This window comes from Brachyhypopomus gauderio, chromosome 5 (genome assembly GCF_052324685.1).
Source record: "Brachyhypopomus gauderio isolate BG-103 chromosome 5, BGAUD_0.2, whole genome shotgun sequence".
Lineage (NCBI taxonomy): Eukaryota > Metazoa > Chordata > Actinopteri > Gymnotiformes > Hypopomidae > Brachyhypopomus > Brachyhypopomus gauderio.
Genome location: NC_135215.1, coordinates 22,778,277 through 22,922,455, shown reverse-complemented (window position 1 = coordinate 22,922,455; position 144,179 = coordinate 22,778,277). Strand labels below are relative to the sequence as shown.

Below are 144,179 nucleotides of genomic sequence, written 5' to 3'. Positions count from 1 at the left end.
AGTCTGGAAATCCGTCTGGTGGAATCACTTAGTTAGTGAATTGATGAATCTCATCGCTTCCTCAGGTGAAGTGAAATCTCGATGTTTACCGTCTTGTGTGATCCGAAGTCGAGCTGGGTAGAACAGGCCATATTTAACTCCCTCCATATCACGGAGAAGTCGGCGGACATTATTAAAAGCAGCTCGGGCTTTTGCAGTTTTAGATGTAAAATCCGGGAACACTGAGAAAGTCATTCCTGAAACTGTAATCCGCTGTTTACGCCTGGCTTTACTCAGAATATCCGCGGTGTCTTCATAATAATGCAGCCTCGCCACTATGGAGCGTGGAGAGTCACCTGGCTTCGGTGGGGGTGCTAAAGACCGGTGTGCTCGGTCCACCATCGGGCACTTCTCCAAAGTGAAAGCGTCTTTTAGCAGTTTGGCTACATTTTCGCTGCTCACAGTGAAAGAACCATCCTCCGGAATTCCCACGATTCGCACATTTTGGCGGCGCGACCTCGCTTCTAAATCGTCGCATTTTGCATCCAATTTGGCCATTTCTTTAGTTAGAAGCTCCACTTTATTCTGTAGCACCGCTGTATCATCAGTACACACAGATAGAGAGTGTTCCATCTCAGAGACCGTGCTTTTAACACACGCCAGCTCGGATCTCAGCGCTGCAAAGTCCCGGGATAATTCAGCTTTCATGTCCTGAAATTCCGTCCTAATCTTAGAATGATGATCATTCAAGATAGTTTGGAGTTCAGATACAACGGCGCTAACCAACTCCGACTTCAGTGAATCACTCGTAATGGCGGCCGATGCACCAGGTGGAGGAGAAACGGTCTGCAAAACAGGCCTGATAAGCGGCTGCAAAGAACTCGTTGTTTTACTCAGTTTTGCAGGCATTTTAACGTGTACAGCAAAACAAACAAACACAACTAAGTGAGAGTAACAATTATACTCAAACAAATCGAGCAAAACTGAATAACAGTAGATAAAATAACACTTTCCCTCAAGAGCCACCAAAGTAAGCGTCTAGTCCATAGATGCGTCGAACCGGAAGTCCGCTATACGCTTTAAATAAGTCCAGTTCTTTTATATCTTATTTCTTTTCCATCTATCTTTTTCTTCTCCATGTTTTACTTTAATGACATCCTGCATATGCTCATCTCCCTCGCCACCTGACCAATAGACTTCCCTTCTCCACCTCTTCACTACTCTGTCCATGTCCTCTAGAGGAGTGGAAGCCCTGCATGTCTTCCTCTTATAACTCCGTGGCATGATGGTCTATTTCTATTTTGGGTCTAAAATTAAGAATGTCACATAGTTTAAGTGATTAAATATAAGAATACAATGTACAACTACAAAAAAAAACAATATGTTTAAAATATTCATAAGTGGGTGTGAGTTGTGCCACTGGCACAACTTACCCCAGGCCCTATGGCACAAATCACCCCAACCCCACCATTTGGGAAAAAATGCATCATCCAGTAGTTTTGGGCTAACATCATGCTAGCTGCATAGACTCATAGTGTAGCTTACCAAAGTACTAAAACATGTGTAAAATGTTTTCATACTTCTCTATAACTGTTTGGACACAACAATCAAAAATCCTTGATCATAGGAATTTTACTTTGAAAGGCAAAAAACAGTTTTTTGAACTTAAAAGTGCTTTCCTCTTATGCAATGAGGCTCTCTTCTTTGCAGGATGAGTAAAATGAATGTTTTTTCAAAAATTAATGGTCACATAACCAATTTCTTCTCTGGTTCCCTAGAAACAGGGGGTGGCACAACTTCCCCCCTGGCACAAATCACCCCACTCTCCCCTACGGCATACTGATTTGGGGCTCGATCAGTATGCCAGTAGTAGGCTATTTCGAACACAGCCATTGTGTTTAGTTTAAGTAGCCTACGTGTTCTGTGTTTCCGGGTTCGGGTTGTCGTATAGTGTTCTTATGGTCTTCGTTTCCGTATTGCCTCTCGTCATGTTTTAGTTCTTTGTGTGTGCTCATCCTGATGTGCTTCTTATAAATACAGTTGTTTGAGTTTACTTTGGTAAGTGTCGCGTTCTTGTTTGCTTGGTCTGTAGTGGTTGTGTTGTTCTAGTGTTTATTCATGCCGTGCAAAAGTAGAGTGCTCCGAACAAACACTATGCAGTTAGCTAGCATGGCTACTGCTAGTAGCCTTGAGTCCCGCTCTCCAGCGCCAGTGCGTCTGCCCCTGATCACGTCACCACCCCACCATTACAAGACCCCGGAGGAAACCCACACAGACACAGGGAGAACATGGGAACTTCACTCAGATAGAGACTTGAACCCAAGACCCCAGTGCTGAGAAGCAAACATGCTAACCATCAAGCCACCATGTTGTCTGTGGCTTGATGCAAACGCTTACTGTTGAAATTTTGGATGGATGAGTGGATGCTTAGTAAAAAATGCTTGCTGCTTCTGCAGTTTCGCCAGGCTTCAGATGCCCATGCCTGCTCTGCATCAGTCTAGTTCTTATATCTGTTCACCACAAACTATAGCACATATCTTTACCTTTGACTTCATTAAATATATTTTACATATTTCAGGGCTAATTGCTGACTTCTTAAAAGTTGTCCAACACATCTACTAATGCATTTGAATGAAGGTGCATAAGCGCAATGACCGGACAGGTGCACATTTAAAAACAAAACAAACTGCCTTCTAAATAAAAGCAGTGTAGTTGTATTTCATGAACCGATCACACTGTATCAATTTATCAACTATCTCAGGCAGGCTGGTCAGAGATAGTCAGAGGGCTGGATGTGGCCCTCGGGGCATATAATGCCCAGGGCCCGTATTTATCAAACTTCTTAGAATTACTCATAAGTAAGCTGCTAAGAATTGACTTATGTCTTAAATAATTCTTAGTTAAAAGCTGAGACTAAAAGTTAGTTATCAAGCCTCTCAGTCTCACTTTAAGCGAAGTGTAGGAGCAATTCTTAAGTGTCAGTCTCAGAGCTGATTTACGACACCTGGCTGTACCGCAAAGCTGATCCTGGATGACGTCGTTTCAAAACCCCCTGCAAGAACCAATCACTGGATTGGATTTCATGTTCAATAACATTTACTGTGAAATGTCAAGATAAAATTCAGAAAATGTTGAAATACCTTCACATTTAACTTAATAATGTTGCAGTCATAATTTTTGTGAAATTAGACAACGTATTTACATAGTTAAATTTATTAACTATGTAAATACGTTGTGTAATTTCACAAAAATTCATTCATTCATCCATTAAAAAAATATTTCATATCTACATTTAAGTATGTGACATGCACTGGTATGTATAATTTTCCCTTCTTTCTTTTGTTATTCATATATTCATATAATATATTCATATTTTTTACATTCTAACCGAATCACATTCAGGTGGAGGACCACCAGGCAAGCCTCTGGGGGAGATCTGTGGAGTGGAGAGGGGTCAGGATCCTGCATTAATGAAATTCTAAAACATATCTCAAAGACAAGGTTTTTTACCATTTATTTAGATTTGCACACAAACACTGTGATGCTAATTGTCACTTCAAAATTATTGCATCTGTCAGTAATAAAGAAACTGCTCGTGCTCCCGACCCTGCTGGCTTGAGCGCAGATTCTCCATCTGCCCCTCCCTCTCTGACAGCGCTTCCAAACACCTCCAGTCATGAATGGCCGGAGGAAAAGTGAGCGTCTGAAGGAAGTCTGGCAGAGGTCTCACTCCCAAATGACATACAATAACTGACAAGGCAGAAGTCAAAGCTTAAAATTAAAGTATTAAAATTGCAGCATGAATATTACTCTCTTGCACGAAAAAAATGAAAGGAAGAAAAAAAAAATAAACCCATGCTTATCTTAATGCCTAATTATTGTGCATATTTGTGCATTGTGCATATTTATGTGCATATTTATATATCTATAAAATTTTAATGTGTACCTAAAATGAAGGTTTGCATGCGTCTCTGTCTTCTCAGTGCCATCTCAGCCCCCTGGTGGCAACTCTTAACGACTTATGAGTCCTCTGGAGCAGTCTTAACTTTTCGGGAGAGTAAGAGTGATTCTTATACTTGAGAGTTTTGATAACAGGCACTTACACTTAACTCTGTGAGTAGGAGCAAATCTAAGAATTTTTCAGCACTTAAGTCCAAAATTCCACTCTAAGAAGTTTGATAAATACGGGCCCAGGTCTGTGTTAGCCCAATGAAGAAACATACCTCTACAACCTTGATTCACAGGTGAGAGCATCAGCATTAGTGGTGAAATTACCTTTTCGATTACAGGTAAAACAAAGTGATTTTCTACTGGCACATCAAGTAAACACAATATGAGGAGGTGACGTGCTGTTATTAATAACTATTTTATTTCTAAAAACCTAATTAACTATGTTAATCTATGTTATCATGTGTATCAGTGTAATAGTGTTAATACACTATGTTATGTCCTCCTGAGCCATGGCGTTAAGGGAAAAAGTTGCTGGAGTAGGTCATTGTGTGAATGAGAAGGTCAGAACTATTATTGAGTATGTGTGGGCAGGCCCCCACTATTACAATGTGGAGGGGTGTCAAAAGATATTGTCACCAGACTACTTGTTCGCTTTTTTAAAATGCCAGTGTGGGAAAAGGTATACTGACATCTCCTGTAAGTGTATGATGCAGTATGTTAGTAGTATTAATGCTAAAACGTTCAGTTAATTGCTTACTTATTGTAAGATGTTGTTTTCTTTATGTAACTAATACTGTTATACAGTGGGGAAAATAAGTATTTAGTCAGTCACCAATTGTGCAAGTTCTCCCACTTAAAAAGATGAGAGAGGCCTGTAATTGACATCATAGGTAGACCTCAACTATGAGAGACAAAATGTGAAAAAAAATTGAGAAAATAATTTTGTCTGACTTTTAAAGAATTTATTTGCAAATAATGGTGGAAAATAAGTATTTGGTCACCTACAAACAAGAAACAAAGATTTCTGGCTGTCACAGACCAGGGCACGTATTTATCAAACTTCTTAGAGTGGAATTTTGGACTTAAGTGCTGAAAAATTCTTAGATTTGCTCCTACTCACAGAGTTAAGTGTAAGTGCCAGTTATCAAAACTCTCAAGTATAAGAATCACTCTTACTCTCCTGAAAAGTTAAGACTGCACCAGAGGACTCATAAATCATTAAGAGTTGCCACCAGGGGGCTGAGATGGCACTGAGAAGACAGAGACGCGTGTAAACCTTCATTTTAGGTACACATACATTCATTCATTATCTGAACCGCTTAATCCTGCTAGTCGGGGTCACGGGGGGCTGGAGCCAGCATCTCCGGGCAAAGGCAGGGTACACCATGCGCAGGTCACCAGTCCACCGCATGGCCAACACACATGCACGCACTCACACCTACAGGCAATTCAGAGTGATCAATCAACCTAACACACATGTCTTTGGACTGTGGGAGGAAACCAGAGTACCCGGAGGAAACCCACGCAGGCACAGGGAGAACATGCAAACTCCACACAGAGCAGCCCAGACCGAGAATCGAACCCAGACTGCCTTGCTGTGAGGTGACAGTGCTAACCACCACACCACCATGCCGCCTAGGTACACATTTCAATTTTATAGATATATAAATATGCACATAAATATGCACAATGCACAAATATGCACAATAATTAGGCATTAAGATAAGCATGGGTTTAATTTTTTTTCTTCCTTACCTTTTTTTCATGCAAGAGTGTAATATTCATGCTGCGATTTTAATACTTTAATTTTAAGCTTTGACGTCTGCCTTGTCAGTTATTGTATGTCATTTGGGAGTGAGTCCTTTGTCAGACTTCCTTCAGATGCTCACTTTTCCTCCATTCATGACTGGAGGTGTTTGGAAGCGCTGTCAGAGAGGGAGGGGCAGATGGAGAATCTGCGCTCAAGCCAGCAGGGTCGGGAGCACCAGCAACTTCTTTATTACTGACAGATGCAATAATTTTGAAGTGACAATTAGCATCACAGTGTTTGTGTGCAAATCTAAATAAATGATAAAATCCTTGTCTCTGAGATATGTTTTAGAATTTCATTAATGCAGGATCCTGACCCCCCTCCACTCCACAGATCACCACATTGTCTTCCCCCATGATACGCTGCACCACCACACAAACTGCGCTAAGAGGCTTGCACTGTGGGGGTTATATGAATGAAAATATATGAATAACAAAAGAAAGAAGGGAAAATTATACATACCAGTGCGTGTCACATAGTACTTAAAGATAGATATGAAATCTCTTTTTATTAGGATTATTTACTAACTACGTAAATACGCTGTGTTATTTCACAAAATTATGACAGCAACATTATTAAGTTAAATGTGAAGGTACTGCAACATTTTCTGAATTTTATCTTGACATTTCTCAGGAAATATTATTGAACATGAAATCCGATCCAGTGATTGGTTCTTGCAGGGGGTTTTGAAACGACGTCATCCAGGATCAGCTTAGCGGCACAGCCAGGTGTCATAAATCAGCTCTGAGACTGACACTTATTAATTGCTCCTACACTTTGCTTAAAGTGAGACTGAGAGGCTTGATAACTAACTTTTAGTCTCAGCTTTTAACTAAGAATTATTTTAGACATAAGTCAATTCTTAGAAGCATTCTTAGGAGTAATTCTAAGAAGTTTGATAAATACGGGCCCTGTAACTTCTTTTTTAAGAGGCTCCTCTTTCCCCCACTCATTACCTGTTTTAATGGCACTTGTTTGAAGTCGTTAACAGTATAAAAGACACGTGCCCACAACCTCAAACCTTCACACTTCAAACTCCACTATGGTGAAGACGAAAGAGCTGTCGGAAGACACCAGAAACCGAATTGTAGACCTGCACCAGGCTGGGCAGACTGAATCTGCAATAGGCAAGCAGCTTGGTGAAAGAAATCTACTGTGGGAGCAATAATCAGAAAATGGAAGACCTACAAGACCAATCAATCAATCAATCAAATTTTATTTATATAGCGCTTTTTACAACAGTTGTTGTCACAAAGCAGCTTTACAAGTGCCGAGTCCTAGCCCCCAGTGAGCAAGCCAAAGACGACAGTGGCAAGGAAAAACTCTCTAGTTTTTTGCATGAGGAAGAAACCTTGAGAGGAACCAAGACTCAGGGGGGGAGCCCATCCTCCTCTGGCCGACACCGGTCACCATGACAACAACAACAATATAGACAGAATGTAGACAGAATGTAAAAGATGCAATAATGTCCATTTAGACCGAAAAAGATGTAATAATGTCCATCATGGTGTAGGCATCCGGTTAGGCAGGAGGTGGCCGGCCAGGATGGATCGCTTGTCTCTCCTCATCTCATTATTCCTCAAGCAGGCGGGCAGCCATGTGGAGAAATGAAACAGGGAAAATTAGCTCTGTATGAGGACATATACAGGACAGGTAAAATTATAAACATTTCTGGAGTGTGGCAGCAACTCCGGCACTAAGTTAAATTATTACAGCCTAGCTAAAAAAAAAAAAAAAAAAAAAAAAAAGACCACTACTAATCTCCCTCGATCTGGGGCTCCACGCAAGATCTCAGCCCGTGGGGTCAAAATGATCACAAGAACGGTGAGGAAAAATCCCAGAACCACAAGGAGGCATCTAGTGAATGACCTGCAGAAAGCTGGGACCAACGTTACAAAGGCTACCATCAGCAACACATTACGACGCCAGGGACTCAGATCTTGCAGTGCCAGACGTGTCCCCCTGCTTAAGCTAGTCCATATCCAGGCATGTCTGAAGTTTGCTAGAGAGCATTTGGATGTTCCAGAAGAGTATTGGGAAAATGTCATATGGTCAGATGAAACCAAAGTAGAACGATTTGGTAAAAACACAACTCGTCGTGTTTGGAGGGCTGTGAAAGTTGCATCCAAAGAACACCATACCAACTGTGAAGCATGGGGGTGGCAACATCATGCTTTGGGGCTGTTTCTCTGCAAAGGGACCAGGACGACTGGTCTGTGTACATGAAAGAATTAATGGGGCCATGTGTTGTGAGATTTTGGGTGCAAACCTCCTTCCATCAACAAGGGCAATGAAGATGAAACGTGGCTGGGTCTTTCAGCATGACAATGATCCCAAGCACACTGCCAGGGCAACAAAGGAGTGGCTTCGTAAGAAACATTTCAAAGTCCTGGGGGGTATTCCAAGAAGCGGGTTTAACAAACTCTAAACTTAACCCTGAACTCGGAGTTGTCTTACCCCGATCTGACATACTCAGAGTTTTCGGTTCCAAAACGGCTGATCGGAGTTAAAGTAATCAGGGTCGCTCAACTCTGAGTAGGTTGACCCAGACAGAAGCGCGTTCACGCGTAACTATGAAAGGCATTCTTAATGGAACGCAGATAAATAGGATTTATCATGGACTTAAACGCGAAAATCAGCCGAACATCGTATTTCACACCACTGTAGCTTGAAGTATTAATGACTGCGTATGCAGAATATTTAGATATTATTAAACGTAAATGTAATACTGCGGTAGCTGCTAGAGAAAGGCAGTCAGCATGTCAAAAAATTGCCAACATAGTTAATGCGTGAGTGAAAATGATATTTTTATATTTAGCAGAAGGGTGCGATTATATTATTATTTTCTCCACCTTTATAATACTGTATTGAGTTTTTAAATATTTTTTTATTGAACACTTACTAATTCCAGGTCTAATCTGAGTGGTGTGAAACACACATGGCATCAGATAAAAATGAAGTATAAGAATATTGTACAAAGTGGTATGGCTGTACTATATCTTATTCTTAAAATACATTATAAAATATATTTATTTACAGGAAAAATGAAATAATGAAACATAACAGTGAATTTGACTGTAATGTATATTAAAAGGTTACAGGGTGGATGGTGTGGTGGGTGGGGGATGGTGCATGATTTAATGTGGAAAGCAGTGATTGCAGATGGAGTCTCTGACAACTCCACCATCTCTGTTGTCACCCACATGCATGTAAGGTTCCTCGTCTGTGGGCATGTCAGAGATGGTAGGCTGTCGCTCTTCCTGGATGGTTGCAATGTTGTGTAATACCACATATGCCATTATTATGTGGCACGGCCTATCAGGGGTTACTCTGAGCCCCTTCAGGCACTGGAACCTGGCCTCGAGAATTCCTAGGGTCATTTAAATTCTTGCCCTGGTTTTGCTGTGGGCCTGATTGTAGTGGGACTGTGGTCCAGGTGCAGGATCTGAATAGGTAGTCATAAGGTAGGCTTATAGGACAGGCAGGGATACCCATGAAGGAGGCCGTCATGTCCTATATCTCACTAGGGTTTGCAATGATTTAACTATTACACTGCATGTGAACAACTAGCAAAACTACCACAGGCCTACTCTGTTCAGATTTGTTGTACAGTGTGGAATCATACACGGATCCTGGCCATCTGGCTTCAACATTTGTGATGAGGTGGGAAGCATCACATATGATCTTGATGGGAAGAACGGTCAGTTACAATAGCTACGTTATTTTTGTTACCATTAAAGATAAGTACATTATTCATTAAGGATTATAAAGGTTAGTACCTGTACATTAATGCTATGGATGAATTTTCATGTTCTAATGGTGCTGGAATAGGTAGCATATGTAGGTTCCATCAATACAGCCAATCACTCTAGGAAATCCTTAAAAATGTAAATGGAATGAAGTTCGTTATATATTGCTTCTCCTTTGCTTAATTTCTTTATTGTCCGTGTGAATTAAAGACAAACCAATGATGCTGTGGAATTCCTCTTTGATGTCCATAACTGGCTTAAGCCCAGGAAACACCACAAAACCGGGCACTAGTCATTTTAATGCCGGACATAGTTTTTGGACAGACCGACATACAGTAGTTTTGCTGACAGATTCCGCATCTCCTACACTATAAAGAAAACTTCCACAAGCAAAAAACGAAGACCGATATATAACAATCTGGAGAGAATTTAGGGCTGATCCGCGATGTGTAATATTTGAAATGTTATTATAATAATAAAGTTATTGATGTAAGTAATGGATTGTGCTGAAAACGATAACGTTCATTAAAAAAATAATCCGAAAATGATAGTAGGCCTATGTCTATTCGGGGTTTTATAAGGCGTTCCCGACGAAGAACTCAGTGAATAAACTGAGCTTCAATATCCACATGATCTTCGAGGAAAGGACACGTCATGATGACGTGTTTGTAACTCTGGGTCAGGTCCAAGTTAACCTGCCAGCGAGCAGGTTAGCTTCAGAGCATAAGTTGCTATAGTAACTGACTCAGGTTCTCTCTAAGCTCGGTTTCTGGAACGGAAAACCTCGAGTTTCCGTGAACTCTGAGTTAACTTACCCGGTTTTCTCGCTTAACCCGCTTCTTGGAACACCCCCCTGGAGTGGCTTAGCCAGTCTCCCAATCTCAACCCCATCGAAAACCTTTGGAGGGAGTTAAAAGTCCGTGTTGCCCGCCGACAGCCCCAAAACATCACTGCTCTAGAGGAGATCTGCATGGAGGAATGGGCCAACATACCAGCAACAGTGTGTGCCAACCTTGTGAAGACTTACAGAAAACGTTTGACCTCTGTCATTGCCAACAGAGGATATATAACAAAGTATTGAGAACTTTTGTTATTGACCAAATACTTATTTTCCACCATTATTTGCAAATAAAGTCAGACAAAATGATTTTCTCAATTTTTTTTTCACATTTTGTCTCTCATAGTTGAGGTCTACCTATGATGTCAATTACCGGCCTCTCTCATCTTTTTAAGTGGGAGAACTTGCACAATTGGTGACTGACTAAATACTTATTTTCCCCACTGTATGTAATTAAATAATAATAAAAAAATGAATTCTGTTGTCTGCACTCATTTAAGGTAGAGCTGAGGGGAATGATAGCTATACAAATCACACAATGCAGAAGGAGACCTGTTACAAACTGGTGCCATGACACGGATCTAAGAGGTCAGCAGACAACTGACTGCCAAGGTTGCAGTGTGATTGCCACACTATGAGAATGACTCAAACTGCGAATTCAGCAAAACAGCTTCTTGCTTCTGCTATATGTACGTTTTGGCAGGCCCGTTGACAGTCTTGCTGGGGCCCGGGACATGAAAGATTCATGTGACCCCCCCAGCGCCAGCGGCACGAGGGTTCGCGCGAAAATGACGTAATCGCAGTGGCTCCGCCCATGCGCGAGGGCCTCGCGCGCTGTCGGTTCGCAAGGTCGTGCACCTCTCGAATTTTGTAACTTCGCGCGCGCCGCGCTTCAGCGCAATGAACAAAGTCATGTTTGTAGGGTTCATACACCTTTATAAGGTGGAATTAAAGCACGTGTACGTCACTTTAAAGGTCCATTTCAATATTTTCCAGCACGTTAAACTTAATTAAGTTAAATATTTATACATATACTCGAAATGATTCGAAATAATTCGCTTTTTATCACATTATTTAATGGTTGTTTATTTTCAAAACGCCCAATCTTAACGTCTTCACGAGAACTGTTCAGTCAGACAGCTATTTGTTGTGAAACGAAGTACTTACAATTTCAAGCATTTTCAAGTACTTTACCCTAAATTCCAGCACTTTTCAAACCTGGAACACAATGCAACTTTAAAATTCGTCAGGTAAATGTTTTTCCTTTCTTTTCTGCGCTCCAGATTTCTGTATTTACTTTAACTATCCACCACTGTATTTCCCGCTGTTGGGGCCGGCTACAGTCGGTGCTGGATCAAACCATTTTCCAGTGGGAGGCGGGGGTGTATGCACTTAATGGAAAATATGCAGATAGGTAAAAAACATATATATTTGAGCCATTGAGCTTATTATGAGTACATAATTTTATATTAATGAAAGATTTCAAGATTATTTAAAAATTATAGACTTTAAATAAAAAATAAATTGCTGGGCTCTTTGATGGGCCCCCCTGGCCCTAGGGCCCGGGACAACAGACCCGGTTGTCCCCCCCTGTCGACGGGGCTGCGTTTTGGTATGAGGAATGTGTTTTTACTTTAAGAGTTTTTTTCGTACTTGTGTATTTTTAAGAATGTTATTTATTTTTATATATTTTTAAATAATAACTATTATTATTATTATCTTTGTACCACTCCCAGGGGGGCATTCCAGAAAGCGGGTTTAACAAACTCTAAACTTAACCCTGAACTCTGAGTTGTCCTACCCCGATCTGACTTAAGCCCTATCCGGACAGGATTAGTTTTTCAGGGGGACGTCTGTGAAAAATATTTCACCCTTGTACTCAGTGATAAAACTCTTGCATCCGGACAGCAATTGAAAAAACAGGAGGACCCGTGAGTTTTTGGCTTTCTCGGTCACATGACATCGCCTTGTCACGTGATAGCATGTTTAATAATGTCACACTGCCAACTCTGATGATTCCTTTTTAACTTTTAACTTAACTACTGTTCAGTTCAGCATTTAAGATCTCCGTTTAAGTTAAGCTATTTTGTTAAACCAATACAGAACACACATTATAAAAAATCGCTAATGAATGTAAATAGCTAAATAAATCCGTTAAATAAAATAAAATAAATCCATTAAAAAATCCAGTAAATCCATTTTCGCTCGTCGCTGTCTTTACGTGGATCTCCGTGAAAACGCGCGCCCAACGTGTAACTACGGTGCGTGGCAGTGGACATATAGCTGTTTTATTAAACGCGAGGTGATGTCTGCATGTATAAACTCAGACATGTGGATCCGGACGGGAAAAAAATTACCAGACGACCACGGAGTACAGCGAAAAACAGTAGGTAATTCCGCCTGTAATTTTCTCTGAGGACGTCTGAGAAAAACACGGACATGCTCGTTCCGGACGGGATTAAAATCACAGAGGACCCCCCGTAAAAGAGAAAATTACCCCAGGACCCCCTTTTCGGTTCCAAAACGGCTGATCGGAGTTAAAGTAATCAGGGTGTAACGTGGCTTGCGCCACGGAGCGAGGAGACGGACACAATCGCTGAGAAGAGCGAGATTTATTAAAGGGAATACTATGGTGTGATTTTTGTTTCAATAGTTCCACAAAAGCAAAAGTAAATCCAAGAGCAGAAAGTATATGTTATGAATGCAAAACAGAAAAAAATATATCAAAAGTATATATTTTTTATATAATTGGTTATTTGAAACTTATTTTCGTTTGCATTTTGACAAGTTTTTGGTTCCATTGTTTTTGTTTTTTTGGATTTTCCCAGTAAGGTCTTTTGCTTCTGGAATCTCTCTTTGCTTCTGCTTCGTTTTTTGCTTCTGACTTTTGGAACACATTTCACGTGTGGGAGGGTCTTAGATGAAGGCGTTCCTCTGCAATCTCCATTGGTCACTGATTCCGGACTGACACAGAGCTCTGAGACCGCCTCTGGGACCAAGCCACGCCCACCCCACCAGCTTCCCAGCGTTTTCAAACATGGCGGAACGCGGTGGTTCTGTTTCACAGCAGCATGTAAACTGAGTTTTACCATTAAAGTTTATAATTAATTGCTAAATGGTCTGTAGATATTGCAAATGTACACTGTATAATAACTACATTAAGCATGCTCACCAGCACGAGCTTTTTAAAATTTTAGTGAACTGGATGGAGAGAACATTGATGTGTGGAAGAAATATGAGTATTTGCAATATCTGGTATGGCGACGGACGGGGGGTGGGGGGCAGCTGGTGTACGAGAGGTGATGCCAAATATAGTAAAATTCATAATAGTAAAAAATACCAAAATTAAAGCCAAATACCAAAATTAAAGCAATACTGAAAAGTGGCCACCCTATATACAACCAGCTTTGTTCACTCAGTTTTTCAGTGTTCTGCAGGTACCACACACAAACACACATCACATGCATCTTGTGCTGTCCATATTTTATTAAGAAGTGAACAATATTCATTGAACCATTGAACATAGAGATACTAAACATAATACATGTCAGACATGACATTCAGACACTGTCCGACTCAGAGATAAAAACAAAAAGATTTTAACTTGGAGGGTGGGAGTAAGAAGAGTAGTCCATTGAAACGCAGAGTGCGGATTAGTTTCCTTCTCACTTTAGACCCGCGGGGACGCTAGCGAACGTTACTGGAGGAGCGAGTAACTAGTCGCTACTATTGTGAATGTAGCAAAACGGTGACAGAAGCTACAGCAGCGATTAAATTAAAAATAATTTAAAGGCTAGCTTTAAACACGCTCTTCCCTGTTGACTTCTCTCACGGTAATGTCGCGCTGAAAAATATTGACCTGTCTTGTCAATATATGGAGCCAGATCCGTAAACGCGAGCCGCTTTCGCCATTCCAGATGGCTTAGTCAAAACCATTACATCTTAATGAACCAATAAATAACATCAGCGGCAAAAATGAGTGTAAAAAATACCAGGGTTCATCATTTAGAACTACAAAAAATCTTGTTTCTTATTTTACTATCTACCTATTTTTCACAAGAGTTTGTTTTACCGCAAAATATGAAAACTTCAAAACGGCGAATTTCGCCGCAAGGTGACAGATTTTCATGCCTGCATCCAGTTCACTACAATTTTAAAAAGCTCGCGCTGGTGAAGTGTGCTAAATATTAACTGCCATGCTTAATGTAGTTATTATACAGTGTACATTTGCAATATCTACAGACCATTTACCAATTAATTATAAACTTTTATGGTAAAACTTAGTTTACATGCTACTGTGAAACAGAACCACCGCGTTCCGCCATGTTTGAAAATGCTGGGAAGCTGGTGGGGTGGGCGTGGCTTGGTCCCAGAGCTCTGTGTCAGTCCGGAATCAGTGACCAATGGAGATTGCAGAGGAACGCCTTCATCTAAGACCCTCCCACACGTGAAATGTGTTCCAAAAGTCAGAAGCAAAAAACGAAGCAGAAGCAAAGAGAGATTCCAGAAGCAAAAGACCTTACTGGGAAAATCCAAAAAAACAAAAACAATGGAACCAAAAACTTGTCAAAATGCAAACGAAAATAAGTTTCAAATAACCAATTATATAAAAAATATATACTTTTGATATATTTTTTCTGTTTTGCATTCATAACATATACTTTCTGCTCTTGGATTTACTTTTGCTTTTGTGGAACTATTGAAACAAAAATCACTCCATAGAATACCATACTCGTCGTCAGAAAGCCAGGCAGGGTCCATAACGGGAGGGCAGTCCGAATAGCAGGCGAACACGGGCATAACGAAGACAGGGGAACACGAGAACAGACTAAGAATCACAAAACAAAAACACACGACGGCCAGGTATACAATCAAACGGTCCAACATCCAAAATATCAAAACACCAGACAAAGGACAAGGGAGACTCAGGGGTTTATATACATGGGACAGAAAACGAGGGACAGGTGTGAACGATAATACAGGGGCGTGGTAACAAACGAGGAATCACGAAGACAAACGAGCTGGGCGGGATGAACAGGCAGGGAACACGGACATAAGGGAACCCAGAGTGGCAGCTACGAGAGAGGGCGTTGCCCTACGTGACACAGGGTCGCTCAACTCTGAGTAGGTTGACCCAGACAGAAGCGTGTTCACGCGTAACTATAAAAGGCATTCTTAATGGAACGCAGATAAATAGGATTCACTATGGACGTAAGCGCAAAAATCAATAGAACATCGTATTTTACGCCACTGGAGCTTGAAATATTAATGACAGTGTATGCAGAATATGAACATATTATTAGACGCAAATGTAATACTGCCGAGGCTGCTAAAGAAAGGCAGTCAGCATGGCAAAAAATTGCCAAGAGTTAATGCGTGAGTGAAAATTATATTTTTATATTTAGTAGAAGGACATAGCAAAATAATGTTACAGTGATCAATATTTTTAAGTTATAATGTATTCATGTTTTTCTATCATTTTTAATTGATCATTTACTGCCAGGTCTAATCCAAGTGGTCTGAAACGCACATGGCAACAGGTCAAAATGAAGTCAAGAATATTGTGCAGTGGTAGGACTGTACAGAACTATATCTACTTCTTAATATTTCAGTTTTCCCTTCTCAGGGGTTGCCAGAGCAAGCCAGTCTTTTCCATCTCACTCTGTCCTCCATATCCTCTGCTCTCACACCAGCTACCTGCATATCTATATTGACCACATCTATATATCTCCTCTTTGGTCTTCCTCTGTGACTCCTGCCTGGCAGCTCCATATCCAACATCCTCCTACCAATATATCCATTGCCCCTCCTCTGCACATGACCAAACCATCACAGCCTGTCTTCTCGAACTTTGTCTCCCAATTTTCCAACCTGTGCTGTCTCTCTGATGTTCTCATTTCTAATCCTGTCTATCCATATAATGTACTTCAGTGTAATTTCACATGTCTAACAGTTGATTCTGGCTCTGTAGCTAATAGGAAGAAGGCAGAGGCACGTAAAACAGGAGGAGGCCCACCACCACCATCCTTCACACAAGCAGAAGAATTGGCACTGTCACAGAACAGTGGCCGGCCTATAACAGAAGGAATCCCTGGTGGAAGCTCATCAGAGCCACCAACTTCACAGGACACAACCGCTTATGTTCAAGGCAGGTTCATTACAGTTGGATTACAGTAACCTCTTTATAGTTTATAAAATAAAAAAATTATACTCCATTGACATAGTCTGACTAATTATATAATGCTATCTTTCCAGTGATTGGTGGTGTTCTGACATTAACTGAGCCTTCTGCAGTTGTAAGTACTGAATGGCCTTGGATCCTCCATGTTTGATTTGAATAACTTATTATACAGCAACTAATCAATGTTACAGGAAGATGAAGAAACAATATCTGCTGCTTCAGAAGAAGAATGTACTGAGAGACCTACAGAGGTAGAGTATATGATGGATAGAGAGCATGGCATTCCATTTGAACTGTCCAGATAATGGACATTAACAGAATGTGACTGGGAATATACTAGAAGAAGAGGGACCATCCACCTCCAGAGCTCAGATTAGAACTGTACGAACATGTTCATGTGTTTCTTTAAATAATTGCAATAATTTGAAACTGCAAATCTACTCATTCATCCATAACATGCTATGTGTTTTAACTTCTTTCATTTAAGCTGCCAGTAAAGGAGCTGTACAAGGTCCACCTTACAAAACAAATTGAGAAGTGTGACCTTCAAATGGAGCACATAAAGCTGCAACTCAGACATAAAGCTAGAAATTGAGTTGCTTGAATATAAGTTAAAGGTGGGTTGAGGTGCTGTGGGTCCTATGAATATTAATGACCTTACCAGTGAATAATGACAAGGAATTTCCATTCATTGCCAATTATGTGTTTATTTACAGGAAATAAAGAAATCATGAAACAGAACAGTGAAATTGTCTTTAATTCATATTGAAATGTTACAAGGTGGGTGGGTGATGGAGGACGAATTAATCATTTAGTCAGAAAAACTGTGAGTGCAGATAGTGTCTCTCACAACTCTACCATCTCTGTTGTCAGCCACATGGATGTGTGTCAGCACATCGTCAGTGTGCATGTCTGATATAATAATAATAATAATAATAATAATCTTTATTTGTATAGCACCTTTCATACATACATGTAACTCAAAGTGCTTTACAGTATAAATAAAAGAAACATTAAAAGGAGATAAGACAAAGACAAAAAGAAAATGTTAAAAGAAATTAAAGATAAAAATATTAAAATAACAAAAGTAAAAAGTGAAGTAAGATAATAAAAAGTAAAGTAAATAAGATAAAACTATTAAGATAGAGTTTCTTAACTAAAAGCGGATCTAAACAGGAATGTTTTGAGACTGCTCTTAAAACTATGCAGGGATGAAATGCCTCTGAGCTCTTCAGGAAGAGAATTCCAGAGCTTTGGGCCATAGTGGCTAAAAGCACCCTCGCCAATCTTTAATCGGCTTGGAATCACCAGTAGATTACTGTTTGAAGACCTGAGAGACCTGACTGGAACATATCTAACAATCATTTCACTTAGGTAAAGAGGGGCAAGACCATGAAGACATTTAAAAACCATGACTAGAACCTTAAAATCTATTCTAAAGCTGACAGGTAACCAGTGCAGTGAGTGGAGTGCAGGTGTAATATGATCTCTCTTTCTCCTGCAGGTCAGAACCCTTGCAGCCGTGTTCTGAACTCGCTGTAGGTGCGAAATAGAGCTCTTTGGAAGAGCAGATAGAACAGCGTTACAATAATCTAGCCTTGATGTGATAAATGCATGGACAAGTTTTTCACTGTCAGCAGGAGAGAGCATATCTCGGACCTTAGCGATGTTTCGAAGATGAAAGTAAGCTGTCTTGCATGTAGTCATGATGTGTGATTTGAAGCTGAGCTCATTATCAAAGGTGACACACAGGTTCTTAACACATTGTCTGGCTTTCAGATTCATTTGATTTAAATAAGTCTGGACATCATTCCTTTGTGAATCACTGCCAAGAACAAGAACCTCTGTCTTCTGTTTATTTAATTGCAGAAAATTGTCAGACATCCATGTCTGTATATCATCTATGCAGTCAAACAGTGAGCAAATTGATTTTAGGGCTTTAGGTTCTAGCGAAATATAAAGTTGAGTGTCATCTGCATATTGATGATAACTAATACCATGTTTATTAATGATGTGTGGTAACGGAAGCATATATAGGTTGAATAGTAACGGCCCAAGAATTGATCCTTGGGGGACGCCACAAGTTATTTTTTGACGTGTGGAGGAAGAGGTACCTAATGCTACATAGTAATCACGCCCAGTTAGGTACGATCTAAACCAGTCTAAGACTAAGCCACTAAGGCCTACCCAGCTCTGTAGTCGATCAAGAAGTATTTCATGATCAACGGTGTCAAAAGCGGCGCTTAAATCTAGCAGAAAAAGGACTGAGAGTTTGCCTGCATCCTTATTCAATCTCAAGTCATTTACTACCTTAACTAGGGCTGTTTCAGTGCTGTGGAGAGCTCTGAAACCAGATTGAAAAGTGTCATTTATTTGATTTACTTTGACATAGTCATTCAACTGGATTGACACTACTTTTTCAATGACTTTGCTAAGAAAGGAAAGGTTAGATATAGGTCGATAATTATTAAGAATTGTGGGATCAAGATTTCTGTTCTTTAATAGTGGTTTAACCATTGCAGTTTTAAAAATTTTAGGGAATTCACCCAATTGCAGAGACTGATTAACAATCGTTAGAACTTCATTTGCTAATGAGCTCAGAACCTGCTTGAAAAAGCTTGTTGGTAAAGGGTCCAGTTCACAAGTAGAGGATTTTAGTGATGAAATCACATCAAGTAGTGTTACCATGTCAACTTCTTGGAAATAAGACATATTAAAGTTAGGCTGAGTAACTGATATAAGGGTTGATGGTCTATTAGTGCTTGTTGCTATGTTCTGCCTTATACTAGTAATCTTGTCCCTAAAAAATATAGCAAACTCCTCACATTTTTCAACTGAAACAGTCTCAGGGAAGCCACAGGAGGTGGGGTTTACTAGCTGATCTATGCTTCTGAACAAGACAGCTGAGTTATTATTGGATGAATTGATTAAGGTAGAGAAATAGTTTTTCCTTGCTGATTTCACTTCACTGTTGTAATTCTGCAATGTTGTTTTATAAATATCAAAATGTACTTGCAATTTTGACTTTCGCCAACGTCTCTCAGCCTGCCTACAATCTTGCCTAAATTTTACAATAGATGGAGTGTTTCTCCAAGGCATCTTAATTTTACCAGAGATTATTTTAGTTACCTTTGGTGCCACAGCATCAATACAGTTCCTAACTCTGTGTGTGAATGTTTCAACTAGCTCATTCCCATTTTCTGAGAGGGGAGGGAGGGACTGTATCATGTCTGTGAAGGCCACGGCACTGCCAGCACTGAGATAACGCTTGGTTATTGTGCGCTTTTCACTGGGTGTTCTAGTAGATAATGACATGTTGAAAAATACACCAAAATGGTCAGAGATTGCAACATCAGTAATTTCAGTATTATTAACCTCTATACGTTTAGAAATGACCAAATCTAAAATGTGGCCATGCTTATGAGTTGGGCCTGATACATGCTGTATGAGATCAAAAGAGTTAAGCATCCTCATGAATTCTGAAGTGATTGGATTTGTGGATATATCCATGTGAATATTAAAATCCCCAGCAATTAAAACATAATCAAAATCAATTAAAATCCTTGAAAGCATTTCTTCAATGGCAGGCTGTCGCTCTCCTCTGATGGTGGCAATGTTGTGCAGTACCGCACATGCCATTACAATGTCGCATGCCCTCTCTGGGGTTACCCTGAGCCCTGGAACCTGGCCTTGAGGATCCCTAGAGTCATTTCAACCCTTGCTCTGGTTTTGCAGTGTGCACGGTTGTAGCGGGACTGTGGTCCAGGATCAGGGTCCGAGTATGTAGTCATTAGATAGGGCATGCAGGGATATCCTCTGTCTCCAAGGGGAGGCCGTCATATTGTCCTGTAATCACAAGGGATTACAATGATTTAAATTGATTAAATATTATACACTGCATGTGAACAACACCTAGCAAAACTGCCACAGACCTACCCTGTTCAAATTTGGTGTATAGTGTGGACTCCCGGAAAATCCTGGAATCATGCACAGAGCCTGGCCATCTGGCTTCAATATTTGTGATGATGTTGGAAGCATCACATATGATCTTGATAGGGAAGGAGAACGGTCAGTTACAATACAGAATTATTTTTTTGTAACAATCATAGATCCTCGAGTAAAGGTCACGCCATGGTGTTTGTTACTCAGGTTTGGTTCAAGTCAACCTGCCAGAAAGCAGGTTAGTTTCAGAGCGTAAGTTGCTATAGCAACTGACATTGAGTTTGTTTTAACCCGCTTTCTGGAACAGGAAACTCCGGGTTTTAGTGAACTCAGAGTTAACAAACCCTGAGTTAGTCACTTAACCCGCTTTCTGGAATACCCTCCAGGTCCATTCATTTTGTTTTGTTCTTTAGAATAGAGTGTTTATTGTCTGTTTATCTTTTTATTTCAGGTAAGAAGGATAGTAGGGTGAGTAGTAGCAACTTCAGTTATTTGAGTGTTGGAAGAGGAAGAGGTGGTTAATTTTCAACCATGGATAGAAGTGTTTACGAGTCACGAGATTATGACTGATTATGACTTGACCTGGCTACTTGACCTGGCTACTTAGGTGTCACGGTGAGGCGGCCCCCTACCGGCCGCCTCTGTCCACAGCGGCTGTGTTGTTGTTGTTTTGTGACGTCGTGTACGCCCCTCAGGTGGGCGGAGCCCGTGATCCGTTCCCACCTGATGGTCGTTTGTCTGTCTATATATGCCTTGTCTTTGTACCAGTTGACCGCTGGTCATTATATCCTTAATTCGGATCTATTGCACGGGTTTTAGGTTTGCACACTTTATATTAAACCACCCTTTTTCCCTGAGACTTGGCGTGATCGCTTCCTTTTTGTTGCTCACACCTGCCCGTCACAGAATGACCAGCCACCCTTCGGAAGCCGTCGAGTCTCTTTTTCTTTCTCCTTCGTTCGTGGTCATGTCTCGTGGTAAGTGTTTGTCTGCGTGGTGTCTGATTGAAGAGATCCGCCGTGCTTTTGTGTTGTTTGTGGCACGGCGAGGGACAGGGCTCTCGCTCTGGAAATACTCTTCGTGTTTGTTGTTTGTTTGTTTGTGTGAAGAGATCCGCTGTGCCCATGTGTTGTGGTAGTGGCACGGCGAGGGACAGGACTGTCGTCCTGGAAATACTCTTCTTCTTGTGTGGTGTTAGTGTGTCCAGGTAACGGACGGGAGGATCCGTGTGCGTGCGCGTGTGTTATATGTTGAGTGTTTTGTGTGTGTGACGCGCTCGCCGCTCGTCACTGTCGCCTCGCTCCCCGTGTGTCGTGTGTTTTTTATGTGGGGAGCGACTGTGACTCTGAGCGGCGCGTCACCATCGTTTGTGTAGTGCACGCAAGTATCGGTCCCGTTCGTTCAATGTCTGCGCACTAAGTTCTGTTTGTCGAGTCTTTGTGTGTATGTTTTGTCCTAGCGTGTTGTCTACTGTTAAGTGTAATTCCACGCTTGCTCCTCCCCTTAAATGTGTATTTGGGAGGGGGGCGGTTGTGGTCCCGTGCCACTGGGTATGGCACGGAGGGCGTCTGAGGCGCGTTTGTGTTCTATGTTGGTGTTGGGGTGTGTGTGTGTGTGTGTGTGTGCTGTTTCTGTGCAGGTGCTTCCCCCTGGCGGTGTCGTGGTGTTCCTGGACCTTGTGGGGGTCTCCACCTGGCAGGAGCCCCCTTGTGTTGTGGGGTGACCGGAGCCCGGTCATGAAGAGCCCCTCCCTAGAGGGCTGGGGCCCCCGGATGTTTGGGGACCATGGGGCTCCGGTCTGAAAAGCTCCTGCTGAGGGAGGAGATCCTCCCTCCTGCCCGGGGTGACCAGGAAGCCCTTGGGGCTGCTCCCTAGCCCGCGTCGGGGGTGCTCTGGGCCTCGGTCTCTGGCGCTCCTGGGTTGGGTGGAGGAGTCCACCTTGTGAGGAGGGACCCCGGAAGGGGTTGGCTCCCCCAGGAGGCTGGGGTGACCCCTAGCAGAAGGCAGGGGTCAGCTCTGGGAGGAGGTAGGTCCAGGAGGTGAAGAAGCCACGCCTCGGGGAGGTAACCTGCACACACACATATGCTAAGGACGACACAGGAGCCATAGCTCCTCGTCCTCACACCTGTGGGGCTCACCGGCCAAGGGCCGGTTAGGGCGCGAGGGCCCTGCGACCGACCGGGGCGTGGTTATGTGTTGTTAACGGCCCGGTCGGTCCAGGGTCCCGCCCAGGGAGGTGAGCTGACTAATGTTATGTGTTTTGTGTTTCAGCTCGTGGACTGCAGGAGGTGTGTCCCTGCCTGTCCTTGCCTTCCTGCCCCTTCGTGTTGTTGTGCAGCCGCTGTGTGCCACACACCCAGTGGAGGGGAGTGCGGCTTGGTGGGGGGGTCTGTCACGGTGAGGCGGCCCCCTACCGGCCGCCTCTGTCCACAGTGGCTGTGTTGTTGTTGTTTTGTGACGTCGTGTACGCCCCTCAGGTGGGCGGAGCCCGTGATCCGTTCCCACCTGATGGTCGTTTGTCTGTCTATATATGCCTTGTCTTTGTACCAGTTGACCGCTGGTCATTATATCCTTAATTCGGATCTATTGCACGGGTTTTAGGTTTGCACACTTTATATTAAACCACCCTTTTTCCCTGAGACTTGGCGTGATCGCTTCCTTTTTGTTGCTCACACCTGCCCGTCACATTAGGACTATTCTTAAATTCACCACCAGCCCAGAAAATACATGTGAAAGTTGTCCTCTGCCTGATCACAGCATGGCATCCATACACTGATTTCAACACCATATGCCAAGGTGTGTACAATTATTAGGCAACTTTTTTCTTTAGGCAAAATAGGCCAAAAAAGAGATTTAACTGACTCTGAAAAGTAAAAAATTACCAAAAGTCTCTCAGAGGGATGCAGCACTCTTGAAATTGCTAAGATATTGGGGTGTGATCACAGACCCATCAAACATTTTGTTGCAAATATTCAACAGGGTCACAAGAAACGTGTTGAGAAAAAGACTTTAATTAACTGCCAAGGATTTGAGAAGAATCAAGCGTGAAGTTACCAGGAATCCTGCAATCTTCCTGGAGTACCAAGAAGTACAAGATGTTCAGTGCTCAGAGACATGGCCGAGGTAAGAAAGGCTGACACCTAACCACCACTGAACAAGACACATAAGGTCAAGCGTCAAGACTAGTCCAAGAAATATCTGAAGATTTTTACTGAGAACACTGTAGTTGGTGATTAATTAAAATAATCCTCAAAAATAAGACTTATAAATGTGCACACAGTGTAGATGCCTCTAAGCTAAACTTCTGCTGAAATCAGATGGCAAATCATCACCATATTTTAGTGGTGATAGCCCAGGCAAGTGCAATATCTATGAGTGGGAGGAATTAATGAAGATCTATCTTAGCACAGTTGATCATTCCAAATTCCAGATTAGCAGAACTACTATTTCAACTAATGGCTGCGCTGAATAAAACTTGGAAGGGTAAGGGTGTAAAAAGGCCTTTTCAGCCTTGCAGACTCATTCCAGTAGACTGGACTAGTGAATGCAAGCAGCCATTACATGATTTAACCAACATGGGCACAAGAGGGAAAAGGGGATTCAGGAGAAACGCAGAGATAGATACAGGCACAGGCACAACGGAGAGAAATGGGAACACGTTCTCCGGGTGCCCCGCTTGCACCCCTGTGGCCAGCGGGGGGAGCACTTCTGGAGCTGCAGTGGATGCTGGGGGGACTGTCCTCTACATACTCTTCTATGTTCTCTACATACTCTGAGGGAGGCAGACTCCCCTCTTCCCCCGACTCCTCACTCTCAAACACATACTCGGGGAAGCTAGGAGTCATTGCCCCGGTTTGGAGTTCCACCGGGTCCTCTGTGCCTGTAACATGTTCTGCCAGGGGGGGAGGAGTCCCTCTGGGCTGGTGAGATGTATTTTCCCAGGCTCGCTCTGCAAGCTCCCAGTAAAAGCCTGCCAGTCCCTCCTCCTTGGCCTCGCGAGCGCTCCGAATCAGGTGGTCGCAGATAACATCCCCTGTCGCCACATCTGCATCGGTGCAAAGGAAGGCACCACTGACCTCTCTCTTGCTTTTTGACATAAACACACGCCCAAAGGAGGGGTCCAGGGCTATACCGTGACAAACAGGCACGGTTGAGAGGGGAAGGCCTCATAAATTTTGTAACGTTTTGTGTCTTCTTGGTGTGCATGTATGTTCAATATTTGCATGTAAATGTGTCACATTGTAAGGAGAAGGGTGTGATATACATGTGTGATTTGGTTATACACTTCAACTTGTGCTGTTTTATTTTCATTAATAATCTGTTGTTTTCCTTTGCACCCTTTGTAAAAATGACAAAGAGTGGGAAAAGGCATGACAGAGAGGGGAGGCCTAATAAAGCTGGTACCCTGTTTTATGTTCTCTTGGTTTGCAGTGTGGGAGAAGAGTGAGAGAGGATGTGCAGTGTCAAATGAAATAAATACTCCCTTTCTACAAATGTAATGTGTTTCACAAGTTCCACAAGAGTGTAAGAATACACAAATCATTCAACACAGGGTATTGGTAGCTTAATATAATCTTAATGAAATCATATGTCTACATAACAAAAGCTAAAAACAACAAACCAGCCCAATCAACCAACCACGGAAACTGAGGCAATGAGTGCAGGTAAAAATACAGCAGCTTTTGACAGCCAGTCCAGTTTAAAAGCAGCTTGCACTAATAGTGCTAGCCTACCAACTAGAGGACACCATGGCACTGCAGAATATTTGTCATTTGACTTGCTCTCCTCTCCTGGCTAACTCATATCCCACAGGATCCACTTCACTGCACATTCCTTAAGGGTGAAATGGTTTCAGAACCCACATACAGCTGTTACTCTTGTTAGTTTTATATGAATAATCAACAAGACCTGTGACAGCTGAGTGGCTAAAACATATACACACACACATCCACCCACCCACCCACCTACAGAGATATTACTATCTTTCTAATTATATTACTATATTTCCATTAGTTTGCCTATAAATACATCTAAATACTGCTATACCAAAGGAAGCCAGAAATTAATTACAGGAATCAAGGTTGCTTGAATTTTTAGGTTACTTTTGATTTTAAGATAGGGAAAATTCTTACAGGGACAAACCAAATGTCCCCATTTTATAAATGTTTTCATGTTTTATCCTTATCAAGATGATTGTGCTCAATCAAAGAGTTGGACACACAGGGTCACACACAAACCTGCTGTGGATATCACCACAGGGCACAACGTCTCCACCCTACAATAAGCTATTAACAGATGTACCATCTTGCAGTGGACACTGAGCCCACATTATTAGGCATGTTTATGCATGTTGTGAACTGATTAATGAATGACAAAGAACTGTACATACTTTTCTGAGAACAGCATGCAAGCACATGCCACAATGTCATTACATCATGATTTTTGCAGTTTCAAAACATACATTAATATGACTTTAAAAAAAAGCCTTAAATTTTTTTTTTTGGAAATGACTTATAAGGGGGAAAAGGAGGAGTGAAAAAGAGAAGAAAGATGTGACAGAAGATGGGAGGAGGAAAAAGACAACAGAGAAGAAAAGATAAAGACACAAGAAAAACAAGGAGAGGCAAACAAGGCAGAGTAGAAATGACCGAACAAGATAAAGCAGAGGAGAACCACTCCTGCTTATGTGAGTAAAATAAAGAGTTTGCCTTTGCTTGCATTACCATGACTTTTACTTCTGTTGGGCTAAATATAAATGCTGATGTGATGGGCGAGGGAGTGCAAAAAAATCATGCCACTCTCAGGGAAAATGGAGAATTTAATGAATAAAGTGCACCAATTCAAAACCTGTGTTACAATCCAAATGAAGGATAACCAGCAACTGGTTCAAAGACAAGACATATATAGACAGACAAACGACCCTCAGGTGTCAGGTTCCCTAATGGCCATGCCCACCTGAGGGATGAACACAATGTCACAACAACAGAACAACACAAAATACTGTTGCGCTGAGGAGTCGGCTGGCAGGGGGCCTCCGTATCGTTACAGTTGAAGTTAAAGTGAGTGGACTTGAAATAAACCAAGCAGAGCTATACTAACATCAGTAGCTTTGAAATGCAACATGTGACCAACTTTAAATTTGGGAAGGTGGAGATGTGGTGGTTCCACATTTATGAGATCTATATCTGGGCTCTTAATCTGATTAAAATGATAGAACAGCATCTGTACTTCTGAAATGTCTGAGGAACATTCACCTATCTATTCAGATCCTGGTGAACTTCTATCACTGTACAATTTAAAGCATATTAACAAACTGCAAATGTGTGGCAAAGCAGTTGCAGTTTCCGATTATAAATTCCTTCAGTGGGTAGTGACACTGACCAAAATGCCACCGATGCCATTGAGCATACACTCCATTTAGCATTTTCATGGCAAGCACTGTCTATAGAGAGTGAGAGGTATCAACATTATCTTATATTCCAACCATGGACTGGTCAATCCCATTCAGGAAATGCTACATCAACTTCTGATTTTATATTAGTAGACTTAGGAGCAGTTTCTTCTGTCTATTTCAAGTCTAGAGTCAGCTACTAGCTGTTTATTGTTATCTCAGCTATACATAGGAATAAAGGAAACAATCCTCCAGGACCATAAACAATAAATAAACAATAAATATCTAATACAGATAACATATAGAGATAAGACAGAGAATTTATAGGGCAAACACTGACCAGTGCACAACACAGAATGGATGGAAGAAGAATGTAAAATATTGTGATATATTAACAGATAAACCTATAACAACTTATAGCAACAGTCACTACAGGTACCAGTCAGTACATTCATTTAAAAACACAGCATTGTTAAATAGAATACAGTATTTGTTAAACATTTGTTGTCAATCCATGGAATTTGAGGAGTCTGATGGCATGAGAGAAGATACTGTTGCACAGTCTGGCTGAAAGGGCCCAAATGCTTCAGTATCTCTTACTGACAGCAGCATAAGAGTTGTGGGAGGAATGTGTGGGATAGTGGTCGACCGATATGGGTTTTTTAATGGCTGATGTTGATGCCGATTTTTAGAGAGTAGGCCAATACACAATGTATCGTTTGATACAAAAATATATCAACAAAATGAATGTCCACAGGTAATTAAAAACAGCAGGGTTCATGAGAGTTAAAGTGTAGGGCTTTAACAAACCTATTCACCAGCTTCCCAAAACTGTCTCAAAGTACATTTCTGTGAGTCTGTTTAGGTTTGTTGACAGACTTTGTTATAGGCTGAAATTCCAATCTAAGTGATTGGCACACACATTGGCACACACTATTTCACACTATTACATGACTGATGCCTGCCTGTAGAATGGTGAAATGAACATAAGAGGGAGCTCTAACTAGCCGATTAATCAGCTGACCACTGCTGTGGGATCATCCACATTGCTGGTAGTTTTGCATAAGCAGTGTGTATTGTAAACATCCATGATGGAGAAGGGAAAGACACGAATGATCTTTTCGGGTCTCCTCACTATTCTCTCCAAGGTCTTGTGGTCTGAGACTTCTCAAACCAGGCAGTGATACAACTGCCCAGGATACTCTGTTGGATGAACGCCAATGAACTTGGTGCTTATAACAATTTCCACAGAGAAGCCTTTGATCTTTGAGTTTTGGCCTCGTGCCCTAGTGCATTTTACCTTGCCACTGTTGCCTTTTGCTTGCTCAATGGGGGCTTGAACTCCCAGGCTTGTAAATGCACTATATAACTACATTTGCATAGCAGATTGATGGAGAGATCATCACAATGCATTTTCTACATTCAGAGACAACTTGTTGACTTTGCACCAGACACTGCACCTCCTCTCTGTAAGCTGAATCTTTATCCCTACTGAAGAGACTTACCATGGTCCTGTCATCAATGAGCTTGATAATGTGGATTGAGTTGTGTATTGCTGCAAGTTGTATGACATCAGAGTGAATACAATTGGACTAAGTACACATCTCAGGGGGCCCCAGTGCCCAGTGTGGTGGTACTGGAGATGTGCTCCTGATCCAGAAAGACTGGGGTCTCCCAGTCAAAAGTCCAGGATCCAGTTGTAGAGGGAGGTGTTCAAACATCTCAGCTTTTCAGTCTATGATGGTGTTGAATACTGAAGTAAAGTCTATGAACAGAATTTACTGTATGAGTCCATTTCTCTAGATGGGAAAAAGCCAGATGAAGGGTGGTGGTGATTGCATAATCTGGGATGATAGGCAAACTGTAAGGGGTCCAAGGAAAGGGCCTTCTGAATCTTGAAGTGCCTCATGAAAAGTATCACAAAGCACTTTATGATGGTCGTGTGAGTGCACCAGGATGGTAGTGGTTGAAACATGAGAGAAGACTACTTTGGAACTGGGATAATTGTAGTGGCTTTGAAGCATGATGGTGGTGGTGCTGTCCTTTTTCCTTTCTCACTGTGATGTTATGTGCCTCAAAAAGTCATTCAATGCATCTCGGAGGAGGCATTACTGTCACTCTCACTGTCAGGAGATGTTGCGTGCACTTCACATTCATAATAGCCAAGAACAGTTTTGCCCTTGCTGTTCTTATTGTTACTTTGTCACCTTCTCTGAAGACTGGGTCTTCAGCAGCATGTGCACCTCAGCAGTCCCCAGACTTTGGGGCAGTCATGGTCTGGTGGTTAGGGAACTGGTCTTGTGACCGGAGGGTTGTGGGTTCGATTCCCAAACCTGAGGCCATGACTGAGGTGCCCTGAGGTGTGCACCACAGCCCCCTAGTATTCACTAGTGTGTGTGTGTGTGTGTTCTAACTGCACAGATGGGTTAAAAGCGGAGGACAAATTTCGATTGCGGTGAAAAAAATCACAATTGACAAATATGGCACATTAAATTTAAATTAATTAAATTCTGGTTTGGGTGTGAGGCAGTGGTTTCTGATACAGTACATCATGAATGCTCTTGTTGTAGCCAGACACTGCTACTGAATACTTGTCCAATTTGATGGAGTCATCGTTGGTTGCAGCTTCCCTAAATGTGCCCCAGGCAATGTGCTCAAAACAATCCCGAAGAGCATCAATAGCTCCTATTGGCCAGGATTTCAGCTGTTTCAGAATTGACTTGGACAAGTGGCAAGTGGTGAGTGCAGGGCTCAGAATGCATTGGATTGTTTGTGTAAACAAGATCCAACATGTTCACCCCTTTTATTGCATAGTCTGCATGCTTATGGAATTTAGGGTACATAGACTTGAGATTTGCATCTTTGAAATTCCTGGTGACAATAAACAGTTTATATGGGTATGTGTTCTGCAGTTTTCTATGAGCCCCAAACAGTTCATAGTGCATTTGCTGAACTCCCTGCAATGGTGCTAACCTCCCCCTTCAACCACCTCTGGACCACTCTATACATCAATTAAAGATAGCATGCACAGCCCTTTTGATGTCATTAGCTCCATTCATTTATGTCACTATTATGTCACTATGATCTATTTATATTGCTGGTGTTGCCTTGATTTGTTGTGTGACTACACTTTATTATCACTCTTATTGTACCTTGTTGTCAATACTCTACACTCCTATTTGCACTTCTGGTTAGATGCTGACTGTATTTCATTGTCTTTGTGCTGAATCTAATCTAATTATATTTTTTGTAGAAATTAGTTAAAGAAACAGCACATTCGAGAAACAATGGTAGTTCAATAATAATAATAATAAAATTTTATTTATAAGCGCCTTTCAAGACACACAAGGACACTTTACAAGGGAATAGGCAACAAGAATTTAAATAAACTAAAAAGGATTAGAATAAATCACAACAATTTAAAATAAATCATTAAATAACTAAAAACATTAGAAAGAAGCAGCAGATGAGAAAAGGGACACACATACACACATATACATAAACACGTACACATGTGAACCTACATATTTAAGAAGGCAATACTAAAAAGGTAAGTTTTTAAGAGCTTCTTAAAAGTACTTAGGGATGTACATGTGCGGAGATAGAGGGGGACAGAGTTCCATAACTTAGGACCAACAACACTAAATGCTCTTCTACCATACGTGTTGAGTTTTGCAGTGCGTACGGATAGGAGGTGAGCATCTTCAGACCGAAGTGAGCGTGATGGTGTATATGTAGAGAGGAGTAAGCCAGAAAGGTAACAAGGAGCCAAACCATGCAGGGATTTAAAAACCAAAAGTAGTATTTTATACTGGATACGGTAATGAACCGGTAGCCAGTGCAGGTCTTTTAATATGGGGGTAATGTGTTCCCGTGTCCTGGTGCGTGTGAGTAGTCTAGCTGCCGAATTCTGGACATACTGCAACTTCTTGAGGCTACTCATACGGAGCCCAATTAAAACAGAATTACAGTAGTCAAGTCTAGAAGTAATAAAAGCATGTATAAGTGTCTCCGCCACTGAGTCAGTAAGAGAGGGGCGCAGTCTGGCGATGTTTTTAAGATGGAAAAAGGCTATTTTGGTGACGTTCTTTACGTGCGCATCCAGAGAGAGTGTGGAGTCTAAAATAACACCCAAATTGCGAACCTGTGCCACCGAGGATGTGACGAAACTGGGAAGAGATATAGTTGGTTGGCCAATCTTCATGAGTGTGGAGGGTGATGCCACAAGAATGGTTTTGGATTTATTACTGTTCAGTTTCAGAAAGTTGTTATTCATCCATCTTTTAACGTCAACTAAACAGCTAACCAATGCATCAGGAGGCAATGGGTCAGAAGGCTTCGTGCTGATGTATATTTGTGTGTCATCTGCATAGCAATGGAACTGAAGACCATGTTGTTAGATAATATCACCAAGTGGAAGCATGTAGATGATAAAAAGAAGGGGGCCGAGAACTGAACCCTGAGGGACACCATAGGAGTGAGACAAAGTGTCTGATCTAAAACCATCCAGTGAAATGAACTGCTGCCTGTCCGTGAGGTATGACCGGAACCAGGCCATTGCCATGTCGGTGTGGAGCAATGTGTCATGACAGACAGTATCGAATGCTGCAGTAAGATCAAGGAGGACAAGGATGTTCATTAGTCCAGAATCAGCTGCCAGCAGTAGGTCATTCATGACTCTTACCAGGGCAGTTTCAGTACTATGATTCGTTCTAAAATCAGATTGAAATTGTTCAAAGAGGTTGTTAGAGATGAGGTGTTCTTTAAGTTGAACAGAAACTACACGCTCGAGCACCTTACTCAGGAAAGGCAGGTTAGATATGGGGCGGTAGTTATTAAAATCATCAGGGGTAAGTCCTGGCTTCTTTAGTACAGGAGTAATAGCGGCCAGCTTTAAACTGAGAGGAACTGAACCGGTACTGAGAGAAGCATTAATGATCTTGGTGATCGGTGAACAGAGTGTTGTCAAACATGCTTTAACCAGATGAGTTGGCAGGGGGTCAAGGACACAAGTGGATGCTCTTGATCCCTTAATAAGTCTGGTAACAAAACTCTCTTCAACAGGGTGAAAAGCGGAAAGAACATTATATACTTTAGGTTGTGGTTTAGAGGAGTCCAAGTGGCAGGTTATATGTTGAAATTCTGAGTGAATATTACTGACTTTCCTGGTAAAGAATGACAAAAACTCACTACAGAGAGATGATGAGGGGGTTAATGGAAACTTACTAGCGGGCTGCAGCAATTTATTTATTGTGGAAAACAGGGCTCGGGGATTTCCCTGGCAGTTAGCGATGTTGGAGGAATGAAAATCTGTCTTAGCCATTTTCAACGCAGTTTTATATTCAAGAATATGATCATTATAAGCAACTGCATGGACGGTCAATTTCGTTTTTTTGCTGAGACACTCCAGTTGCCTGCCTCTAGCTTTCATTAACCTGAGCTCAGGAGTAAACCAAGGGGCAGAGTGACGGAAAGTCACAACCCGTGTCTGAAGAGGAACATGGAGATCAAGTGTGGCTGAGACCATGTTATTATAGTGATCGACCAGGACTTCAGGAGACGACAGGATCGGAGGAATTGTGACCTGGCCTAGCGTATTCATAAGAGCAAGAGGGCTGGCAGTTCTAAAATTCCTAAAAGTAATGCTGCGAGGTGTATGCATTCTTTTGGAAGGGAGTGATAGCGGTAGATAAAATACAACAGCTCCATGATCAGAAACATTAAATTCTGTAACCTGCAAATTAGATGGAGAAATACAGGGGGTAGTACAGACAAGGTCCAGAATATGACCATGAGAGTGAGTAGCTGAGGCTACGTGTTGAGTGAGATCAAAATAAAGCAGTAGGTTAAGAAGATCAGCAGAGTGAGCACATTGACTGGAGTCCATATGAATGTTAAAATCACCCAATACTAACACAGAAGGAAACAGAGGAGAGTGCAAGGCTAGCAGTTCAGACAGCTCTGACAGAAAGAGAGGTACAGAATTGGATTTAGGTGGACGGTAAACCAACAAGATCAACAATGGCTTTGATCCAGCTATCTTCAGACCAAGACACTCAAATGTAGATGTCGGGGGAATAGACACTTTTTGGACCTTGTAGGTGGAATGATAAAGGACCGCCAGTCCACCTCCACGACCAGTTGTACGAGGCTTATCAATGTACTGAAAACCAGGGGGTGAAGCTTCATTCAGTGCCAGATAATCATCTGGTTGTTGCCATGTTTCAGTCAGGAATAAAAAGTCAATGTTATTGTCCGTAATAATTTCAGATATAAAAGAGGCTTTGTTATTGAGAGACCGCACATTAAGCAAGGTAAACTTTGTATTCCTACATGAGGCAGGGTCATGTGTTGTTGACCAGTCAGAGGTTTTAGGGAGTTTCAGCAGTACGGTAGGATCCACATAGCGCCGAGTTTTAGAATGGCGGTGACTAGAACTCCAGATGCAGGGAATAGATCCAGGTTTAGCAGGATGACAGCTCAGAGATGCAGTGGATCGAGTGCCATGATGTGTATACCGGGGGCAACGAGCTATTCCCAGTTGGGAACAGTTGTAAAACACATCAGGGGAGAGTCTGTAACTCCTGTCCCTAATCTGCAGAAGTTCGCTGGCAGTGTACGAAATTGCCATACAAAGATGCAGGGGAGCTCCGACGCCACAGATAATCCAGTGAGCTACTTTGATAAGAACCAGGACACCCAGGGTGACTACAGCTGCTAAACGCCGGCTAGCCAAACTCATCTTAGCACACAACCGAAAACACAGCCAGATAATACACCACATTAGCCAACTAATCACATCCACTAATATACGCCATGACAGAGCAGTTATACTTACTCCTCAGGGCATAAAGAGGAACATAACACCACAACAAGCGAGAGAGTGGAAACTTACTCGAATGTAGCAGGTTAGTGTCGGCAGGGAGTGAAGAGGGAAAGCTCGTGTTAGGCCGGTATCAGCATACATGCATGAGAAGAAGCGCAGCATATAGCACACAACCAGGGTGGAAAAGTCATAGCAGCATAGCGAAACTGTCCAAGCAACCTGCAGTGGGGAGTCCAACTGTAGTAATTGAAGAAAGTTCCAGTGGAAGGAGTTTCAGCAGGAGAGGAAATCCAAGCACACTGTATCCAGGTACATGCACAAACAGTGAGCTAATAAAAAACAAACACGAGTAGCACGAGCAAACAGCGAGTAAAAGTCCTGGAAATGATAATAAAACAGGAGCCAAATTTAACTAACTAATTAACTAAACAACACAAAAAACCCTGGAGCAAAGCCGCAACCAAACGCGCACAGCGTACTTGCAACAGGAACAGGAAGTGAAGGTGGTGACAAAAATACAAGCAGACAAGGCTAACTCAGGCCATAATCAAAAGTCATAATGTGTAGGTGATGACCAAACACCAGTGTAGGTACCATGCCAAACCAGCAAGTGGCAGTATCACTGGCAACACATTGAACAAGCTTGCCTCAATGGAAGAAAGGGTATGTCTGACGTACATGGAATCCAGGTGTTCAAATACCCGGATCAGCCATCTATCTATCTCTCTCTGGTTTGATCTTCACCGAGGTCAATGGCCATGGCTATGAACACCGCGGTGAACCGACTCTCAGACTGGAGGGCTGGTCCATTGCTGTCCCATAATACTGTACCCCAGGCACCAGCTATTCTAGTGAGGAACGAAAGGAAAAAGTGGACCTTCTGTGGCTCAGCCTGGAATCGGGCTGGATGATACGTGAAGTATATTGAACACTGCATGAGGAAATTATGACAGTCGTGGCCTGGTGGTTAGGGAACCCAGAGGGTCATGGGTTCAATTCCCAGACCTGAGGCCATGACTGAGCTGCCCCTGAGCAAGACCCTTAACCCTCAATTGCTCACTTGTATAAAAATGAGATTAAAATGTAAGTCGCTCTGGATAAGGGTGTCTGCCAAATTCCATAAAATGTAAAAATGACAGCGATCCGGAGATCCATTGTAACGTTCAGGTTCTGCCACTGGGACGTTCACGGGGGTAGAAGCTGTAGTTGCGACAATGCAGACAGCTTCCTGGAGGGCAGCGATGTTGACTCCTTGACTCCGTATGATCTCTGTGAGTTGGCGGACCATTTCGGTGAGAGTCGTGATGGTAACTTCTGCTGGATCCATAGATAGGCGAAGTATTTCTGTAACATATTATCGAGGGGTGTGACGAGATCCCATGTCACGAGATCTCGCAAAATTTAACTCAGCGATATTTCTTGTCGCATTAAAAATCTGTCTCATAAGATTTGAGATCCAGCAAGCAGCCAGAATGATGTTGGAAAATACAGGTAATACTATTGAAGCCACTTTAAAATCGCTTGTTTGGCAGCATTTTGGGTACCTGGCGGAAAAGATAAATGGCAAGAGAGTGACTGATAAGACACGGACCATATGCAAACATTGTATGAAAATAATGCCATACACCGCGGTTAATATAAGCATGATGCAGAGACATTTACAGCACCACCACAGCTCAGTACTCAAATCAACATATCTCACTTGGAAAAGAAAGGCACGCTTTGGCAAGTTGAGACAGCAAAGGATATCAATGGAAATGGAAATGGAAAAGGAAATGCACGCCCTCGGGGGAGAGTCCGCCACGAACAGCTTAGAACACCCTCCCTGGGAAGACAGGGGAAAACACGTTAAACAAACACACTGGAACATTCACGAACACACAGATAGGAACATTAACACACAGAGGCACGAAAGGGAAAAGGGGATTTGGGAGAAACACAGGGATGGACACAAACACAGGCACAGACACACACGTAAACGGAGCCAGGCATCGCACCTGTAGGAGAGCAGTCAGGAGGGGAAACTCTCCCGGAGCTGCATGCGCTTCCATAGGCGGTCCTCCTCCCGCCCTTGCCGCAAACCCTCCGTTGAGTGTGGCGCGACTGGCGGATGCACTGGATGCAGCGCGGCTGGTGGATGCCCATGCAGCCCTCTCCCTGAGCACACAACCATTCTCTCGGGATCTTCACCTCCCCCTGGTGAACGCTCCCCTGATCTGGCCTCTCGCACGATGCTCTCTATCTCCATCTCCTCTTCACCGTCCGAACGCCAGATCATTGGCTCCACCGGGGTTTCACCACGGGACCAGTCCATCTTACTCCCCCCCGAGGTATCGGGCGAAAGCTCCTCCTTCCGCCCTCTCTTGCCCCTTACGGTTTCCCCGGAGTACTCCGAGGGGGGCGGACTCAAGTCCTCCTCCTCCGTGCAAGGCTCACTGTCCTCCTCTTCCGTACATGGCTCACCGTTCTCCTCCTCTGTGTACGGCTCCCCATCCGCGTACTCGGACGGAGGAGGGCATTCTTTTTCCTCCTCCTCAGCCTCGCCGTAGTACTCAGTGGGGGCCAAGTATACGGACGGAGGAGGGCCTTCCTCTTCCTCCTCACCATAGTACTTGGTGGGGGCCGAGTATACGGACGGAGGGGAGCTCTCCTCCTCTTCGGAGTCTTCCTCCGACTCCTCCCCATCAAACTCGCTCTCGGGGGTCTTTTCAGTGGAGCAGAGCTCTAGGGAGCCTACCCTCAGTGGCTAGAGGTCTCTGGTGGGAGAGCGGTGTTGCTCCTTCCACATCTTCACCGCGGCTTTGCGGAAGTATTCCGCCATCGAGGCCACCTTGGTTTCCCGTGCCTGACACAGCAGGTGCGCACACAACGGGTCCTGCTGTATCTCCTCGAGTGTCACTGGGGCTTTGCGGTGCTGTGCAGGGGAAGAGGCATGGTGGTGCCTCCTGGGCCTCTTCCCCTTCTTGGCATGGGTGGTATAGCTTGGCATATTGGTCGGCTCGTCTTTCTGTAATGCTCGCGGCAGGGCGAAGGATGAGGCACGAGTCCCACGGTCTCACGAATGTTACTTTATTTATAACAAAAATAGCGCAGACAGCGCACATAGAACATGTACACATAAGGACGTGTTAGACTCAAACAAAGATGAGCACGAGACACTGCGCGAACGCACATTAAATAGACAAACCACATAAGCCCCGAGTGATGACGAGACGAGCCACAGGTGAGACGAATGAACACATTCAGACGTAAGCGCACCCACGGAGATCCACAGATGCAGACGACTAGACATAGACAACGTAAACACACGCCCAAAACGGAGGGGTCAGGGGCCATAACGTGACACTACGTCTACAGACAAATGTTTGGATGCTTCCCATGTGCTAACTAACAGCAATGGTGATTCAGGGCTGGCTGAGGATCAGGTTGATTCTATTGCAGAGCAGTTTGCTCAGAGTGGGCCAAGTCCCTCTACACCTCTTACTGATGTACAACAGCTGAGTGAAATCATTAGTCAGGTGGGTGCTCAAATTGGTGATGCTACTGTAGAGAAACTAGCCACACAGGGTTCAGTCAATTTTAATGCACAGAGAGTACAGGGAGACAGACTTTGTTCATCTGGTGGTAATGACACTTTATGTATTAATGTTGGTGTCAGTCCTAATAGAGAGCCTGTAATTTTCTGGGGTAACTACTCAAGTCACACAGTGAATTATAATAATAATAATAATAATAATAATAATAATAATAATCTTTATTTGTATAGCACCTTTCATACATACATGTAACTCAAAGTGCTTTACAGTATAAATAAAAGAAACATTAAAAGGAGATAAGACAAAGACAAAAAGACAGAAGAAAATGTTAAAAGAAATTAAAGATAAAAATATTAAAATAACATAAAAAGTAAAAAGTGAAGTAAGTAAGATAATAAAAAGTAAAGTAAATAAGATAAAACTATTAAGATAGAGTTTCTTAACTAAAAGCGGATCTAAACAGGAATGTTTTGAGACTGCTCTTAAAACTATGCAGGGATGAAATGCCTCTGAGCTCTTCAGGAAGAGAATTCCAGAGCTTTGGGCCATAGTGGCTAAAAGCACCCTCGCCAATCTATAATCGACTTTTAGGAATCACCAGTAGATTACTGTTTGAAGACCTGAGAGACCTGACTGGAACATATCTAACCATCATTTCACTTAGGTAAAGAGGGGCAAGACCATGAAGACATTTAAAAACCATGACTAGAACCTTAAAATCTATTCTAAAGCTGACAGGTAACCAGTGCAGTGAGTGGAGTGCAGGTGTAATATGATCTCTCTTTCTCCTGTGGGTCAGAACCCTTGCAGCCGCATTCTGAACTCGCTGTAGGTGCGAAATAGAGCTCTTTGGAAGAGCAGATAGAACAGCGTTACAATAATCTAGCCTTGATGTGATAAATGCATGGACAAGTTTTTCACTGTCAGCAGGAGAGAGCATATCTCGGACCTTAGCGATGTTTCGAAGATGAAAGTAAGCTGTCTTGCATGTAGTCATGATGTGTGATTTGAAGCTGAGCTCATAATCAAAGGTGACGCCCAGGTTCTTAACACATTGTCTGGCTTTCAGATTCATTTGATTAAATAAGTCTGGACATCATTCCTTTGTGAATCACTGCCAAGAACAAGAACCTCTGTCTTCTGTTTATTTAACTGCAGAAAATTGTCAGACATCCATGTCTGTATATCATCTATGCAGGCAAACAGTGAGCAAATTGATTTTAGGGCTTTAGGTTCTAGCGAAATATAAAGTTGAGTGTCATCTGCATATTGATGATAACTAATACCATGTTTATTAATGATGTGTGGTAATGGAAGCATATATAGGTTGAATAGTAACGGCCCAAGAATTGATCCTTGGGGGACGCCACAAGTTATTTTTTGACGTGTGGAGGAAGAGGTACCTAATGCTACATAGTAATCACGCCCAGTTAGGTACGATCTAAACCAGTCTAAGACTAAGCCACTAAGGCCTACCCAGCTCTGTAGTCGATCAAGAAGTATTTCATGATCAACGGTGTCAAAAGCGGCGCTTAAATCTAGCAGAAAAAGGACTGAGAGTTTGCCTGCATCCTTATTCAATCTCAAGTCATTTACTACCTTAACTAGGGCTGTTTCAGTGCTGTGGAGAGCTCTGAAACCAGATTGAAAAGTGTCATTTATTTGATTTACTTTGACATAGTCATTCAACTGGATTGACACTACTTTTTCAATGACTTTGCTAAGAAAGGAAAGGTTAGATATAGGTCGATAATTATTAAGAATTGTGGGATCAAGATTTCTGTTCTTTAATAGTGGTTTAACCATTGCAGTTTTAAAAATTTTAGGGAATTCACCCAATTGCAGAGACTGATTAACAATCGTTAGAACTTCATTTGCTAATGAGCTCAGAACCTGCTTGAAAAAGCTTGTTGGTAAAGGGTCCAGTTCACAAGTAGAGGATTTTAGTGATGAAATCACATCAAGTAGTGTTACCATGTCAACTTCTTGGAAATAAGACATATTAAAGTTAGGCTGAGTAACTGATATAAGGGTTGATGGTCTATTAGTGCTTGTTGCTATGTTCTGCCTTATACTAGTAATCTTGTCACTAAAAAATATAGCAAACTCCTCACAATTTTCAACTGAAACAGTCTCAGGGAAGCCACAGGAGGTGGGGTTTACTAGCTGATCTATGCTTCTGAACAAGACAGCTGAGTTATTATTGGATGAATTGATTAAGGTAGAGAAATAGTTTTTCCTTGCTGATTTCACTTCACTGTTGTAATTCTGCAATGTTGTTTTATGAATATCAAAATGTACTTGCAATTTTGACTTTCGCCAACGTCTCTCAGCCTGCCTACAATCTTGCCTAAATTTTACAATAGATGGAGTGTTTCTCCAGGGCATCTTAATTTTACCAGAGATTATTTTAGTTACCTTTGGTGCCACAGCATCAATACAGTTCCTAACTCTGTGTGTGAATGCTTCAACTAGCTCATTCCCATTTTCTGAGAGGGGAGGGAGGGACTGTATCATGTCTGTGAAGGCCACGGCACTGCCAGCACTGAGATAACGCTTGGTTATTGTGCGCTTTTCACTGAGTGTTCTAGTAGATAATGACATGTTGAAAAATACACCAAAATGGTCAGAGATTGCAGCATCAGTAATTTCAGTATTATTAACCTCTATACGTTTAGAAATGACCAAATCTAAAATGTGGCCATGCTTATGAGTTGGGCCTGATACATGCTGTATGAGATCAAAAGAGTTAAGCATCCTCATGAATTCTGAAGTGATTGGATTTGTGGATATATCCATGTGAATATTAAAATCCCCAGCAATTAAAACATAATCAAAATCAATTAAAATCCTTGAAAGCATTTCTTCAAAATCTTCAAGAAAATCTGCATGTAGTCTGGGAGGATGATAGATAACAATCAAAAGAACTGAATAAGTACTGTTGAGTTGTACTGCCAGATATTCAAACGTAGGATGTTCCCCTAATGAGATTTGCTTACATCGGAATGCTTTATGGTAAAAACATGCAACACCACCACCTCTCTTATTTACCCTGGAGACATTAAAATAGTTAGTCGGGAGGTGAAGCTTCATTTAGCACTATTGCTCCATTGCTATCAAGCCAAGTCTCTGTTAGAAAAAGAAAGTCCAGACAGTAATCTTCAATTAATTTAGCTATTATAAAAGACTTGTTTGTGAGTGAGCGGACGTTTAGTAAGGAGACTTTGAAGACTTGATGTGTTTGATCAGCATCGCTTACATCACTTGTGCATTTCACTGGGATCAAATTTTGTTTGTTACAATGTTTTGTACCCTTATGTTTTCTTCTGATTACATTTTTATTTCGATTCTGAGAGCCATGCCACCGGCTATTTAAAATAACTGGAATGTAGCACTGACTAGGAGCATGGGTTCCAGTGTGTCAGACCTGAGAATTCACTGAGTGTGCAGGAGAAGTGGGTGAGTTCCTGCAAGACAGCAGACTGTAGTGTTGCAGAACCTCTTCAATCTCCTGGAGTTTACCTCTGAGACTGTGGACAGATTCTGACAGGAGATGGTGGGCTCCTTTGACTGACATTACTGACGTTACTGCTGGCGGTTGGGTGCAGATTCCGCATGTGAGTGATTCCATACATTAGATTATCCACAAGCATTTGAGTCCCAGCCCTGTTAGGGTGAAGCTGATCAGGTTTAAAAAGCTCAGGACGCCTCCAAAAAATGTTGAAATTGTCAATGAAGTTTACCTTCCGATGTGCACAGGCTGTAGTGAGCCAGCTGTTTAGAGCCAGCAGTCTGGTAAAGTGACCACTGCCTCGACGTGCAGTTGGTATCGGTCCAGATATGAACACTTCACACCGGGAAAACTCCAGAATGTCGAGCAGATGGTTAAAATCCTGTTTCAGTATCTCAGACTGTTGTTTGTAAACATCGCTAGAGCCGACATGTACAATCAGTCTTTCCGTAGCTGGATGGTCATGCAATATGTGTGGAATCATGGGTATCACTTCACAGACAGGAAATCAAAAGGCCTTAATACTGTTGCTCCATACATCTCTGATGACTGAGTCCCCAATTAGCAGCGTTTTGGGCTGTGGCGGTGTTCCTCGTCTTCTTTCACCGTTAATGCCTCGGCGGCTAACATGGTTAGCATCCCGATGGCCAACATGGTTACCACCCCGATGGCCAACATGGTTACCACCCCGATGGCCAGCATGGTTACCACCCCGATGGCCAGCATGGTTACCACCCCGATGGCCAACATGGTTAGCATCCCGATGGCTAACCCTCTTAGCATGCTTGTTAGCATGCTGCTGGCTAACACAGTTGGCAGCCTGGTGGTTGGTCCACGAATGGCCAGAGTTATTTGCAAGCTTAGCAGCCAGACTGGAGTCGGATCTCTGATGCTGATTGGGGTGCGTTTGATGTCCTTGATGTCCTGGAGAGGGAGGCAGTATGTTGTGATGAGACTGCTCAGTTTCTGCTACTTCAGTTGAGGCAAGAGCTTCATATCTGTTATCGAGAAGAATGTTCTGTTCTGAAGATTGCTGCTTGCCGCCGCTGCTGTGCTGGTTTCTGCTACGTTCCTTCCCCCGAACAAGAGTCCAGCCCTTATCATTGTTGTTGTTAACAGGATTAGGAGTTGAGGCCAAGATGAGCTTAGGCTTTGCCCCCAGTACATCCCAGCGACAATGGAGAGAAACGTCTCTTTCTTTGCCAGTCACAGGGACGGTTTTGTCAGCGGTTTGTGTGGCAAGAATCGAGTCCAGATATTCTTCCTCCTCCCTTATAGAATGTAAGGTATGGATTCTTTCCTGAAGTTCTGCAACCCTCTGAGACAGTTTGATACACTCAGAGCAAATAGATGATGTGGAAGCATGAGCCATAATCGCAAAAGCACCGGGCACAAGGCTCAAATATCCAAGTTAAAAATCCAAAGTGCAAAAATAACACCCAATAAGTTCTGGCAGGTATTTCACAGCTGAAAACAATATCAGCTGCTGATAAAACAGTGCACAAAAACCACTCACAAGGATGAGGCGCAAAAAACAGTTCACTCGCAGTGTCGGACTGTCGGAATGTAAAAAATGCTAAATAATCCTTTATAGATGAATGTAAAAAAGCTTACCAAGTGAAGTAACGAGTAATGGATCCTTTTAACTTGTAAAAATAACTTGTAGATATAACTCAAATAAATGAAAGGACAAGCAGAGCTGACAGAAAAGCGTCTGTACAGGAGGAAAGCAGGAAGCAGGAATTAACATGATAAAGTCCTATGTCAAAAGACAGAATTACGCAGTGACTGAACAGACAGATGAAATATTGTGTAGGTTGATAGGTTGGGCTAGAGATGTAGTCTGAATAGCATTGAGAATTGACCTCACACTTAATGCCAAAGAAAATCAGATGCAATATATAACATACTGCTGCAGCATTTTAGTAGGACTTCATTGTGCCTGCCACTTGCAGACTTTTACTCGACTTTGCCAAGACACAAAGACAATCCTGTTGATTACTGGATATGTGTCAACAAAGCAGCAGACCTCGCTGACAAGGGCTTTCGTTGCCAAGGCAGATGCATGGAAAACATACCAGAGGAGGTAACCAGAATGTTTATTAAGCACTGCCCAGACCCTGAGTTGTCTTATGTGTTCAAATATAAGCCAATTCACGAGTGGAGTGCAAAGCAGATTCAAGAAAGGATTGATGAGTACCAGAGTGAAAAGCAATCTGTGGCTGGTGCTCCAGGTGCTACACATTTACAACACTGCTGTCGCTTGTGTGGAAATGATCTGACTCCTAATGAAAAAACAGCATCCAAGTGCAGCAATAATGTCCCTAACACTGGTGAGCCTACTGTTGCAATGTACCAACGACATGCTAGTAAGAGTAAAGATATGCTAAGTCACATGATGAAGATATTCGAACAGGTTTTGGAAAAAGTCCAGAAAAAGAGTGCAGAGCCATCTAAGCAGCATGAGGACAGGAAAATGTGCTGGTGTAACATCACAGCATGCAGTGTGTGTGGTGAGAATGACCATAATACTAAGCCCCACTTCATATGGGAACTTTATATACCTAGCTGACATGCAGATGATCCCATCCAAAACAGCTGGCATGGCACTGCTAAAAGATGACTGGGACATCCCCGAATGGTCTGCCAGTTCTCTTTGAAACGAGCCAGTCGCCAGGAAGCAGAGTGTTGTCGGACCTGTAAAGGAACTGTGGCCTACACTACGCCACCCCACTTTTATAAAGGGTAGGGGATCCCTGCAAGGCTTCTCAAATAAATGAGTTATAAGGCAGTTTAGCGAATCAGGTTTAAAATCAGGTTTAAAAAGCTCAGGACGCCTCCAAAAAATGTTGAAATTGTCAATGAAGTTTACCTTCCGATGTGCACAGGCTGTAGTGAGCCAGCTGTTTAGAGCCAGCAGTCTGGTAAAGTGACCACTGCCTCGACGTGCAGTTGGTATCGGTCCAGATATGAACACTTCACACCGGGAAAACTCCAGAATGTCGAGCAGATGGTTAAAATCCTGTTTCAGTATCTCAGACTGTTGTTTGTAAACATCGCTAGAGCCGACATGTACAATCAGTCAGTTGTCGGACCTGTAAAGGAACTGTGGCCTACACTACGCCACCCCACTTTTATAAAGGGTAGGGGATCCCTGCAAGGCTTCTCAAATAAATGAGTTATAAGGCAGTTTAGCGAAAATATGTATAGTTTATTTAATCCAAGCAATAGATAAAAACATCTTCACCGCCCATCTCAGCGAATGCGGTACTCAGAAGGATAACACCGGTTAACAGTCAACCCTAGTCAGCACATGGAGATGGTAAATACAAATCCCACACAAGTAATAACCCCTTGTGGTCATACCCACAGGACAGAAGCAAAACAGCACACCAAACTTCGTAAAACAACCACCAATGTACCAAACGCAAAAAAAACAATATTACTCTACAAAGGAAATAACCAAAAAAATTACACAACCAATATAAATAACCAAATTGATAACCCCAAGAAAAAGAACCAAAGCCGCATACCAAACTCCAACCCCGGAGAACTCAAAATAATCTCACAATTGGGAGGCCTCGTAATGGGACAATTAAATGTGCTGAACTAACACCCCCGGAGTAGTGCACTTCTGGTACCGCCACCGGAAGGGGGCTCAGTCTTATGGTCCAATATGCAACAGAATCTAAAATCAACTCTACGTAAGTGGCTCAGCAGACGTCACTATCGGGAATCTAATATAAAAGGCACTGATATGAAAAGAAAACACAAAAACGCACTTCGGAAGGAAAACAGTGGCCTACAGGCAATTACGCCTCCGATACATGTATACCTCAGCCTTAACGGCGAAGTTAGTTGCGCAGTGGCCGCAAACAACCATATGCCTTGTAGCTCCCTGAATGGGCCACCGAGCAAGCAAGGCGTGAACCGTGCTTACACTTGACGCAACTCGTTTCCACTTCAATTATAAAACACCAAACGCAGCTTCCACGACACTGCCGCACGCCAAACCAGCCAGCTCCCCCCTTGTTGGTTGAGAGTAGAGAAGTCAAAAGCTGCCAATGACTCCAGAGTTTTTTGTAACCTTAATGAGCCCGCCCCACCCATAATTTATCCCAGCTGTACATCACGTCTTATTCTCACACCCATTATTAGCCATGCCACAGAACTGGCAATGCGCAACTCCTCGCCGTCTCTCTCTCTCCAAAACTGGACCCAAATCAGCAGAGGTCCAAGAGGACAGCTCTTGGAAATCTGAAACGGCTTATAAGCCAGTCATCATCATGGGCCAAAAAATCATAATGGTCACGGAAAACACGATCTCTGCGAATTCGGCCATTAGTAATATCTTCCAGTAATGCCAACGCTGCCATCTCCCAAGAACTCCAGCGCAAGATTTCATGCATGTTTATATAATCTAGGCTAAGTGTAAACACGTTGAATGATTATTTCAGTAAGGCAATGAAATTGTCTGATTAATTTACTTTATTTTACACAAAAAGGGCTGACTACAATGTGTTCGTAAAGGATATCTTAATAGTTGTAATTTCAATGCATCACCTCTAAGTGTTGCTAAATTATGAAAACACATTTGAAACATGCGTATGACTGAAGTGAAAGTGTCGGGGGGGGACGCACTTTCTCACATTCAAATCACATTTAGTAGATCTGACCGTTTGTGTGAAACATAGCGTACGCAATGTTTTTGTACGTACGCACCGTTCGTACATGAGGCCTCAGATCTTCCTGAGTCTTTTGTTACCTTGACGATATTTAAATTTTTGCTCCTATAGAAGCACTAGCTTTAGAAAGTTTGGATCTGAAGCTGGTTTTCAGTTGCCTGCGTCTGCAAAATCTAAAACTGGCACCCAAAAAGTGCTGGTTCCTCAGGCGATCAGTAAAGTTTCTTGGACACATTGTGGATGAAACAGGAGTGTCTACAGACTTGATCAAAGTAGATGCAATCAGCCAAATTTGCACAAAAGACCTAATAGAGCAAGATGGTATCGCTCCTTCTCCATCCCTCACCAAAATGTAAAGGTAGACCATGTGCAAATGTATGCTACCAGTGCCGTAGATTGACTCCAAGTGATTGGACATCATCAGCATCAGCTCATCAGCAGGTATTCGATGCACTAAAGCTTTCCTTACTGAACTGTGTATTATCACTTACTAGACCCTTCAATTTATCCACAGATGCATCACAAGATGGCTTGGGCACTGTTCTCTCACAACTTCAGAAAGGAAAAAGTAGGGCCAGACCCATTGCTTTTGCAAGCAAATCACTTACAAAATCTCAAAAAAATTACCCTGCACATAGACTCAAATTTCTTGCGTTGAAGTGGGCATTGTGCGACACCTTTAGCCACTGGTTGAAAGGTCATGCATTCAGTGTGGACAGACAACAATCTACATACCAAATCATGACTAAACCAAAACTTGACTTGATGGGTAGCAAAGTTGGCATCATATGAGTTTATTAAGTATATTCCTGGTTGTTGCTAATGCCCTCAGTTGCAAGCCATTTGTAAAAATCCCCAGTTCTGCAGTTCTGTGTCAGCCACACAGAGAACAGACTGTTTCTTCATAAAACACAGATCAGTTCAGCAATGTTGCCGGATCTGAATCGGCCAAGTATGGTAACCTTGAACATGCACACTCTGGTGAACCTCAGACAATAACCTCAGTCAGTTCAAGTTCAGAACATGAAGTCAGGTCGCGTGTGGGTCAATTAGCTAAGCCAGTTAATCGCTTGATTTGTAATATGTCACAGAGAGTAGCTAAAAAAAGTTATAAATTGTTGTGGTTTTCATCCTAATCCCTTCATAGTTTGTTTACATTACAGTATTGAATCAACAGCTTATCATAATTTATATAATTTGACAAGTCATAAAATATTAATCAGATCTCTAATATTAATCACTATATGTTTTGCTTACATTATATTAAGGATCAAGTCCGTGAAACAATCAAAGCCGTGTTTCCTAAGCAGACCGGGCTACGGCGTGCGAGACAGGCAAACGGAGCGGTAAAGCACAATTTTAATATCTCTACCGGTTTTTTTGCCAAGAGCTGGTGGAAATCGTCTGGTGTTTTTACTGGGTGGTTTTGCTTCAGCTTTTGGTCTTCTATGTGCCGGGGCACTGTGCGCTGTGCTGTTTGTCGGCTGTCGATTACAATCTCGGAGCGAGGTGTATGCGCCGCTGGATCGACTTGGTCAGCAGGATTTTGGGACCGCTTTGCCAGGACAATTCGCTCTACCTCTGGAGCTTCTCTCCGGTTCTGGTTGCGGTCTGCGTGCATGCTCGGGATGGCCACATGGCTTATGGAGACTTGGAACAAAAGCATGGCCCAGTCGGCCACAACAATTACAACCGGAATACTCTGTGATATGGACTGATTTGGAACAATGTGCACGAGCTCGTATGTTGTACTGCCGTTGGATCTTTAGAGTTCCTTCAATGAATTTCTTCAGTCAACCATCAGCTCTTAAAATACCTACTACTCCATCTCAGCTTGGTAGAATGAAAGGTTTTAAACTTTGTCATCTGAATACACGGAGTCTTGCTTCTAAAATAGATGAAATAAAGTTAATGATTATGCAGACAAAAGCACAAGTATTGGCAATTTCTGAATCATGGCTAACATCTGTAATTCCCGATTCTTTCCTCTCAATAGAAAATTATAAGTTGTATCGGAAAGACCGACGTGATAAAACAGGAGGTGGTGTTGCTTTTTATGTAAGTCAGAATTATGCACATTCAATTATACAAACTGAAACTCTGACTGAGACATTGCAATTGGTTATACATCTCTCAACACAACATGCAATTACAGTTATTGTTACTTATAAACCCCCTAATGTTAGTACAAGTATCTATTTATCACAGCTTACGGATGTTATAAAATCAGTGAAATCAAAGGAACTTGTTATAATGGGAGATTTAAATATGAATTGGAATGATAACTCGTCAAAATCATTAAAAAACACTGCTTTAAAACTGGGACTCCATCAGTTAATTAAAGAGCCAACTAGAATTGGTAATACTAGTAAAACAGTTCTTGATCTTATTTTTACAAATCAGCTTTCCAAGTTTTCTTCTTCTGGAGTAATTCACACTTCTATATCTGATCACTCACTTGTTTATGCTGTACGTAAAAAAGTGAAAACTTCCCTTAGTCACATTTGTCGTTCTATTATGAAGGTCCCAAAATCTAAACAGTTACAGTTTAATGAGGAAATTGAAAATATTGATTGGAGCAATGAACTACTTTTAGAAAACCCAGAACAAATTTTATCTCAGTTTCACAACAGAATGGAGGACATACGTAAAAAGTACACTATTACTCAGAAAGTTCTGTTTCGGCAAAACAGGTTACCTTGGATAAACAATGAAATCTTACAGTTACTGAAACAGAAGGCTAATTCTCTCAAAACGTGTAGGCAGTTAAAAACATCTGAGAGTAAAGCACATTTTAGGGTTATTCGAAATAAGTGTACTGCTGAATTACGGAATGCTAAATCTAATTATTTCAAAGAACAAATTTTGCAAAGTGCTTCTAAACCTAAAACATTATGGAACACACTTAAAGTTATTACAGGTGAAAATAGCAAGAAATATAGGAACAATATCTATATCTCATTGGAGGGTGTTTTAATTACTGATTCTGAAAAGATAGCAAATTCGTTTAACCAATATTTTGTTAGATCTGTTAAAGAGCTAGCATCTGAATTTGAAGCTATATCTACTCCTACTACCACTAGTATTTCTTTATCACCTTTTGTTTCTTCTCACTTTAACTTTTCAGAGATTACGCAGAACGAGTTGTGCAATATTTTAAACTCTCTAAAAAGATCACATTCATGCGACATTTATGGCCTATCTACAGATTTTTTGAAGGTTCATGCTAATTGTTTTATTCCTCTTTACCATCATCTGATCAATCTCTGTATCAGGCTTTCAATTTTTCCATCAGTCTGGAAAACTGCTTTAATTACTCCTATTTTTAAATCTGAGGATCCAACGCTTATGTCAAACTATAGACCGATATCCATTCTTCCAGTAATGTCTAAATTATTGGAAAAAGCTCTTTATAATCAGTTAAGTTGTTATCTTGAAAAAAATAACCTTCTTAGTGATTCACAATATGGATTTCGTTCTGGTAGATCAACTATGGATGCATTATTATTTTTTACAGAACAAGTACGAACTTCTCTTAAAGGACAAATTACTGGTGCGATTTTTATAGACTTTTGTAAAGCCTTTGATACAGTGAATCATCAGATTTTGTTAAATAAACTGTGGTCTTTTAGATTGTCCTCTTCTGTGATATCGATGATTTCCTCTTACTTATATAACAGGTATCAGTCAGTCAAAATTGATCATGTAAAGTCCTCTCCCATGGCTTGTAATCTGGGTGTCCCACAGGGTAGCATTTTGGGTCCGTTACTTTTTCTTTTGTATATTAATGATCTCCCAAAAATTTGTAGAAATTCTAATTGTCTTCTGTATGCTGATGACACAGTCATCTTTCTTTCTGGTTCAAATGTAGATGTCATAAATTCAAAATTGTCTAATGACCTTCAGTGTCTCTATGAATGGTTGAAAGATAATCAACTAACTATAAATGTTAAGAAAACGGAATGTATGTTTTTTCACTCCTCTAGAAAATGCATAACTGTGTCAGAGCCCATTTGTCTCATACAGCAGCCTTTAACAATTTCAAAGTCTTATAAATATTTGGGAGTTTATTTGGATTCACATCTTACATATCGAGATCATATGCAGAATCTAACAAAAAAACTCAATAAGAAATTGTATGTTTATGGAAAAATTAGATCATATCTTACATGCAATGTTTCTTATACATATCTTCATACAATAATTTTGTCCACAATTTCCTACTGCTTACCTGTTTGGTCTCTTACCACCAAAGAAATCATCGAACCAATTGTAAAACAATATAACAGAGCATATAAAATCCATGCTAATTTGCCCTTATGGACTCATCATTGTGCTGCTCTTGAACATTCAAATGCATTGACTTTTCATAATTATGTAAATACTCTAGCTATGAGATTTTATTTTCAGTTACAACACAGCAACGTTCACTCATCATTAGCTGATCTTCTTCCAAGGTTTAATCAGAGGCAAGGATACATTACTAGATCTGTCTCAAATATTCTTATACCAGTCCCAGCTTATAAAAACAACTATGGCTATAGGTCTTTCCTTCATATGTACACCAAAGTCTGGAACGAGATACCCTATCATATTAGAATGTGCACATCTAGTGTACGTTTTAAACAAGCATATAAACAACATCTTATGGACAGCTTTAATTGTAATCACTGACTAAGTTTGAAAGGTAGACATGCCCCCCTCTTATTCTACTTTACTTTGTCTCAGTTGTATGTTTAAATGTTTTTGTATATCCTGTATTGTATTTCTTTTTGTGCTGCAGAACAGGAACCTGCTGTAAACCAGTTTTTAACTGAGTCAGGCCAGTTTGTGTGGCATATTCTTATGTTGCTTAAAATTTTCCTGTATAAATAAAGAAAGAAAGAAAGAAAGAAAGTTGCTAGAATGACGGTGTATGCGCTTGTGTGCCACTTCCAATACTCCATGCGTTTGCAGTAGGCTAAAAATGGGATGTGTAAGAGAAGGCTCACTGTGGCCTTATGTGGTGAGGCCAGGTAGTAAGACCTCGCTTCCAGAATAGAGACAGCTGTAGGTTGAACTATGGAATGTGCAGCTCCTATGTTTAGAGGAAAGCATATATAATGGTGAAGAGAGCTGACGGCTTCAGAGCTGCACATGGGGTGACATGATTAGGTAATGTGAGCTCTCCAGAGATCTCTGTTTATATAAATAAAAGGTTAAAAGACAAGACTGGTAATGTTTTCTTTTGCAATCAACGAACACGCTGCGCTAAGGTAAGAAAAGGTTAAAGCGCAACAAAAGCCATTGATAAGTTTACCAAGTCAGTTTTGCCAAGTATTCAAATTAACTAGTCCTAGATGTAAGTTTACAGTTCATAATAAAAGGGTAACTTTTTCTTTTCTCTGATAATTCCAAATTGATTAGTTGACACAATACACCATATCTTTTTGTTTTCTCCCGATCTCAACCCCATCGAAAACCTTTGGAGGGAGTTAAAAGTCCGTGTTGCCCGCCGACAGCCCCAAAACATCACTGCTCTAGAGGAGATCTGCATGGAGGAATGGGCCAACATACCAGCAACAGTGTGTGCCAACCTTGTGAAGACTTACAGAAAACGTTTGACCTCTGTCATTGCCAACAGAGGATATACAACAAAGTATTGAGATGAACTTTTGTTTTTGACCAAATACTTATTTTCCACCATTATTTGCAAATAAATTCTTTAAAAGTCAGACAAAATGATTCTCAATTCTTTTTTCAAATTTTGTCTCTCATAGTTGAGGTCTACCTATGATGTCAATTACCGGCCTCTCTCATCTTTTTAAGTGGGAGAACTTGCACAATTGGTGACTGACTAAATACTTATTTTGCCCACTGTACATCTCTAGTAGAGTGTAACTCTTTGTGATCCACCCGTAGCTCCAGAAGGGCTAGAGTGTACATCGAGATTTCTCTCTGTACAGCTTTAGACAAGGTTGTGCCATTGCGATATAAGAGAGTAAGTCAGAGAAGAATGGCGCATAAATGACAAAATTCTAAATTCAAAGTATATAGATTATCATGGAATAACAGCCTTATAGAAAATAAAAATGCCCTCCATACAGCAAAATCCTCATACTTATCGGCTTTAATAGAAAAACATAAAAACAATCCAAGACTCCTATTTAAAACTGTATCTAGCCGTTAGGGCTAGAATATTTGATCATATTAGTCCTACTCGCTCTGCATTACACTGGCTTCCACTTAAATATCGAATTGATTAAAAAAATTCTTCTGTTGACTTATAAGGCGTTAAATAGTCTTGCTCCACAATATCTCAGTGAACTCATTGCATGCTATAACCCATTTCGCCTTCTTCGCTCCTAAAAATGCAGGAATTCCAAAAATGAGCAAGACTTCAGCCAGAGGCAGAGCTTTTTTTTTTTTTTGGCCCACCTCCACCCCCCTATCTTTGGAGGACAACTTTGTTTTTATGTATAGATTTAAATGGCAATTATAACAATTCTGTATAATATATAGTATAGTGATAACAATATATAGTGATAACAATATGCAAAGTAATAATTATTGGGGTTAGGTGGACCAAGAAAAGAGGGGGAGAGAAATAATAAAAAGGGAAAAGACAAAGAGGCAGGAAAAGAAAGAAGAAGAAAAAGAAAAGAAGAAGAAAAAAAAAATAATAATAATAAAATAAAACACGCAACCAGCTCAAATGACCACTGCAAAGAAGAACAGAAAGTAAACCAAATACATATAGTACAAATGAGTGCGATGTATGGGTGTGTGTGAGTGTGTGTTTATGTGCAACCTAAAAGTGCAACATAGGATAGATGTATGGAATGTACTTACCAGCAAGGGTGGGTAGCTGCGACAACATTCCCCCAGAGGCCAGAGGCGGGCAGAGAGAGACCCGGGAATCCCACCCGCCCACGGCCCCCCAAGGAGTGGTGGAGTACCAGAGCCGCACTTCCCAGAAACCCTCACATGCCCGCCCCCGCAGGCAGGAGAGAGAGACTCCGGACAGCGCCCCACCAGTCAAGGAGCGCAGGTCCAGGGGAACCAGAGGGAACAGGCCTTCCCACCCCTCCACCCCCAGTGCTGTGTTGTGTGTAGGTGTTGGTGTATATGCATGTTTGGTAGTGTGTGATACTATGGTGCAGTTAAAATTGAGGGGACAGGTGCTAGGACAAACGTGGGTGTATGTCCACACCGTCCCCTCAAAGGCCCTCAATGTCTAAAGTGCAGTAAAAGCTGAGGGACAGATAGTGGTGAGGAGACGGGTGAACCATGGCAGCAGGCCCACCTCGTCAACCTCTGGATACATGCCTGCCCCCAGAATCCTAAATGGACAAGGATGTGTGTGTGTGTGTGTGTGTGTGTGTGTGCGTGTGTGTGGGTGGGTGGGAATGCTTAGGTCCAGAGGAAAGGGTCCTCTGGAAGAGGAGAGCCAGCTTGCTAGCTCATTGAGCACCGAACCTCACTGCCCCCCCCAGCTCAAGGCAGGGAGCGGTCGACCCGGCGAGACCAGGGTGGCAACCCTCCCCACCACCACATCCAAGCCCGGATCCACACCACCCCCACCACAGAGAGCAGCCGGTCCGGACATCCACATACACCTAGACACATATTTCCTTCATACACATATGCACTCACACACATTTAACCCATAAATATATACATATATACACATATACATACATACATATATCCATATATATAAATATATACATACATACACATACATACATACATACATATATATCTACACATACATATACACCCACACACGCTTGTCCCATATACACCACACCCCTGTGTATGCACCCACAACCATACCAATCGCACAGTGATCAAACGATGACAGACATCAACAGTATTGAGGACATGCTGGTCGGAATCCGGAATCCTACTTCCCAGCCCACCCCAGACATCCCCATCATTCACCACCCCACTACCACCACCCAGGCACCTCGGAGCCCCAAGGCCCAGACCCAGGCCGACCGACCCACCCCACCCAGCGGTGCAACTGCAGCGGCGCAGGTCCCCCCGCACGGGCAGGGCCCCAGCTCGGGGTCGGGGGGCCCCAGGCACCGGGCCCCGGGTCCCGCCACCTGGCCCCACAGGGGAGGCCAGCCACCCCGCCGAGGGCCAGCATCTGCTCCCCCCGCACCCCGGCCCCACACCCCAGAGCCCAGAGGGAGCGCCACCCAAGCCCCCCCCACCCCCGCCCGCCAGTGCAAACACGTCATCCCAGGTCGGCAGCCCCGGCCCCCCCGCCCAGAAAGTGGCCGGCACAAGCAGTCTCCCCGGGGTCGACCCCCAGCCACCAACCGGCCCTCCGGGAGCTGAAGCCCCCGCCAACCACCCCGACTAGCTAATGGAACTGATCAGTGGGAACCAAAGAGAATTAAATTCCTCCAACTGGTCTTTAGAGGAAGCAGACATTCTCTCCAGACAGATGTGATCAAGTAATAAATTTTTGTAATGAGTAATATGCAGGTCCTTTTTCGTTTTCCAGTTGATAAGAATGGTTTTCTTGGCGATACATAGGGCAGTGAGAACTATGTGTGATATGTTTGCCTCTGTATCTAATTCACTGACGTCTCCTAAGATGCACAGTCTGGGGGAAGTTGGGATGCAGCTTTTAAGCCCCGTGGACAATTCTACACATACCTTCTGCCAGAATTCCTTAACAGGCCTACAATCCCATATAGCATGCATATAGTTATCAATTATATTGCCTGTACAGTGGGTGCATATGTTTGATTGTGCTAGGCCCATTTGGAACATCCTTTGTCCTGTATAGTGTGTTCTATGAAGGACTTTGTATTGTATAAGTTGTAAGTTGGGGCTTTTACTTATTTTGAAGATATTTGTACATATGTCGGTCCAAAAATGTTGATCTGGATTAATAAATAGATCTCGTTCCCATTTGGCTATCGGAAGGGAGATTGAGTCATCAAATTTTAACAATAATTTATACAGTTTTGATAATAATTTAGGAGTATATAGATTTAAAAATTCAGTTATCCATGCTGATATTTCTAAATTCAGTTGATTGCGGTTGAATCTCTGTTGAATGATGGATTTTAATTGTTGATATTCCAGAAATCTACTGTTGTTTATTCCATATTCTGATACAAGTTCCTGGAATGTGACAAAGTTTCCATCTTTAATAACATGTTCTAAATTTTTTATTCCCTTGTCATGCCATGATGAAAAATGTAGTACTTTCTTGTTCTGACAGATGTCTGGATTGTTCCAAATGGGTGTTAGTTTGCATGGGATGAGTGGGGACCGAGTTAATTTAAGGAATTCCCACCAGGCTGTCAGTGAAGTATTTATACTAAGGCTTTTAAAACAGTCCTGACGCTTAATATTAGAGCTAATGTAAGGTAGGTCTGAGAGTTTTATTTTCCCGCAAAATGCTTGTTCTAGGTCCAACCATGGCCTGTCTATTAAGTCGTATTTGACCCATTTTAAAATGTACTGTAATCTATTGGCTAAGAAATATTGATAAAAATTTGGTAATTCTAAGCCACCATTGCGTTTTGGCTTTTGCAAGGTTTTCATACTTATTCTTGATGGCTTGTTTTTCCATAGAAATTTTGAGATGTTTGAATCTAAGGATTTAAACCAAGCAGCAGAGGGTTTATTTGGGATTAGTGAGAATAAATAGTTAACTTTGGGTAGAACCATCATTTTAATGGTAGCCACTCTCCCCATGAGTGATATAGGTAAAGCGTTCCAACGTGTGAGATCATCTTCTATTGTTTTTAATAGAGGGATATGATTTAACTGCACAAAGTCTAACAGTTTAGCAGAGACATGTATGCCTAAATATCTAATATTACCTGATTGTAGTGGAGTGGTGGTCGTGTTCTGGAAACTACAGTTTATAGGCAAAACTGTTGATTTGCCCCAGTTGATGGAATATTCTGTTATAGAAGAGAAGCTGTCTATAAGTTTGATTGTATTCGGAAGGGAAGCTTGTGTGTTCTGTAGGAAAAGTAATACATCATCTGCGTAGAGACTTATCCTATGGTTTGTGGTTCCTGTGTTAATTCCTGTAATATTTGCATTTTGTCTAATTGCTGCTGCTAATGGCTCAATGAAGAGAACGAAAAGTGAGGGTGATAGTGGACAGCCCTGCCTGGTGCCCCTTTGCAGAGTGAAGCTTTGTGAGGTGATGTCGTTTGTCCTAACCCGTGCATTAGGAGAACTATGTAAGGCTTTGATCCAGTTTATGAAGGATGGGCCAAATCCAAATTTGTGTAGAACTGCTAATAAATATTTCCAGTTTACCCGGTCAAATGCTTTTTCTGCATCTAAAGATACAATGGTAGTCTCTAATTTGTTAATTGTGCAGTAATCTATTATGTTTATTAGTCTGCGTGTATTGTTAGCAGATTGTCTACCCTTGATAAAACCTGTCTGGTCTGGATGTATTATAAGTGGGGTGATTTCCTCTAATCTTCTGGCAAGTGCTTTGCAAATAATTTTAAGATCTACGTTTATGAGTGAAATGGGGCGATAGCTGGAAGGAAGTGTAGGGTCTTTGCCTGGCTTTAGAAGTACACTGATGTTAGCAGAATTCATGTCCACTTGTTGCTGGCTGAACTCCACCGACTCTCGCAACGCTTGAAACTCTTGGTGGAGAATTTCCACCAGTGCCAGGCGCGCGTCAAACCTGGACAGTTTGGTGTTGATGGACTCCAGGATGTCCACCGTGTTGCAGGTGTGTGGGGAAGCCGCTCCCGGGGAAGCTTCGGCACGGCTCCTCTTGGTCGATGGCGTCTTGTCTGGTTTGCTCATGATAATTCTATCGAAGCAATTGTCAATATAAGTAAATATATTGTCCAAATCTTTGCGGTGCTCCAGAGTGGTTGCGTTCGTTAATACCTATGTAAAAGAAAAACAAACACAGAGATTATTATGATATATATATATATATTTTTTAGGTTGTCTTAAATTATGTTAGCGGGTAATAAAAATATTGTTAATTTTGTTTAGCAGCAGCCTGCCGCCATGTTCCAAAGCTTCCGCCTTCTGCCGGTTTGCTGCCTGACGTGTCACTCCGTCATTTCCGCTCTGTAGAGGCAGAGCTTTCTACATTAAAGCTCCTCAGTAATGGAATAGCCTTCCAGCTCCAATCAAAGTTTCAATCTTTAAATCTAGACTTAAGACTCGTCTATTTGATCAAGCCTTCAGTTAATTTTCTACATGTGAAGGTGTGGAGCTCGGGGGCCCCCAGTCATTGAGTCATATGCTAATTACTGGCACATGACCTATGAATGTTTAAATCAATGTTCGCATACTCAACCTGTATTTTATATTTTGGTTGCAAACTTCTACCAAAGACAATTCCATACAAGCACCTAGATGATGGTCTGGCTTGCCTGTGGATGTGCCGAAGTTGTGGTTGGATGTGCCATTGCCGCAAGATGCACTGATACTAACTTCTTCCATGAGGCTCACCATCTGCATTGAAGGGACTGTGACTACTCCGCCTGGAATTAGAACTATAACTATAGAACTATATTTGAACTATAAATATGGACTTCTGCTAGTGTGCCGCCCAATGGAGGATTGGTTCCCTTTTGAGACTTGGTCCTCCCAAAGTTTCTTCCTAATCTCTGCCATATTAGAGAGTTTCCCTTTGCCACGGTCACCTCTGGCTTGCTCATTAGGGATCTAGACCTATAGGATTGTGAAGCTGCTTTGTGACAACATGTGTTGTAAAAAGTGCTATATAAATAAATTTGCCTTTGACTTTGTGATGAACTACAGAGAACAGGAATCCATGCAATTTATGCATTCCAGGAAGTTTGCGATTCAATACAAATTTGTGCAACACAGGAGGACATAACAGCAAATATAATAGCTAGTATTGCTAGCAACAAGAAGGGAAAGCAGTATGTGCAAAATGAATGAACAGAAGCATTGAGCTACAGGTGTGAATGTGGTACTCTCAGCCTGTATCATTGATACTATGGGATGATGTTTCTCACATACAAGCACACTTGCAAAATTCCACAATTTCAAGTGAAACTTCTTTTGGTCCCGTATTGATTGAAACTAGGTTAACACTGACTTATAAACATTCTATGTTTTTCTAATTCTAGTTCTCTGTGAAGTCTAAAATTAAGTCTGACCTTGAATAGTAATGTGTCCAGTGTCAGGCCTGATAAAGCGCTAATAAATTGGACATTAGAGGAAAAAGCTCTATGAATAATAAAGCAGGCAGACTGAGTGGAAGACCATGAAACATGCTATCTATCAGACTGGAATTCATTAACAGTTTAGTAAAAGTACAAAAAGAAGACAATGTTAATAAATTTTTTTTGCACCTTCATTGACTTTAACACACACACAATATATATATGTACAGTTAAGGTCAAAATTATTAGCCTCCTTATGAAATCATATAAAACCCTTATCCTTCCAATTACATGGGCCATAACCTTGAGTCTTTATAGTTTCTGTGTGTCCACAAGAACAAAGACAACATCTGCATAAAGTCAAATAAACATTTTTATTGGTTTGCTTCACTGAAACAAGAAAAAAGCAAAAAATGCAGTGGTCAAAATTATTAGCCCTCTGACAACTAATAGTCAATAGTGTAGCCTTTGTGATTCAAAACTGACAACAATCTTTTCTGGTAATTTCTAACCAAGTTGGCACATGTCTCCTGAGGGATTTTAGCCCATTCTTCCTTGGCAATTTGTTCAAGATCATGCAAATTGCTTGGTCTCAGAGCATGGACCCGAACCTTGAGCTCCCTCCACAGATTCTCAATAGGATTGAGATCAGGGCTCTGAGAGAGCCACTCCAGAACGTTGATTTTGTTGTCTTTCAAAAAGGTTTTGACCAACTTCGATGTGTGCTTTGGGTCATTGTCTTGTTGGAAGACCTAGCGACGACCTAACCCTAGACTGGCAGCAGATGACCTGATGTTGTTCTTCAAAATTTCCACATAATCCTTTTTTCATTGTCCCATGCACCCGAACAAGGTTTCCTGTCCCTGAAGCACCAAAACAGCCCCACAGCATTGTTTCCACCAGCATGTTTCACTGTGGGGACAGTATTTTTAGGGTTGAAGGCCTCGCCCTTCCTACGCCAAACAAAAGCAGCATCCATATGCCCAAACAGCTCAAGTTTGGTTTCATCAGACCAAAGGACAGACTTCCAAAACTCACCCTTATGTTTCAGATTGTCTCTGGCAAAGTTCAGTCTGGCTTTGATGTGCCGCTGTGAGAGCAATGGGGTTTTTCTTGGATGATGACCACGAAGTCCACCACGATGAAGAGCCCTCACAACAGTCTTGCGTGAAACATCAAGTCCAGAAGAAGCAAGTTCAGCAACAATCATCTTTGCAGAGGTCCAGGGATTCTTGTTGACATCTCTGATTATTTTTTGCTGCAAAGTATTAGAAATCTTACGTTTTTGACCACAGCCATGTTTATTTTTAACAGGCTTTGTTTCTTTGTGCTTTGCGATGATGCAACGCACAGCTGTTCTAGAAACCAAGAAACGCTTGGAAATGGCAGTATATCCTTCCCCCTGAAAATGAAGGTTCACTATCTTCTGTCTGAGGTCCAGACTGATTTCTCTTCTTTTTGGCATGATGATATTGCTTCCTACAACAATTATAGAGCAACCCTAGAGTATCCCTTTCATTCAAGCAGTCAAGTAATACTAACTCTGCTTCTTGGAGTCACTTAAATAAGGTTCAGTGCTAATTGATTGCTCAGGTGTGTTTTCAAACCTAATTGATTGGTCAGGTGTGGTTTGAAACCCAGTTAATTGGCTTTGAAAACACAAAATCACATTGGGGCTAATAATTTTGACCATCTCAGTTTTCACCAATTTGTTTCATAAAGAAATATTTAATATTTATTTTACATTCCAAAGTGGACCAAAATAGGCCTATATCATGGATTAATAATTTACTAAATGAAATTTTATGTATATTGCAAAGAATTGCCAGTATTTTAGGGGAATAGTTAAAAGTTCCTAGGGGGCTAATAATTTTGACCTTAACTGTATGTATGTGTGTGTGTGTGTCAATATTTGCATAAATATTTGCATATTTGCACACATACACACACAACATTTCTTCCACTTTTAAAATAGCACACAGAGTGTCTCCACTGGATACAAACCACTTCCCTTTCCAAATGCTGCTAATTTCCACACTGGGGTATGTGGAATGTAGATTTGCTATGAGATGAGAACAATGTGCTTTTATGTACATGACAATTGAACCACCAGATTTCCCTGTATTCTACCCATGATACAGCATCCAAATGCTAGCACTGAGTCAGAAAAATCAATGAGCCAATCTCACCTTGTTCTCATCTCATACTCTCTCTCTCACCAGAGGTGTCAATTCCAGGTTCAGAAAGTAAAAGTCCTCACCAGGATTTTGCTCAGGCTTCCTGGATTGTGTTGATTCCACAATTTTTACTTGGATTGCACTAATTAGAAAATCTAGTAAGCTTGAGCAAAATCCTGGTGCGGACTTTTACTTTCTGAACCTGGAATTGACACCTCTGTCTCTCACCCTGTTGCTTAGGTAACGTGATGTCACTGCAACCCCTGGTGACACCTTGGAGACATGCCAGTATAAACATGATGCTCTTTTCATTGACTGCCACTGCGCATTAGATACGCACACAAAACCCACATATACAAAAACACATGCATAGTAAGCAAAAAAGATTTTACACTTTTTTACACTGAAATTTGGTTTAATCATCATCATAAATCTCCTGTAAGCAGATTTTCGACCAATAATTCCACAGTTGCTCTTGCTGTTATTTGTGTAAAAAAAAGTAATCCACATTACAGTCACTTGTAAAAGTTGTGAAATCGTATGAATGTGCTCCTTAAAACTATTACTGATGTGTGAACTGAAAAGAAGGTAAAGGTGAAAGCACAGACATATGCTCTTGAAATGTTCAAAATACCAAGAATAATGAGACAATCTTAATAAGTGTACTTTTAAGATTGTGTTTAATTACCACCATTGCTGAAAGCACATGCCTAATCCAGGACATTTACTCACATAAAACCATGAATCATAATTCCTAGACTGAAAACATTTCTAAGAAACCATCTGCCTCAGTACAGAATGTTTTTATTAAAAATTGTTTACTTTTTGTTAGTGACCGAAAGAATGAGTTTGTGAATACAAGCGGCTGCGCAGGGTGTCCAGGCTCTCTGTGTAACACTTTGGGTGTTGCGCAATCAAGGGGCGGACACACACATGAAGAAGAGCGTATAATCTCAGTAGGTTTTATTTCATGAACTACATTACCAAGCATACCCTCACGGATCCTACACAGGCCAAACAGACATAGTCTACAGACAGGACCACCGGTGTGAGGACGAGGAGCTACGGCTCCTTTCTCGTCCCTTGTGTATGTGTGTGGGTGCAGGCTACCTGTCCAAGGCGTGGCTACTTCACCTCCTGGACCTACCTCTTCCCAGAGCTGACCCCTGCCTTCTGCTAGGGGTCACCCCAGCCTCCTGGGGAGCCAACCCCTCCCGGGGCCCCTCATCGCAAGGTGGACTCCTCCACCCAACCCAGGAGCGCCAGAGACCGAGGCCCAGAGCACCCCCGACGCGGGCTTGGGAGCAGCCCCAGGAGCCTCCTGGTCACCCTGGGCAGGAGGGAGGATCTCCATCTCCAGCAGGAGCTTCTCAGAGCGGAGCCCCATGGTCCCCAAACATCCGGGGGCCCCAGCCCTCTAGGGAGGGGCTCTTTATGACCGGGCTCCGGTCACCCCACAACATAAGGGGGCTTCTGCCAGGTGGAGACCCCCACAAGGTCCAGGAACACCGCCAAGGAGAAGCACCTGCACAGAGAACAGCACACAAACACACGCACACACACACACACACACACACACACACACACACACACACACACAAAACACAAACATGCCCTACCCCAGTGGTTCCCAAAGTGGGGGGCGCGCCCCCTAGGTGGGGCGCGGAGCTATTGCAGGGGGGGCGCGGAGCTTGAAAGTAAAACGTGCACATGTGTCAATATTAGGGATGCACCGATTCCGATATTAATATCTGAAAAAATTCTAGATCGGGTATCGGGGACAATGTGACCGATCCATAAAAACAGATCTATTCACTCTAATTATATGCTTGTATTGCTTGCTTTTCGGAGTTAGTTCAACCCTAATACTCGCGCTGGTGGTATTCCACTTAGTCCGTTTATTTGCTGGTTGACCAAAATAAACCTGGGCTCCAGCAATACTTCACTGTTCATACATGAACTGGTGAGTTGTCCAAAGCTCATTTAATGCATTACTTACAGAAATAAATTAAAGAGCAGTGGTCTGACTCGGTCTACGGCGGAAAGCTAAAAAAACAATATTCCATACGCACGCTCAACTCGCTCCCTTAAAGAGACAGTACACATATTTCTGGCCGTTACATGCTTTGTGCTCTGCGTGATGTCTGCGCTTGCAAACTAGCCGCATATGTATTGCTGTTTCTCTTATTTCATCTCCTTATTTATTTTAAATTACATTTAGAATTCTTGAACCATTTAAAATGTTTCTTGCAGTTAATTTTTTTCATGTTTGACCAAAGTTGTGAACCTATTGTTTTTGTAAGTTTTCAACACATCCCTAGTCAATATGGGGTGTAGGGGGGGCGCAAAAATATTCTCATCTACTAAAGGGGGGCACGGCAGAAAAAGTTTGGGAACCACTGCCCTACCCTATTCAGGGCCTCCGTCCGGGAGCGACGCCCTCCGTGCCACAGCCCTGGCCACAACCTGTCCCCGCCCAAACACACATTTAAGGGGAGGAGCAAGCGTGGGATTACATACAACAACGACATTTCACAAGCACGCTAGGACAAAACGAACACGCCAATACTAGACAATCAAACAAAAACGTTGTACAGACGGGACCTACACATGCGCGCTCTACATATACAAACACATAGTGACGCGCCGCTCAGAGTCGCAGTCGCTCCCCACTGGCGGCTTCCGAAGGGTGGCTGGTCATTCTGTGACGGGCGGGTGTGCGAACTAAAAAGGAAGCGATCACGCCAAGTCTCAGGGAAAAAGGATGGTTTAATAGAAAGTGTGCAAACCAAAACCCGTGCAATAGATCCAAATTAAGGATATAATGACCAGCGGTCAACTGGTACAAAGACAAGACATATATAGGCAAACAAACGACCCTCAGGTGAGACGGATCACGGGCTCCGCCCACCTGAGGGACGCACACGACATCACAAAACAGCAACAACAGCTGCTGTGGACGGAGGCGGCCGGTAGGGGGCCGCCTCACCATGACAATGCGATTTAAAAAATTAATCGAATTAATTAGAAGCTTTGTAATTAATGAATTAATTACATGATGTTCTGACCAAAAATGAGTTTTGCTCAGGATATTGGAAGAATAGGAAGAACTGAAGTAAATCAGAAGATGTTTTTAATACCATTTTAGATGGTAGACTTTCTTTAATTTCCCAGACCTCTGCCACAGGCATCTTCATAGTGCCTAGAAGTGGTCTTCTGCATGCTCAAAGCAAATGATTGGATCTTCCATTCATCATTTACTTCTTGTAAAGCCTGGATTATACTTTCGTGAGTGACCGTAGCGCGCGACTTCGCCCACCTTGCACGAACCTCCGTGTTTAAACTTGCCGCATCTTACTTAAGCCTTCGACCACAGAGAGCGGTCTACAGTCCACATCAATCCATCTCGCAAGTGAATTGGTCAATTTGTCTGACGTGGACTTTGACATTTTGTTTCTTAATTTAAACCCCGACATGTGGTTGAGTGTTGACTGGCGACACTGCTCGTACTAGGAATACATTTAGCAGCAAAGTTATCATTACTGACCTGCGCGTTAGCTGCAACATGTTTTGCGTTGAGGTGGTAACGAAGGGTGGAAGTGCTCCTGTGATAAGCGAGCTCATTCCTACATAAAGTAAATAACACTATTTTTGTTATGCGGGGTGTGCGAACACGCACAAACCGCTTGGGGTTTTGTTATAGGAGCCCAAATGCCAAACCACAAACAACAAAAACAATGAACTGAAACCTCCGCCACAAGGAATGCGGGAAAAGCGAGAAAAAGAAAAACACCCTGAATGAAAATACTCAAAGGGCAAAAAACCCGAGGAGAACTGAGGACGACGCGGAGAGGACTCGACGTGCGGTAAGTATAAGATAAGAAAAATAATTCACTAGAGAAAAACAAAACGCGGAATGGAGCCGACGCGATGGGGATAGCAGCAAGAAACAAAAAATAAACAAACAACCCACAACTAAGGAATGCGGAATGAGATCAACGCGAATGAGGTAACTGAAATAAAAAGACAACCAAAAGACGCGGAATGAAGTCAACGCGACAAACGGGAAAGAAGGAAAGGAAACGAAAACCATCAGGGAATGACTGACAATCAAGCCAAAAGCGGCGAAAAACAAAACCCTTCCTAAATCAAACCAAACACTAGATAGGAAGAATACAGCGGGAGGAAAACTTGAGAATGGCCTGAGTGAGCAGGAGTGAACACTCGAAAAGACGGGGATAGTGACGAGAAAACACAGTAGCGAAAGCACTGGGAGAAATACAATGAAGATCACGATACCGGCTGACCGCTTGACAGACCAAACAACTCAGCAAAGATGAGTCGCAGTCGGCTTCCTTAAGAAGGATGAAATCCGGCTGCGGATCATCTTCGCTGATTGCGAGATGTGGAATGTGAACGCCCTCTGGTAGTCATAGCGTGAGTAGTGGAGGGACCTGCCCTGACCGAAGACCGCGAGCGCCCTCTGGTGGTCATGGGCGGGGCAGCGCTGGGGCCTGCCCTGACAGAGGGCCCCCCCCTAGGCCCGCGACCCCGCGGGCCAAGAGCGATGGCCCTGTCGCGACGGAAATCCCGGATCAAGTCAGGGCACAGGACGCACGAAGCCGGAACCCAGCAGCGTTCCTCCGGCCCGTAGCCCTCCCAGTCCACCAAGAATTGCTCCCGACCCCGAACCCTACGCACATCAAGGAGACGCCTGACAGTGTAGACCGGACCGCCGCCGACGATGCGCGGAGCCGGAGGCGCCGGAGCCTGAGGCAGAGCGCACAGAACTGGCCGTAGCTTAGACACATGGAAGACCGGATGGACCCGGAGAGAAGGAGGAAGCGCCAGGCGATAAGCCATGGGGTTGATCCGCCGAACCACCTTGAACGGGCCCAAGTACCGTGGGGCCAGTTTCCGAGTACCCCCACGAACTGGCAGGTCCTTGGCGGACAACCAGACCCGCTGACCAGGGCGGAACGAGGGGGCAGGGAGCCTGTGCTTGTCGGCATGGCGACGTTGGGTGTCAGCAGCAGACAACAAAGCCCGACGGGCACCCTTCCAGGCCATCCGGCACCGCCTAACAAGGGCCCGAGCCCCAGGAACCGCGACCTCGTCCTCCTGGTCGGTGAACATAGGAGGAGAAAAACCGTTAAGACACTCGAACGGGGACATCCCCAGGGACGTGTTGTGGGCGTACTCCGCCCATACGAGGCGGTCGGCCCAGGTTGAAGGGTTGGCGGAAGCCAGACAACGTAGTGTCTGCTCCAGGTCTTGGTTAACCCTCTCAGTCTGGCCGTTGGACTGGGGATGAAACCCAGAGGAGAGGCTAGCCTTGGCTCCCAGCAGTCCGAGAAAGGCTGTCCAGAAACGGCTGGTAAATTGGGGTCCTCGGTCAAAGACCACGTCGACCGGGAACCCATGTGCCTGAACTATGTGCTCCAAGAACAAGCGTGCTGTCTCTTGAGCGGAAGGGAGCTTGGGCAATGCTACAAACTTGACCGCCTTGGAAAACCGGTCTACCATAACCAGGATAGCAGTGTTGCCTCGTGAGGCCGGTAGACCGGTTACGAAGTCCATGGAGACATGAGACCAAGGACACGAGGGAACCGGAAGAGGGTGCAAGAGACCCAAAGGCTTGGACCTGGAGGCCTTGCTACTGGTACACACGGCGCATGTGGCTACAAAGCCCTCGATATCCTTGCCCATGCTAGGCCACCAGAACCTCCTCCGGATGAGTTCGGTGGTCCGCCGAGACCCAGGGTGAGCGGCAAACAAGGAGGCATGGCCCCATTGCATGGCCCCCTTCCTTTGGCCCGAGGGAACGTACAGCCTCCCAGGTGGTCCACCCCCGGGGTCGGGCTCCGCCACGAGGGCCCGCTTGACGGCAGCCTCAATGTCCCACTGAATGGGAGCCAAGATCTTAGCGGCTGGCAATACCGAACCAGGGGTAACAGAACCGGCCTGTGGCTCCCACTGGCGGGACAGAGCATCAGGCTTGATGTTCTTAGACCCGGGGCGGTAGGACAGGACGAAATCGAACCTGCTAAAAAACAGGGCCCACCTAGCCTGTCTGGGGTTTAAACGTTTGGCCTGTTGGAGGTAGGCCAGGTTTTTATGGTCCGTCCATACCAGGAATGGATGTTTGGCCCCCTCCAACCAATGCCGCCATTCCTCCAGGGCGGTTTTAACTGCCAGCAACTCCTTGTCCCCAACGTTATAGTTACGCTCGGCGGGTGTCAGACGGTGAGAATAAAATGCACAGGGACGGAGCTTAGGTGGCGTCCCTGACCTCTGAGACAATACCGCCCCGACCCCTTTATCCGAGGCGTCGACCTCTACAGTGAAAGGGAGCTCAGGGTCTGGTGTGGCGAGAACCGGAGCAGCCACGAAACGCGCTTTGAGTGAATCGAAGGCCACCTGGGCCTCAGGGGTCCAGGCAAACGGCCCTGTAGATTTTTTGGTCAGGGTGGTGAGAGGAGCGGCTACTTTGCTATAGTCTTTGACAAACTGACGGTAGAAGTTGGCAAACCCTAGAAACCGCTGTACCTGGCGAAGCGTTGTGGGTACAGGCCACTGAGCTACGGCCTTGGTTTTAGCAGGGTCCATAGCTAGCTTGTTTTGTGAAATGATAAATCCCAAAAAGGCCACCTCAGTGGCGTGGAAAACCGACTTCTCTAATTTAACATAGAGGTGGTTCTCCAGCAACAACTGGAGAACCCGACGGACATGCTTGAAGTGTTCTTGCTGCGAGCGACTATATATTAATATATCGTTGAGGTAGACATAAACATAACGGTCCGGTGCTTCTCGCAGAACTTCATTAATGAACCTTTGGAAGACTGCGGGGGCGTTCATGAGCCCGAACGGCATGACTAGGTACTCATAGTGACCGGACGGGGTGATAAAAGCCCTCTTCCACTAATACCTCACCCGAACCAGATTGTACGCGCTTCGGAGGTCGAGTTTAGTGAAGACCATGGCCTGCTGTAGGGACTCGAAAGCGGTGGCCATAAGAGGCAGTGGGTGACGATCTTTTACCGTGATTTTATTGAGCCCCCGGTAGTCGATGCATGGTCGTAATCCCCCATCCTTTTTACCAACAAAGAAGAACCCTGCCCCAGCCGGGGACGTAGATGGCCGAATGAGACCGGCCGCCAAGGACTCCCGGATGTACTGTTCCATGGCTTTACATTCAGGCATCGTGAGAGAGAACAGCCGTCCCCGGGGAGGACTGGTACCGGGTAGCAGGTCAATGGCTATATCATAGGACCTGTGTGGTGGAAGGATGCTAGCCTGTTTTATGCTGAATACCCGTTTGAGGTCGTGGTATTCAGAGGGAACCCGACTTAAGTCAATGGGCTCAGACGGCTCATCGGGAGCACCGGCCTTATGAGTAAGGAGGCAGGATTGTTTACACATAGGCCCCCATCGGCTGACTGTCAGGTGAAGCCAGTCTATCTCGGGGTTATGGCGCTGGAGCCACGGAAGGCCAAGGATGAGTGGAGTCTTAGGGGCACTGATGACGTACAGGGTGAGGTGCTCGACGTGTTCTCCTATGGACAGCTCTACAGGGATAGTTTGGTCGGCGACCTCCCCTGAGGATAGCGACCTGCCGTCTACAGCTGCAACAGAAAGCGGCGTTTGTAGTGAGATCAAAGGCACCCCAAGGTCCCTGACTAATGTGGCGTCAATAAAGTTTCCCACTGCCCCTGAGTCAATGAAGGCAAGCTGTCTGTGTGTGGTAGTGCCTTGCCATGACAGGGTTGTGTGAAGGGTTAAACCAGTGTAGTGAGGAGAACCCGAGAGGCCCGCCGGAGGTCTCCCGTCTATCGGCGGGCCTTTGCTTTTCCCTGCAGGTCTGGACATGTGGAAAGTTTGTGACCCAGGTCACCACAGTAAATACACCGACCCTCCGACAGACGCGTCTGCCTCTCCTGTGGGGTTAGTCGGGTCTGCCCTATCTGCATGGGCTGTTCCCTGTTATCCTCCCTAGCTTCACCGCGTGAGATTGGTGGGTTGACCCTAGGAGCGTGTGGTGCTGTTGCTATGGGACCGGTGCCGCTGCATGCGTTCCCGCAGCCTGTTCTCCAACCGTACCGCAAGGTTTATGTAGGCGTCCAGATCGTCGGGGGGCTCGCGGACAACCAACTCGTCTTTTAAGCAGTCGTTTAGCCCCTCCTGAAAAACTGCCAGCAGGGCTGTGGACTCCCACTTGCTCTCTGCCGCTAGTGTTCTAAATTCCAGGGAGTACTCAGAGACGGACCGCTTTCCCTTGCGTAGACGCAGCAACCGACTGCCCACTATTCCACCTGAAGTGGGATGGTGGAACGCCTGCCGCATGGCCTCAGAAAAGCGGTCGTATGATGCACACAGCTCAGGCTGGTTTTCCCAAACCGGGGTTGCCCATGCCAACGCCTTGCCAGAGAGCAGTGTCACCACGTAGGCTACTTTGGCCTTCTCAGTGGGGAACCGTGACGGCTGCTGCTCAAACACCAAAGAGCACTGGAGCAAAAATCCTCTGCAGTCCTCCGGGTCCCCTGAGTAATGCCTAGGCGCGGGTAGGGCGGGATCTATACGTGCCGTGACAGCGGGAGACTCGGGTGCATGGGGAACACTAGTGCTGGAAGGCTGTGGTGTAGCCTGAGTAGCAGCCTGCAGTGCTACAGTCAGGTTCTGGAGCTGGCCCAATATCTGCTGCAGTGTCTGCTCATGACTGCCCAGCAACTGACCTTGTTGGGCTACAGCAGTCCTCAGCTCTGCTACAGCCTGTGGTGTAGCTAGGTCCATGTTCAGGCTGAGTTGTTCTGTTATGCGGGGTGTGCGAACACGCACAAACCGCTTGGGGTTTTGTTATAGGAGCCCAAATGTCAAACCACAAACAACAAAAACAATGAACTGAAACCTCCGCCACAAGGAATGCGGGAAAAGCGAGAAAAAGAAAAACACCCTGAATGAAAATACTCAAAGGGGAAAAAACCCGAGGAGAACTGAGGACGACGCGGAGAGGACTCGACGCGCGGTAAGTATAAGATAAGAAAAATAATTCACTAGAGAAAAACAAAACGCGGAATGGAGCCGACGCGATGGGGATAGCAGCAAGAAACAAAAAATAAACAAACAACCCACAACTAAGGAATGCGGAACGAGATCAACGCGAATGAGGTAACTGAAATAAAGAGACAACCAAAAGACGCGGAACAAAGTCAACGCGACAAACGGGAAAGAAGGAAAGGAAACGAAAACCATCAGGGAATGACTGACAATCAAGCCAAAAGCGGCGAAAAACAAAACCCTTCCTAAATCAAACCAAACACTGGATAGGAAGAATACACTGGATATACACCTATCAAAACACTGGATAGGAAGAAAAGATGAGTCGCAGTCGGCTTCCTTAAGAAGGATGAAATCCGGCTGCGGATCATCTTCGCTGATTGCGAGATGTGGAATGTGAACGCCCTCTGGTAGTCATAGCGTGAGTAGTGGAGGGACCTGCCCTGACCGAAGACCGCGAGCGCCCTCTGGTGGTCATGGGCGGGGCAGCGCTGGGGCCTGCCCTGACAATTTTTGTTTGTACTTCCATCTGGAAGTTTCTTATTTAAATTTCCCATACACCAGCGTAGCCTCGTCAGTAATCTCCATCATGCTCATCTTATTGTGCGTCCATATAATCTGTATGCCTGGAACTCGTGCACTGAGAAACATTCCATGGTGCAAAAGTGTCTTGTGCATTAAATGCGTTAAAATGCGTAAATTTTTTTAGTTCATTAATTTTCCTGTAATTAATTAATCGAACTTAACGTGTTAAAGTCCCACCACTAATATATATATATAGTATATATTCTCTTCCGGCAGTCACACATATCTCTTGCTCCTGCACTACCTTCCCTGGTTTTGCTCAGCTCAGCTTCTCTGTCTCGTCTTAGTACCCTGACCCTGCTCTTCGAATTTAAATAAAGAAAATGGATTTGATTAGGTGGTCTCTCAACGCAATTGACACAATTTTTTCCCCGAGGAGTCATGGTATAGGAGAACCCACATGTCCGGACGGAACGTTCTCAGCTGGATATGTGTTTGACTCATAGGGGACGTGGCGTAGTTTGTGTTTTGCAGGTTGGCCACTCCTGGATTAAGCGTTGCCCTGGTGTATCGGGAAATTAAAAGAGTAGGGTCAGTTATGAAAATTGAAGTTGGATCCGTTGGGAGACTCGTGACTCAAGAGGAGTTCCATGTGCTCAAGTGCTCAAGGACGCGTTCCTTGCTAAATTCTTCATTCTTGCTTATCTGCATTGGCGCCCAAACAAAATTCTCCCTGAAGGTCATCGTCTTGGTTACCTGCTCCTTCCCCCACACAGAGACTGTCAGAGATTGCTCTCGCCTTCCACCGTGATCTTTGACACAAAAACTGTGTGCCAGGAAGTCTTCCAAGGATGTTTCTCGTACTGGAAAACATTTTTTTATTCGCATACTGCATACTGATTTGGGGCCAAAGCAGTACGCCAGTAGTATGTAGTAGGTATTTTGAACACAGCTATGGTTAACGAAATCCATTCATAACAATTCTAACGAAAACACCTCCCTACGTCGGTGAGCACGCATGCAGCAGCCAATTACATTAATAGTTCCTATGTTTGCTGACCTGCAAGTGGAATTAACCACTGACCCGTTACACGTATTGTCTGTGTTCATTGTCAGTTGCAGATTGCATGGCATTGCGTTTAGTGTTTTTTGTCTAGCACTAATGCACTATTGCTAAATGTTAATAAACAGCCTTTTGCTAGCTGCTCTTGTCTTGGCATCTTGTTAAGCGCACAGCAATGTCACAATCATCATCACCACAGGAGAATCTATTAATCTATTTCAGCATATTGTCAGCACCATCACATCATGAAGGAATACTATGTGATGCAGGTAAATTGAAGAATTTGGAACAGTATACACACACCACACACAGAGAGAGACAGAGAAAGAGAGCCCTCCACCTTGGAAAAGTCTATGTGGAATAATGGATCAGAGTAACGCATCACTAAGGAAAAGCAGCATGAAATAACAAGCTTGAATTATAGCGTTAGAAACACCTGACTGAATGTATGATTGTAATAGTAATGTTTTGTGCTTTAATTGTGCTTAGGTTTGTTTAAAAGACAAATATATTTTGGGAAAGGTATTTGCTTATGTATGAATTCATTTTCAAAATTCATTTTCAAAACACAATTTTTGATGCACCCTCAGCAAATATTTTCCTCTGCATATGTGAGAATATCTTCATGACTGATGGAGATGCACCTTAGGCGGCTGCCTCATGAAGCTGCTTAACCTCAAGCTGAGAGTGAAGTCTTCAAAGTGTAGAATAGTTACTTCAAAGGATCCAAAATATAAGATTGAATATTTCAATATTCACTTTAGTCAATATTTGTTTATCACAACATAATCACGTGTTATATCATTGTATATGTGTGTGACTGTGTGTGCATGCAGATGTACTGATTATCCACTGCAGGCAAACACACACATATATGCATATGTGTGCATCTGTGTCAGAGTGTGTGATTGAATTGCCATCTGGCTCTCTCCACACTTGCAAGGCTGGGTGGCAAAGCTAACACTAGCAGCAGTCTAACAGTAAATCACAACAAAATGAATGTCGCAGCAAATAGCCAATACCTGTTCCAGATACTGTACATTGTACTGTACTGTGAATCTGTCAGTCTCTCCATGACATCTTGTTCTCACCAATAGGCTAGCGATTAATATATTGGCTGATTAATCAGACCTTTAAAAAAAGGAAAAGAAAAAAGAACTGTTAACATAAGAAATTATTTTGTATAAATAATCAGCATTGACAGTTGTCTGCAATCATGAGGCCTATAATCGTAAAATGCATACAGGAACAATGCATACAGTGCTGAAAGTGTGGCTACTCTGAAGTGATATTAGAGCTCCCCCTTGTGTCATTCTACAACCAGACGTCAGCTGGGTCTGTGAAATACTTGCCGACACATGAGCAAAATGATAAGACTTGAATTCTCATATATTTATTTGTCCACTCATAATACAGGTAGATGTTTACTGCCTGTATAATTAGACTGATTCCAAAGAAAATGAGAAAATGCAATAACATTGTTTGGGAGATGTAATGTTAGCAAGCTTTAACCAGTTAAACTAGGTAGGTAGCTTATCCTAATGCAAAAATCTCCAACCATAAGCAATTGATTTGATAGTTATTTGATAACCAACGTTAGCTAGGGTTGTGTGTGTCCTTGTGTGTGTGTGCATGTGTGCATGCATACGCTTTGCTCTCCCATATGTGAACACCAGCTTAGAATACAAGTAAGCTAAGTTTATCTTAAGTATTCTACAAGAGGGGAAAAAAGAAAAATATATGGAATACATATACCGTGGATTTTTGTTATTTCTTATTACTGATTTCATTGTATTTTATCAGTTGTAAAAAAAAACACTTACATCTGCATTATAAATCAGTCATCAGTCACCCTCCTCTCTAAATATTGGAATCGGCCAAAACCCCCATATGAGTTGCCCACTGCTTATCTGGTGATACCAGGCATCTTTCAACATTTCCCAGAGTTCTTTCTTAGATTCTTTTCTTAGATTTAATAATGCATAGTAATTTCCTGTATACTTTGGTTGTATTCTAATAGAGACTTATAAATAATTATGCAAGGTCATTGACATTGCTAAAACACTGATTTGCCATCACATGACAGTCACTATAACTATACATATGTATATATAACTTTATACATTTGTCAATTATAATTTGAAGTCAGAAATATGTATTAAGTTTTACATGCATTAATCTTTCACCCACACCTACTACCATGATTGGTTATAAGTTAGCAGGGTAGGGGTAAGTAAATACAGTAATGAAACCCCTACACATATATCTCAGTCAGACCTCTCCCACCTACACACACTCGCCTCCTCTCTCTTTTCTGTTCTCTTCAAACACACACACACACTTGTTCTTTATTTCACCCAGGAAACAGATTTTCTTTCTCACTTTAAAACAGACCCCTCCTGGATCACACATGCGTGCACACGCATACACACACAAATACACACATAAGCAAAAATGCACTGTATCTCTCTCTCTTTGGCACAGATGCACACTTCTGAAACAACCCACTACTGTCCCCTGAGAGCCACAGAAGAGAAAGATTGCAAGAGATTGATGACGAGTATGAGACGTAGGAAGAGACAGAGAATGAGAGACAAAGAGAGACAAAGATGGGAACAGAGAAAGCTGCAGATAAGCCATCCAATTCACTCACAGCATTTGAACAACTAGGATCTTCAACACAGCTGATCACCCCCTCCGTTCCTTTCTCTCTCTCTCTGTCTGCTTTTCTCTCTCTCTTTCTCTCACACACTCCATCTCTCTCAGACACAGCATGGTCTAATGTTACTATCTTTGATGAGACTGGCACATATAGTCCTGCAACACGCCTCACTGCACACAGACGGAGGGGGCACGCGCACATACACGCAGGCATGTGTGCAGGGTGAAGGCTACCCTGAGGACAGCACGCGCTTTGAGAGATACACAGGGGTGCCCGAACACCCACGCACATACACATGCATATGCGCGCTCACACACACTCATATAAAGGCACATGTTGTGGAGTCAGTGGCATACCAACACAGACTGGGCTGAACGATTAGCTGTGGACCACAGAGACTGAGACAGGGAATAAACCCACTCACTGTATGCGGGTATGACAGCAAGGTCTTTGCAGGATTCAACTCTCCCTTCTTGATTCTTCTCTTCTTATTCATTCTAATTTGCATTTTTCCTCCTTTGACAACATATCCCTTTTATCTTTTTGTTTTTGGATTGCTATTGCTACTGTCAACAGAAGAATATTTTAATTTCCCTATTGAAGGATTACAGCAGCAGCTCAAGTGCTTCTTCGTTTTGGTCCCCCTCCCCCCCAAAACACCCTGCCAGTATTCGGGGAGGTTAGAGCTGAGAAGGGCGGCGGACAAAGAGGGGTGAGTGTGCCTGAATTGCCTCCTCCTATACTCTCCACACACATAAGTATGCATAAGTAGACATACATCAATCATTATGCCACCATCTGAGAATGTTTGAGGTTAGATTTAGCTCCTGTTGCAGTCTTCATTTCAGTCCTCACAGGTTTAAGGGACTGTATAGCTTGTGTTTCGTATGTGATGGCTGTGGTATTAGCATATTTGCAATACAGGGGAGAGAGATGCTTGTGAATGCTCGCCACGGTCCATGAGATCAGCGTAGCTCAGGAAATCGGATGTGATCTGTTAGAGCCAGACACAAACATTAACACATCCACACAGAACATGTGTGTGTGCATGTGTGCGTTTGTGTGTCAGCCTCTGTGTGTGTGTGTTTGTGTGTGTCTGTGTGTGTGCATGTGTGTGCGTGTGAAAGAGAGGGAGAAAGAGTGGGAGAAAGAGTGAGAGCATGTGAGAGAGACAGGGAGTGTGTGTGTGTGTGTGTGTGTGAGAGAGAGAGCATGGTCGATCCAGTGGGAATGCTGTTAACTGTGGCTGAGCATGTGAGAGTAATGGCGTATGTCTTGGTGCTCAGGCTGGAAGCTCCCCCCATCCCCACGCACACCCACACCCATGCACATGCAACCCCCCCAACATAAAAAAATATATCCTCTCAGACTGATTTGAGGTACTGTTTTTTATTTTTACTACATTACTATGCATTGAAAACTTTAATAATGTTATATAGTTACTTTTCAATATACATTTGTATTTGAGTATGTCTGTGGCATTCCTGTGTGTCTGCTGTGTCAGTTTGAGTGTGTATGTGTGTCTTCTCTTGGAGGCTTCTCTCAATAATTGATGCCAGAGGCCATAGTGCTTTTGTTACTAGAATCTCTTTGTTCTGTTCCAGCCTCTATTAACTATCTGTCTGGCCTGTATGTTTGTTTGTGTGGTTGGATGTGTGTGTGTGTGTGTGTGTGTGTGTGTGTGTGTGTGTGTGTGTGTGTGTGTGTGTGTTAGTAAATAAAAACAAATATACAACAATAGGTAGGAACTGATGGTGCTTTGAGGTGTTAGTGTCACACCAGATAACATATGCACTTCTATGTGCCTTCCAGAATTATTGCCACCTTTGGTAAACACCAAAATAGGCTACAAAAAATGTATTTGTTCTTTATCAGCTTGATTTTAAACTGAAAATATGAGGGAAATCTAAGCTTTTAGTGAGTTTAAGTTATTTAGAGAAAAAAACATTTTTTTTGCACTTTTTATACCTCAAAAACATGGATTTAGTATTGTGTGCAGGCTATCTTTGCCTAGATAATAGCACTCAGTCTCTGGGTAATAATACGGGGTAAAGTGGGAAAACTCATAAAAGGATCTGAGACAGCTCTCCCTAAAATGCTCTTCAGATCTTTCAAAAACAATGTTCCTTTCTTTGAAGTCTCTTCTTCAGCTCATCCCACAGGTGTTCAGTGGGCAAAGATAGAACTGGGACCTTTTCTGTGGAAGCTGATTCTTTAATAAATTAAGGAAAGAATGTGGATTGAACCCAGGTGGTAGAGGTCAGATTCTAATATAAAATCTAGCATATGATAGAAAAAAATAGGTCCTCATCAACACATTTTGCACCACCATATTTCACAATTATCTTTTATTATACATAATACAGCATAGAAGACCACTTAATAGTTCAAATAAAAAGGTAAAATATGAATTAGAATATAAGCCAATTAGATCTGGCTCATTATAATTTTTGGGTATCGATAATTGTGACATGGTTTTTAAAGTTTTAAATCTACGCATTTTATATTATAAAAAAAATTACTTCACTGGAACTTACATTGACATATTATATAACATATTTTTATAAGCATCTATGAAATGCACTCTTTTTAAATGCAAATCCTGACCTTGCTATCAAAGCCACAACACCTCTTAAGACATACACCCATCCCCATCACACATCCACACTCATCACGTGCTTGTCAGTGCCTTACAGACATTTGAGCCACTTGGATCACCGTTCAGCCTTTTAGACCATTGACATATGAGCTCCCAACTAGGAGATCCTAAAAACCAGAATGTGTGCATGGATGTGGGTGCACATGCATGCTTTAGAGAAAAGAAATATGTGGGTCTGTGAAACAGGCACCTGAATCACATAACTCATCTACTCACCCACATATATTTTATTCCAAACTTTCATCTCTGCCAAACACTATTCCAATGCCAAACACTATTCCGTTACATCTAAAGTGAAAACATTTACAGCGTTTGGTAGATGATCTAGGCCAGCTTACATATATCAGTGTGACAGTACATGCACTTCTTAGAAATAGAATGCATAAACTTAGTGGTAGTAGCATGATGCTCTGTCTGTTCCCCCAGTTGAGCTACAGGAGTTAAGGCCCACAGTGAGGGGAATACTTAACTCATGTTCTCAACAAAACTACCAGCCAACTAACGATGTTGAACCACCACTTCCTAACTGTTCCTAAACCTCCAGTTCCCTGTTAAGCAAATGAATATTTATTAATTTTTTTCTTTTTTGTTTGGGGGGGTACTAAGTTATAAAAATGTAATAACAGCAGCTGTCATAATATGTGTGGCTTTGAATACCTTGGCATTGATGCCTTTCATGCTATTCATAATTGGCAACATCATCACTTATGTTTTATTTTACAACAAAACAAGTGACTGTCAACATTTTGTTTTTCTAAAAATGAACACTACATTTTTTGTGATTTCTCTGTTCTAAAACACCCCATCCAACTCATCAGGTAATCATCAACACTTTCGGTAGCCTCACTGAGCAGACAACACAGCACAAATGTGCAATAAGATCACCAAGATGGACATTGAGAGTCTGTGAACTAGTATCAGGCCAAAATATACAACAATGCCCTTTGCCAACAATGCCACTTGGATTTTTCTGTCAATTTCTCTTCTTCAGACTCTCACTGCTTAGTGACTGTGTGCACTGTGCCAGTGAGGGTTGGCACACACTGGCGCACACTGATGCCCAGCCAGGTCTGAGCCAGGCACACACAGGCGCAGACCAGACACAGCCGTAGAGAGGTGGACGTGCAGCCATGGGACTCTCCACTAGGCCTGTGGTGAGGCCCACCACGAGGACCATGCAGAGCAGCCCAGGTAAACTGATGACACTTCCATTAACCTGTAATGTTTCTCCAGAGTGACACACAATGCATTAGATGAGGTTCTCATAGCAAAGGATGAGCATATAATGTATGCTTCCTTGTATTAATGTTATGTTATATTAATATCCCATTCGTTTGATATTACGTATCTATTATTTTGGTCCACATATTTCCATATGACTTAAAACCTCTGTGTTGGTCGTCCATATTGGTACCGACGTATTATATATCAGTGGGTCTCAGATCCAGTACTGGAGACCCACTGCTGTGCACACAGTTTAAAATTTTCCATGTCCTCCCACACCTGATCCAACTCATGGAGGACTTGATAATTAGTTGATGAGCTGGATCAGGTGTGTAGGGGCAGGCAAAACTTGAAACTGTATAAGGCATATGATCTTTAGGACTGGAATTGAGAACCCCTGGTGTATATATCATATTGATATCATTATTTATTTGTTGCCTTTTGTGTGTTTAGGACATTCATCATGAATCTAATAATAGAGTATGGAAATTATGGGATTTTCACTTCACAAAAAAATTAGCTTTCACATACAATCATTCTGCTGTTTACACTCACACACATACACTCACACAGAGCTGAAATGTGTGCTTATGGTTTACAAAATAGTGTTTGTCAATGGATGTTTGTAAACTGAATCCACAATTAGGGTCTCAGGGGTCTGTATGTGTATTTGCATTTGTGTCTGTGTGTTAAAAGCAGAAATGGCAACAATATCTACTGCAACAGCTACTGTTTAAGACACTGAAGTATACAGTAGTAAGGGCAAAACAGAGAAACAAGCCCAAAAGCATCTTCAGCCTTAATAATTCAAGATGTTGTCTTTATCTTTATCAAGACACACACACACACGCACACACACACACACACACACACACACACACACACACACACACACACACACACTCTCTCTCTCACACACACACACACACACACACACACACACACACACACACACACACACACACACACACACACACACACACTCATAGGGGAACAAAAATTACCAGCTGACATAGAGACAGATATAGAGACTGATGGAGCAGGGCAGCCTGTGTTAATATGTGTCTGATTAAAAAGCTGAAGAGGACCAGGCAAAGAGTATATTCTGTGGTATAGCTTCATTGCTCAACAACACAAATTCAGAGTACCAAGACTACACTTAAAGAAATAGTACAAAATTCTCAAATAATGAGTAACAATGAACGCTAGTTAGCCTTATGATGTAATTAGCAAAATACCTACTAGATAAAAGTTTATATTTGTTTTTATTAGTATGTTGTAGTTTGAGTTATTTTTGGTATGTAAATATACTAATAAACATTAGAATTCAGCTTAACAGCCAGCTATTGTGACGAACGGGGTGGAGCGAAGGACGAGACACCGGATCCTTGCTACAGACATCACTTTTATTCGTCCACACAGAGATTGCGCAATAGCGAACGTTTAACACAGAAACATGTAGACTCTAGACAACGACGAGCACAGGACACTGCGTGAGCGCACATTAAATAGACAAACCACATTAGCCCCACGTGATTACGAGACGATTCACTGGTGATACACATTATTCACACGACATAGCCATCACCACGGAGTTCCACTGATGCAGACAAAGCACGTGGACTACGTATACACACGCCCAAAGGGGAGGGGCCGGGGTCCTCAACGTGACAGCTATCTGCCGGGTATATTGGTTGAGACCTTGTATTGATGTGGCAGTAATGGTAGATGTAGATGTATTAGGGAAAACTACAAATCAAAGAATGAGAATTTAGAAAAACAGAATTCATTTTGCTCTAAAGGTGTTGACTGGCCTAAAGTGAAAGTTTGTTAATTAAAAAAATGACAAAGTTCGACAACAAACAAAAAAATTACGTGCTGAATAGAGGATAAATTCTGTTGCATGTATGTATGAAAGGTGCTTTAAAAATAAAAATTATTGAACATTATTATTATAAATGTGTATGCTGTTCGCTATTTAGATATGAACATCTACACTTGTGATCATCATAAAGACTGTACAGTGCACTAGCCTTATGAAGAGCACGTATTGTTTGCAGTGCTATAGTATAGTTAATTCCCTCTGTATTGGCACAGTGAAGAGAAAAGGAACATATATTCTTCCATTTTTCATCAGTAAAGCCGTTTTTGATGGGTATTCTTATCCCTCTTTAAAATGCTTTCAATTAACTCTATATCTCACTCACACATATACACATTCTCATCTTTTAATACCTCATGTGGCTCTGAAAATAATATTAGGGCCATTGGAGTAGAACAGACTTGCTTAATGTCATCCTGATGTGTACTGATGATGTTTTTATCAACACTTAGACCACATTAGACTGGTCAAAGCCATTTGGCTTCACAAAGAAGATTGAGTTTCATCTGGCTTGTACATGTGTCTTAATGTGATTTGTTGGTGCAACAACAAAACAGATTTTATATTATTACAGAGAGTGACAAAGTGAGAAAATGAGGAACAGAAGGAATACATACAGGGAAATGCAGGATGGGAATATAGAGAAAGAAAAACGGCAGCTACAGTAAAATTTATAACTACATAATTACAAATATAAATTAGAGCTGGGACAGTACCCTTTTGTCTGCTTTTTAGGGACCATGCACATACCCGCATGCACACACACATGTGGACACACAGACACCATTTCAAGTAGGGTAAACATTGAGCCCAGAGGCATGGAGCAGCCTCAGTCATTCATAATTGTTATTCATGAAAGATGTTACCAGGCAATGCGAACACAATGTGTTCTCTATAAGAAGTGGGTCAGCAGAGACTAGGCACTCTTGTGAACTTGCAGGGAAGAGTGTGTCCCCCTCGAAAGCTGACATCATAGAGAAGGTGTGTCCCTAGACAAAACTAGTAGGCGGCTTTAAGTATATGAGGAAAGTGGAGGGTATTACAGCAAGCTGAAGGTATTACAACACAAAACTGGTGGGAGAATCAGTTTTGCATGATCACTTGGAATGATCTATTCATATACACTACTTGTGAATAGCTTCTGCTGGAGTTTTTGATGCATGTGTCCAGGATTATTCATGTTACATCTCTAGCTAGAAGCATACAGTTATGGTCAAAATTAACTTTCAGACACACAACTGATAGCAGAAGGCTGGTGCACATCACTTGAAGTTATCTTCAGGTGGTATGTGTTCAAAATAGCCTACTACAGTGTGTCCCCGCTTAACGACAGATCTGGTTAACGACAGACTGGAGTTACGACTGACTTTTAAAAAAATTTTGTGTGGTGCACGGAGGAGCAGTGGCAGCACAGTGGAGTGTTGTGTACGATAAGCTGAGGCAGTGCAGCCTCCACTGCAGCCCATCTCGGCAACGCAATCGCTCTTTCTCACACTGTATGCACACATGAGAACATTGTTAGTTTTTTTCTATACTGTATTTACGATCAAAGCGTATCTAAATCTAGGGTCATGCTTAGACGAAAACTGCTTTACAACGGACTTTTCAGTCTCTAACCCCATCGTTAAGCAGGGACTCTCTGTACTCGTGTATTGGGCCACAAATCAGAATGCAGTATGCGACCAGAATGAATTTTTCCAGTACACAAAAGATTCCCGGATTACACAGTAGTTCCTTCAAATATTCCAGCATACGAATAGAGCTATCTTCCTGGTGTACATGCAATGCTGGGCCTTTCAATACCCAATCCTTAAAAAAAGGGCAGAGAAAGATTGTGAATATAAATTTATACTTTCATATAAATCTGCTATGAAGTAAATACATTTTGTACTGCTCATTGTTTTAAAATGGCGTTCTGAACCAGAAATTCTAATAATAATAATAATAATAAATCTGTTTTATATAGCGCTTTTCTTAGTACTCAAATTCGCCTTACAGTAATTTCACACAAAAATTCACGTACAAACATACACACAAAAAAAAGAAAAGAAAACAAAACAGAAAGATAGGGTAATGACTTAAGTGTTATATGCAGACTGGAAAAGGTGGGTCTTGAGGTTATGTTTGAAGGAGTGCAGAGAATCAGAGTTACGGATGGTCAGGGGTAGAGAGTTCCAGAGGGCGGGGGCAACAATGGCAAAAGCCCTGTCCCCAATGGACCTGTGTTTGGTGGAGGTAGTAGGAGTGAGGAGGTTGGCATCTGCAGAGCGGAGTTTGCGGGTGGGGGCGTGACGGTGCAGGAGATCTGATAGGTATGAAGGGGCAAGGTTGTTGAGGGCCTTGTAGGTAAAGAGGAGGATCTTGAAGTGTATGCGTTGTTTTATGGGAAGCCAGTGAAGTTGACGAAGGACAGGGGTGATGTGTTGTCTGGAGGGGGAGCTGGTGAGGAGTCGGGCAGCAGAGTTTTGAACATATTGTAGTTTTTGAAGAACAGAGGAGGGGAGACCATACAGAATGCTGTTACAGTAGTCGAGTCTGGAGGTGATAAAAGCATGAACTAATGTCTCTGCAGCAGTGGTGGGAAGAGTGGATCGCAGACGCGCTATGTTGCGTAGGTGGAAGAAGGATGTTTTGACTACATGGTTGACGTGAGATTTGAAAGAAAGTGTGGGGTCCATATAAATCCCAAGGTTTCTGACTAGGGGGGAAGGAGTGACAGAGTGGCCATCAATATCGAGAGTGAGATTCTGGCAGGGTGGGAGGCTGGATTTTGGACCGAAAATAATGATCTCTGTTTTATTACTGTTTAGTTTGAGAAAGTTATAGGTCATCTAGTTTTTGATGTCTGTGAGGCAGCAGGTGAGGGTGGAGAGAATGGCAGGAGAGATGGTTTTTGTGGTGATGTAGAGTTGAGTATCATCAGCATAGCAGTGAAATTTGAGGCCATGGCGACGTATGATGAGTCAGAGAGGAAGTATGTACAGAATGAAGAGGATGGGACCCAGAACTGAACCTTGAGGGACACCGTGTATGACAGGGATGGTGTGGGATTTGTGTTGGTTGATGGTGATGTATTGGAATCTGTCAGACAGGTAGGATTTGAACCAGGCGAGGGCGGTGTTGGTGATGCCAATCGATTCGAGTCGATTCAGAAGGATAGAGTGTTTTACTGTGTCAAAAGCAGCACTGAGGTCAAGGAGGAGGAGGATGGTGAGAGAGCCAGAGTCAGAGGAAAGCAGGAGGTAATTTATAACTTTCAGTAGGGCCGTTTCGGTGCTATGGTGAGTGCGGAAACTGGACTGGAATGTTTCGTACAGGTTATTTGAGAGAAGGTGGATCTTGAGTTGGTTTGCAACGGCTCTTTCCAGTAGTTTTGACAGAAAGGTGAGGTTTGAGATGGGTCTTTAATTATTGAGGTCCTCCGGGTCAATGCCGGGTATTTTAAGAAGAGGAGTGATGGCTGCAAGTTTGAGAGGTGAAGGTACTGTGCCAGAGGTGAGGGAGGAGTTTATGATATCTGTGATGAATGGAGCAAGGGGAGTGAAGCAGTCTTTGACGAGTTGAGATGGCATAGGGTCCAGGGGAGAAGTAGAAGATTTCATAGTGGAGAGTATTTTGGATAGGTCAGCAGAGGTTATGGGTGAAAAAGTAGATAGCTGAGTGTCAGGTGGAGAAAAAGAAAATGTGGGTTCCGGTTGTAGGGTAGTGGAGGATGCAAGCAGGTGGTGGATGGTTTCTGTTTTCGAATTGAAAAATGCCAAGAGCAAGTCACATTTCTCAGGGGTGAATGATGATGGAGTGTTGTCGTGGGGTTTTAGGAGTTTATTTATGGTAGAAAACAGGGAACGTGGATTTGAGGAATCTGAGTGAATAATGGCAGAATAATAATTTGAGCGGGCTTTATTTAGGGCTAATTTGTAATGTTGCATGTGATCTTTGTAAGCGAGGGTGTGGACTGTGAGACCAGTTTTCTTGCATAATCGTTCTAGCTGTCGGAGATGTTTCTTGAGTTTATGGAGTGCCAGGTTGAACCAGGGTGCTGAATGGGAAAAGGTGACTGTTTTTGTTTTCAAAGGGGCCAGTGTGTTGAGGGATGTAGACAGAATATTGTTGTAAGTGTTTACGAGGTCAGTGGGGGTTGGGTTTTCAGGGAGAGTGGAGCAGGAAAGACTGTTAGATATGCAAGTGGAAAGAGTCACTGGGCAGATGGATTTAAGGTTGCGAAAAGTGATTTTGCGGTTTTGTTTTGGGTCAGGGGTGGGGATGTCAATGTCAAATATAATGGCTAAGTGGTCAGATATGGTGAGGTCAACGCTGGACATGTTATGGATGTGAAGGCCAGTGGAGCAGACCAGATCCAAGATGTGTCCACGATTGTGGGTTGGGAAATTTGTGTGTTGGGTGAAGCTGGAGCAGGTTAGGAAATCCAGAAAGTCCATTGCATGTTTACAGTCTGGGGAGTCAATGTGCAGGTTGAAGTCACCAAGAAGCAAGATAGATGATGAAATAGAGAAAAGTGCAGTGGTGAAATCCGAAAGGTCAGATAAAAAGGATGGGTTGGGTTTGGGGGGTCGGTAAATAATAGCAGTGATAAGAGGTTTAGGTCCAGGGAGTTTAAAAACCAGATGTTCAAATGATGGGGCTGAGGGGAGGGACAGTGCACGGGGTTTTAGGTTTTGATTAAAAATGGCAGCAATGCCACCCCCCCCTGCCCTCGATACGTGGGTTGTCTAAATAGGAGTATCCTGCTCGGGTGGTTTGATTTAGTGAAAAATAGTCCAGTGGTTTTTGCCATGTTTCGTTTAGGCAGAGCAGGTCGAGTTTGTTGTCAGTAATAAATTCATTTAGGATGAGGCTTTTATTGTTGAGGGATCGTGTGTTGAAAAGGGCGATTTTCAGGTGCTTTTGTTTAAAAGCGGTTGAGGGAGTGGTTTGGATAGTCAGGAGGTTGAAAAAGTTCACAGAGGACGTGTTCTGATGACGCGTGTTGTTGTGATGACGCAGGGAGGAAGCACTTGAGCCGGCGTGTGAGCCGCGGTCGGTCCACAGTGCTGGAATGGAGTTTACGCCACTTGTCGTGTAGATGAACCCCCGCCGAGATCCACGATGCACATAGGGGGGTCGGCGTAAAAGTGCAAAGTGCCGCAGACTGTCCAGCAGCTCGGCGGGTGGAGGCAGCGTGGGAATGAGCCGGTGAAGTTCGGTTGGTGTGTAACGGAAAACCATCCAGGCGAGTAATCCAGGTAGGTGGTAGATTTATTTGCGAAGGCAGATAGCAGTTCGTCAGGTAAAAAAGGAACAGGTTGGAGCAGCGAGAAACGGCAGCCAGCAGCGCCAGCGTCCTCACGCTACTCATAGGTTTTGCATGTTTGGAGGGTTTGGTGTGTTTGGTACCTGGTTTGGCGTGGCTCTTTGGGGCGGCGGTTGAAGTGAGGGGCCATCTGGATGTTTTCCGGCGAGTAATCCAGGTAGATGGTAGATTTATTTGCGAAGGTAAATAGCAGTTCATCAGGTAACAAAAAGGAACAGGTTGGAGCAGCGAGAAGCGGCAGCCAGTAGCGCCAGCGTCCTCACGCCACTCCCACAAACAAGTGGTAATTACACTTGTTTGTCTGTGTCTCTCTAGAACACAGACTCTCTCTAGAAATTCTACCAAACATTGAAATAAAAGATGATGCTCCCAAGGAACTTTTGCCAAAGAAAGGAGCCGTGTCTGTTGTCAGGAAGTACATAGGGTTTCAGAGGTTGGACGTGGACAAAACAGGCACTTACTGCAAATGCTGTTGAGCTAAAGATGTCGCGGCTAGTGGTAACACGAGCAATCTGCTGCACCACACATAAAGCTAGCTTATACTTGACACATAGCGACTGGCGCGAGTGTCCATGTGCTCTTTGGTTGTATACTAGATACTATACTGCATACTACAAGGACGAGTATGCAGTATCCAGGATATACAGTATGTAGTAGGCTATTTTGAACACTATTCTAATATAGTGGTTTTCAACCTGTGGGCTGTGGATCCCCAGTGGGCCACAGTGGAACTTGCAGTGTACCCATTAATCAAAGGTTTTTCTTTTTTAACCAAAGGCTACTAATTTCACTCACGCTGGTTTTAAGCATGGCATTACAACATTTGTGTTTATGTGTATAATTAGCCTAGTATTTTCTTTTGAAGTAATTACATCGCATATACCACATTGTCAACAAAAATCAAATGTACTACTTTGAATTATTTAGCATTAGCTGATATGTTCCCTGATTATTTAGCTGATATACTGATATTTAATTAAATCTCTCCATTCCTCATTGTGCAGTTAATAGCATGTCAGACTTTCACAATTAATGTATTCTTTGCAAAGAAATGGCTACAAGATGGCCTATTAAGCTTGTTTTAACTTAACCAATAAAATTGCTTGATGAATCGGTAGCACATATAAGTAACTTGGATTAAGTTTAGCAATTGTGCTTGTGTGATGAACATGGCAGCTCTTCAAAGAGTACTGGCTTTAAATAGAAGACATAATAAAGACGACAACGTAATCCACAAAGCCATATAGTTCACCTGAATGAAGAATTTTACCCTTTGCACCAAGGATGCAGTTACTGAAAGCCCTCCAATTTTATGCCGCAGGTGGGTTTCTGCAGACTTTTGGTGATGCCCACGGACTAAGCAAACCTGACGTATCTAAATGTGTGCATGCTGTTACTAAAGCATTGCTTCGACATTCAGCAATATATATAAATTTTCCAAGAACTAGGGATGCATTTCATGAAACAAAAATTGGGTTTCCTTCAATTGTAAACATTCCTGGAGTTGTTGGTGCAGTGGAAGGCACTCTGATCCCCATACACACTCCCAGCCTCTTGAGCCCAATCTATGTCTACATACTACCACTACCACTGACAGTGGGTATCCACTCTGAGGCTATATACTCCTGTATCAAATTCCCTGGTATCCCTTTAGTAGCTGTGGGGCCCAGTATCCCCACAACAGTAAGGGCACTTGTGGACATTTGACCTCCACAAATCTTAGCCCTCTCCTTTCTGAGTTCTGCCCCCTTATTTTGGCGACATGCCATGCTTGATCTCTTAATTCCACTACATGCACTGATATTCTTGGCAATATTGTCCCATTTATGTTTTGTTTTTTTTTCTGAATTTGAGGAACTTCCTCAAGCTTTTGAAAACAGTATACTTTTGCTTTTGGCTCAGTTCACTCAACAGAAAGTTTTATTTTCTCTGCTTGTTTGCCATGGTTTTGAATAACAGGTTAATTGTGTGCCTTATTTTTAGCCTTGTTAAAAGCCTATGATCGGTCAGAATTGCCTACTTGGCGTCGTAATAATGAAAAAATGTATGTAAATCGGTGGTTCGGTTTTTCGACTAGAGGAGTTTTTCCAGTGCAGATGCAGAACTCGAACTCGTTCGTAAATTGGGAGACTAGGAAGGCTTTAGGGAAACACTCGTAAATTTGGCATTCTTAAAGTTACGTCGTTCTTAAAGTTGTTCGTTAATTTCTAAGATCGTTATCCGGAAACGCACACCTGTTGTCTTGTATGAGTTTTACCCATCATGAATAAGTAATTAAAAACAGGATCTTTCATGAAGAAAGACCATCTACGAGTGAAGTGTTCACCATATCTCTAACCAAGAAACCTGAGAAAATCAAGCATAAACTAAAACTGAAGGAATACAGCAGCAAAGAATTTCCTGAGCATTGAGCGTTTGTCATAATGTGCTCATTTTGAGCAAAAAAAAACTGTGAAAAAGGTGTTTTTTTTTCATTCTCAGGTTTTTTCATACTTGATTTGACAGTTGTCTCTCACGACAAGTGCATTTCCTTCAGTTCCTTTTGTGAATTTTGACATGTGGGTGGCTTTGACAACATGGGGGCAAGCTCAATGAAGGGCTTTTTTCAAAATAAGCTACTATCTACTACTCGCATTTTGATTGGGCCCCAAATCAGTATGTAGTATGCAGAATGTGACCAAAATGAATTTTTCTAGTAAAACATCCCCGGGTGACGTACTATTTCTGCGAAATATTTGAGTACCTATTTCGCTGCATCCCATCATGCAACTTGGACACATTTGACATCCAATACATAAAAAAAATTAAATATGGCGGATGCCAATGCAGCGAGATACTTTCATATACATATGCTAGAACTCAACTACTCACTTGTATTGTTCACTGTTTAAATTGAGAAAATCCACTAACCGACAGCTAGCTAATCTGTGAACCATTATTTAGCTAGAGTTATCTTCACAGCCTCTAACTATATAGCCCGTTATCTAAATTTCCTACCTGAGGCTATTGATAGGATAATTATCAGTATTAGCATATTTAATTGTAAACAAACTCATTGTGTCAAACTCATTTTGGTCTGGGGGCCGCATACAACTTAATTGGATCTCAAGAGGGCCAGACCAGTAAACCCATTCCAAAATTACATGGAACCAGGGCTGAACTGGTAATCTGGCGTACCAGGGGTTTGCCCGGTGGGCCGACAGTCCTCCTCCCTTTTTTCCTTAGAGACTGGCCCACAATTTAGAGGGGGCAGCCCATTGGCCCATCTTCAATATAGACAGTGGACTGAACCAATCAGGATATAGGACGAAAGCAGCCCCACCCTTTCTCTGCGTGGTCCGCTGTAACTCCCACTATGTTCAGTGTTGAGTGCGTTGTTAAAGGAAAGGCAGCATGGAGCAACAGAAGGGGGTGAGAAGTTACGTGTGAAGAAATTGAAGAGTCTCAATGTAGATGCTACAAAATGTGTAAAAATCACAGACATGTTTGCTGCTGCAGCCTCTGCATCTTCTGTAGGTGAAGACAGCAGCAGCAGACAGGGAGAGCAGCAGCCAGAGATGCAGGCTTGTGAAAAAGAAACCGAGGGACAGACTGAGCGGGAAAGTGTAATACATAAGCAGGTAGTAACGTTAGGATAACACAGGGACTTTATTACATGAGAATGATGAGCAATGGCAATTGATTAGTATCAGTATTAATTAAGTAATTAATTTGCATACTTCCCAAAATCTGGCAGCCACGTGCCCTTATTCTGATAAAATAGCAAATGGTCAAGACTGAGAAGTGTTGGATGAGCTGCAAGTGTCCATTTCAGGTTATCATAGCATTTTTAGATATTTAGGTTAAAGGTGTGTTTAAAGGCTGCATAGTAGTTTGAATTTGTAGCCTCTATGCTCTATGCTAAGATTTTAAAATTTATAAATGATAAATAAAAGCTTTGCAATTTAAGCATGACTTTTAAGCATGTAAAAAAGATATGCCCACACTGAATAATATTCAGTAATATTCAGTGAATAATATTTCCACAGTATAAATGCATAGGTCTGGTAGTAATAATAAGGGGCAGTCATGGCCTGGTGGTAGGGAACTGGTCTTGTGACAGGAGGGCCATGGGTTCGATTCCTAGACCTAAGGCCATGACTGAGGTGCCCTTGAGCAAGGCACCTAACCCCAACTGCTCCCCGGGCGCCGGTCTAGGGCTGCCCACCGCTCTGGGCACGTGTGATACACACCCCCCTAGTAATCACTGTGTGTGTGTGCAAATTTCGATTGCGGTGTAAAAATCACAAGTGACAAAATACGGCTCATTTACATTTATAATAATAATAATAACAATAATAAGAAGAATGTATTATACAAACACTGTATTAAGCACTATAAAAGCATACCTCAGTGTAACGAATAGGCTAGCAAACGTATTCCAGAGGAAACAACCAAAGGAGGCTGTACTGTGTTTTCTTTCTATGACACATTTCCATTTGTAATAGTCATAACATAATAGTGGTTTTAATATTCAAAGGCTCTACAGCAGGGGTCGGCAACCTATGGCACGCGGGCCACCGTTGGCACACCGAGGCATAATCAGTGGCACGCGACACGCTGGACCAACATCAGCAAAAAATTAATAATACAAAATAGAGCACGATCCTCCAATCGAAATCGCTCCTCAACGCTCTGCTCGGCGGAGGCGCTTATACATGGCAATCGATCGCGATATAATACTTAATTTGTGTCCATTTACACCTCCCCTCCGCTAACAATTTACACTCGCCACATATATATATGATCTACAAATGATGCAATACGTGCAATAAAGGAAAAAAAAAACATTAAAGTGCCGTTCCAGAAAAATAAGTATTATATATATTATATATAAGTATTTTAAACTTTGATTTAAAAATGTCTAAAGTCATGGCTCTTCTAATGTTTTTATTCAGCTACTTTTGTGTAAGAGCGGCATATACTTCTGTTTAAAGAGCTTCTCCGTGCAGTTTCCGCCTTCCTTTGGCAGATCTGTTAAGATGATTGGCTGCAGTAAAAAATGATTGACAGCTAACTCTGGCTGATAATTGGCTTAATAAAAATTGATTGACAACAAAAGTGTAGTATCTGATTGGCTGCAGTCGAAAATGATTGACACATGCTCCGCCCTTTACCCACGTCCACCGGGGCTCCGGCCTGCAGCATTACCCTTCTCAATCCAGCCGGCATTAACTTACTAAATCCTGGTTTATAGTAAACGCTGCGCGAGGGTCCGCTCGGCGAAAACGACGTAATCGCAGTGGCTCCGCCCATGCGCGAGGGCCTCGCACGCTGTCAATACGAGAGGTCGTGCACCTCTCGAATTTTGTAACTTTGCGCGCCGCGTTTCAGTGCAATGAACAGTCATGTTTCATACACCTATACAAGGTGTAATTAAAGCACTTGTAGGTCACTTTCAAGGTCCATTTCAATATTTCCCAGCACGTTAAACTTAATAAAGTTAAATATTTTTACATATACTCAAAATGATTCGAAATAATTTGCTTTTTTATCACATTATTTAAATGGTGGTTTATTTTCAAAATGCCCAATCTTAACGTCATCACGTTCTTTCATGTTAACGTAATACAAGAGAACTGTTCAGTCAGACAGATATTTGTTGTGAAAAGAACTATTTACAATTTCAAGCATTTTCAAGTACTTTAGCCTAAATTCCAGCACTTTTCAAACCTGAAACACAAAGCAACATTAAAATTCGCTTTGTGCTTAACTCTATCTCAACTTTCATAGTGAAGGATTTGCGTCTATATTCAGTCATTGAGAACCAGGGCTTTCGTGCCCTGCTGCACAAATTGGAGCAAAGATACAGGGTCCCATCTAGGAGATTTTATTTTTCAATGTTTAGTCTGAAGTCTTGGAATCTTCATTTTTATATAAGGAATGCGTTTAAGTTATTAGCTATTCAAAATATGCTGAAGTGTACAAGCATTATTTTTTATTAGAGCTGGTTGCACAGAATTCTGAATGTGTGTATGAAAAGTTGTTTGTGATTTTGGTACATTTCTGAGTTTGTCTGAGGAGTTCTATTCCCAGGATATTGTTTTAAGTCAGCTGCTAGCACATACTTCTACTCTTGAGTGGACGCTGTGGTTTTGGTACCGCATATTTGTTTGTTGTTTGCACATAATGTTGGTTAAGAGTTGGCATTTGCCGAAATCTGTTAATTTACTGCAAAAATGCTGCTACAGGTGTATCTTTTCAGTTTGTATTTCTTTGTTCAGTTCTCTGGAATGTGTGGCCTTGTACTTGCCATATTGCTTTCATTTGATTAAATATAAAATAAAATGAGAGTTTTTAAATGGAAATAAAACTGAAGTTAATTCATCATGGATTGCTACTACCAAGATGCATCGATAATCGTTTTATAGTCTAATCGCAGACCTCTGAATCGTAATCGAATCGAATCACAGAGTACTTGGAGATTCCCACCCCTAGTAGATATATGCGGCTTATAGCCCGGTTTCAACTGAAGGTGAGGAACATGACACAGGGAATGTCCTTTCATTGGTCTATTAAGAAAGTAGGACATACCGCTTCTTCAGATATTTTCCTGAGCGTAAATCTGTAGTAAATGTATGTGAGTTTAAATCTTAAAATCATTAATATGTTGGCAGTTACAATTTTCTTGCAACTCAAGGCTTTATTTCACATTTATTTCACATATTTGTGGTCTCCAATATCAATGATGGTTAATTAGTTATAAATAATAATAATTGTTGTAAATAGCCTAATAATATTTGTCTATATGATACATTGCAGACTTCATGTCACAGTCTTATAATCACATCATGTTCCATCCCGTGTGATTAAGACAGGTTTCTTTCTTGGAGATAGGACAGCCTACCTGCTATCTCTTATTACTCCACATCTTGACCCTGCTTCAGTCTTGCCCATTGCAAGACTACAGAATGAAAAAAAAGAAAAGAAACATAGGCTGGGTTCCAGTGTGTGGATGAACTCTAAGTGGTCATCCCAGAGAAAGCATGATACTTTATTGTGATATTTAAATAAAATATTTAAGCTCCCAAGCAATTTGTAAAATGTTGACAAAAAACATATGACCCTGATTTCTTACACAGTAACATTTTTCACACATGCTGCCTTTCATGAACAACTTTGCACACATGTAGATCTTATGATGTAACATGATATAAGATACTTGGAATCATCATGTGGAATCCTGTGGAAATTATGTAGTGAAGCCCCACTACCTTTATAATCACACCCCCACATATATTAAGTAGGTACGAGTAAAAACTACTTAAAAACTATGCTTAAAAACTTACTTTACATTTTCATTGCTATTTAATCACCCTTGGATTACATATGCTGTATTAAAATAGAAAATCATCACAATTTACCCTGATTTAAAAAGCAGGAATCAGGCCGTGACATTAGTGACTGTCATTCTTTTGATAACATTGCTGTTACCCTTTATATGTCTGCATAAATATCATTAAGCTCTGCAGTTTTTTTTGTTTACGTCCACATAGAATGCTAATACCCTCTGTTCTACAATATGTTCATATAACATTCCATGTAAAATGGAATGTTATCTGCAGTTCATCTGCATAACCACGAGATAACTGTCATTGTATAATAATGTGCATTTAGAGAAATAACTATATATATAGTATTTGCTCATGTGAAAGGAGTAGATATTAGCTATAGATAATCTAAGATCTAAGATATTAGATCATACTAACAGATCTAAATATGATAATAATGTAGTTTTTATCACAAAGCACATGAAAAATTGTTGATGTGTTTGCTAAAATGTTACTGATCTTTAATGCTATGTGGCTAGCTAATAATATGCTGCGTGGCCTGATAGTGATGGCTTATGTTTGAATGTCCTAAGCAGCAAAAATCTATTTTTATTTTCAAAATGGGGAAAGCAGATCATGCAAGAACATGCCACCTTAATCTTAAACTAAATCGCTATCAGCCTCATCATGTTCTACACATATTCTACACATATCATCAATTTATGTAACATTTGGGAAAACAATTTCTCTTTGACAACCACTTACTTATCAATGTCATAAAGAGAGCACAACACTTCACAGCCAACGTGTTGTTTATGCATGACTTTGCTAAAACTCTAGCTAGCTAGGGAGACCTGTTGCACATGTTTCTTTCACCAGTGGCAGTCACTCAGTAATTCAGTCAGTCAGTCACTCAGTGAGCAGTGTTGGGAACGTTACTTTAAAAAAGTAATTAGTTATAGTTACTCACTACTTGTTCAAAAGTTAGTAACTGAATTACTCTATAATAAAAGTAACTAGTTACCAGGGAAAGTAACTATTTGCGTTACAGTAAAAAAAAAAAGTTATATGCCAATGAATAAGGATTTTTTTGAAAAAGCAGTTTTTACAGTCAGTTGAAATGAGTAGATCAGAAAGGTCTTTAACTTTTGATATTTATTGCACATCCATAGACCAGTGCAGGATAAAATCCTTTAAAATCCCAAATCTTTGTAAAAAATAAAAGCAAAAGTAAACAGTTACACTATATAAAGTGCATTTACATCTATCAAATTAAATTACATTCTCTCAACCTGAGACAACTGGTTTGTTCACAACAGAAGTAAACTTAACAATAAAACCTCTATTCTTAATTAAATAAATCAAATACCCAGTCTGGTAGACATTCAGGAACTTCAAGTATTTTCTTAAATAATGTTTATATATATTTATACCTTGAAAACGCTCATTTTTCCTCGGCTTGCTCCTGACTTGCCATTTCTGCCTTTTCTCCGTTTGTGTCGTGTCACTGGCGTGCTTCGGCACGCGTGTAAAAACACTGGCTCTGATTGGCTACCATAACGCTGCCTTAGCCAATCGCTTACTGACTTGTTAAGTTAAACAAGTGTTCCACCGAGAACTGTGACCTATTGAGATCTGTTACTCCTCACTAGCCTGGGCAGCGGTCCGCTCGGATTACTGTTAGTATATCAATATATAGTAACGCACCGCTTTTAATGACCAGTAACGTCAACGGCGTTGTAACGACAGGAAAAGTAATTAATTATATTATCCCGTTACTGACAAAATGACGCCGTTACCTAACGCCGTTATTTTTAACGGCGTTATTCGCAACACTGTAAGTGAGTCAGCAAAAATGCCTGTTCTAGGCTGAAGCCCTTCCCCCTAGCAAAAAATAAACAAAAAACAACAAAGAATATTAGTAGTCAGCCGTCTTCTGCTCACCAACAGTGATCAGTGTCTGTTACTGTGAGCATGGACGTAATTTTGATTTCAAAAGTGGGGGGGACATGAATTAGTCGCTATATAAATATTTGGTTTTAACCGTAAAAACTGGAGGGGACTTTTGAAAAAGTGGGGGGGACATATCCCCCCCCCCCCCCCCCCCCCCCCCCCCCCCCAAATTACGTCCGTGACTGTGAGTGATCTTTAAAAGTCTCAATTGATTTAAAAAGAAATGCTAAGAGGGAACAAGGGAGCAGTGGAAACTGCTATACTGGTATGGTATGAAAGGGATAAATGATTGACAAAGATAACCAGCACCCAGCAGGTCTCACCTTACACCAGGATCACAGGGCAAATTGGAGGGCAAGGCTCAGGTGTCAAAGGTGTCTGTACACTTTCACACCCACCTCCAAACATCCACCCTTCCACATGCCACACACCCACCCATGCAAACATCCATGTGCACACACAAAAACATAATGTATCAGACTACACTGCAGGGAATCAGGACCTGAAAAGACCACACAAGACCATCTATCCAATGGGTTAGTCTTTCCAATGTGACAGAGGCGGATCAACTGACAGATTAATTATAACTTGCCCTACCCTCAACCTACATCTTGGCACACACACACTTACAAGCTGCAACAAGTTCACTTGTCCTTCACTTCATAGCATCTCTCATACACCACAAGAATATTTTCATATAAAGAGCTATACCCACATGAGCATACAGAAACATAAAAACATTACAAAAACCAAGGCCAATGCACAGCACATTATAATGTCAGCACTTTCTCAATGCCTGAAAAATTTCTGCAGAACAATTACTGGAGAAGCCATGTTGCTTACGAATTACATCAGAACATCCAACAACCTCCACATGGACACACACACACACAGACACACACACAAAGATGCAGGCATGCACTAAACAGCCTTTAAACAGCCTTCTTACAATTTGTGACTCATGTCTTAGTGATAGCCTCTTCTGGCCCTGATCTGAGAACAGTTCTGCAGAATTAAAGCTCAGAGCCACTTTAGATTTAACATCCTGCAGTTCATTTTCACCCCAGGTTACAGGTTTGTGTGTGTGTGGGAGGTGGATAAGTGGAAAAGATTACATTGAGGAATATTTCAGAAAATCAGCTCAAACACATATTTTACAGTATTTACATCGAATTTGAGTGGGGGATAAGATTTATTTCAGTGCTGGTCCTTGATATTAAACAAGGTACACTTGAGCACATACACCATTTTAGCAGGCTCACTGTATCCATAGTGTATAATCAAATATGGGTTTTTGTGTTGTAGTTCCTACTTCATGGGAAGCAAAAAAGTTAATAAAATTAAAAAAGAAAGAATAAAAATATAAATTATGAAAGTAAGAAATGAGGCGATCATTAGTAGATGACTACTGGAAAGACCAACCATGTGATGTGAGTCTATATTTTCTCTCATTTTCCTCTATGAATATGCCCTTTAGTCTGGTTCTAACATGGTGCTGGGTGCTAGGGGAATGCTAGGCAGTTAAAGGTTGTCCCTCACTGAGCCACTGCAATGGCCTTGGATGACTTTGGTGTCCCTTGTAAATAATCTATGTCAGCTCTGGCTTCTAAATGTTCATTTCATGACTGCAGTTCAGAGCTTCACACTCCCACCCCCCCAACTATGGACTTTAACCTAGGTTATGCTCGTGTGTCTGACATACATAAAATAGTGAGAACAGCATGTATATGAGCATAATGAGTCAGATGTACCTTGTTCTCTGACCTACATTTAGTCGATCAAATTTGCACTTTGTGAAAGGATGTGTCTAATTTATACCATTAAAGTGGATACTGAGTAGAATATTTTACATTCTTCTCATGTTTGTCTTGTCTCGCCTCCTCAGCGCTGCTCTATGCGTTCTACCTGCTGGTTGTGCAGCTGCAGCCCTGCTCCTGCTGCCCAGCTGTGTGTGTGTGCAGCTCTGCTGAGGTGGACTGCAGTGGACGAGGCCTGGCCACACTCCCCATCCTGTCCTCACTGCCATCCACCACACGCTCTCTCCTCCTTCCCAACAATCACCTCTTGTTGCTGCCTGTGATGGCCTTCGCCAACCTCACTTCCCTTGAGAGGCTGGACCTGTCGAACAACTTCTTGGACAACCTGCCGGCTGGCCTGTTCACCGAGTTGGCTAACCTAACTGACCTCAGCTTGAGGAACAACAGCCTGACTGCTCTGGACCGCAACCTTCTGCAGGGCCTTGTGGGCCTGCAGCGGCTGGATATCTCCCTGAACGGCCTGGCCGTTGTGCCGGTCGGCCTGCTGGACAAGCCACAGGGTCTCATGTGGCTCTCCCTGGCTAGCAACAGGCTGCAGGCACTAGAGAGAGCAGCCTTTGAGCCACTGGTCAACCTGCAGCATCTGGAGCTTGGCTCCAACCCATGGGAATGTGACTGCAACCTACGCGACTTCAAGCACTGGATGGAGTGGCTAATCTACCGAGGTGAGTCAACAGGTGCATCAGAAAAATCTAATTGTAAGAATGTATAATGGGCCATGTGACTATAGGTGTTGTCCTGTGAAGTCTCCTGAAGTTCCTGAAGTTTCCTGTGAAATTGTTTTGCATTTTTCATCATCCCTGCATTTTAAGCCACTCTTTTATTGAGTATAAGTGTAAATACTGTTCATACTGATTCATTCTTTGTGAAAAACAGCAGCATACTTTAATAAGAACTCACTAAATCTAATCAAGAACTGACTGGTGAACTGGGCAGCAGTAGACAAGTGTTTTCTTTGAACATACACATACACCCAAACAGAAACACAAACACTTTCAGAGTTAACACTTTCAGTTAGACTTGAGATGATTCACAGAGATGAACTGCACACACACAATCCTTTCAGACAAGTTAAATATATAAGGCAGTTAGAGAAACTTTCTGATAGAAAAAAGAGATTATTATAATGTGAAAAGATAATGAGTCATCTGTTTGCAGAAAGCTTCAGACACTGAGGGCTCTACATGTATGCCATCTCATCAATTATGCACGTTTACTCTCTCACACACATACACAAAATGGGCTGCAGACTAGTGTGTCTGTTTTGGCTAGTTCATGATATTTTAGAGGGTTTGAAGCAGTAATTCAGATTAGTTTCTGAGGACCACTGTTATACTGTATAGTGCTGTAATCTGATCTTGCTCATTTTCTTTCTACCTCTCTCTTAGGAGGCTATGTTGATGCTGTGGAGTGCACCCTCCCCAAAGACCTCAGGGGGCGGGACATTCGGACCGTGCCAGTGGAGATGTTCAACTATTGCCTCCAACTAGAGGATGAAAACGGGGGCGGGGCTGGAGGGACGAGAAGTGGCTCCCCGCCATGTGCGAGGGCAACCACTCCTCCTTCTCCTGAAAGCACTGTGGTCCAGACCGAGGCCGAGTTGCCAGACTGCATGAAGCCACGCTACCGGCCGGTGAGCGTTCGGCGGGCCATTGGCACCGTGGTGGTAGCAGGTGTGGTGTGTGGGATCGTGTGCATCATGATGGTTGCGGCAGCAGCATACGGCTGCATCTATGCTTCCCTGATGGCCAAGTATCAGCGTGAGCTGAAAAAGAGACAGCCACTGATGGGGGATGCTGAGGCAGAAGTTGACCCCGAGGAAAAACAGATCTCGTCAGTTGCATAGAAAGCCAAGTAGGGGTCAGTGTTCAGATACACACCCCCCATTTAACCAATTTGTACACTCCGAGTCCCAACTACACACAGATGACAGCTTGTTTCTGTCCTATCTTTGTTTCTTTTCACTTTCCTAAAGACAAACTACAGGTATTTTTCACATTAACACTTGGACCTGCAGGATTCAGTCTGTTGTGATGTGCCTGCTCTTAATGCCTGTATTCTGACATTTGATTGACATTTGATTGACAGTTTCGCTGGGCTAGAGTCCCACTTAGCACTTTAAAACTCATCCCCTCCACATTGGCTCTTGTCTCGGGCAGAAGGATTTCATAGATGAAAAAAAAAAAAACAGTCAAGCATTGTTCCCTGCTGTAGTCCCTAGTTGCTAATGTTACCCTCTGCACTAGCAGCTAGTCCTACTGGAGATGCTGTTTCTCTGTCAGTGACATATCATGTTATGAATGTTTCCATCCTATTAAAGAAATAATATATATTATATACTATGTATGGTGAACCCACTTTTCCTGGTCTATCTGTGTATTCCTGCTTCCATACCTAGTCCTGAATTGTGTTTAACACACTGTTAGGTTCTGTGAGTTTGTTTTAAAAATATTAAACATTCATTAAAACATTGAACATTCATTAAAAATATTACTATGGTAATGCTACTGCTCTACCATTTTCATATACAAGAGATAACATTCATTTCTAGGGAACCCAACTGCTAGAGCCAATTTGGTTAAATAACATTTTGTGTGCGAGTCCAGTCATGTTGTCTATGTCAAAGGTGTGTTAACAACTTTAGAAGAACCTCAGGAACTGATAGAAGAAGCACACATGGAATTATGCTATCTGATTTGAGACCTTAGGCCTACAGGGTGGGTGTAGAGTGCAGCAAAGACTGGTTGCTGTTCCACTCTACAAAACACAACCAAGTAAGTGTTAAAATAGCAAACACTCTGTCCTGTTTATGACATTTTCCATACATTATATACGAGTGTGCGTGTTGTTTTGTTTGTTTCAATATAGAGTGAAATGTCTACTAACAGCCAGAACAGAGTGAAATAAAATGAGCCTGATATGTTGTTTGACAGATTAAGTCAAACAACATATATTTTCATTATGTTACATATTTGTATGCTTTTGAAAAATATGATGTAGTTTGAAATGTGAATAGGAAAGGATGGCTGTGTGCTGAGATTTGTACTCTCACACTAGATTATACCACTGTGTTTAGCCTAATCATATTATTTCTGACTTACACATTATAGCTCAAACCTTCAGCTATGAGTAAATATTAAAAGCTTATAATAAAATACAGTGTTACAGTTTTTACTGAGAAGACTGGGATTAGGACCTAGACACAGACTTTACAAAATAAATAATTACTCTCATGCAATTACTGTGGTTAATGCTTCCGCATATTAGCATCCATCACATGATAAAGCAACTAACCAGGGCTATGGGTGCAGTGTCTTTCCCTCTTCATCAACAACTTTTCCTCCTTCTCAACACCACTGACCTAATTAACTACACCCACTACAGCTTATATTGTCTGACAACATGTAGCACAATGTAGGACCAGTAGGTGTAAACTAGCTATCATTTCACATTAAATGTTGAGCTCTCAGTGTCTGTAGCTGGGTCATTCCAGGATTTTGGTACATTTCAGGGGTGGTAACTTCTGAAAATTTGATCTTCAATTTGATCATTTTAAATCATATATTTATAATCTCAGGGTTGCCAACTTTTGACGTTCGCTTGGAGTGAGATTTTAACCTGGAGCCGGTGGCGAGTGTATTTTGTTGAGGGGGGGGGGGGGGGGGGTTGGCGAACGAAAGTTGTTGAGCGCGGGGGGGTGGCGAACGTAAAATGGACACAGATTCAGTGTTGTATTGAATCATATTTGTGGATCTGAGGTAAATAAACTGGATGTTTTTTTTCCGCGTGTGATATCGGAAGTGTGGCGTGAGAGCGTGTGAAAACGGTCAAATGCGTGTGTCTCACGCTCAATGCGTGAAAGTTGGCAACCCTGTAATCTACAGGTTATAAACTATCAAAAAATTTGATTCGTCAATCTCAGATATGGAAGCAGTTTTTTCGTTATTAGATTGGTGTGCAGTAAATTGGTATGCAGTAACAGGGTTGCGACTAACAGGGTTGCAAATTTAGGCTAAGTTGTGGTCTACCCCAGGAACAGATGCTCACTGTAAAATTTAGCTATGTATACAAGATCAAGGACAAATATGGTTATATAAGTATATAAAGTAAATTTTGACTCTACTCAATATTAGTCTTACAATATGAGGAACAGGGTTGCATTCACTGAGTGACACACACAACTTGGACAAACATATTTGGAAAAAAAACCTTGAAAATTGTTAGAGCACTTACCATTTTTCTTGCCATGTGGGCAGGAAATGTCCTTGTGATGCAAATTCCTTTGTGCCAGCACACAAATATTTTTAACCCTTTCTCTGCCAGATAAAATTCCTTATGGTAACAGAGCTGCGCGCATGTTGTGGGACACAACTTAATAGTGTAAAAACTGTGACATGCAATACAATGTAGACCAAAGAAGTTGTTTTCATAAGTAAAGGAGATGCATTTCAACAATATACAAGAGGAAGTAATTTATTTAGAACTTATTTTAATTGTTAAATTTGGCAAAGGAGTTGGTCACCCAATGTGTGGGACAAGAGAAAATGGCCATTTTTTGAGGTGGTTCAAAGGTATTCGGTCTTTTGAATAATATCTAAGGTGCTTATTTTTCCACCAAATTTTACAGTTTGTCTTATAACAAGTACAATGTTAAAAAAAATAGTCATTTAGATATTTTGGATATGTACATTTGAAATTTAAGTGGTGGGACAGGAAATGTACCAAAATCCTGGAATGACCCAGCTATCATTTACACACTGTAGCTATGCATGATTTCAGCATATGCAATTCCACTATATTTGTGAATTTAATGAAATGCACACATATCAAACTACTCAAGTGGTGTAAGCATTCTAGTACACGACTCTAATCTTAATGATAACATTAATCTAATACAACTCTAATCTTAATGAACCAAAGGTGTGTATTATTTTAAAGCTGGGACAATAGGGTGGAAGTCCTGTAGTGAACTGTAAAGTTTACACAGGGGTCTCAATAATTTGGATAGAATTAAATGAACATTTCTGTTTAATTATGTCATGCTCACTGTTAATACTATCTTTCAAGGATTATTAGCTATATTACTATAATTTAGCAGAACTATTAATTTAAGCATAACAGCTGTGGCAGTCTACACCAAATCACACTCTGCTGTTTTATGCCAAGATTTCAGCTTTCGCAGAGAATACTTTCTGATTGCTTTTTCACTCATATGCGTAAACATAAGGCCAGAGCATGTAACTATAAATTAATGACAGAAAACTACAAAAACAAACATATCATGCAACAATGGGATAGAATGCAATAATAGTTATCTAGCAGCAAACTTACAGTTGCAGATGATTTGCAGTTATCTTTGGCTAACAGTAGTTTAATACAGTTAGGGTGTCTCATATTTATTATTTATATCTCTTTTAGTGCACATCATTGTGCAAAATGATAGCTAATTTGTCTGTTCCTGTCAGTACCTACAGTAAAATGTCATACGGTGTATTTTGGAGTACTTTATTTTTGTACAGAGTGTATAGAGGGGGCAAGAAAGGAATTAGCCAAGACAGCTATATATATATATATATATATATATATATATATATATATATATATATATATATATATATATATATATATATCAGTGGGGAACCGTCAGGGCCCTCTACGCCCTCTCAGAGGGCCTAAAATATTCTTAAAGCATTATATATATAATTATCCAATTTTATTTTATCTACTTACAGTTTGACATTCGACATCTAAACAATTACAAAAATATAAGCAAATAAAATATTCACCCGTGTCTATTCAATCTGTGTTGGAAGGTGAGGGGTTGAGTGGAAGCCTGTGAGCCTGTGTCTCCCCCTATCAGGACTGTGATGCCCGCTGTTCGTTTACAGAGGGCCTGGCAGTTATAATTCAGCGCAATACCAGTTTCAAATGACAGCAAAATTGACCAATCATATCTTCTCTCTTAGTGGGCGGGCTTAACTGTATGATAATTTCCGCCCGCTGTGGCGACGCTAGCTGTCGTTAGCACCATCGCTAGCTAGTTTCGATTCATCCCTTTGACGTCCTCGTGCGCGTTGTTTACATATTCCGCTTCCGAGAACCACGGAGCTGTGAACCTTATTTTGTTTGGAAACTTATTTTGCTTAAGATGTTATCTAGTACAGATATTATTGTTTATTGCGTTTTAAAGCTGTACTGTCGTCTCAGTTTTTCTTTATTTAGTTTATTAAGAAAGGAAAAAAAAAATTTCGGGGGGGAGGTGGGGGGTAGCGGGCCCAGGTTTAAAGGTCACGGTTCGCTACTGATTATATATATATATATATATATATATATATATATATATATATATATATATATATATATATGCACAGAAACAGAATGAAGGCACAGAAACACAGCCAAACAGTTGAGTTCTACTATTAAAATGACCCTACCTTAACACATTAAGACATACCATTAATCATAATAAACCTGAAACTGAGTTATACACCACCTTCATACAGCATGCCATTTCAATATCATATCTGATGTCTGTTTAGGGAGACAAACAACCAATAAAAACCAAACAAATGCACATAACAACTATAATGCATTTTTAAAAACTATATATATAATATATATAAAAATATATATTTTTGTTTATTAGCAGGTTCAGCCATGTGTATTGGTCAAGTTCACTACAGAAGCTCTTGCAATTTATCTGAGACAAAGCCTATCTACCTGAATGGCAGAATGTATCTACTGTCTTGTTATTACTGTCTGCATGCCTCTGAGCCCCAGTAACACATGTGGTTAGATTACAAACGCTATCAACCTTTCCCTCAAAACTAAGAGGTACTAGCTCCTCTGTGACATATGGGGGGAGAGACACTGCCCCTTGAAGTGGGCCAGATGCATCTCCTTAAACTTTTTTGAGTTATGATTGATTTGTCTTTATTTATCTCTACTGTATATCTCTGTATTTCTTGATCTATTTTTTCTAAGATTATTATTATAAAACTGTATGAGAAGATACAAAAGTGCTTCTTTATTTATTTATTGCTCAAAAAAGTCACTTGATATTCTGTTTGTGGGCTGTCAAATAATTCTGTTGACAGTGAATAAAGATTGTATTTCCATAAGCTAGAAAGTGGATTATGGGTGAAGGTGCGACTGAAATGGACAAAAAACCCAAAATGACATGCACAAACACTAATTGGGCACTTGATTTAACACCTGCACTTTCACAATTGTTGCTCCCCTGTATGATAATTAGACATGTGACTCTGGATTGCATCATACAATCAGGTGAGCAAGTTTTCTGTGGATCAGTTTCAGTGTTAATTCACAATAAAAGAGGAAAATGTAGTGATCTAAGAAATGTAAAACAATGCATGGTCATCGGTGCTAGACTTGCCAGGGCCAGTATTTCAAAAACTGCCAACCTTGGGGTGTCTTATGCAGACATATGAAGAATATACCAAGAATATGATTGTGGAAAAACATCCAGTGAAACAGGATCCCGTGGACATAGGATGGATGGGATTAAAGGAGAATGTCAAGAATCATTTTGACGGGCAGGCAGAGAATGGTCTAGCAAGTTGTTGCCTAAAAAGAGCATAAAATTAGATAATTGAGGAAAAACATAGCAAGGTTCAGTCACAACTCCGTAAACAAGGTGGAGTGGCAGATGCTTTCTTGGCACAGCCTTTGTTTCCCTCCTACCTGGATTTGGGCAGTAGGGCTTACCTAAGCTTAGTGGCTTTCCAAGTTCTCTGCATGGAAGTTGTGTAGTCACCAACTGATTTCAGGAATTTGAACATGAGTTTTCCTTGCTACCTTGTCCTTCACAGTCCCTAGATCTTAATCATATATAGCGTCTCTTGAACAAATATGCCTGCCCAGAGTATATCAATACCTCCATCTGATCTGTGCCAACTGCAAGATGCTATCTTGTCCTCACTGGCCTAACTTCCTTCAGAATGATTTCAACACCTAGTGGAAATTATGCCATGATGAATTGCTGTAATTCTTAAGTCCAGAGGAGGTCCAGTGTGCTACTAGATGAGTGTCTCTAATAATGTGGCCATTTAGTGTGTGTGAATATAGTCAGGGACAAGTGAAAGTCAAATCCAGGAAAGTCAGTCAGTGGCAAAAACACAATCCAAAAAATCAGAATGGAGAAGAACCACCAAAAAAAAAAATACAAGACTACCGTAGACTACCTCTGTTTTTGTAGTAGCCATGGAGCTGAAATTTTGTTCAGAGGTGTGTTGGTAATACTGCTATAGCTAAAGCTTGTATCAAGTCAAGTCAAGTCAAGTAGTTTTTATTGTAAATTCTGCATATGTACAGGACATACAGAGAATCGAAATTACGTACTCTCCTTCCCAAGTTTCAGCACAAAAAAACAAACGAATGTACACTGAAGTAAAAATAAAATTATCAATAATAGGAGAGTGATACAATAACTGTGCAACAATATCTGTACAGAGTAAATATATGTTTGACAAAAGACATGAAATGGGACAATAGTGCAATAAAAGGGTGGTGATGGGGGATTAAGAGGGAATAACAGTACCAGTGTAAAGTATGAACAATAGTGCAATATAGTAGCTTATGGCTGGTAATTGAAAGTTTAGTGCAGTTCACAGTGGTAGGGGGTATTAAGAGGGTACGAAAGTGCAATGTGAGCAGTAGTGCATGTATGAGATGTGTATGTGCATGTGCTTGTATGAGATGTGTGAGTGCATAACAGTCCTTGTAAGTACAGTTTCAGTCTCATACACTGGATGTTGTAGGAGTGTGTGCTGGGGTTAGGAGGGGGGGGGGGGGGGGGGGGGGGGGGTTAAGCTGGGAGGGAGTTCAGCATCCTCCAGGGTTCATACACTTTTTTGACAACTAATTTCCATGACTTTTCCATGTCTTTTCCATGACTTTCAGACAAATTTCAATGACTGTACATTCTCTAAACATATGTGTAGACACGAAAAATAAGAAAAAATCCAGGCTAAAATTCCACAGTATATCATCAATTAATGAAAAGACACATGGTTTAATTGAAAAAATAAACATTTACCGTATTTTCAATATCAATATAAGCCGCATCTAAGTTTTTTTTTATGGAAAATGTTGTAGCTATAAGCCGTATCCGGGCTAAAAGCCGGTGAGTTCCCTTTTACCGACGGGTCTGGTTAACGACGGACGGAGTTACGACCGACTTTTCTTAATTTCGCGCGGTGCGTGGAGGTGCAGTGGCAGCTCTGTGGAGTGTTGTGGAGTGTAGTGGAGTGTTGTGTTGTGTAGTGTTGTGTACGATAAGCTGAAGCAGCGCAGCCTCCACCGCAGCCCATCTCGGCAACGCGGTCGCTCTTTCTCACGCTGTACGCACGAGAACATTGTTAGTTTTTTTCTATTCTGTGTTTACGATCAAGGCGTGTCTAAATTTAGGTTCGCGCTTAACGACGAAAACTGCTTTGCGTCGGACTTTTCAGTCTCTAACCCCAACGTTAACTAGTTGGTTAACCACACAGTGCACATTTTGCATGCCCCGCGTCCTTGTCTTTCTCAAGCCATAGCTTGTATTTGTCCAACTGAAGCAGCCATAGTTGAATCGGCATTTACCAGCATTACGCTGATTTACACATCATCAAAGTACAATCTACAGCTCCGCTTGGAGTCCAACGCTAACGCAGCGAACTAACCTGTGAAGTTACGTTAGTGGTCCGCACAAAGAAAAAACATGGCTATATTATATATGTTTATTTTTTCTTCCGGTTATCGGAACGACATACAGTTGTGATCAAATTTATTCAACCCCCAATGCTGCGAAGGGTTTTATGGAATTCAGTGCACATTTGTAATTGTGTTCATAATGAAATCTTACAAGGATTTGTTAAAGAACTAAATGCAACTAAGATAGCATCAATTTTTTTTGTCATAAAGTATTAAATGGCCTTTTTGTGATTTCTTCATTGACACAATTATTCAACCCCTTTACGACTACCACTCCTAAGAACAGAGGTTCATTCCAGTGTTTTCCATCAGGTATTGAAAACATCTGTGGATGTCAACGAGCAGCAATCAAGCATGATAAGCACCAATTAGGCAGATTTAAAAGGACTGTGATACTCAGCTCCTTCTAGACATCTACTGGTGTGTTTCCAAGCATGGTGAAGGCAAGAGAATGGTCCCAGAAGACAAGAGAAGAGGTTATTGCTCTTCACAAGAATGGCAATGGATATAAAAAGATTGCGAAGTTGTTAAATATTCCAAGAGACACTATCGGAAGTATCATTCGCAAGTTCAAGTTAAAGGGCACAGTGGAAACGTTACCTGGTTGTGGCAGAAAGAAGATCCTGACCGCGACTGCTGTGCGCTACCTGAAGCGTAATGTGGAGAAAAATCCCCGCGTGACTGCTAAGGAACTGAAAAAAGACCTGTCAGATGTGGGCACTGAAGTTTCAGCTCAGACAATAAGGCGCGCACTGCATAACGAAGACCTCCATGCCAGAACGCCCAGACGCACCCCTTTGCTGACTCCAAAGAACAAGAAAAGTCGACTGCAGTATGCCAAAAGTCATGTGGACAAGCCACAAAGGTTTTGGAACAGTGTACTGTGGTCAGATGAAACTAAATTAGAACTGTTTGGGACAATGGACCAGCGCTATGTTTGGAGAAGGAAGAACCAGGCTTATGAACAAAAGAACACCTTGCCTACTGTGAAGCATGGCGGGGGGTCAATTATGCTTTGGGGCTGTTTTGCTTCTAATGGTACAGGAAAGCTTCAACGTGTGCAGGGTACCATGAATTCCCTTCAGTACCAGGAGATCTTGGAGGAAAATGTGATGGAGTCAGTCACAAACCTGCGGCTTGGGAGACGTTGGACCTTCCAACAGGACAATGATCCGACGCACACATCCAAGTCCACTAGAGCATGGTTGAACATGAAAGGCTGGAACATTCTAGAGTGGCCATCACAATCACCAGACTTAAATCCAATTGAGAACCTCTGGTGGGACCTAAAGAAGGCAGTTGCAGTGCGCAAGCCTAAGAATGTGACTGAACTGGAGGCTTTTGCCCATGAAGAATGGGCTAAGATACCCATAGGTCGCTGCAAGACACTTGTGTCAAGCTATGCTTCACGCTTGAAAGCTGTCATAACTGGAAAAGGATGTTGTACTAAGTACTAAAAAATAATGTCACTAGGGGGTTGAATAAAACTGATAATGATGTGAGCACAGTAAAGACATTTGTGGTTATTCCATCATAAATATTATGTTATGTTTGTCTAATTTATAAGTGCCTCTGATATAATTGTAAATAAGATGACTGAAATGATCAAAATCAATGTCAAACTGGCCAAAACACTTTATTTCAGTGGGGGTTGAATAAATTTGATCACAACTGTATATTTATTGTGTCAAGCAAATTTCCATGACTTTTCCAAAACATTTGAGTATTTTTAGTTTTTCCAAAACTTATCCAGGCCTGGAAATTGCTATTTTCAAATTCCATAACTTTTCCAGGTTTTTCATGACCGTACGAACCCTGATCCTCACAGCCTGGTGTACGTAGCTGTCCTTCAATCTGGTGATTTTAGCCCTGAGACTCCGCAGTCTGATGGCAGCAGGCTGAAGAAGCTGTGTAGTGGGTGGGTTGGATCTGCAAGCGACTGGGCTGGCCAGTCCTGGAGCACCTTGATCTTCTTCGCCTTGAGGAACTTTGATGTAGAGATGGATGTATGAGATGGAGCTCCATCCTGCTGCAAAATTTGACCCCTTTTATGATTGGGAATGTAAGATGTAGCTAATACTTCTTGATATTTTAGGCTATTGATATTGCCTTCCACCTTGCAAATGTTTCGCACACCCCCATACTGAATGTAACCCCAGACCATGATTGTTCCACAACCAAACTTGACTGTTTTCTGGGTGAATCTTGGATCCGTACGGGCTCCAGTAGGTATCCTGCAGTATTTGCGGCAGCTGTGGTGTAATTCAACTGAAGATTCATCTGAGAAATCTACCTTCTGCCACTTTACCAGCGTCCACCGTTTAGCAGGCTGTGGGCCTTGGCAAATGCCACACGGTTTTTTACCTGCCTTTTGCAGGGTTGCCAACTCTCACGCATTGAGCATGAGACACACGCATTTGACTGTCTTCACTCGCTCTCATGCCAAAAAAAATGTAGTTTATTTACCTCTGATTCATATCTATGATTCAATGAGTTACTAGTTTGCTCTGGCGCCAACCACTGGCGATCGATCGATCGATCGCGATATAATACTTAATCAGTGATGTCAGTAACGCGTTACTTAGTAACGCGTTACTCTAATCTTACCACTTTTTTCGGTAATGAGTAATATAACACGCTACTATTTCCAGTCCAGTAATCAGATTAAAGTTACTTATCCAAATAACTGTGCGTTACTATTTTTATTTTCCCTAGTAAAAATATATATTTTGCTTTTTTCTTGGCTCAGTTCTACTTTTGCGTCTGACCGTAGCGCTCGACTCCGCACGCTGCGCGTGAACCTGTGAGAGCGCGAGCACGTTTTACAAGTCATTCTGTGCAGTGTCCTCCCGTAACGATATGTGGTAGTATAAAGAAACACCCCTCAAAAACAGAGGAAGGAACATTTACCTGAAGAATTTTAATATTGCACTGTGTTCCACGTTTGAAAAGTGCTGGAATTTTGACTAACGTCGCCTACTTTAAAATGCTTGAAATTGTAATGGTATTTTGTTTCACAAGCTGTCTGACTGAACAGTTCGCTTGTATTACGTTTACAAATAAATTTACAAATAATACCGCGCAGCTACACAAACGTAATGTCAGGAGATACTGTAGCGACTACTACTTCTCACGGCGAGTCTTGCCCTTTAAGTGACACTGGGGGGGCGGGGCCTGCACACGCCAGGGTTGCGTTATCAATAAAGTTTCCCTCCTCGGGATTTTTGGATTAAGCAGTTTCTGCCTCGGTTACCGAACCTGCTTCAGTACATTGTTACTGTTAAAAATGCACTTCCAATAAAGTAAGTATTGGAAAAATTAATTTTGCTGCTGAATGTAACTACTAAAGTAACTTGTAATCTAACGTAGTTACTTTTAAAATCAAGTAATCAGTAACGTAACTAAGTTACTTTTAAAAGGAGTAATCAGTAATCAGTAATCGGATCACTGTACCATCACTGTACTTAATGTGTGTCAATTTACACCCCGCCTGGTAACAATTTACACCCCCCCCCCCCCGTCAACAATTTACGTTCGCCACACCCCCCCGTCAACAATTTACGTTCGCCCCCCCATCAACAATTTACACTCGCCACCCCCTCCAGGTTCAAATCTCACTCCAAGTGAAAAAGTTGGCAACCCTGCTGTTTATTGCTGGCTTCTGGGCACTGATTCAACCATGGAGGCCATTTCAAGACAGAGTCCCACAAACTGTTCTAGTTGACACAGTGACTTGAGGTGATCAGGCCTGGTGGAGCTCTGCTGCAGTGGAAGAGGGACTAGCTTTGGATTTTCTAACCAACAAACGTTCCTCCCGAGCAGTTGACTTGTGGGGTTTGCCGGCTTGTCAAAAACATCTCCAGTCTCTTCAAATATTTTTTTGTTTTTTTGTACTTGACCCTGAGACACATTAAAGGTGCCAGCCACCTCTGCAGTGGATTTGGTCTTTAGCATCTTGATAATCAAGGCTTTGGTCGTAGGATGGATTTTTGGCATGTTGTCAGTGGTCAAGTTGCAGTGCAAGTGAAGGTCTGGGGTGCTGGAGTTCTTTTTATACACACACACTAATTAAACAATCAATTAGTGAGCACAGGTGAGGCTGTAAACTAGGATTGGGTGCATTATATGACAAGGCGACAAAACTTTTGTCTTGCCAAAATCTGACCTTTCTGTGTTCATTAAATGATCAATATTTCTGCAAATTAAATCTCATTTGGGAGGGTTTCAGCTTTCATATGAGTCATTTCTAAAACCAATCGATGAATTTAGTCAGGTTATAAGCTTTTGTTTCCACAACATGGATAAGCGACAAAACTTGTGTCAGTGTCATGTGGTCCTGCCTCCCCCCTGTCAGTCTTGTCTTTTGTTTTGTTCTCTGTGTGTTTGAGTGTCTTTTATTTTGACATTTCCTAGTTGTCCCTGTTTTCACACCCCTGCCGTGTTCTCTACCCCTCGTTATTGCTTTCAGGTGTGTTCAAATTTTATTTATATAGCGCTTTTTACAACAGTTGTTGTCACAAAGCAGCTTTACAAGTGTCGAGTCCTAGCCCCCAGTGAGCAAGCCAAGGGAGACAGTGGCAAGGAAAAACTCCCTAGTTTTTTTGCATGAGGAAGAAACCTTGAGAGGAACCAAGACTCAGGGAAGGAACCCATCCTCCTCTGGCCGACACCAGTCACCATGACAACAACAGCAATTTAGACAAAAAAATAAAGAAAAGGAAAAGATGTAATAATGTCCATCATGGTGTAGGCTTATCCGGTCAGGCAGTAGGTGGCTGGCACAGGATGGATCGCTTGTCTCTCCTCATCTCATTTTTCCTCGAGCAGGCCGAAGTATTGCAGACACTGTACCGGACCGTTGTGATGAAGGGAGAGCTGAGCCAAAAGGCAAAGCTCTCAATGTACTGGTCAATTTACATTCCGGCTCTTACCAATGGTCACAGGCTCTGGGTAGTGACCGACAGAACGAGATCGCGAATACAACCGGTTGAAATGAGTATTCACTGCAGGGTGTCCGGGCTCTCCCTTAGAGATAAGGTGCATAGTATGATTATCTGGGAGAGGCTCGGAGTAGAGTTGCTGCTCCTCTATGTAGAGAGGTTGAGGTGGTTCGGGCATCTGGTTTGGATGCCACCTGGGCGCTCCAGGCATATTCAACTGGGAGGAGACCCTGGGGAAGACCCAGAACACACCGGAGAAATTCTATCTCTTGGCTGTCCTGAGAACACCTCAGTATTCCCACAGAAGAGCTTGAAGAGGTGGCTGGGGAGAGGGAAACCTGAGCCTCTTTGCTTAGGCTACTGCCCCCGCAACCCGGCTCCAGGTAAGCGGATGAAAATGGATGGATGTTTATTACTACATGGGAGAGGATTACCCCCCACAACCCAACTTTTACTCTTCTACCATATTCTGTACCTTATCAGTCCAAACCCAGGTTTGACACATACTCAATTTGCTATCAGCACCCACATATCTAAATGTCCTCAAAAGACCAGTGCGAGTACCAATGAATGCCGTCTCAATCCCGTCATCAATCCTGCAATCACCTGCAACAAAAGAATAGGTTGCTGTAAAGCTTAAAACAGTTATGTTTCAGTTGTGTAAGCTACAGAGAAAAATAGTTACTGTGGTGTGTTTGCACCCACTATGTTCGGAACTGTTTAAGCAGACCACAAAAGAACACAACGGCAGATTTAGAAAAAATCAAAAAGGAACTTTATTGCTAACAGTAGCAATCACACGACCCACATCTAGGTCTCAAGCAAGGTTTTCGAGCCAGAGCGACCAGACAGTCAAATCACATTTGACTGTTTTACATATGGTTAGACTCAACCAATCAGAACTCAGAACATAATAAAAGTCTTGTCTGTGTTGGACCACCACAGCTCCTCCCCTATAATTTATAACCTCATCTTTTCAAAACTTTAACATACTTTTTACCTTTTAATCCCAGAACAAGGTACCCCAGTTCTTAAATCAATAACACACATGCTTATTTCATTGCAATTACAAATTCAGTCTGTCAGGAGGACGTCTGAGTCTTACAGGACGACTGCTGCATTCCAACACCGGCGGTGGTGATGGTTCTCGGGGTTGTTCTGACACAGCAATTGGCACATCCTGTTCGAAATCACTGTCTGTATTGAGATCCTCAAAATCAAAAACTGTTTCTGCACAAGAGTCCACTTGTGTCAAATTAGCAGGATTACCCCTGGTACCCAACATCTGGTTCACATGTCTTTTCACACACTTTCCATTTACTTCAACCATGTAAGTCACAGGACCCAACACTTCATGTATGACACCATTTAACCATTTCTCTCCTCCCCTGTAATTCTTTACAAGAACCTGTTGACCAACAGTAAAAACCCTAACCCGAGGAAGGTTTGGTTCTGTCACATTTTGCATTCTATGAGAAAACTCAGGTTTGATCATTGACAATCTGGTTCGCACCTGTCTCCTCAAAAACAGCTCAGCTGGGGTCTTGCCTGTTGTAGTGTGGGGTGTGTTTCTGTATCCATACAGAAAATTTGCTACACAGTGTTCAAGTGTCATACCACCAATGGCTGTATTCTTTGCAAGTGATTTCTTAAGATTCTGCACTAATCTTTCAGCTAATCTATTGCTTGCTGGGTGATATGCTGGTGATTTAGTGTGTTTCACTCCATGTCTAGCAAGAAATGTCTCAAACTCTTGTGATACAAACTGAGGTCCGTTATCCATTACTGTCACGGTGAGGGGGCCGGGTCGCCACAGGAGGGCGCGCATCCCGGCCAGCAGCTGATCCCAGCACACACCCACGAGCATGCAACCACTCCCACAGTCACAATCACCAGTGTATTGAAACACCTGTTCCGTATTACTTTGCTCTTCTTAAGCCAGCAGGTCGTCCGGTCCAGTGCTGCACATTGCCGCTACGAGCGTCTCTGGATCCGGCAAGCTTTCTCTCTTCCCGTATTTGCGCTACGAGCATAACTGAAGCGTCTCTGTTAAGTGAACACGCTACGAGCATTACTAAAGCATCGCTGTGTGTGTGAACGCGCTACGAGCATTACTAAGGCTTCGCTGTCGTTACTGCTCTACGAGTATTACTGGTTTGAGTCATGGAGAATAAACATCCTTCTGTTTCACCTACGTCTCTGGCTGCCTCTGTCCCGACGCCTTCGGCGTCACAATTACCACTTCTTTTGGTAATCCATACGCTGAAAACAAGATTCTGAGTGCTTCTATTGTTTTACCTGAGGTAGTAGTGTACATGGGAATAATCTCTGGCCATCTAGCATAAGCATCCATTACTACTAAGAACCTCTGATTGTGGTCCTCAGCAAAATCAAGGTGTATTCTCTCCCATGGACATGAAGACCACTTCCATGTATGTACTCGAGCAGTCGCAGGCATACTGCGCTGTTGCTGGTAAATACTGCACTCACTCACCTCAGGCTCAATGCACTCATCTAATGCGGGCCACCAGAACATACTTCTGGCCAGGGATTTCATTTTAACTATTCCCCAGTGGTGTTCATGTAGTTCATGCAGTAGTCTGTTTCTCAGCTTCTCATGAATTACAACTCGTAATCCCCACAAAAGACAATCATCCTCCACAGTCAATTCATATCTTCTCTGAAAATAAGGCTTCAGTGCCTCATCCTGCACATGTTTAGGCCAACCTGTCAAAACCAATTGCTTACTACCTTCATGACAGTATCTTTATCTGTTTCTTTGGCAATGTCTTTCGCTGTGATAGACAAATCGCCAAGAAATGCGACTCTATACACTGGATTTGACACCAAATCCTCCCTCTGCTTCACAGGTAATCTCGATAACGCATCAGCATTGCTATGGTGCTCTGACCTCTTGTATTGGATTTCGTATGTATACACGGCCAGCATTAGAGCCCATCTTTGCATTCTTGCTACGGCTAGTGTAGGCACCCCAGTTTTAGGCCCTAAAATTTTCAACAATGGCTTATGGTCGGTTATTAACAGAAACCTCCTACCATAAAGGTAGTCATGGAACTTCATAACCCCAAAAACCAGACCAAGAGCCTTTTTCTTAATCTATGAATAATTTTGTTCTGCTTTTGTCAGCTTCCTTGAAGCAAAAGCAATCGGCCTCTCGCTTCCATCTTTCATTTTATGACTAATGACCACCCCAACCCCATAAGGAGAGGCGTCACATGCCAAAATGAGCGGCAAGTCAGAGTCATAATGCACTAGCAATTGGTCAGACTGTAAGGACTGCTTTGCGATGTCAAATGCACCTTGACATTGATCTGACCAATCCCACACAACATCTTTGTGCAGTAGTGCTGTCATGGGCTGAATCATGGTAGACAGATTAGGAATAAACTTCCCATAATAGTTTAACAGGGCTAGAAATGACCTGAGTTCAGTCACATTTTTTGGAGCTGCAGCGTTCTGGATAGCATCCGTCTTTTCTTTCATGGGGTGAATGCCCATAGCATCTATGACATGCCCCAAGTATGACACGCTGCTCTTCATGAACTCACACTTTGCTCGGTTTACCCTGAGATTAGAAACTTCTAGCCTCCTAAGAACTTCTTCCAAGTTAGCTCTGTATCCTTCCCAGTCAGTAAGATGTTGTCTAAATAGCAGATAACCCCATCCATCCCTTGAAGTACTTGATCCATAATTTTCTAGAATATTGCAGGGGCGCTCGCAACACTATATGGTAGCCTATTATAATGATATAATCCCTTGTGCGTATTGATGGTCAGAAAAACGTCTTGAGTTTTCCACTAACTGCACTTGCTGATAAGCTTGTGATAAGTCTAGTTTGGTAAATTGCTGACCTCCAGCTAATTTAGCAAATAGATCCTGAGTTTGGGGTAGTGGATACTGTTCCACCTTCAACCAAGGATTAATGGTGACCTTGTAGTCACCACATATTTGTACACTGTCATCCTTTTTTGGTACACAAACTATGAGAGCTGCCCATTCACTGTAGTTAGTCGGTGAAATTACTCCTTCCGATTCTAACTTTGTCAGTTCCCTATCTACAGCTTCCCTAAGTGCATACGGCACATTTCTAGTATTACAGAACTTGAGCACATAATTCTCTGTTACCTGCAACTTCGCTTCAATGCCCTTGAGCTTTCCTAAACCATTTTTGAACACTGCCGCATGTCTGGCACATACAGCGTCCACTGTGTCACTCTGTTGATTCTTGACCAGTCTAATTTTAACTCCTGAATCCAGTCTTGCCCCATCAATGCAAGACCCTTCCCTTTTACTACTAGCAGTTCTAGTTTTTTAGTAATCTCATTGCATTTCACCTTTACTGTGAATATACCTGCTAGTTGCAGTGACTCTTGACTAGGGGTGTATTCAACTAAGGATTTTCATAGTCGAATCTGATTCGTCAGCTTTTCCCTTTAGTCGACTAATAGTCGAATCGGGTTTATTTATTTATTTTTTATTTAGAGCACCTTAAACGGGATCCTGTTCTCATTCAGGACTTTTTTCCTCTTCAAAGTAAAAACCTAAAACACTCAGATAAATGAATAAACACAGTAGGTTGGCTTTATTGAGCTTTTATTTATTTACTTATTAATTTTTTTTATGAAACGTTAGAGAACATTAACCGTCAGTGTGCAGTGCGCATATCGAACTGTCAGCCAGGCACTGTGCAAAATGTCAAAAATATTTTTAATAAAATTTGCCTGCCTGAAAATATTAAAAAATTGCCACACAACAGCAAAAAATATTTAAAAAAGTTCAAGTAACGGGGTTTAAAAGCAAACAACAACAAAAAATGTTTATAGGCCTACTTGCCGAGACGCACCGTGACGAAACGAGATGACACGACCGAAACGACAAACGGCTGAACTGTTTTTTTTGCCTTATGCGTTTTAAATAGTATGCCATGTTGGTTGTTGTCGTGCGAAATGAAAGACGTTGATGACATAACTTGCACTTTAATTTTTGATTCATCTTTATCTTTTTCAAAATACTTTTGAAGTTTTTTAGTAGCCATTATAATGTCGGCAGATGCTGCGTATTCTGTAGCGTGTTCAGCTCCCTCGTTTAGATTGTGCAACTGCAGGGTGTGATTTATTAATGTGTAGTAAGGAAGATGCCTATTGTTAATGCGCAAACATCATTTTTAAATATTTATTAACAGAAATTAGGATGACTTTATTTGACAAAAGGCTATATATAACGAAAACAAAGACATTTCATGTAACAACTAGTGATGTCAAACTCGAAACGCGGAATCGAACTGAATCGATTCATTTGAATCACGGTGTTCCGAAACACTGTTTCAAAGTCTGTATCAAAGGTTGAAAGTCATGTGACTGTTCCAAAAACGGGTTTCGTTACGTCACGCAGTTTCGAAACGTTTCAAATCTTTTCACACGTTTTAGTCCGCACTTAAGTTCAAGCAGCTGGTCTGAGATCAGAATGTTTACTAATTACTTGTAATCAGTTGTGATTATCAGGATTACACAAGCATTTCCCTACCTTGCAATGTAAAATTAATAATGTCAGCTATATCAATCCACTGACTAACAGTGTATCATAATGAAAAATACATCTTAATTGCATCATTAAAACAACCCTGTTTTCATGACTAAAAATTATTTAGGAACACAATATGTTATGGGGGAATATTTCATGTCATTTTTCATAAAAAAACACATAACTTCTGTTTCTGTTAAAAAGTTGTGGATTTAGGCCCTGGTTGCCCAATAGATGTCACTGTGGCATGTGATGATTAGAACGTTTCACAAGATCGAATCATTTTCCGAATCAATTGGTTCATTTGATTTGATCTCCCAAAAGCCCCACTTTTGCCATCACTAGTAACAACTAATGCTTAGCTGCATCCTTGGGCACCCCCATGCAGTCAGAATGGTACATTCGACTATGACGTTCATAGTCGACTAGGGGGTATAGTCGACTATAGTTGAATCAGCGACTATTGCAGGTCACCCCTACTCTTGACTAAGTTTTCAGGACACAGTTGGCTGGGCTAAGTTTCACTGATTTAAAGCTGCGCTGGTACAGACCTTCAGAGATCATTGACACAGCTGCACCAGTATCAACCTCCATTTTCACCCTGACACCATTTACACTGACATACACATAGTATGGTTTCACAATGTCACCTTTGCTTATGTCCACTGCAAAAAGATCAAGTCCTCTACTCTTAATTTGCGCATCAGCCATGCACAGAGATGACACACAACCGTCTTCTCGGTCACCGTGGAGTTGTGGTTGTCTAAGCCCACCATTTGTGGCCTGCGGTTGATCCCTTCTGCGCTGGCGAACGTTAACATCAGGATCTATAGTGTTGGCACTATGGCCTGCTTGCTGCTTGCTTGAGAGCATTGCAATGCATCTGGTTCGGTAAAGGCGTGGCCCTTTTATTTCCTCTCACCTTGCGATGTGTCCCTTTTTTTTACATTCGTGACACTCCACTTCTTTGAACCGACACTCATCTGGGTGGTGTCCTTTACCACTGCAGCTAGTGTTGCACGGTATACCGATACTAGAGTAGTATCGCGATACTTCGTCATTAAAAACGGTACAATACCCAATTTGCTTAGTATCGGTGCTATAGGACTGAGTGCGTTTTTTTTTTTAAGAGCAGTATTTCCAAAGAGTGCCACACGGGGGCAGTGTGCGCATACAGCAGTGCAGCGCTCCTCTCTGCAGAATAAGAAGAAAACGTGTAGGATGGCTGCTAATACAAGCAATATTGCGAACTGTCCTCAGCTTGAAAAAACTACACGCACTAAGCAAAAAATGGAATTACTTTGCATACATTTCAGACAGTCATGGCAACCCCGTGGACACATCAAAACCGGTCTGCAAACGGTGCTTTAAAGCTGTACCAACCAAAGGAGCCAATTGATTCTTTTTACATAAAATGCTCTTTCGTTTGACCCACCCAAGCTGCCGTAATGCACAGAACAGTTTGTAATGCTAAAATGACAGCTAAAGCAAACGCAGTATGTTCGCAGCCCGTCTTAATAAGCAAGGAAAGCAGCAGAAGTGCTGTGTGGAAATACTTTGGATTCAAAGCAGATACAGATGGAAAACCGAAGGACATGAACAAGCCTGGTTAATTATACTTGACGCGCCACGAGCAGCGTGAGGGTCCGCGTGGTGAAAATGACGTAATCGCAGTGGCCTCGCACACTGCCAATTCGCGAGGTCGTGCACCTCTCGAATTTTGTAACTTCGCATGTGCCGCACCTCAGCGCAATGAATAAAGTCATGTTTGCAGGGTTCATACACCTTTATATAACACTTGTACGTCACTTTCAAGGTCCATTTCAGTATTTCCCAGCACGTTAAACTTTAGTTAAATATTTATACATATACTTGAAATTATTCGCTTTTTTATCACATTATTTAATGGTTGTTTATTTTCAAAACGCCCAATCTTAACGTCTTCACATTCTCTCATGTTTCATCCTGGAATTACAAGAACATAATACAAGAGAACTGTTCAATCAGAAAGATATTTGTTTCAAGCATTTTCAAGCACTTTAACCTAAATTCCAGCACTTTCCAAATCTGAAACACACTGAAACACAAAGCAACATTAAAATTGGTCAGGTAAATGTTCCTTCCCCTGTTTTTGAGGGGTGTTTCTTTATACTACCACATATCGTTTTGGACAACGCTGCAAAGAATGTGAGACACGGGAAGTATGAACGCCTCCACCGTTTGAGCGAGGTGTGGGGACTCGCATGCTACGGTAACTCGCGAAAGTATAAACCTAGCTTAAAACAACGAATCAGGCCAAACACCTGAAGGCACGCAGATTTGTACAAAACATTCCAAGAGGTTGGTGATTATTGCCATTTCTAGTATTATAGCATACAAAATTGTGTCCGATTATGGTATCCTAGCAAATATTTGTCATATTCTTGGTTTAAGAGCCGTAAGTGCGACAGCATACAGGGAGAAAAAAAAAAAAGAGTGATCGTACTACAACGGATCAATCATCTATAAATACTGAACTCTACTCTAATACTGAAGTTTTAGTTACTTAAAGACTTCAAGTTAAAGTTACTTAAAGTTGTTTAAAGTATACTTAAAATACACTTTTTGCACTAGCCTTTTTTGACTTCTAAATGTGAATTCCAGAGTGCACTACTATTATTTATGTGAATGAATGAATGTTTCAATTTATATAGCACCTTATCAGGATACCCAAGGCGCTTTACAATTGTAAACACAGCTACGTCACAGACAACTGTAGGCCCAAACGCTGGGTCACTACAATAAATCAATGTAGCCACCTAGGGTTTTGAGAGCCTAGGAACTCGAAATTAAATTTAACCCGTCGAGGTGTTCAAGTTTACCACGCTGGTTCTTTCAATCTGGGGGTGAGCAATTCCAGACACCGACATAAATTATGTAAGGAATAACAATTTATTTAAAACACACCGTATACAATGGAAACTCAAAAGTCAGAAATTGGAAATGCTGCAGCAACCCATTAACTTAAATCGTAAAAAGAACACTTTACCAACACCAGGCTATACAGCGGACAGCTTAATGTACGACTGAAATGCAGTAGTGATGGCTCAAACACAATAGTTATAAAAAGTAGCATCTACCATCAGGGCAACCCATACGAAAGGCTCTGGCTGTATACACTACTACTTCACTACAACTGATGCCAGATAAGTTATCACAACGATAAAAACATCACGAGGGCCAGAACGGCCGTTGCCAGAACACAGTCAATCCGAGCAGATGGAGGGGTAACCGTAGTACAGGGCGATTCTTCGGCCAGCGCAATCTCCACTTCGTCCGACTGACGGTCCCACCAGGCACAGCAAACTCCCGCTGTGACGACAAACACCAAGAGCAGTACTCCGACCAACACAACTCGCCGTTCGATTCAAGGCTTAGACATCTAGCTTCCACCCCAATTAAAGGAACAATACTCACAATTGACCCAGGAGCGGATACCACCAACTCCCAGGGTGAGCAATTCAAGCCTGGTTGGATTAGCAGCGTCTGCTTCGGCTCCTCGCAGCCTCAGCATCTCGGCCCGCGTGACTCTCTCGTGGCGCTGCTGGGACTGCCGTCATACATCCCCTCAATACCTTTGCCCAAGGCTGGCGGAATGACGGTAGTTTCCTGTTCAAGCCCCGTATAATCGTGCAGCTCAGTTATCCCCGTCCGTGTGCATCTCACGCTGCTCTCATATGCCGCTCGCGCCCCCTTGCCAATGTTTCAGCCGCGTCTTTTATCCAACGACGAGTGTGATGCTCCTCCCTACGGCAACGCCATTGGTTGTCCAGGAGTCCTATGAAGCGGTACCGAATTGTCCATCAAGCCAATTAAATAAGAACTTTCTAATGGGGAGAAATTGTTCTATGAGTGCAGACAATAGTACACCAGGTGAAAACACACTGCAAATAACCACCACAACAAAACATAATCCAAATAAATACACACAAAAATCCACACATCAAAATAACCCAAAAATACACCCAATTTCCTCATGTCTGACACAACCAATCACACACCGGCGAGAAGCGGCAGCCAATTGCGCACAGCGTACTCTCTACCGGGATCCACAGCCACCTGGGGGACTGAATGGGGTGCAGGATGGGGGAAAGAGGACAAACCTTAGTGGCAGAGCACCATCCACCACTGGGCACACAAGCACACACACTCAGACAACAGTTAATGTTAATTATGTTAATGTGCAATTATAAATTTTTCTGTTTTAATGTGGTAGGGACGACACCTTTTATTTATTTGACATTTGTGAAACAAAATACAATATTCATTTGTTTGTTTATAAAAAATAAATAAAAAGGCTTTAAAAAGGAAATGAGCACAGTATCTGACTTTGGTATCGAAAATGGTATCGAATTTCAATATTTTTTAAAGTATCGTATCGAAGTTGTAATTCTTAGTATCGTGACAACACTAACTGCAGCGATAGCACGGCTTTCCACTAGCTTCACTCTGCTTTGTTTTAGCTTCCTTATGCATAACATTAGCCTTGTAGGTTTTCTGCGAAAACTGTTGTGTACACTGTTGTGTGTCTTTTGTTACCTCAAAAGCCCGCGCCATTTTGGTGGCTACCGACAACATTAAGTCCTTGGTGTGAGCTACATTGAGCAACCGATCTCTCAATTCAGTGCTCTTAACACCACACACGAACCTATCACGCAGTGCTTCGTCTAAGAATGTCTCAAATCTGCATGTAGCCGCTAGTTTTCTTAAACTCGCAATGTACTCACTTATGGTTTCACTTTCCTTCTGATTTCTTCCATGAAATTTGCATCTTTCTGCAATAAAATTGGTTTTCGGAATGTAATGCCTTTGTAGTAGTTCCACCAATTCTTCATAAATCTTCTCAGAAGGCCTTGCTGGCACGCACAAATCCATTAGTAAGCTATGCGCCCTTTTTCCTACCACTGTAAGAAAAACCAATTTGGTTCGCTCTTCCTCGGTGTCCAGGCCATTAGTTGCAAAATACTGCTCTAGCCTCTGACGATAACTATCAAAACCTTCTTCACTTTCCTCGAAGTGAAAATCTTCTGGCTTCCCAAATGCCATTTTCTGTTCGACGGTCCTTTCACTCACCGAACCTCTCTCTGTCTCTTCTGGATTTTCTGATGCCTCGGAGTCACTTGACATGCTCACACTTAAGTTTTCCGACTTAAACATCCCATCCTCATTGCCAAATTCTGTGGTGTATTTGCACCCACTATGTTCGGAACTGTTTAAGCAGACCACGAAAGAACACAACGGCAGATTTAGAAAAAACCAAAAAGGAACTTTATTGCTAACAGTAGCAATCACACGACCCACATCTAGGTCTCAAGCAAGGTTTTCGAGCCAGAGCGACCAGACAGACAAATCACTGTTTTACATATGGTTAGACTCAACCAATCAGAACTCAACATAATAAAAGTCTTTTGTCTGTGTTGGAAAACCACAGTTACCCAGATGCATTGAGCAATATGGTAGTCCAGTAGGCCTCCATAGGAGCTGTAACTACTGCATCAAAAAGAGTTTGCCTGAGGAGAACCTTTTCACCTAGATCACAGATGCATTAATGAATATAAACACATAGACTTCTGTAATGCTGACTGATTTTGTATTTTCTGTTTTGATGGAAAGAACTGGGTGAGGTCCATATGTTTAGAAGTCAAGAAAAGTTAAAACATTTGAAAATAATAAAATAAAACCTAGGATACTGTGAGATACCAAATACATAATCACTGTCATAAACAACAGTCAACAGTATTACTGATAAATAAAGGACTATTTTTTATTTTTAAACATACACTCATGAATATTGTACTGGTTGAACAAGTTTCTAAAGGACATTATCAAGCTTCATGGTCATTAATGAGAGAACTAAAGCAAGCTCATGTACTCAAATGAACCACAATGATCAGGAGAAAAAAGGCAAAAACATGAGTTCTAACATGAGTGAAGGAACAGGAGAATCTTGGGCAATTTTATTGTGAATCTTCAGCAGCAAATGTTTCTTCTTTTTTACTTCTATTTCAAAACCTAGCCCTCCCAAACATGATTTGTCTAGATCATATGTGAACTATAAATTCATCAGTATACATTAGGTAATTGTTTTGATGGTGGAGAATAATTATGCCTTAATATTGCTGCTCACTTCATGTTGATTATTTATTTTAATTAGATTTTTTAAACATATTGCCCTGTTATTCCTATATCTGCCACGGTTAACAGACACAGTCTTAATGGTTTGGTAGGTAGGGAAGTAAGTTCTACTTAGCGAATGGCCATTGGAAACCGTTTTTTTCATTTTTGGGTGATGTTGTCCTTAACTGTCTGTCTGTCAGTTGTATGTATCGGCACCATTATTTTGTTGTTTTGTTGTTTTAGCGCTTGCTAACAACTGTCCGGTCGCTGCTACTTTGTTGCCGTTAGAAACACAGAGCCGTTGGTCTGCCTTACTGGTGCGCTGCTGAAGTTCCGCTCAGTTTCGGCTGTAGTTAAAAATAAACTTTCGGTTTTGCTCTCGGAAGTTGCTCTGGTGTTTCTTCTATCCTTTTATCTCATCGATAGATTATATTTCAAATTTCTCTAGGTGAAAATACCTTAAATGTTTGTTTTAGGCCCCGTCCACACGACGCCGGAGGTTTTTAAAAACTGAGGTTTTTGTCTCTGTTTTCAAAAATATCTCCGTCCACACGACACCGGAGGTTTTTAAAAACGGAGGTTTTGTCTCTGTTTTAGCCTCCCGTCCACACGAAAACGGAGGTTTTTGAAAACGCCTTCCAAGGTGGAGACTTTTGAAAACTCCGGTCTTTGCGTTTTCGTGTGGACGGGGAAAACCCATGTTTAGGAAAACGCTGATGTCACATAGTGAGTCTGCGCATGTCTTTTTTTTTGTTTACATTCGCTCAGCTTGTTCAGCATGGATATGCAGCTTGTTAGCAGAGATGTGTACGCAGCAGCTATGCATGCATCTCCAGGTCTACACCGAACTTCTCTTCACATGGGAAATAACCGAGGGACATCAGTCTAGTTTGCGACTGGGAACTTTTTATTATAACCCCAACATACGCAATAACAACTTCCGGTATTTATCGAATCAGAATCAGGAAATGAACGCCCACACATCATCCTTCAAAATAAAAGGACTTCAGAGCGTACATATTAACATTAACACCCCCACTCGCTCTGATATTGCCACCTTACTTGCCCACCTTAAATGAAAGATAAACAAAAACGACATGTAGGAGGGTGTACATTCACTCACCAAACATAAGTCCTGCAAATTTGACCAACTTGTAATAACAAAGCCTGCCACACAGTTCATCTGCCAACATCTCGCTCGTTGGACAATATTCCAGGTTCACCTTCCCATTATTGACAATTGATCTTACAAAATGATATTTTATGTCAACATGTTTACACCTTTGCCTACTCACTGGGTTCTTTGCTAATGCTATTGCACCCTGGTTATCCTCATAAATCCTAGGTAGTGCATAATCACATTTGTCAATACCCTTCAGTAATTGTGTTAGGTACATGCATTCTTGTACAGTTGCTGCTAGTGCCATGTACTCATCCTCACAAGTAGATAACGCTACAGTCGGCTGCTTTTTGGTCTTCCACAAAATGACAGGCCCATTTTCATTAAGACACACACAATAACCTGTTGTGCTACGTCTATCGTTTGCATCTGCCGCCCAGTCAGCATCACTGTAGGCATGTAATTCTAGTTTCTCTTGGTCGGATTTCCGGTAACACAACTCCTTGTTAATAGTCCCTTTTAAATATCTCAGTACATGTTTAGCAGTTGCCCAATGCTCTTCAGTTGGTTTAGTGAAATACTGAGACAGCCTGCTTACTACAAAACTGAGATCAGGCCTTGTGCAGGTGGAAAGGTAGATGAGACCTCCTACCACTTCTCTATACTTTTTCACATCACTTAACACATTTGCATCAGCAGAATAGTTCAGTTTTTGCTCACATGGTGAAACCCTGGGTTTACAATCTTGCATATTAAATCTCTCTAACAATCTTTCCACATACCTCCTCTGTGACATCTTCAAACATCCATCAGACAGTTCAAAGTCAATACCTAGGAAGTATTTGAGTTCTCCCAGATCTTTCATCTGGAACTTGGCTGTGAGCATTTCTTTGACGTTTTTCACACTGGTTATGTTTGCTGTTGGAGAGGAGGTTTCTTCATAGTCAACTCCATGTTTCTGACTATACCCTTTTGCAACATAACGTGCTTTGCACTTGTCTGATCCATCTTCATTCCTTTTAACTGCATAAACCCACTTACCCCCCACTGCATTCTTGCCCTTGGGTAAGGTAGTCAGTGTGAATGTCTTGTTGTCATGTAACGACTGCATCTCCTCGTCCATGGCTTTGATCCAGTCATTTGAGTTAGTGGACATTACCGCTTCTCCATAAGTCTGAGGGACTCCACTTGTCAGTCTATAACAGTAGTCAATGTTAGTGAGTGCCTGGTCATTGCTGTCCACATCTGACACATATTCACTCAAGTATCCAGGCTTCTTCCTAGTTCTCGTAGGATATCTCTTACTTTTTACCTTTATAAGGCCATTTCTATGGAGATGTCTTTAACATGCTTGCACTCCAAACCGAAACGTCTAATTCAGTTCAGAAACCTGAAAAATATTAATCCTGCCACTCTCAGTCAAGATATGAAGGAACTATCAACCACTGCACTTTTAATGTCACTTAATGACTCTGTTGACTACTACAATACCAGCCTCCACAACATTCTTGAGTCCCATGCCCCACTGAAATCAAGAACGGTCTCCTTCTCCAGATCAGCCCCGTGGTTCACTGAGGAGTTGCGGAATATGAAGACAGCTGGACGTGTCCTTGAGCGACGCTATGTCTCCTCAGGCCTGGTTGTCCACAAGCAAGCTTACCGTGACCATCAAAAGGCCTATTCTAAAGCTCTAGCCACAGCTCGGTCTCAATTTTACTCTCACAAAATTAGCATCAGTTCCGGAAACTCAAAACAGCTGTTTTCTACAATAAGTCACTAACTGAAACCTCAAACCCATACATGCAGTAACCAAACGGGAGAGCTCTGTAATAGGTTTATGACATTCTTCTCCAACAAGGTAAAATCCATCCGCTCTGCCTTACTATCTCTATCACCCTCTACACCATCACCAGTGATACAGACTCCAGAGCCAGTGACCTTACTCTCTCACTTTACTGACACCACGCAGAGAGAGGTGGAGGAACATATCCGGAAATTGAGGCCCTCCACATGTTCACTTGATCCTCTCCCAACAGCACTAATAAAAGCTAACATCTCTGTTATTAGCCCACTCATTACTGCAATAATAAATAACTCACTGCAAACTGGGAAAGTCCCCTCAGTTCTAAAAACGGCTCTTATTCACCCACTCTTGAAAAAACCCTCATTAGATCCTGAAAACTTGTCAAACTACAGACCCATCTCTAACCTGCCATTTCTCTCCAAGGTCCTGGAAAAAGTTGTTGCTGTTCAGCTTCATCAGCATCTTCATACACACAACTTGTATGAGACTTTTCAATCTGGTTTCCGGATTGCACACAACTCGGAGACAGCACTGGTCAGGGTTACCAATGACCTCCTGATGGCTGCTGACCATGGCTTCCCATCACTCCTTATACTCCTGGATCTCTCAGCTGCCTTTGATACTGTGGACCATAACATCTTGCTGCATCGACTCCAAACTACAGTTGGGCTTTCTGGGACCATCCTCCAATGGTTCCAGTCATACCTCACTGACAGAACTGAGTATGTGGCCCTGGGGGAAGCAAGGTCAACTCCCCACACTGTCACCTATGGGGTCCCTCAAGGGTCAGTGCTTGGACCAGCACTGTTTACTGTCTATATGCTCCCTCTGGGCCACATTATCAGGAAACATGGTCTATCATTTCACTCCTATGCGGACGACAGTCAGTTATATCTTAAAACAGATCCCATTTCCACCTCAGCCACACCACCAGTTCTCACTGCATGCCTGGAGGAGATTAAGGTATGGATGTCAAAGAACCTTCTTCAGTTAAATAGTGACAAAACAGAAGCCATTCTAATAGGTACTCCACATCAGACCAAGGCAGCTCTCATCAGTAATATCTCTGTCTCTGGCCATACCATTCCCCTTTCTTCATCTGTTACAAATCTAGGTGTCAAATTTGACCCACATTTATCATTTACTGAACACATCCGTCACCTCTCCAAAATCTCCTTCTTTCATCTCAAAAATATAGCAAAACTCCATCCCTCTCTTTCCCAACTGGACGCTGAAAAACTGGTCCATGCCTTTGTCTCCTCCAGGCTGGACTATTGCAATGCCCTCCTCGCAGGAATCTCTGACAGGAGCCTACAGAAGCTTCAGCAAATTCAGAACTGTGCTGCCAGGATCCTGATGAGGAGGCGCAAATATGACCACATCACACCGGTTCTACAAACTTTACACTGGTTACCCATCCATTACAGAATCCAATATAAACTCTGCCTTCTTACTCATCAATGTCTCCATGGAAACGCTCCACTCTACCTCAAAGAGCTTCTTATTCCGCACAACACCGCAAGACATCTCCGCTCAACTAATACCTACTGCCTTCAGCAGCCCCGGACCAAACTACGCACTATGGGTGACCGGGCTTTCCAAGCTGTTGCCCCACGTCTCTGGAATGCTCTTCCAGACCGCTTGAGAGCACCACAGAGCGTGGAGTCTTTTAAAAGAAATCTTAAAACGTTTTTATTTAAAAAATCCTACTAGTATTTGTTGTATTATCTCTGATGTGCGAAAATTTTTGTTGCTTTTATCTACTTGCTCTTATATGTTTGTTCTGATTTTAACTAGAGGTTTCATTGAAATGTAAAGTGCACTATAAATAAAATGGATTATTATTATTATTATTATTACTTTTTACTTCAGGGTTAATCTCTTCTGGCTCATCCTGGGTGCTCTTTGATATCAAGTCTGGTTTTGATGTGGATCCGTCTTTCCTAGTTACTCCAAAATCATCATCATCATCTGTCTGGACTGTTTGAGTCTGCTTCTCTACAGTTTCCTTAGACACAAACCTCAGCAATCTGTGTTTCTGTACTTTGTCACTCTCTGGGTAATAGACCAAGTAAGCTGGGCTATTCTTGTCATACCCTATGAAGATCCCCTTCGCGCATCTAGCATCTAGTTTCTTTTTGTCATGCTTGTATGCATAGCACACTGAACCGAATTTTTGCATTCTTGAAATGTCTGGTTTCTTTCCAGTCAGCATGAAAAAAGCTGTTTGTTTCGTGCGATTATTAAAGCATCTGTTTCTGACTACTGCTGCTGTCTGTACAGCATAGGGCCACAATGTCCTTGGTAAGCTACTCTCAATGAGCATACACCTGGCCATATCAAACAGTGTTCTCCAGTTGCGCTCTGCTGTACCATTTTGGTGTGGTGAATATGGTGCAGACGTCTAATGTCTTATGCCATTTTTGTTCAGAAGGGTTTGGTATTCCTTTGACATAAACTCTGTACCATTGTCCGATCTGATGCATTTAATATTTCCATAAGGGGCAGTGTCTGCAAAGAACTTCTCCGTAGCATACACTGTGTCACTTTTGTTTTTGAGGAAATACACAAAAACTGCACTGGAAAAATCATCAGTGAATTAAAGTGCAAATCTGTAGCCCCCTCTAGAGGTAGGATCTATTGGTCCTGCAAGATCTGTGAGCACTACCTCCAACACATTTCTAGCTCGTGCATCAGGCTCTCTGTTTCTTGTCTGTACGAACTTCCCTTGGATGCATACCTCGCAGTCTGGTTGTTCGATATTACCCTTAATGGTCATGCCATCCACCACTTTTGGTAACTTTTGTATGTCCTCATAATTACAGTGGCCTAGTATCTCGTGCCATGTGTGTAAGTCAAAACATCCATTACACTGGTCATCACCCTCATCAGCTGTGGGGAGGTAGTAAAGCTTATTCTGCACACTAATGTGGAAAACAGTACCGTCCTTGTGTGTCAGAATGTCTCTCCCTTCCTTGAAGATCACTGTGGCTCCACTTGCTGTAGCAGCCCTCACAGAAAAGATATCCTGTGGAAACGATGGAATACACAATGCATTTCTGAGCACTGCTGGACGACGACATCCCTTACTGTCGACCAGGAGCACCTCGATGTTTCCTCTGCGTTTGGCCACGCCCTTGCACTTGGTGCCATCTGCCAAAACAAACAGACAACAAACATGAAGAGTTTTTCCAGGGCAGACAGCCCTGGTCCTCGCCGTGCCACAAACACAACACAAAAGCATGGCGGAACTCTTCACAAAACACCACGCAGACAAACACTTACCACGAGACATGACCACGAATGAAGGAGAAAGAAAAAGAGACTGGCGGCTTCCGAAAGTGGCTGGTCATTCTGTGACGGGCAGGGAGTGTGAAATAAAATGGAAGCCATCACGCCAAGTCTCAGGGAAAAAGGATGGTTTAATTAAAAGTGCGCAAACCAAAAACCTGTGACATGGATCCGAATTAAGGATAGAATGACCAGCGGTCAACTAGTACAAAGACAAGACACATATAGACGAACAAACGACCCTCAGGTGAGATGGATCACGGGCTCCGCCCACCTGAGGGATGCACACAACGCAACAAAACAACAACAACAGCCGCTGTGGACGGAGGCGACCGGTAGGGGGCTGCCTCACCATGACAGTAGGGGTTTCACCTACTAATCCTTTAAAGTAGATATAATTTGTTTTACCTTAATTATTAATCAGTCTCATATTCTAATTATACCAGAACCATAACATTTAGTTGTCAACTAAGGGTAATTAATGGTTTGGTATCTGAAGGAAGGTTCTTCCCCCTGCTGTTACCTTATTAATTTGTGGAACTAATAAAAGACCAGCACCCTGTGATCTTAGTGGACGTTGGGGTTCATAGTAGGAAATAAGTTCCTGGAGGTATTCAGGAGCAAGCCCGTGCAGTGCTTTATATGTTAATAATAGAATTTTAAAATCAATACGGAGTTTAACTGGGAGCCAATGCAGAGCTGATAGGACTGGTGTAATATGTTGAAATTTTTTTAGTTCTGGTCAGAACTCTGGCTGCGGCATTTTGAACTATTTGAAGTTTATTTAGATTCCTATTTGAACATCCTGACAGTAGTGCATTGCAGTAGTCTAATCTAGAGCTAACAAAGGCGTGCACCAATTTTTCTGCATCATCCTGTGATAATGCATTTCTTAATTTGGCAATGTTGCGGAGATGTAGAAAAGCTATCCTAGTAGTATTATCTATGTATTTATCAAATGATAGGTCGGAGTCGAGTATAATGCCTAGGTTTTTGGCTACTGTGCCAGGTGTAATGGGATAGTCTGCAAGATTAAGCATTAGATCTGGGATTTTTTGTCTTGCGGCCTTAGGGCCCACAATGAGAACTTCTGTTTTGTCCTCATTTAGTTGGAGGAAGTTTAGAGACATCCAGCATTTAATATCTCTTACACAGGCCTCAATTTTTCTTAAACTGAGTTTGTCATCAGGTTTGGCTGATATGTAAAGTTGAGTGTCATCTGCATAGCAGTGAAAATTGACACCATGTTTGTTTATAACTGTACCCAATGGTAGCAAATATAATGTAAATAATAGTGGTCCTAAGATGGAGCCTTGCGGGACCCCATATTTAACTATTGTACGTTTGGATGGAATATTATTGAGCTCTACAAACTGATGGCGATTTGTCAAGTAAGAGTAAAACCATGAAAGGGCTGTGCCTGAGACTCCAACCCAGCATTCTAACCGCTTTAGCAAGATCCTATGATCAATTGTGTCAAAAGCTGCACTAAGATCGAGAAGCATTAACAGTGATACATAGCCTTGATCTGAAGCAAGGAGATCATTTGTTACTTTGACTAATGCTGTTTCAGTACTGTGATGGGGCCTAAAGCCAAATTGGAACTTTTCAAATATGTGATTCCTGTGCAGATATAAGCAAAATTGCTGGGCAACAGCTTTCTCTATGATCTTAGATATAAATGATGTGTTCGAAATGGGTCTATAATTAGATAGGACAGTCGGATCAAGATTTGGTTTCTTGATCAGAGGTTTGATAACTGCTAATTTATATGATTTGGGCATGTGACCTATTGTAATGGATGAGTTGTCTATAGTTAGAAGAGGTTCAGTTACAGCTGGTAATACCTCTTTTAATAACTTAAGGGAACCGAGTCTAGTGTGCTAATGTTAATGAGCTCAGCTGGTTTATTCCAACGTGGTCAGAACAAAGAGTAATGGCGCTGGCTAAACAACTAAAAATTAATGTGGTGTGTCTGAGAATGGGGAAGACTACAAGTTGTCAAATAATCAGAAGATAAAAACATGGAGAGATTGAATGCAAGGTGGAGAACTTGTGTACAAATCTTAATGAAGATTATGAAAATAAAGTTAAACACATTCAGAATGTATTAACAGAAAACGTAGTTAACTCTACAGTTCAAGTAACTATGCCCATTTATAAACTAAGCCCAGCGGTAAGAGTCTCACGTGTTGAGGATTTTTGGGTGGTTTCATCGTCCTCCCTAAATTTTCCTGGAATTAGGAGGGAATTTCCACCACAGGCTCCTCGTTGATAAAAACGACGTCGTCCAGGTGTGCTAGGAATCGTCCTTCTGGATATGAAGTCCAGGAATGTGAGTCTTGTTCACGGTTTAACAGGGAATTGATCGCCTTTGTTTCAGTCCGTGTGGCCGGTCATCAAGCTTGATTGAAGTAGTTCGGTTAATCTGTTGTCGCGGTAACGTTGATCAGTTGCTGGTTAGATTGCACCGTAACTCGGGCTCGTTAATCAAGTAATACGACTCTCAACTGTTTGCTGTTAGTCGTAGCAAAGTTCGCATGCTCTTAATAAAGAAAACAGGAGAGAAAGGGAAATGGTGGAGCCTCTCTTTAATAGATCTAACCTCGGTGTCGGTCAAACCAGAGAGAGAGAGAGAGAGAAATGGCGGAGCAGGATATTTAAGTACCTGGAAACCAGAGCTATAGAGCTCAGTTTTGTCTACCCATATACATATCCCATAGTGGGTGAATACACGAACACTTAGGCTACTGGATACGTATACACTCATTACATGTATAAAAAAACAACCAAGGATGATTCATATCGCATCAATACTCATAATAATCATTTTCTCCTGTCTTTTTCTCCTCTCTCTCTTTAAGCCAAAGAACCATAGGGGATTCAATGGAGCCTGCAACTAGATAGCACCCTCACCCTGCACCCGAGTCTGTCTGGAGTCTTTGATTTTTTTTGTTCAATATTCTGTATTTTAATAAATCAGGCATTAAGCTTTCCAATAGTGTGTTTATTGTGAAAAGTGCAAATGCAGTGTTTGATGATTACCTCACATATATATTTGCTGTTGTAATCTTTAGTGAGGGTAAGATTGCTCCTGCTTAGTTGAGACAACCATTTTTTTCTCCTCTCAGTATCAGTGGGGAAACCATAAATTTTTGCTCGATTGGAGCATCCCCATGCAACACAGCAAACCATGGTGGACACTACACAAACAACACGGAAGAAAAGAACCAGAAAAACTGCTTGACATGATATTCATATTTGAGATTATTAGAGATTTATTTAATGAATTAATTGCTGTAAATAAGTGTGTATTAAAGACAAGATATATATATATATAATTTATCAATGTATTTTAATATGTCATATACTGTCTGGATGTAAATGTAATGTGTTTTAATGTACCCTTTTAAAGCATATTTCTGCACAATGAAGTCAAAGAAAATTTTCCTTCTGTCAGAAAATGTACATTAGTCATTTAGATTACTTAGGTCCCCAATACCATGGGATTACAGAAATCACCATGATTTAAAGATATGTTAATGTTAGAAAATTAATCTAATCTGAATTTCTCACCCCTTCCTGTCCCTCTAAATATATAAATGAACATAATATATAACAATTATAAAACAATCAAAGCATTAAACAGCAATATGCTCTAAAATTAGCCTAAAGTTGGTCGCTATATGGTCACAATAATCCTCAAATCGCAGTTCTGTCTGTGTGTTTATGCGCTCAAATTGAACTTCCTGGAACTATCTGAAGCCTCCGTGAATCACGTGACCATCAAGCGTTTTGAACTTCCGTTGTCGCGACTCTCTCTCTATACGGCTCTGGCTGTGCCGAAACATGGTCCAATCAGCGTCCTCCAGTGCGTCTGGCAGCGCGTGCACCGATTGGTCCGTCCACTGCGTCACCTCCCTCTGGATCGGCGGTTCCAGTTTGAGCCGTTGTTTGTATTTCGGCAGGAGGAAAACGGTAGCGTGGTCGGATTTCCCAAACGGTGGTTTGGGAAATTAACCAAATTAACCAAAACAAACAAACAAACAAAAACTTACAAATGGTACATCTAAAACAACAGGCCCATGTCTCATAGATTTGTTTGTACTGCAAACAGCATATTGCTGTTACAAATAATCATATACCCTAATATACAGCACAGATTGCTGTGTTCTGACTAACACATTTGTGAGTTCAGACACTGATACTGAACAAGGGGGCCTAGGTCTCAATCACTGCTCTAGTTACCCCAAAGGTGTTCAGTGCAGTTGAGGTCAGGGCTGTGCCTCAGTAGGCTATTCGGCAAACCCACTCTATCCTTACATGGTCTGTCACTTTGTTGCTGACTCGGTGTGGTTCCTAAAAGCTCCCACTTTTCAATAATACCACACTGTTCATTGTGAAATAAGTGATTAAGAGGTACGTCCCAAAAGATTTGTCCATATAGTGTATATCCAGCAGTTAAAAACAAATACTCCTGATCAAACAATTTTCACTATCATCTAATTTATTTTTTTATTTGGGAATATTTACTTAAAATGGTTTTACTCCTTCAGTGCATTTGTATTGAAAAAACAAGTGAATAGGACGACAGGAGACTGTATACTTCAATTTAAGGAAACATGCTTTTGATTATCATGATCTTCTTGAGCAGCACATGGCCAGAATACCATTCAATCTGAGCAAAAATGTTTGAAAATCATTCATATATTTTGTTAATAACATGGATTTAGAGAAATAATTTTGACATGAATGAATAAACGAACGCCTTTCAAGCAAGGACGGATTAAGGATGGTCTGGGCCCCTGGGCAAAGAGTGCCCCCCCCCCCCCCCCCCTCCCTCCCGCGCACCACCCCTCCCCAAAAACAGTGCTATGTAGACATTTGGAAAGGTTGACTGTAAGTTCAAATTTATCATGGTTTTGAGCATTTTACTAGGATGTTTTTCTTTTTCTGTTATGAATGATTTGTATTGTATCAATTCATCAGCCAAGCTCATGTTCAGATCTGAAGGATATGCTGCAGCGAGTGAGTTAGCCTTTAAAGTGAGCTCACTGTTGGACATATTGTCAGGCATGAAAAGAACATCAAATAGCTCAGTTAAGTGTGTGTATGCATTCAAACGGTGGTTGAGACAGGACACAAGTTTGTCAATGACAACATTGAAAGTTTCGATCCGAAACTTGTCCTTTCCGTTAAATGCTACACCTGGCTCTGCACTATCATCAGACATAATTTTCCGCTTCTTTGTACGCTGGAGGTCATACCTGTACTCTTGGGAGACAGCAGTGGTGACATTTAAAGCTGCCCCTTCAAACACCTCAAAGTTATCTCGTAGTCTCGTAAAGACAAGAGAAGTTGTGTAGCTGTACATATGTCAATATCATGCTTCTGCAGCTGCAGGCTTGTGGCTTGGAACCTCTGTAGTATTGTGTCCCAGAAGTATGCCATGAAGGCCATCTCCAACTTGTCCAATTTGTCACAGAGTGCAGAGGCTTCACTTCGAGTTACATATTTCTCCTCCATATCTTTAGACATATCATTCAATGCCTCTCTCATTTGTGCATAATATTTCCAAAGAGCCTTATCTCTCAGCTCGTGCGCTCCATCGAGTACCAGGGTTCCTTTGTGCAGGAACAATAGGTTTAAACATTCTTTTGTACCAATGTCTAACTATGACTATGACTATGACTACCTGACAGTGATTTCAGTGTGAGTTTGATATCAGTATCACGGAAAACCTTTCCCCACCTGTGTGTAGATGATGCACAAAATGTGTACATTGCCTGTACAAAGTCAAAAAAACGTCCAGCTTCTGGGCTACTGTCAACAGCAATGACACCAACTAAATTCAGTGAATGTGCCGCACAGGGGACATAACAAATCAAAGGGTTTCTTTGTTTAAGATAAGCTTGGACTCCACTTTCCCGACATGTTACTTGCATTATCATATGACTGGCCCCTACAGTTGGATAAGTCTAGGCCCAGATTCTCCACCATAGCAACGACACACTCTGCCAAACTGTCCCCACTATGGTTTTCAATAAGCTCAAAAGCTAGAAAACGCTCAACTACATGTTCGTCATTATTAACAAACCAGAAAATAAAAGTAAGTTGGTCCACATGAGCAAGATCTGGAATGGAGTCAACTATAACAGAGAAGTATTTTGATTCTTTGATCTCATTAACAATTGCCTGCTTTGTTCTCTGTCCCATCAAATGGATCAATTTTTCACACACTGTTGATGATAAGTAGGACACAGAACCTTTTCCCTTACCTCCAAACCTTTGGAGGTGCTCAGCTAGGAATGGGTCAAATTTGGCTAAGAGTTCTATAATGCCCAAAAAATTACCATTGTGGGCTGATCCTAATAGCTCATCATCTCCCCTGAAAGCAAGTCCCCTCTCCCCTAAAAACTGGATGACTGCAAAAACTCTTTTCAAAACTTCCTGCCAGTATTGTCTTTCTGCATCAATTTGTTTGACAATATCAGAATCAATTGTTGCTGCGCCTCTGGAGCGATTATTTAATGCTAGCATGCAAGCCCTATGCTCCACACTCCCCTCATGCTCACCAATCCGCTCTGAATGTTTCCAGTCAGAAAATCCATGAACAAAAGTTTGTGCTTACTGGAAAACAGTTTGCAAGCAAAACAATACACACAGCCAGTTGAAGGAGAGTAAAGTAGCCACTGCCTAGTCACAGTTTGCCCGTTGGGTAGAGAACAACTGAGTAGAGCATTTGTAAAGCTCCTACTGGTACCCCCAATTCCTCTATCCCTGACTGAGGCTGGGTACTTAGCACTTCTGTTTTGAAATGCAGCTTCTCCTCTACTAACAAGAATCGACTTGGCTTGGTCGGTAATGGTACAGGGCCATAAAGCAGGGTCGTTGACAGTTTCACACCAGGAGTTGGGGTCCTTGCCCTCCTCATTTGAAAAACGACACTCACACGATGCAGCTGGCTGGTCTGATTGTGGTTCTGACACACCTGCAACTTTCCTTTCATGGTCTTTCTGCTGCTGGTCTGTGGTAGCCTGGCAGGGCTGGCATTCCTGCTCTGCACCTGACTGGGTCTGCAAAGGTACATAGTCACTGACAGGTGACACTAAGCCAGTGGTGGAGTCAAGGAGCCATGGTAAACGACTTCTATGGAAGTCAAGGGCCCCATAGCAGGGGCCCTCGTGATCAAGGGCCCTCTAATGGTATGCCCTGCTCTTCTCTAAGCCCCCCTGGTAGGGGCTCTTATAACCAGGGCCCTCTAAAAATATGCTCCCCTCTTTCCTAGGACCCCTAATAGCCAGAAGTCGAAGTCAGAGCAGTGCCACAATGCCTCATCCATTTTCCTAAGGGGCCCAAAAGCATGGCTAGGGCCCAAAAGCATGGCTAGGGCCCCCAAGAGGCCCTGGGGTCAAAGTCCCTAATAGTCAGAGGATCCTTAAAATGGAGGGCCATCGGAAATAAAAATATATTGTACCATAAATGTTGATAGGCATCGCAAAAAGTTTTCGGCCAGGGCCCCCCCGGGGCCCCCTGACCTCAAGGGCCCCTGGGCGCTGGCCCCACTGGCCCAGTCAGTAATCCAGCCATGCTTTCAAGTGACAGAGCACCATCCACCACTGGGCATACAAGCACACATGCATTCATGCACAGACACTAGACAACAGCTCTTTATTGAACAGAGACACACAGACACACACTCGGGGAGAATTTGACAGGGAGGAATTTACCTAATAACCTCTCATTTACCCAACCTCCATGTTTTTGGACTGTGGGAGGAAACCGGAGACCCCAGAGGAAACCCACGCAAACACAGGGAGAACATGGAAACTCCACTCAGATAGGGACCCAAGACCCCAGTTCTGAGAGGCAAATATGCTAACCACCAAGCCACCGTGTTGCCCAATATTTAATAATATCACATTTGCTGCTTCTTGTTTTCCATTTGATTTTTGTTCTGTCGATGTGAGAGGTGTTTGTAAATCTGACACATTTACATAATGGCAGTCATGCTGATTAATGCTTGCTGTCCTGTGTATGTCTATATGAAAATAGACATACGGTTGGTTGCCTCAAAGTGCAAAACAAAGCTAATATTTGGATGTTATTTTAAAAGTATGTGAAGTCATTTTTAAAGAAGTACAGCACATTTTGAACAAAGTGAACCAATATATTTGAAACAATGCAGTGGAACAGGGTGTAGACAATATAAATATGAAGAGCATTTACAGTCATGGCCAAAAGTTTTGAGAATTATACAAATATTAATTTTTACAAAGTCTACTGCTTTAATAATGGCAATTTGCAAAATGTTATAAAGAGTGATCAGCTTAACAGCAATTAATTTTTGAAACACATTTCAACTTCATTGCAGCCCTGCCTTAAAAGGACCGGCTAACATCGTTTCAGTGATTGCTCCATTAACACAGGTGTGGGTGTTGATGAGGACAGGGCTGGAGATCAATCTGTCATGATTAAGTAAGAATGACACCACTGGACACTTTAAAAGGAGGCTGGTGCTTGACATCATTGTTTCTCCTCTGTTAACCATGGTTATATCTAAAGAAACATGTACAGTCATCATTGCACTGCACAAAAATGGCCTAACAGGGAAGAGATTCGCAGCTAGAAAGATTGCACCTCAGTTAACAATCTATTGCATCACCAAGAACTTCAAGGAGAGAGGTTCCATTGTTGCCAAAAAAGATCCAGGGCGCCCAAGAAAGACCAGCAAGCGCCAGAACCGTCTCTTAAAAGTGTTTCAGCTGCGGGATCGGGCTACCAGCAGTGCAGAGCTTGCTCAGGAATGGCAGCAGGCAGGTGTGAGTGCATCTGCACGCACTGTGAGGCGGAGACTCTTGGAGCAAGGCCTGGTCTCAAGGAGAGCAGCAAAGAAGCCACTTCTTTCCAGAAAAAACATCAGGGACAGACTGATATTCTGCAAAAGGTACAGGGAGTGGACTGCTGAGGACTGGGGTAATGTCATTTTCTCTGATGGAATCCTGTGATGGCCCACTAAGGCCCACACGTGTAACAGCATATGGGTTGTGTGTGTGTGGGTTGGTAGTGTTGGGGAGTGTGGTGGAAATTTGGTGATTTCCATTTATGTCAGGCTTTCTTAGTATACATTAAACACATTAGATATAGGGGTTAGAGATCTTTTTACATATACGTGTGTTAATCATGGCACTGAAGCCATTCTCGTGACTTCAGTAGGCCTCAGATGTGTGTGTGTGTGTGTGTGTGTGTTCTCTGGCCTCGGCTGAGGCCTAATCTGATGTTCCTCTGGTGTTCTTAAACTGACCTCGCTGGAGACGCCAAATCTCTGCTTGGAAGGGACTACGGCGACACTCAGGCTGTCATGACATCACGAGGATGCTGAGCGTGGAGGGGGCATGCGTCACATGCATCTGTCAAATCAGTGTTATTCATTCTATGTATTGTCCAATCACATTTGGTTGATCACCTCGTGGACACCGTGTGTATTGATGATTAAACATATAAAAGATGAGAGTTCGGAATGGGGAATTAGCTCTCTTGCAGACGCCTTGTGCGTTTGTAACAGGGATCTCTTGGAGAAGGGTCTCTGAGCTCTCTCTGTGACAGACACCTGGCGTGTTTGTAACGGAGATCTCAGGGGTTAATCCATGCTTTGTTGAAATAAATCATTGTACTTTATTATCTAACCCAACTGCTTCTGACTTTTATTGTGCTCACCATTTAAGGGTTTCAGAATTTCTAACACATTTTGGCACCCCAGATGGGACTCCACGACTGAGGACGGCACACCTGAGGGGGAGACTAAGCGCTTAGTTCCTGAAGACCTTACTTCAGTCAGCCAATGACAAATTTCGTGGGGCGGGACTCGCAGGTGTTTGCCTCCTCGGCGTCGGAGTTTTCCCGGAAACAGACGAACAGTTAAGTTAACTAAACCCTGGTGAGTACAAACTGTCAGATAAACTTAGTGCAGAGGTGGTGACTTCTCTCCTGGTGCGTGTATACACTGTTATGGTTATCGGGTGGGGTAACTAAGCGATTGAGTGTTTCACCCTCGGCTGAGGGTCGAGGACCAGAGTATCAGGGAGAGTGAGAGTCAGGTTCTGCGGGAGTGTGTTGTCTTCAGAAGCAGCAAAATGGGTGGATGTAATAGTAGTCGTACTGGCGGCGAGGTCAGTGAGATACTGTGTGAACATCCTAGAATAAGGTACATGAACGAACGGTATGGGTCCGAAAGTCTAAAACAATTTCACATGTGGGTTACTAAATGTGATTTCCCAGAGGGAGGGAGTTTTAACATGAACCGAATTGCGGCATTAAAACGAAACCTAGTAAAAGAACAATATGACGGGTTTAAGGTCAACTGGGAAGCTTTTGACTTGTGGGAGAGGGAGGCGAAACGGCGGGATTATAGGTTGCAAACAAAAACTAAACTTGAGGTTCGAAAGGAACTTCAGAATCTCCAGTCTGTTAAGTGTGTTGCAGATCCAGACCTGGACGGATGTCCCAGGCGACCCCCACCCGCCCCGACGGCCCCACCCAACCCCATCGACGTCAAGCCCCAGAAACCAGGCAGAGGGAACAAGCCTCCTCCAGCATGTCCAATCAGCTCAGTGGCTCTGCAACGACCACGAACGAGTGCAATGATGCCATGTTGATTTACTGTGCAAACCTGTCCTCTGTCTTGTCATAAGTTCACAGGGCAGTGAAGGAGGCGTTGCCTAAGCCACGGGAAGGTCAACAACACAACCTGAAACCCGGAGACTGGGTGGTTGTGAAGGACTTTAGGAGGAAGAACTGGAGGGCACAGAGGTGGAGAGGCCCATTCCAGATCCTCCTAACAACCCCGACAGCAGTAAAGGTGGCAGAGAGGGCAACGTGGATTCACGCCAGTCATTGCAAGAAGGTTCCAGTACCTGAGCAGACGAAGAGCGGTCCTGAAGCATCCCAGCTTCTGTAGGATGAGAGGAGGGTGTTCGGGCGCCTCAGTCGAGTGGGTGGAAGTGCAGAAAGGGCGTGACCCGCACTCCAAGCACAACGGCTGTCAAGAAGGGTCAACGATCACCCACCATGAACCCTGTGCTCTTGCTCATCCGGTGATGGAGCTCAATGGTGATTGTTGTTGATGGTTTTCTGTGTGCCTTGTTTGCTGTCACTTCTGAGGAGTTGTGTCTTGCAGGCTGCAGACACGGCGCTAACACCTGAGGACCTCACGATGAGGACAGATGTCAAGGCCACAAATCTACCACCTGATGTTGATTCATTTACTGATGATGATGATGATGATGATGATGATGAATCAGTTTAATTACTTCGTTGAACAATGTTGTAATCTGTTTGTAATCAGGTGTAATTTGTTTGACCATCCATGTACTTCCTGTAAGTGACGCTACAATCGAAAGCCTGTATTGGAATGATCTGTAGTTGATGTAATTTGTCCATAAAGGACAAAAAGGAGGGAAATGTGGTGGAAATTTGGTGATTTCCATTTATGTCAGGCTTTCTTAGTATACATTAAACACATTAGATATAGGGGTTAGAGATCTTTTTACATATACGTGTGTTAATCATGGCACTGAAGCCATTCTCGTGACTTCAGTAGGCCTCAGATGTGTGTGTGTGTGTGTTCTCTGGCCTCGGCTGAGGCCTAATCTGATGTTCCTCTGGTGTTCTTAAACTGACCTCGCTGGAGACGCCAAATCTCTGCTTGGAAGGGACTACGGCGACACTCAGGCTGTCATGACATCACGAGGATGCTGAGCGTGGGGGGGGCATGCGTCACATGCATCTGTCAAATCAGTGTTATTCATTCTATGTATTGTCCAATCACATTTGGTTGATCACCTCGTGGACACCGTGTGTATTGATGATTAAACATATAAAAGATGAGAGTTCGGAATGGGGAATTAGCTCTCTCTTGCAGACGCCTTGTGCGTTTGTAACAGGGATCTCTTGGAGAAGGGTCTCTGAGCTCTCTCTGTGACAGACACCTGGCGTGTTTGTAACGGAGATCTCAGGGGTTAATCCATGCTTTGTTGAAATAAATCATTGTACTTTATTATCTAACCCAACTGCTTCTGACTTTTATTGTGCTCACCATTTAAGGGTTTCAGAATTTCTAACACAGGAGTTTATGTGGTTTTAAATGTAGCTCAATGAGCTTATAGGTATAAAGACACCAGTGAATATGTAACCATACACTTATAGGATGTAGGTAGCTCTTTTGTAGCCCTCTTTATAATATGTGTAACACTGTTCATACCTTGTGTCAATGGTTTAGCATTTTTAAAACATGTATTTTTCTATGCTAGGAGGTCACACTAGCAAGAAGAGTCGGAACATAGGTAGGGACAGTGGTAGCATTTTATTGAGCTTACCCAGATCTGTTTTCCTGCCTTCTGTGTTTGTTCCCCAGGAGCCATGTCTGCAGCGTGGGTCAGTGGGGGTGCTTAAGAGGGAGTGCTGGTCTATTGAGCATGTCTTTATAGACCTGTTTGGAATTCTGGGAAATGTGGGTGAGACTATCTGGAACCTTTCTAGGGGGTGAACCAGAGGTATTCAGAGAGCTATGTGAAATATAGGTTACTTTCTTGTCTTTATGCTTAACATGGAAGTATTATGTTGGGTGTTGGGAATGGGATGTGAGATGGGAAATGGCTTTATTGAGCTATAAGTGTTCTGTTAGTCTTTGTTGAGGGGGAATGTATTTGGTGAATTGTGTATGGTCTCACCCATGCTGTTAAAAGTGGCCATGTTTTAGAGGGCTTTTGGTTATTTGTCTGGCCTGACAAATGGCTCTTATTTACATGTCTTCATGTCTTAATCTTTCTCTCCAAGCCGGTCATGTTCCATCTTCATTGAAAACTGTCATAATTAGACCACTACTCAAAAAAACAAGTCTTGATCCTGAGGTTTTTGCACACTACAGGCCGATATCTAACCTTCCCTTTTTGTCAAAGGTATTGGAAAAAGTAGTTGCCACACACCTTCAGGATCATCTCAAATACAATAATCTTTTTGAAAAATTCCAATCAGGCTTTCGCTCGGCTCACAGTACTGAAACAGCTCAGGTTAAAGTCACCAACGACATTCTGAGGATGGTCGATTCCGGCTCACCATCCCTGCTCATTCTTCTTGATCTGTCAGCTGCATTTGACACGATTGACCATGGCATACTCCTCAACCGGTTAAATAATACCATTGGACTTACAGATGCTGCATTTACCTGGTTCCAATCCTATCTTACAGACAGATTAGAATACATTTCCATTGGAAACTCAAGGTCTCAGTCGTATGCAGTGACTTGTGGGGTTCCCCAGGGGTCACCCCTTGGACCCATCCTTTTTAATCTATACATGCTCCCCTTGGGCCAAGTTATTGATCAACATGGTGTATCATTTCACTGCTACGCTGACGATGTACAGATCTACATGAGAATCGACACAATTGCCCATACTTCAACATCCCTAGCTACACTTACTGCCTGCCTGGAGGATATAAACATGTGGATGAAGAACAACTTTCTTCAGCTAAACAGCACAAAAACTGAAGCGATGCTGATCGGCACTCCACATCAGATACAGGCTTCTCCCATAACCAGTGTAACTGTCTGGTCATACTACTTCTCTATCCACAACAATCTCCAATCTCGGAATAAAGTTTGACCCTCATCTAACATTTGAAGCACACATCAAGCATCTCTGCAAGACCTCCTTCTATCACCTCAGAAACATCGCCAAACTTCGTCCTACCCTCTATGTCTCTGATGCTGAAAAACTGGTTCATGCTTTCATTTCATCTAGACTGGACTACTGCAACACACTTTTCATTGGATTACCACACAAGAGCATCCAGAGACTGCAGTATATTCAGAACAGTGCTGCTAGGAGAGGGCGGAAATGACGGAGTGACACGTCAGGCAGCAAACCTGCAGAAGGCGGAAGCTTTGGAACATGGCGGCAGGCCGCTGCTAAACAAAATTAACAATATTTTTATTACCCGCTAACATAATTTAAGACAACCTAAAAAAAATATATATATATATATATATATATATATATATATATATATATCATAATAATCTCTGTGTTTGTTTTTCTTTTACATAGGTATCAACGAACGCAACCACTCTGGAGCACCGCAAAGATTTGGACAATATATTTACGTATATTTACAATTGCTTCGATAGAATTATCATGAGCAAACCAGACAAGACGCCATCGACCAAGAGGAGCCGTGCCGAAGCTTCCCCGGGAGCGGCTTCCCCACACACCTGCAACACGGCGGACATCCTGGAGTCCATCAACACCAAACTGTCCAGGTTTGACGCGCGCCTGGCGCTGGTGGAAATTCTCCACCAAGAGTTTCAAGTGTTGCGAGAGTCGGTGGAGTTCAGCCAGCAACAAGTGGAGGCACTCGCGGCAGAAAACACGGTTCTTAGAGAGTCTGTGAAATCGCTCACCGAGGGAATGACCCGACTCTCTGAAGAAAACAAAAAAATAAAGGAAACTGTCATCGATCTTCAGTCCCGCAGTATGAGAGACAATCTTATATTTGCAGGTATTCCGGAGAAGGCGGACGAAGACCCCGAGACTACGGTGAAAACATTCATACAGACTCACCTAAAAATCTCAGAGGCAACCGTCAAAACCATCAGCTTTCACCGCGTTCACCGCCTGGGGGGGAAACGGCCAGATGCGCGGAGACCCAGACCGATCGTGGCAAAATTTGAACATTTTAAACAAAAAGAACTGCTGAAAAGCCGCGGCCGGGAGCTGAAGGGAACCAACTTCAGTATTAACGATCAGTTCCCCAAAGAAATCCTGGAGCGATGCAAGGTCTTATTTCCCATCCGCAAGAGTTTCATCCAGGCAGGTTCCCGGGCTGTAATATCAGTGGATAAACTCTACGTGAACGGTCAACTCTACCGCGACACCAACACAACACCATGGCTGTTCTAAACAGGTGAACTGTATCAACACCGACACCAACTCCTTACTACACATTACTTTTCGCCTAGAACAATAAGACATGTCTAAGTTTAAATAACTAATGCCGGTCTAATTAGCACCGTACCGTATGTTTTCCATCATAAGTCCTAGTTGTTTATACTTTTTTTGTTGTATATGCATTTTCAGTGTACGTCACCTTTTCCTTTTCCCTTCCCCTCTCTTTTTCTCTTTCTACACTCACCCAGCGATTTGTTCACCCACTTTCAAGACTGCAATGTATTGTATGCACACACACACGCACATGCAGGCAGGTATGCAAAACAGACACACACGTAGACATATAGCACAATCTCACACTAACACACAGAAGATACACACACATGACCGATTCATGCAGGCACAGACACACGGGCATATAGCGCAGACGCAGACACATACACGAAACATTCAACACAGGCATACAACACAGAAGTGCAACACACACACCTTTAGCAACCATCCAACACTCAAACAAGTAGTTTTAACATTAGTTCACTGAAGTTCGTCACATGGAATGTACGTGGAGCTGGTTCGAGGGAAAAGAGATTGAAAATTTTGGCTAAACGACTTACAAGCAGATATTGTCTTTCTACAGGAAACACATATGTCCAAAACACCTACATACACACTGACCTCTCCTCAGTTCCCACACTTGTACTCAGCCTGTTACAACTCAAAATAAAGGGGGGTGGCCATATTAATTAACAAAAGGATAAGCTTTTCCATTAGCAACAATATAACAGATCCAGATGGTAGATACATAATACTCAACCTATCCATTCTAAATATGCGTTTATGTTTTGCTAACATATATGGGCCGAATGTTGACGACCCCTCCTTTTTCCACAATATTTTCACTGCACTCTCTGATCACTCTGACACCAAACTAATAATAGGAGGAGACTTCAACTTGGTACTTGATCCAGATATCGACAGGCTCAGTACAGCAGAGAGTCAAAGGAACTGGCAGTCAATAGACACCCTAAAACAATATATGAACGATTTTGGGCTCTCTGATGCGTGGCGTTCACAACACCCCACTCTCCGGGACTACTCTTTCTTTTCGGCAGTACACCACTCACATTCTCGTTTAGACAACTTCTTAGTTAGCAATTCCATTATGACAGATGTCACAGACACTTGTATTCATCCTATCACTATCAGTGACCATGCACCGGTCTCTCTCTCTTTGACACAGAAAAGAACCACACCAGCAACGAGGAACTGGAGATTAAATACATCATTACTTAAGGAACAAGATTTCATTAATTACTTCAAAAAAGAATGGGCAACATATTTAGAATATAACGATCTACCAGGTACCTCTCCGTGTGTTCATTGGGAAGCAGGGATGCCCATGCTGCTTCACCACAAGAACACACACTGAACAAGCTGAGGAAACTCAAACTGGAATTAAATGAAATAATAGATAAAAAGACACAATTTT

The 144,179-nt window shown here is 42.3% G+C and overlaps 2 protein-coding genes and 1 long non-coding RNA gene across 6 annotated transcripts in view; 2 read left to right on the top strand and 1 right to left on the bottom strand.

The window, feature by feature from the left end:
- Window positions 1–62,421: 62,421 nt before the first annotated feature.
- LOC143514849 (uncharacterized) lies at window positions 62,422–73,143 on the bottom strand. Its single transcript, XR_013130970.1, has 3 exons — window positions 73,015–73,143; window positions 71,384–71,492; window positions 62,422–62,443 (listed from the first exon to the last, which is right to left on the bottom strand). It is a non-coding gene; the product is annotated as an uncharacterized LOC143514849 (long non-coding RNA).
- A 70-nt stretch (window positions 73,144–73,213) lies between these two features.
- lrtm2a (leucine rich repeat transmembrane protein 2a) lies at window positions 73,214–98,417 on the top strand. Of its 4 annotated transcripts, none has more exons than XM_077006528.1 (5): window positions 73,214–73,456; window positions 73,627–73,735; window positions 76,674–76,873; window positions 95,248–95,844; window positions 96,568–98,417. In XM_077006528.1, the coding sequence occupies exons 3-5, from the start codon at window positions 76,813–76,815 to the stop codon at window positions 97,023–97,025; spliced, it is 1,116 nt and encodes a 371-aa protein (XP_076862643.1). In that variant the 5' UTR covers window positions 73,214–73,456; window positions 73,627–73,735; window positions 76,674–76,812; the 3' UTR covers window positions 97,026–98,417. The 4 variants fall into 4 exon arrangements, with proteins under 4 accessions (XP_076862643.1, XP_076862644.1, XP_076862646.1 ...); XM_077006529.1 differs by having other exon boundaries at window positions 73,600–73,735; XM_077006531.1 differs by having other exon boundaries at window positions 73,214–73,469.
- A 43,510-nt stretch (window positions 98,418–141,927) lies between these two features.
- The window catches only part of LOC143514846 (uncharacterized), a 4,914-nt gene continuing 2,662 nt past the window's right edge, over window positions 141,928–144,179 (top strand). The window contains exons 1-2 of the mRNA XM_077006527.1: window positions 141,928–142,706; window positions 143,931–144,179. The exon at window positions 143,931–144,179 is cut by the window's right edge and continues 2,662 nt beyond it. Coding sequence (XP_076862642.1) covers window positions 141,938–142,702 — 765 coding nt within the window. The 5' untranslated portion in view covers window positions 141,928–141,937 and the 3' untranslated portion in view covers window positions 142,703–142,706; window positions 143,931–144,179. The remainder of the gene's footprint in view (window positions 142,707–143,930) is intronic.

What these genes read in the sequence shown, in the direction of transcription:
- lrtm2a (XM_077006528.1), top strand. Translation starts at nt 76,813, where the DNA reads ATGGGACTCTCCACTAGGCCTGTGGTGAGGCCCACCACGAGGACCATG. An exon ending in GACCATGCAGAGCAGCCCAG is followed by an intron (nt 76,874 to 95,247) that starts GTAAACTGATGA and finishes TCGCCTCCTCAG; the next exon opens with CGCTGCTCTATGCGTTCTAC. An exon ending in GGAGTGGCTAATCTACCGAG is followed by an intron (nt 95,845 to 96,567) that starts GTGAGTCAACAG and finishes CCTCTCTCTTAG; the next exon opens with GAGGCTATGTTGATGCTGTG.